General features: G+C 46.5%; 5 protein-coding genes across 19 annotated transcripts in view; 2 read left to right on the top strand and 3 right to left on the bottom strand.

Moving 5' to 3' along the window:
* Window positions 1-22,360: 22,360 nt before the first annotated feature.
* LOC111153196 (COMM domain containing 4) lies at window positions 22,361-27,895 on the top strand. Of its 2 annotated transcripts, XM_022512067.1 has the most exons (8): window positions 22,361-22,404; window positions 25,830-25,901; window positions 26,108-26,173; window positions 26,345-26,384; window positions 26,676-26,795; window positions 26,949-27,029; window positions 27,359-27,535; window positions 27,623-27,895. In XM_022512067.1, exons 1-8 carry the CDS (start codon window positions 22,402-22,404, stop codon window positions 27,661-27,663), a joined length of 600 nt encoding a protein of 199 aa, XP_022367775.1. In that variant the 5' UTR covers window positions 22,361-22,401; the 3' UTR covers window positions 27,664-27,895. The 2 variants fall into 2 exon arrangements, with proteins under 2 accessions (XP_022367775.1, XP_022367774.1); XM_022512066.1 differs by having other exon boundaries at window positions 27,359-27,895.
* Window positions 27,896-31,838: 3,943 nt separating this feature from the next.
* LOC111153195 (nei like DNA glycosylase 1) lies at window positions 31,839-39,515 on the top strand. Of its 8 annotated transcripts, none has more exons than XM_022512065.1 (10): window positions 31,839-31,982; window positions 34,242-34,697; window positions 36,901-37,020; window positions 37,117-37,180; window positions 37,404-37,503; window positions 37,891-38,018; window positions 38,412-38,439; window positions 38,625-38,685; window positions 38,824-38,990; window positions 39,108-39,253. In XM_022512065.1, exons 2-10 carry the CDS (start codon window positions 34,264-34,266, stop codon window positions 39,176-39,178), a joined length of 1,173 nt encoding a protein of 390 aa, XP_022367773.1. In that variant the 5' UTR covers window positions 31,839-31,982; window positions 34,242-34,263; the 3' UTR covers window positions 39,179-39,253. The 8 variants fall into 8 exon arrangements, with proteins under 8 accessions (XP_022367773.1, XP_022367770.1, XP_022367767.1 ...); XM_022512059.1 differs by lacking the exon at window positions 31,839-31,982 and adding an exon at window positions 32,725-33,224 and having other exon boundaries at window positions 34,522-34,697; window positions 38,625-38,686; window positions 38,847-38,990; window positions 39,108-39,515; XM_022512061.1 differs by lacking the exon at window positions 31,839-31,982 and adding an exon at window positions 32,725-33,224 and having other exon boundaries at window positions 34,522-34,697; window positions 38,625-38,686; window positions 38,795-38,990.
* A 343-nt stretch (window positions 39,516-39,858) lies between these two features.
* LOC111153213 (mannosidase alpha class 2C member 1) lies at window positions 39,859-51,230 on the bottom strand. 7 transcript variants are annotated; one of them, XM_022512098.1, is made up of 26 exons: window positions 51,048-51,228; window positions 50,647-50,772; window positions 50,089-50,212; window positions 48,975-49,045; window positions 47,702-47,879; window positions 47,197-47,386; window positions 45,580-45,686; window positions 45,296-45,406; window positions 44,842-44,934; window positions 44,616-44,732; window positions 44,335-44,430; window positions 44,088-44,233; window positions 43,592-43,715; window positions 43,140-43,261; window positions 42,951-43,036; window positions 42,669-42,824; window positions 42,395-42,492; window positions 42,134-42,228; window positions 41,794-41,898; window positions 41,555-41,711; window positions 41,276-41,419; window positions 40,813-40,922; window positions 40,618-40,703; window positions 40,366-40,439; window positions 40,177-40,286; window positions 39,859-40,104 (listed from the first exon to the last, which is right to left on the bottom strand). In XM_022512098.1, exons 1-26 carry the CDS (start codon window positions 51,146-51,148, stop codon window positions 39,978-39,980), a joined length of 3,054 nt encoding a protein of 1,017 aa, XP_022367806.1. In that variant the 5' UTR covers window positions 51,149-51,228; the 3' UTR covers window positions 39,859-39,977. The 7 variants fall into 7 exon arrangements, with proteins under 7 accessions (XP_022367806.1, XP_022367803.1, XP_022367802.1 ...); XM_022512095.1 differs by having other exon boundaries at window positions 40,366-40,514; window positions 40,624-40,703; window positions 51,048-51,226; XM_022512094.1 differs by lacking the exon at window positions 51,048-51,228 and having other exon boundaries at window positions 40,366-40,514; window positions 40,624-40,703; window positions 50,647-51,032.
* Window positions 51,231-53,173: 1,943 nt separating this feature from the next.
* LOC111153299 (SIN3 transcription regulator family member A) lies at window positions 53,174-122,962 on the bottom strand. The gene is made up of 21 exons (XM_022512236.1): window positions 122,802-122,962; window positions 104,595-104,816; window positions 99,971-100,147; window positions 94,146-94,252; window positions 93,132-93,414; window positions 91,828-92,079; window positions 90,984-91,136; window positions 90,679-90,837; window positions 88,602-88,691; window positions 85,789-85,907; window positions 85,009-85,219; window positions 84,584-84,700; window positions 82,044-82,282; window positions 80,015-80,198; window positions 78,482-79,055; window positions 75,952-76,121; window positions 71,299-71,472; window positions 65,345-65,437; window positions 64,373-64,467; window positions 56,919-57,126; window positions 53,174-54,559 (listed from the first exon to the last, which is right to left on the bottom strand). Exons 2-21 carry the CDS (start codon window positions 104,781-104,783, stop codon window positions 54,329-54,331), a joined length of 3,825 nt encoding a protein of 1,274 aa, XP_022367944.1. The 5' UTR covers window positions 104,784-104,816; window positions 122,802-122,962; the 3' UTR covers window positions 53,174-54,328.
* A 12,277-nt stretch (window positions 122,963-135,239) lies between these two features.
* Window positions 135,240-141,354, bottom strand: part of LOC111153304 (protein tyrosine phosphatase, non-receptor type 9) — an 88,890-nt gene continuing 82,775 nt past the window's right edge. The window contains exons 10-13 of the mRNA XM_022512241.1: window positions 139,742-139,820; window positions 138,555-138,705; window positions 137,927-138,134; window positions 135,240-137,108 (exon numbers count right to left, since the gene is read on the bottom strand). Coding sequence (XP_022367949.1) covers window positions 136,894-137,108; window positions 137,927-138,134; window positions 138,555-138,705; window positions 139,742-139,820 — 653 coding nt within the window. The 3' untranslated portion in view covers window positions 135,240-136,893. The remainder of the gene's footprint in view (window positions 137,109-137,926; window positions 138,135-138,554; window positions 138,706-139,741; window positions 139,821-141,354) is intronic.

Below are 141,354 nucleotides of genomic sequence, written 5' to 3'. Positions count from 1 at the left end.
GCTGTTCTCCCTGATCAGTGAGCTTGTTCTTGGCTGGATGTTCTTACTGATCTTCTGGGGGAGGGGCCTGTTGTAGTGATTCTCAAGTGTCTTTGCCCGAGGCGGAATTGCACTGTCCTTGCCAGGGGCTGGACTAAGTAATCTGCTCAGCTTTTGTTCCCTAATTGCTGTCCATAGAGTTCTGAAGGACGGGAATGAAAATGGCGACCTCCCAATCTCCAGCCCAGAGTAGCTGAGAGCTCAGGGCCCCACTCCTCAGTGTGCCCTCGGAGAAAAGCACTCAATCACTCCCGTCTCCCTGGTCTCCTGTCGTGCTCTGAGCTCACCTGGCTTGTGACCGAGCATCTCTGTCTCGGGCACACAGCCCTGTTTGGAGTCTCCAAACCCAGCAGATTCCTGCCTCCAGAGGAGGAAGGTGAGTCTCCCGGGATCTGCCACTTTTGGCATCCCTGCTCAAAGAGCAGTGGTCTAACTGTGCCACGGATCACAATAAGGTAATCCCAAACCGAGAGCTCACTCCTCAGCTCCGTCTCTGTAGCTGGCTTCCCCACTCTAATACCTTTGAGCTCTGCCACTCTCAGACACCCCTGATCCTTCTGTGACCCTGTGGGACCTGAGACCACGCTGTCCCCACGAGGGCGCCACCCCCGCTCAGACTCTGGAGCGATGTCCCTCAGTGGGGCTTAAAAGTTCTGATTTTGGGGTGCCTGGGTGGCTCAGTTGGTTAAGTGGCTGCCTTTGGCTCAGGTCATGATCCCAGCATCCTGGGATTGAGTCCCACATCAGGCTCCCTGCTCCACAGGGAGCCTGCTTCTCCCTCTGCCTCTGCCTGCCACTCTGCCTGCCTGTGCTCTGTCACTCTGACAAATAAATAAATAAAATCTTTAAAAAATAAAAAAAGTTCTGATTTTGTGCTCTGCTGCTCTGCCACTTGCCGGGATCCGGCCCCTCCCCCCACGGTCTATCTTCCCATCACTTCAGATTCACTTCTCCGCTCGTCCTACCTTTCAGAAAGTGGTGATTTTCTGTTTCTAGAATTGCTGTTCTTCTCTTCGATCTCCTGTTGGGTTTATAGGTGTTTGGAATGGTTTGATAACTATCTAGCTGAACTCCTGCGACCTGATGTCATCTCAGCCTGCTGCTTCTCCACCATCTTGACTCCTCCCCCACTTCTTTTTTTTTTTTTAAGATTTAATTTATTTTATTTGACAGAGAGAGACACAGCGAGAGAGGGAACACAAGGAGGGGAAATGGGAGAGGGAGAAGTAGGCTTCCCGCTGATCAGGGAGCCTGATGCAGGGCTTGATCCCAGGACCCGGGGATCAGGACCTGAGCCGAAGGCAGATGCCCAAAAACCAAGCCACCCATGTGCCCCTCATGTGTTTCTTGATCCAGATGTCCAGGACCTTGAATCTGTCTCACTAGAGTTCCTCACGCCCCCAACCTTGGGGCCTTCTCCACTCCCAGCCCTGGAGGATCCCAGGGCATAGCCATCCCTGTGGCTCCAACACCAAGATAGGCTTTGACCACTCTAGTTCCCCCTGGAGCCTCAGACCATTGCCCTGCCACTGTCCATCCCCTGGAGGGACACTTGGCTATAACTCCTGGGCCCTGGACCAGACCTGTGCATCCTTCTGTCCCGGATGAATCATCTTGGCAGATTGGACACAGCTTTGCTGGATGTCCTGGGCTGAACTAGGCCCCTCCCCACAGTGGCGAATCTTTTCCTTGAGGCTCCAGCAGGCTCTGAGCTGAAGGTGGGGTGGGATCTGGTGTCAGTGGACGAGATGTCCCAGGACATCTGCTTCAGTTCTTGGCCCCTGTGGTCTCTTTTGGGCATGACACCTTATCCCGTGCAGTTTCCTGCTATGGCCACAAGAGCCTTCCCTAGCACCCTCCCTACCTCAGGCCAGTGTCAGGACATCTGCCATTTCAGGCAGAAGCCCAAGGACAGAGCCAGGCCTGGGGAATTGTCCCCGGGTGCTGACAGCCCTGGCCAACCAGCCATGGGTCCACGCTCCCTCATTGTGGCTGGTGAGTGACACCCACTGTCCTTCCCCAGCCTGCTGTCCCCCTGGGGGGGCCAGGTGTGACCCCACCAGATCTTTGTCTGCTTTTAGCCTCTTCTCTACCCACCAAGCTCTCAGGTGAATGCAACTGTCCTGCCTATTTCCTTGACTGTCCTCAACAGGAAATGTATAGAGCCATTCAGACATAACATCTTTTGTCAACCAGGCCCTTGCCAGAAACGTGACCACCTCAATAGGCCTGGGGTCAGGCTCGAGGTATCCAAAGGTCATGTTCTCCTTCTGGGACCTAGCCCCAGTGGCTCCCATAGACCTTTCTCTATCCAAGCAATGGCCTGATGGGCAGCTTCCCCTTTTCCAGTGCAGGGCGCCTTACAAGGGCAGGAGAGTGGGGAGGAAGGTCAGGCAAGAGCTCTGTTCCTGCCTCCCCCATTTAAAGTTCATTGGAAGTGAGGTGTCCATCCCTGTCTACCTCCCCCTCCCTGGCCTACTGTAGGTTCCATTTTGAGGTTCCCAATGAGTGTCAGAAGTACGGGTGGTGGTGCTCGGCTTCAGCATTCCTCCTGACCTTCTGGGCCTGGGCAACCACTGGCCCAAGAGAGCCTTGGCCAGCTTGTTTCCCACACTGCCACCTCCCAATGTATGGGCTACATGCTTTGTCCTCCGGGTGAGCAGAAGGAAGATGCAGAGTTCCTACCTTCTAGGTTCAGATCCTAGTAAGTTCCCTGCCATGGGAATGTGGTGCTGAAGAACACAGGTTCTGGGGTCATTCAGACAGTTGGGGTTTGAGCCCACCCCGATCACTTTGTGATCTTGGGCAAGTCACTTCACTCCTATGCCTCCCCTTCTTCAGCCATTCTATGGGGACAAGAGCACCAGATTCACAGGTACTTGGTGAGTACTAGGCTTTTGGCAAGAAAGGAGCTCTGGAGGAGGTGGCAGGCAGAGTGACTGAGCCTCTTATCAATCTGGAGAATGAGGTTGCATGGTACCAGGGTTGTTGCGAGAATGTTCTGTGTGCTGCTGGCAGTAGGCCATGGGAAGTGATCCTACAGCCCCATCCTGCCCAACGGGGAAGTCCCACTTAGGAAAGACCCCTCATGTGTATGGGGGAGCTGGTATTCCCAGCCCCAGGCCAGACCTCTCCACTGACCTCCAATGGCCCATCCAGCTGACCCTGGTGGTGGCTGTCCCACTCGATGGCCATCTGGGTGACTCACCTGTCCAGGTGGACCCTTCCCCCTTACACGTTGCAGGTACTATCATGTCACCTCCAGAGAAGCCAGGCCTCTCTGAAATGAAACAAATTGCAGATGACACAAATAAGAAGATGTGCCCATGGCCACGATTGGAATACTATTGTTAAAATGTCCATACTACCCAAAACGATCTGTAGATTAATGTAATCACTATCAAAACACCAATAGCCTTTTTTACAGGACTAGAACAAGTAATACTAACATTTGTAGGTACCACAAAACATTTGTATGAACAATCAGAGCAATCTTGAGAAAGAACAAAGTGGGAAGGATCACAATTCCAGATTGTAAGATACACTACAAAGCTATGATAATCAAAGCAGTATGACACTGACACAAGAATAGACACATAGATCAATGGAACAGGATAGAGAGCCCAGAAATAAACCCACAATTATATAGTCAATTAATCTATGACAAAGAGGGCAAGAATATACAATGGAGAAAAGATAATTTCTTTAATAAGAGGTGCGGGGAAAACTGGACAGCTACATGCAGAAGAATGAAGCTGGGGCAGTTCCTTGCCCCCCTCCCCCGCTGCAAATAAAATATAAATACCTAAATGTGTGACCTAAAACAATAAAACTCTTAGAAGAAAACATTAGCAGTAATCTGTTTGACATTGGTCTTAACAACATTGTTCTAGAAATGTTTCCTCAGGCAAGGGAAACAAAGGCAAAAATAAACAACTGGGACTAAAAAAGATTGCACAGTGAAGAAAACCATTAACAAAATGAAAAGGCAACCTACAGAATGGGAGAATGTATTTGTAAATGATATATCTAAAAAGGAGTTAATATCTAAAATATATAAGGAACTTCTACAAATCAAATCAAAACAAAACAAAACAAAACAAAACCAGTTCAATTTAAAAATGGGCAGAGGAACCGAATAGACATTTTTCCAAAGAAGACATACAGATAGCAACAAGCATGTGAAAAAATATTCATCGTCTCTAATCATTAGGGAAGTGCAAATCAAACCCACAATGAGATGTCACCACACACCGGTTAGAATGGCTAGTACCAAAAAAACAAGAAATAACAAGTGTCGGTGAGGATATGGAAAAAAAAAAAAAAGGAACCCTCATGCACTGTTGGTGGGAATGCAAACTGGAGCAGCCTCTGTGAAAAACAGTATGGCGGTTCCTCAAAATTTTTAAACTAAAAATATCGGGACACCTGGGTGGCTCAGTGGGTTAAGCCTCTGCCTTCGGCTCCTGTCATGGTATCAGGATCCTGGGGTCTAGCCCTGCATCGGGCTCTGCTTCCCCCTCTCTCTCTGCCTGCCTCTCTGCCTACTTGTGATCTCTCTCTCTCTGTCAAATAAATAAATAAAATCTTTAAAAAAAAGAAATATCATATGATCCCATAATTCCATTACTGGGATGTGTAAGTCATGGGGGTGAAAGGTGCAGCATAACAAGTAGGGCCAGTGATACTGTAACAGTGTATGGTGACAGATGGTAGCTAAATTTGCTATGGGAATAGCACAACACCGTGGTTAAATCAATATGTCATACACCTGAATCTAATGTAATATCATGTGTCAACTCCCATTTTTTTGAAAAAATTTTTTCATTTATTTGACAGAGACAAAGCAGAAGAGGGGACACAAGCAGGGGGAGTGGGAGAGAGAGAAGCAGGCTTCCTATTGAGCAGGGAGCCCGATGCGATACTTGATCCCAGGACCCTGGGATCGTGACCTGAGCTGAAGGCAGATGCTTAATGACTGAGCTACCCAGGCGCCCTCAACTGTCTTTTTTTTTCTTTTTCTTTTAAAGGTTCTATGAGGGGCGCCTGGGTGGCTCAGTGGGTTAAAGCCTCTGCTTTCAGCTCAGGTCATGGTCCCAGGGTCCTGGGATCGAGCCCCACATCAGGCTCTCTGCTCAGCAGGGAGCCTGCTCCCAGCCCTCTCCCTGCCTGCCTCTCTGCCTACTTGTGATCTCTATCAAATAAATAAATAAAATCTTAAAAAAATAATAAAAAAAATAAAGGTTCTATGAATGTGGTCGCTCTGTCTCTCAAAATATATTATATTTTACTCACCCTTCTTGTGATGACGTGAGATGATAATTTGCCTATAAAATGACACAAAATGAGGTGAACATCTTGGACACTGTGAGGTAGCATTAAGCTACTAGTGACTGACATATGGCACGATCATCTGCTTCCAGTTTATGCTTGACTACAGGTCAAGGTACGGAAAGTGAAAGACACACACATACACACACAATGAAACTGCAGATGGTGAGGGAGAACTGTATGCAGTTCATACATACAGCACATTCATGTATGCAGCACATCCAACCATCTAAATGAGGATTTATACTTTTTAAACTTTTCTTTTTATGGAAATTTTCTATCTATACAGAGATAGAGAAAATAACAATCCCATCACTCATTTTCAATCATTACCAAATAATCCTGCTCCCTCTATACTCTCCATACCCAGCTTCTACTGAATTATCTGAAGCAAATCCCAAGCTTCATATAACATCGTCTATAAATTCTTCGGTATGTGTATCTTCAAGATAATGATTATTTATTTTTTTAAGATTTTATTTATTTGCTTGACAGAGAGAGAGCACAAGCAGGGGGAGCAGCAGACAGAGGGAGGGAAGAAGCAGGCTCCCCACTGAGCAGAGAGCCCGATGCAGGACTTGATCCCAGGACCCTGAGATCATTACCTGAGCCAAAGGCAGATGCTTAACCAACTGAAATGGTCAGGTGCCCTGATAATGATTCTTTTTAAACAAAATAAACAAAAGCATATGACTATGATTAGACCTAAAAGGTGAAATTAGCAATTCCTTAAAATTATCAAATGTCCAGTAAGTCTCTTTTTGCCCCAGATGAATATTCAAATCAAGATTCTTTTTTTAAAAAGATTTTATTTATTTGACAGGCAGGGACCACAAGTAGGCAGAGAAGCAGGCAGAGAGAAGAGGAAGCAGGCTTTCTGCTGAGCAGAGCCTGATGTGGGGCTCAATCCTAGGAACCTGAGATCATGACCTGAGCCGAGGGCAGAGGCTTTAACCCACTTAGCCACCCAGGAGCCCCTCAAATCAAGATTCTTAAAATATCCTTTTATTATATAAATATATACAATGGACTATTACTCAGCCTATCCTTTTATTGTATAAAAGGATATTTTAAGAATCTTTTTTTAAAAGATTTTATTTATTTGACAGAGATCAGAAGTAGACAGAGAGGCAGGCAGAGAGAGAGAGGAAGGGAAACAGACTTCCCGCTGAGCAGAGAGCCCAATGTGGGGCTTGATCCCAGGACCCTGAGATCACGACCCGAGCCCATGGCAGAGGCTTTAACCCACTGAGCCACCCAGGCGCCCCAGGATATTTTAAGAATCTTGATTTGCAACTGTACTTTTTGTTTTCTACCCACTTTGAGAGACTTACATTTATGAAAAAAACACAATTATTAGTGTAAAAGCTAGTATGCTATAACTTTGGGTAGCTGACTGAGCCACCCAAGCTCCACTAAACAATACACTTTTAGACAATCAATAGATCAAAGACGAAATCATAATGGAAATTAGAAGATACTTAGAAGTGAATGAAACTGAATACCCAAACTTACTAGATGAAGCAGAAGTGGAGCTAAAGGGGAATTTGTAGCTATAAATACTTACACTAAACAACAAGAAAGATCTCAAATCAACAACCTAATAACAAACAAATGAACTAAGCCCACAACTAGTACAAGGGAGAAAGAATAAAGACTAGAGCTAAGAAAAATGAAACAGAGACTAGAAAACAGAAAAGTTTAGTGAACCCAAAAGGTAGTTCTTCATAAAAATCAAGAAAGTTGAGGGACTCCTGGGTTGCACAGTTGGTTATGCATCCAACTCTTGATTTTGGCTCAGGTTGTGATATCAGGGTTGTGAGATCAAGCCCTGCATTGGGCTCCATGCTCAGCAGCGAGTCTGCTTCTCTCCCTCTCCACCCCCAACTCACATGCGTGTGCATGCTCTCTTTCTCAAATAAATAAATAGATCTCTTTTAAAAAGTTGACAAACTTTGGGGCTCCTGGGTGGCTCAGTCAGTTAAGCAGCTGCCTTTGGCTCAGGTCATGATCCCAGGCTCCTGGGATTGAGCCCTGAATCGGGCTCCCTGCTTGGTGGAGAGCCTGCTTCTCCCTCTCCCTCTGCCTGCCACTCTGCCTACTTGTGCTCTCTCTCTCTCTGTCAAATAAATAAATAAAATCTTTTTTAAAAAAGACACTTCTCTTTTAAAAAAAAGTTGACAAACTTTAACTAGATGGACTAAGAAAAAAAAATAAGACTCAAATTTCTAAAATCAGAAATGTAAATGGCAAGGGGAACGCCTGGGTGGCTCAGTCTGTTAAGCATCTGCCTTTGGCTCCGGTCATGATCTCAGGGTCCTGGGATCCAGCCCCATGGATCCAATTTGGATGTCTTTTAGTTCTTTTTCTTAGCTGATTGCTGTGGCTAGGACTTTCCAGTAGTATGTCGAGTAGAAGTGGTGAAAGTGGAAATACATGTCTTGTTCCTGATCTTAGAGGAAAAGCTGTTTGTCTCTCACCATTGAGTATTATATTTGTTGTGGGTTTTTAATATGTCGCTTTTATTATATAGAGGTAATTTCCTTTCATTCCTATTTTGTTGAGTGTTTTTTATAACGAAAAGGTGTTGAATTTTCTCAAATGCTTTTTCTGAATCAATTGAAACAATCAAGTGTTTCCCCCTTCATTTTGTTGATGTGGCATATTGATCAATTTTCGTGTATTGAACCATCCTTGCATTCCAGGAATAAATCCCACTTGGTCTTGGGGATATATCCTTTTAATATGCTTGCTGACTTCTGCTTGTTAGCATTTTGCTGAGGATTTTTGGATCAATGTTTGTGAGGGATGTTGGTCTATAGTTTTATTACAGTGTCTTTTTCTGGCTTTAGCACCAAGGTATGCTGGCTTCAGAGAATGTGTTAGGAAGGGTCTCTCCTTTTCCATTTTTTGGGAAATGTTTGAAAAGTATTGATATTAGTTCTTATTTAAAGTTTTGGTTGAATTCAGCAGTGAAGCCATCAAGTCTGGGACTTTTCTTTGATGAGAGATTTTTTTACTCCTGATTTAAAGATTTTTTATTTTTTTTTAAATTTATTTGACAGATCACAAGTAGGCAGAGAGGCAGGCAGAGAGAGACAGGAGAAGGCAGGCTCCCTGCTGAGCAGAGAGCCCGATGTGGGACTCAATCCCAGGACCCTGAGATCGTGACCCGAGCCGAAGGCAGAGGCTTTAACCACTGAGCCACCCAGGTGCCCCTTTACTCCTGACTTAAGGTCTTTACTATTTATAGGCCTATTCAGATTTTCTATTTCTTCATTAATTAGTCTTGGTAGGTTTTGTGTTTCTAGGAATTCTTCCATTTCATCAAGGTTATCCAATTTGTTAAATACAATTGTTCACCATACTCTTACAAACCTCTTTATTTCTGTAGAATTGGTAGTAATGTCCCCATTTACATTTATTTTTTTAAGATTATTTATCTATTTATTTATTTATTTATTTGAGAGAGAGAAAGAGAGAGAGAGCATGAGCAGGGAGAGGAACAAGGGGAGAGAGAGAAGCAGACTTCCTGCTGAGCAGGGAGCCCAACATGGATAGACAAACTGGATTCATGAAAATTAAGAGATTTTATGCTTCAAAAGACTACTATCCACAGAGTAAAAATTCAACCCACAGAATGGAGAAAAGAGTTGCAAATCATACATCTGACAAGAGATTAATATCTAAAATACACATTCTAAACTCCTAAAAGTTTAGGATCTCCTAAAACTCAACAAAAAAACAACCTGGTTCAGAAGTGGGCAAATTACCTGAATAGACATTTCTCCAAAGAAAACATACAACTGGCCTATAAACACATGAAAAGATGCCCAATATCACTAACCATTAGGGAAAATGCAACTCTAATCTACAATGAGATATCACTTTGTACTTATTAGGATAGCTATTATAGAAAAACAAACAAACAACCAGAAAACAAGCATTAGCAAAGATGTGAAGAAATTGGAGCACCTGTGAACTATTGGTAGGAATGTAAAGTGGTACCACTGGTGTGGAAACAGTATGAGGATTCTCAAAAAATTTAAGAGAATTACCTTTCCACTTCTGGGTATATATTCAAAAGAATTCAAAGCAGGATCTTGAAGAGATATTTGTACTCCCATGTTACAAACTAGCAGCATTATGCCCAGTTGCTAAAACGTGGAAGCAACTCAAGTGTCCATGGACAGATGAATAGGTAAGCAAAATGCAGTATATACATACAATGGAATATTACACAGCCTTAAAAAGGAATGAAATTCTGCAATATACTATACCATGTGCGAACCTTAAAGGCATGATTCTAAGTGACATTAAACCAATCATAAACAGTAAATATTGTATAATTCCACTTCTGTAAGGTACTTATAGTAATCAAAATCGTAAAGACAGAAAGCAGAATGGCAGCTGCCAGGGGTGGGGAGAGGGGAGAATGGGGAGTTATTGTTTAATGGGTACAGACTTTCAGTTTTACAAGACAGAAAGTTGTGGAAATGGTGGCCATGGCTGCAGAACAGTGTGAATATATTTACTACCACTGAACTGTACATATAAAAATGGGCAGGTTGGGGCGCCTGGGTGGCTCAGTGGGTTAAGCCTCTGCCTCCGGCTCAGGTCATGATCTCAGGGTCCTGGGATCGAGTCCCACATTGGACTCTCTGCTTGGCAGGGAGCCTGCTTCCCTCTCTCTCTCTCTGCCTGCCTCTCTGCCTACTTGTGATCTCTCTCTGTCAAATAAATAAATAAAATCTTTAAAAAAAATGGTCAGGTTGGTAAATTTTATGTGTATTTCATCACAATAAAAAAGAAATAATTTTCCCTCATCCACTCTCCTATTTGGTAATGCTAAGGTATAATTTATATGAGAGGCAGGAAAAAAATACTTGATTCTTTCCATTTTATTTACCAGTTTTTACAATAAAAGTTGGTTCACTAGAATACTCCAAAGTCAACCAACTTACTTTTTTCTAAATAAATAGAATGGCAGACTTAGTCAATTATCAAGTCAGAGCAGTCATAGATTCTTGAAATAGTCTTTCTTTTAGGACGCCTGGGTGGCTCAGTCGGTTAAGTGTCTGCCTTCAGCTCAGGTCATGATCCCAGGGTCCTGGGATTGGGTCCTGCATCAGGCTCCTTGCTTGGTGGGGAGATTGCTTCTCCCTCTGCCTGCTGCTCCCCCTGCTTGTGCTCCCTCTCTCTCTTTCTCTTTCTCTGACAAATAAGTAAGTAAATAAATAAATAAAAGAAATATTCTCTCTTTTGCTAGTGAGAGGCCATTCATAGCCAAAGACAGGTTTTATTTATTATTTTTTTAAGACTTTACCTATTTATTTAAGAGAGAAAGAGAGAGAGGGAAAGCCAAGGAAGAGTGACATGGAGATGCAGAATCCCTGGTGAGCAGGGAGCCCTGCACAGGGCTCAATCCCAGGACCCTGAGATCACCACCTGAGCCAAAGGCATACACTTAACTGACTGAGCCACCCAGGTGCCCCCTAAGACAGGATTTAAAGAAACTCTCTTCTCCCGCCCCTGGAGAGTAGATTGGGTAGGAAATTAGGCACAGAAATGAATCATAAGTATGGCAGAACTGCAACAGAAACTGAATGATCAACTGTAATGGGTCTCCTATCCTCAATTCATTTTGGATACCTTCTATTTAAGTTCACTGCCTTCAGGTTCACTGATCTTTTTTTCCTGCAATGACTAATCTGTTAATCCCACACATTTGTTGACCTTTTCTTGTCTCTAGAAATGACTTTTTTAGTATCTTCCATTTATCTCTTCTCATCATGTTCAGATTTTTCCCTACCTTCTTGAACACATGGAACATATTTATAACCACTGTTTTTAAATGTCCCCATCTGCTAATTACATCACCTCTATCATTTCAGGGTCTATTTCCATGGATTGATTTTTCCCCTTGTTATGGCTCCTATTATCTTCCTTCTTTGCATTCCTGGTAATTTTTTTTAAAGATTTTATTTATTTATTTGACAGAGAGAGATCACAAGTAGACAGAGAGGCAGGCAGAGAGAGAGAGAGAGAGGGAAGCAGGCTCCCTGCTGAGCAGAGAGCCCGATGCGGGACTCGATCCCAGGACCCTGAGATCATGACCTGAGCCGAAGGCAGCGGCTTAACCCACTGAGCCACCCAGGCGCCCTCCTGGTAATTTTTGACTAGGTGGTAGACACTGTGATTCTGATGTTGTAGAAACTGAATTTAGTCATTTTCTTTCAAATAGTTTTGAACTTTGTTCCCACATCATTTAAGTTACTTTTAAAAAATTAGATCTGGGTGCCTGGGTGGCTCAGTGGGTTAAAGCCTCTGCCTTCGGCTCAGGTCATGATCCCAAGGTCCTGGGATCGAGCCTCATATCGGGCTCTCTGCTCAGCAGGGAACTTGCTTCCTCCTCTCTCTGCCTGCCTCTCTGCCTACTTGTAATCTCTGTCTGTCAAATAAATAAATAAAATCTTCTTAAAAAATAAATAAATAAATAAATAAATAAATCTATTCAAGGCTTGCTTTCAAGCTTTGTTAGGACAGTTTCAGACCAGCCTTTATCCCAGTGCTATTTGAGCACCCCTGTTAAGACAAAACTTTTTTAAGGAGTCTGTTCAATGTCCTGTGTATTAGGAGGTGTTCCTATTCTGGCTAGAGAAAATAGGAATTATTTCTAGTCTCTTGTGAGCTCTGGGAATTGTTTGGTCTTCTGCTTTCCAGTTTTCCCCTCCATATTTGTTTTCTTTCACATGTGTATATGTCAGTACTGAGTCAAATACTTCAGGCATCTTCTGTATTTTTCCAGAATGTGCTCACTCATGCTCTCTCTCTGAAGTGTCCTCCTCCCTGGCATTCTGCCTCAGATTCTATCTGCCTTGATCTTCCTAAAGCCCAGTCTCCCATCTCAACTCAGCAAGAGAGCTGGGCTTTATTTGGATTCCCCTTCCCCGGGTTGCAGGCTGTTGATTGCTTATAGCAGTAAAATGAGGAAGATGTAAGTTTCACCTTCTTTTAGAAATCATAATTCTGCTCTACCTACTTTCTAATGTCTGAGAGCTGTTGTTTTATGTATTTTGTCCAGTTTTTCTAGTTGTTCAAGGGGAGATGTAAATCTAGTCCTTATTACTCCATAATGGCCATAAGTAGAAGTTTCTCCATTTAGTCTTTTTTTTTTAAATATTTTATTTATTTATTTGACAAACAGAGATCACAAGTAGGCAGAGAAGCAGGCAGAGAGGGGAGTGGGGGAAGCAGGCTCCCCACTAAGCAGAGAGCCCGATGTGGGGCTCAATCCCAGTACCCTGGGATCATGACCTGAGCCAAAGGCAGAGGCTTTAACCCACCGAGCCACCCAGGCACCCTCCATTTAGTCTTTATCTGTATTTTTCTTATCTGGGAGACTGAGCATCTTTTTCTATGTGTCAGGAGAATCGGCATTTTTTCCTTTAAACTTTTATATGTCTTTCCCATTTTTCTTAGAATTGTTGGTCTTTATTTTCTTTTTTAAAATGGAGTGAATAACAGCACTTCTGATTGTGACCATGATAGAATATTGATTATAGCCTCCCATCATAAGACTAAAAAGCTGAATAACATGTATAAAGACATGCTCTTCAGGCATTGGGCAATAGACAGTGCAAGGTTACAATCTCTGAGAGAAGGTAATAATATGAAGTGGGTTTCACATCTTTCTGCCTGGAAGACATTTCCAAGCCCCAAATGATAGCACAAGAAGGTGGAGTTCAGGTAGACAGCATCAATCCTGCTTGATAGAAGAAATAGAGATATTTCTGGAGTTCAGGGCTGCAAAAATGTGGATGGTAGAGTGACAGAAAGAAGTTACAAAGAAGCAGCCTCAGAAATCTTACAGGGATTCTCCTCAGCTCTTTGGTCAAATTCTAAACAGTGAATATGTGAACTGAGACTCTGTGAGGCTTAGCAGAAAACAGTTCCCAGGGAGCTGAGAGTGAAACAGAGTGAAACAGGATCCTGTTCACAGAGAGTGAGACAGGATCCTGGGGAGACACTGGAATTCTGACCCAGCTGGAGTGGAGAGGTCTTGGTGAACATCCCAGACATTCACATGAGGGTCTAGAAGGCTATGCTTTTGGAGTAAGGAAGATTCCCTAGGATAGGAATAAGGGCAAAATGGAAAAAGACACACCCTAACAAACCTAAAACCAAGCCTTGATATACATGATCAAGTTAATCCATCAGTAATTTAATTGCTTTCCAAAACAAAATTCAACACTATTTAGAGGAAGATAACATAATCTAAATTTCTACAATGTATAGTCACAATGTTCAACATATTAAGAAATATTTACTAGACATGTGAAGAAGAAAATGTATCCAAAAATTAAGAGAAAAACTAGTCAACACAAGCAGACCCACAAAATAGCTGAGTGTCCTACCATTAATTAAATTCTGACACTATATACTGAGTTAGCATCCGAACCCATAGGTTAAGGTCTCAGTCCCACAAGACTGCACCCACTTCAGACAGCAATTGAAGTAATGGGTTTCCTGGTTACTTGCATTCCTGTCTGGTTGGCTATGAATCAAGGTTTCCACAACCCCCTCAAGTGAATTTGCCACAACAGATGATAGAAATTAGGGCAAACATGCTCACTGGTTTACTATATAATAAAGGGTATAAGTGAACAGCCCAATGAAGAGATACATAGGGCAAGATCTGGAAGGGTCCCAAAAGCAGGAACTTCTGTCTCCATTGAGTTGAGATAAGCTACCACCCAACACCTGGAAGCTCTATGTGGTTCAGATATTTTTATGGAAGCTTTGTCATGAAGGCACTACCAATCATTAACTCAATCTCTAGCCCCTTTCCAAGCTTCTCATCATGGTTTGGTATTCGTGACCAGTCCCCATCCCAAAACTATCCAGGAACCCACTAAGAATCACCTCATTAGAACAAAAAAGTCTCCTATTACCTATGAAACTTCAAGGGATTTAGTTGCTCTCTGTCAGGAACTGAGAGCAGAGACCAAATATCTATTTCTTATTATGTCACAGTTGCATGTGCGTGGGGGGAAAAAAAACCCAGAAAGTGTTGTTAGAGCAGGTATTTGGGGAGAGAAGAAGTTTACTAATTTTGTTTGTTTATTTAACTTTTCTATATTTTGTGACTTTTAAAAAAGATTTTATTTATTTATTTGACAGAGAGAGACACAGTGAGTGAAGGAACACAAGCAGAGGAAATGGGAGAGGGAGAAGCAGGCTTCCTGCCGAGCAGGGACCCCAATGTGGGGCTTGATCCCAGTCCCCTGGGATCATGACCTGAGCCGAAGGCAGCCATTTAAGGACTGAGCCATGCAGGTGCCCCTATTTTGTGATTTTTAATGACTTTTTATTTCAAAATGAAAATTTTTTTATGTTTTAATTTTATTTATTTTTTTTAAAGATTTTATTTATTTATTTATTTGACAGAGAGAGAGAGAGAGAGATCACAAGCAGGCGGGGTCGGGGGGAAGCAGGCTCCCTGCTGAGCAGAGAGCCCAATGCGGGGCTCGATCCTAGGACCCTGAGATCATGACCTGAGCTGAAGGCAAAGTCTTAAATCTCTGAGCCACCCAGGCGTCCCTAGGTTTTTGTTTTAATCTCCCACTGCTCATCACAACAAATGCACTCCTTAATCCCCATTACCTTTTTTTTACCCAGACCCCAACTTCCCCTCTGGTAACTATCATTTTTTCTCTATAGTTAAGAGTCTGTTTCTTGGTTTGTCTCTCTTTTTCTCCCTTTGCTTACTTGTTTTGTTTCTTAAATTCCACGTACAAATGAAATCATATGGTATTTTTCTTCCTCTAACTTATTGCACTTAACATTATACTCTCTAGCTCTGTCTGTGTCATTGCAAATAGCAAGATTCATTCTTTTTTATTGCTAAGTAATATTCCATTATATATATATATACTTATATATATATATACATATATATATATATATATATATATATCACATCTTTTTTTAAGATTTTAGTTTTAAGTAATCTCTACATCCAAAGTGGAGCTTGAACTTGTAACCCAAGATCAAGAGTCATTCTTCACTGACTGAGCCAGCCAGGCACCCCTCCTCATCTTCTTTATCCATTCATTAATTGATGGACATCTGGGCTGCTTTGGTAATTTGGCTATTATAAATAATGCTGCTATAAAAATAGGGGTGCATATATCTCTTTGAATTAGTGTTTTTTTATTCTTTGTATAAATACCCAGTAGCGCAATTATTGGATCATAGGATAGATTCATTTTTTCTTAAAGATTTTATTTATTGATCTGACAGAGAGACAGCCAGAGAGGGAACACAAGCAGGGGGAGAGGGAGAGGAAGAAGCAAGCTTCCTGCTGAGCAGGAAGCCTGACACAGGGCTGGATCCCAGGACACTGGGATCATGACCTGAGTGGAAGGCAGAAGCTTAATGACTGAGCCACCCCGGTGCCCTGATAGTTCTATTTTTAACTTTAAAATAAAACCTCCATACTGTTTACACCATGATTGCACCAGTTTGCATTCCCACCAACAGTGCAAGAGGGATGCTTTTTCCATCTTCACCAACACTTGTTTATTCTGGTGTTTTTGATTTTAACCATTCTGACAAGTATAAGGTGATGTCTCACTGTGTATTTGATTTGCATTTCCCTGATGATGAGTGATGATGAATATCTTTTCATGTATCTGCTGGCCATCTGTATGTCTTCAATGGAGAAATGTCTGTTTATGTCTTCTACCCATTTTTAATTGGATTATTTGTTTTTTGGGTGTTGAGTTGTATAAGTGCTTTACATATTTTTGATACTAAGCCTCTGCTGGTTATGTCATTTGCAGATATTTCTCCCATACTCTGGGTTGCCTTTTAGTTGTACTTTGTGATTTTTATTATGATATTCATGTTTAGTTATATAATTTTATTTTTATTTCATTTTAAATATTTTATTTTTAAGTAATCTCTACACCCAATGTGGGACTTGAACTCCCAACCCTGAAATTGAGTCACATGCTCTACTAAGCCAGCCAGGCACCCCTAGTTATGTAATTTTAATGTATTAAATATCATTTTTAAGAAACTGAAGCCTTTCCTTGTAATCTAGTTAAGACTGACTATAGTTGGAAGAATCAGGAAGGCTTCCACGCACAAGCTGGGCTCTCTGCCTGGACACCCTCACCCTAAGTTTGCTCCCACTGCCCCCTCCACATTCACACCCACCATCATCACCTCCTATGAGTGAGCCCCCTGCCTTTCCCCCAGCTCTGGGTGCCCACTGGAGGACAGAGGCTCTGGTTGACTTATCACCCCAGAGCCTGGCATTGAGAAGTGATCAGTGGGTATGTGGTGAGTGAGTGAGTGAGTGAAGGAAGGAAGGAAGGGCTAATCCTGAAAGAGGTGACTTCCTATGACCTTTCCCCAACAGATGGAACCAGTTCCCCTTTCATCAGCCCCCTGGGGAGGGACCCCAGGGTAAGAGTTGGGGTGGATACAAAGCTCAGTGTTTTCTGCAGTGGGTCTGGGGGTGGTCCTTCTGCTGTGCACAGCAAGGAGGTAGAAGTCTCAGGAAGTGCTCATCCCTGAAATCCCCTCAGGACCCCCAGAACCCTAGAGCACACTTGCCCCCAGACATGGCTCTGTGGTCCAGGAAGGCCCAGCTGATGGTGAAGGTGCACTGGGGCTTATTTGTGACTGGCCATTTGGTCCAGCCCAAGGAGCTGACCTGGTCCCTGTGCTCCCAGTCCCCTGGAGCTAAGGGAGACACTCATGCTTGATGTGGGGGTGCTTAACTGTGGAAGCCAGATGAGATAAAAGGGAAAGGTAAGGTGGGCTTTGGAGTTAGAAGCCAAAAACTCATCCTGGCCCGAGGCTGGAATGGCTTCCGACAGCCATCTGTGAACCAAATGAATAGGGTCTTCAGCTAGTCCCAGGGTTCCTGGGTTCCGGTTGGAGTCCTCCCATCATGGGCTCAATGGTTTGGACTGACCCTGCCCCTCCTCCAGCCTCACTTCCATAAGGGAAACCAGAACTGGGCCAGGGCTCTCAAGACCTTCCAGTTGGACCTCTGGCTTTTTCGCAGGCTGATAGGAAGTCAGACAGATGTGGCCTGGGCTCCGCTGCTTGCCTCTAGCTCTCCACCTGTGAGGTGGATGGGGCTAGGACAAGTGAGTGCTTATCTGTGGATTTCTGACTCTCCTCTGCCCCAGGTAGGCCTGGGGAGCCTCACGCAATGCTCCACCTCACACCGCTCCCCCCCCCCTCCCCCCTGCCACCCCTGTCATCCCAACTCCCCCCACCCCGGGCAACTGGCATTCTGTGACTTCTAGTTTTTCTTCAGGCGCTTCTTTTGATTTTTCAGATAGACTGTCATCTGCAAATATGAGCTTTTTTCTTTTCCAACATTTATGCTAGTGGTTTTCCCATGTTTTATTTATCTAGAATAGAGTTTCTTAACACCAGCACTATTGACATTTTTGGCTAGATAATTCTTCATTATGGGGGACTGTCCTGAGCTGTGTAGAATGTTTAGGAGGATCTCTGGCCTCTGTCTTCTGGATCCCAGCAGCACTCCCTAGTGGTAACAATGAAAAATATCGCCAGACATTACCAAATACCCCTGAGAGGCAAAATCACCCCCAGCTGAGAACCACTGGCCTAAGCATCTAGAATAATGTGGATCACAGTAATGCTGGCACATAACTGCTCCAGACTTTAATGGGTCTCGTCTAGTATTGAAATATACGAGTATTTCCTGTTCAGGGCTAGTATACTTTCTCAAAGTTTAATCTGCAAAAAGTAAAAAGCATGACTGTCATACAAATAATGAAAGAATGAGTGTTGAATATTTAATCATTGAAGGACTCAGGGGGGCGCCTGGGTGGCTCAATGGGTTAAAGCCTCTGCCTTCAGCTCAGGTCATGGTCTCAGGGTCCTGGGATGGAACCCGGCATCAAACTCTCTGTTCAGCAGGGAGCCTGTTTCCCCCACCCCCCTGCCTGCCTCTCTGCCTGCTTGTGATCTCTCTCTGTCAAATAAATAAATAAAAATCTTTAAATAATAATAAAAAAAGGACTCAGTAAGATGGTAAAGCAAGTTCAAGTAACATTTTGAGAAGCATTTCTAGTGTGCCCAATTAGAAAATTTGTTGATGTCTTACAGGGCGATAAAACTGTACTCTTTGGGATTATCTTTTCTCCTAGACAGAAATCTATAAATTATCACATAACTTTTCAGGTACGTTTTCCTACATTAGTGGTTTTCAAAGTATAGTCCTCAAAGCGGAAGCATCAGCACCACGTGGGAACTTGTGGAAATCGCACGTTTTCGTTTCCTATCCCAGGCTTATTTAATTAGAAACGTTGAGGGTGGGACACACCTCTGTCTCCACAAGCCCTACGGGTGATTCTGACACACTGAAAAGTCTGAGAACCACTGCTCTAAATAGTCAATCTCTATTTGTGGAACAAATCTGTGAGACAATGTTTCAGTATGACATTAAAAGGACACCCTTTTGCCTAGTTTCCAGATTTAAATACTTTGATGTTAAGTCTCATGTTTGCTCTTTCATTTTTCAAATACTCCATCAACTTAAGGCAGTTTCCACCTATTCCTAATTTTTCTTTTTTCTCTTTTTGAATCAAAACTGGTTTTCCAAGTCTTATCAACCGTGTTCTTCTTTAACCTATTAGTATAATGAAACAGAAGTTGAGCCTGTCTTATAATTCTTAAGATGTTTTTCTTTGACATAGTGTAGTATTTTAACACATTGTTGACTTCAACATGCTGACATTTATGATTTTTAAAAAGCTTTTTATAAATGAGATCGATTTTAGCATGAACTGGGAAGCTTTCCATCTTTTTCTATTTATGAAGGTTTAATTGCTATGGGTTCTGTCCTTTGAAAGCTTGAAAGGCTGCAACAATAAAACCAGCTGAGCCTGGTTTATGGGGGGTGGGATGTGTAATCGAAAAGAGATCTCACCCACTGCAAATATCATTCTCAATGGAGAATATCTGAAAGCTTTTCTGCTAAGGTCAGGAACACGGCAGGGATGTCCATTATCACCACTGCTATTCAACATAGTACTAGAAGTCCTAGCCTCAGCAATCAGACAACAAAAGGAAATTAAAGGCATCCAAATCGGCAAAGAAGAAGTCAAACTATCACTCTTCGCAGATGATATGATACTATACGTGGAAAACCCAAAAGACTCCACTCCAAAACTGCTAGAACTTGTACAGGAATTCAGTAAAGTGTCAGGATATAAAATGAAATCAGTTGCATTTCTCTACACCAATGACAAGACGGAAGAAAGAGAAATTAAGGAGTCAATCCCATTTACAATTGCACCCAAAACTATAAGATACCTAGGAATAAACCTAACCAAAGAGGCTAAGAATCTACACACAGAAAACTATAAAGTACTCATGAAAGAAATTGAGGAAGACACAAAGAAATGGAAAAATGTTCCATGCTCCTGGATTGGAAGAATAAGTATTGTGAAAATGTCTATGCTACCTAAAGCAATCTACACATTTAATGCAATTCCTATCAAAGTACCATCCATTTTTTTCAAAGAAATGGAACAAATAATCCTAAAATTTATACGGAACCAGAAAAGACCTCAAATAGCCAAAGGAATATTGAAAAAGAAAGCCAAAGTCAGTGGCATCACAATTCCGGACTTCAAGCTCTATTACAAAGCTGTCATCATCAAGACAGCATGGTCCTGGCACAAAAACAGACACATAGATCAATGGAACAGAATAGAGAGCCCAGAAATAGACCCTCAACTCTATGGTCAACTAATCTTCGACAAAGCAGGAAAGAATGTCCAATGGAAAAAAGACAGCCTCTTCAATAAATGGTGTTGGGAAAATTGGACAGCCACATGCAGAAAAATGAAATTGGATCATTTCCTTACACCACCCACGAAAATAGACTCAAAATGGATGAAGGACCTCAATGTGAGAAAGGAGTCCATCAAAATCCTTGAGGAGAACACAGGCAGCAACCTCTTCGACCTCAGCCGCAGCAACATCTTCCTAGGAACATCACCAAAGGCAAGGGAAGCAAGGGCAAAAATGAACTATTGGGATTTTATCAAGATCAAAAGCTTTTGCACAGCAAAGGAAACAGTTAACAAAACCAAAAGACAACTGACAGAATGGGAGAAGATATTTGCAAATGACATATCGGATAAAGGGCTAGTGTCCAAAATCTATAAAGAACTTAGCAAACTCAACACCCAAAGAACAAATAATCCAATCAAGAAATGGGCAGAAGACATGAACAGACATTTCTGCAAAGAAGACATCCAGATGGCCAACAGGCGCATGAAAAAGTGCTCCATATCACTCGGCATCAGGGAAATACAAATCAAAACCACAATGAGATACCACCTCACACCAGTCAGAATGGCTAAAATTAACAAGTCAGGAAATGACAGATGCTGGCGAGGATGCGGAGAAAGGGGAGCCCTCCTACACTGTTGGTGGGAATGCAAGCTGGTGCAACCACTCTGGAAAACAGCATGGAGGTTCCTCAAAATGTTGAAAATAGAACTACCCTACGACCCAGCAATTGCACTACTGGGTATTTACCCTAAAGATACAAACATAGTGGTCCGAAGGGGTGCGTGCACCCGAATGTTTATAGCAGCAATGTCCAAAATAGCCAAACTATGGAAAGAACCTAGATGTCCATCAACATGAATGGATAAAGAAGATGTGGTATAGATACACAATGGAATACTATGCAGCCATCAAAAGAAATGAAATCTTGCCATTTGCGACGACGTGGATGGAACTAGAGGGTATCATGCTTAGCGAAATAAGTCAATCCGAGAAAGACAACTATCATATGATCTCCCTGATATGAGGGAGAGGAGATGCAACATGGGGGGTTAAGGGGGTAGGAGGAGAGTAAATGAAACAAGATGGGATTGGGAGGGAGACAAACCATAAGTGACTCTTAATCTCACAAAACAAACTGAGGGTTGATGGGGGGAGGGGGTTGGGTGGGGGGGTGGGGTTATGGACATTGGGGAGGGTATGTGCTATGGTGATTCACAGACCTGTACCCCTGGGGATAAAAATATATGTTTATAAAAAATAAAAAATAAAGAGATCTCAAATTGTTCAATTTCTTCTTTGGTTTTTTAGTCTATTCTCTAGGGTATTTTTGGCGCTGTTGCTGTTTTTTTGTTTTGTTTTTTTTAACCTCTTTAAGTGAATATTGGAAACTTCGTTTTCCTAGTCCATCTTTTGTTCAAACTCACCAGTAAGCAGGCTAATGCAACTTAAAACAACCTATTTTTCTCCTATTCCATTGAGAAAAACTAAGATAAAGATCTAATGTTGGTGAAGCCACAGGGAGAGTTCTGGGCATGTCAATTGTTACAGCCAACTGTAACTAAGGCAACTAAGGGAATTCATCAAAATGAAATAAAATACTCAGGCACTCGAAGGAGCTATGTGGCTTACTGGTAATGTTTCCTTATATGGGTGCTGGCGATGTGGGCTGTACAGTTTATGAAAATTCATTTAACCTTTATACTTACAATACGTCCAATTTTCTGTATGTGTATCATATTTCAGGAAAATTTTTAAAACGCCTTTTGCCACAGCCCATAGGTATCGATAAGGGCACAGCTTACTGGCGGGGAACTGGGACCGACCTGAATCCCCCTTCACACAGGAATCATTCCAAGTGCTCCGGGGTCCGGACTCCTGCTCCCTTAAGTCCAACACATTCAATGACTCCCACGCCCTCTTTTCTAACTAAACCGGGTCGGGGAGGGGGATTGATGCCGGTCACCTCCGGGAAGGGGTTCTGGGGAGACAGGCAGTGAGCTCATCAACCTTCCCCCGGAGCTCCAGCCCCGGCCACCCGCGCTCGCCCCGGCCCCGCCCCCGACCCGGCCGGGCTCGCCCCAGGCCCGAAGGCCCCGCCCACACCACGTGACCGTCGCGTCAGCAGTGCGCGCGCGTCGGAGGAGGACGCGGGTCGGCTTGCTGGGCGCGATGGTGAGGGCCGCGGGGTGACGGGAGGCGGGGAGGCGGGGCGCCGTGGCGGGCTGGAAGGGCGCCGACTCTCGCCTTTGCTGCCACGGGAGACTGAGCGCCGGGGCGGGGAGGTGGAGGCAGTCCCGGCCCCTCGGCAGACACCTGGGTGCGGTCGTGAGGGCCGAGCGTCCGGCTGGCAGGACGGGCGGGCTGGGGAGCCGCGAGCTTGGAGTCACGGTGCTTCCTCGGCGAGAAGGAAGGGCCAGCACCCCCCAGGGCTGGAAGTGGATGCTGACTGGAACGGGAGCGCTTCCAAGCCTTCCTCGCCCCGGGACGACCTCCCAGAGGTGCCCTCTTCCCGGCCCTCCTGTGCGACCCGGAGAACAACTTGCATAGAATTAGGCTCAGTCTTACGCCCTGTTCGGAAGTCTTTCCATCCTTCCCAGAGCCAGAAAGGAGTAGACGTGGGGTTGGGACTTCTCAACAGCTCCATCCATTTATTCCTTCAACAGACTTTGAGTGCCTCCTCTGCACCATCCAGCGTGCCAGGCACTAGGGCTTAAGCTGCAGGAGGCTTGACTTGGCAGGCATAATTAAGACTTGAGGGGAGGGGACCTAACTGTGCCTTGTGTGTAGCATTAGGAAGGCTTCCTGAGGGTGACAGCAACCGGAGGGCGTGGGGGCAGGGAAGAGAACTGGCCGGCTGCAGTGAAGTTTGTGTACCAGGGGTTAGGAGGCTTGGGGAGGGGGCCCTCTATCTTCAGAGAACAGCATTCAGCTGAGAGAGAGCATGGCTCGCTAGGATGCACATAACCTAGCTGGAAGGGTATCACCTGGAGGTTAGTGAAACATGAGGCTCAACAGGTAACAAAGACCAAATCCTTCTGGGTCTTGAGAGCATTGAAAGGAGTTTAGACTTTAAGAAGAGGGCCCTGGGAAGCTAGGAAAATCCTCTTGGCTGATTTGTGGAGGGAGCAGGAGGGGAGCAGACCCCCAGGGGATGGTGGTGACCTGAGTTAGGGCGGAGAGAGTGGAGATAGAAGTGGGGAAACGCATGAGGGAAAAGGGAGAGCTGGGTGACTGGGGTTGGCTCCTGGGTGGTGGTGCTCAGTGGGGTGGAAAACATAGGAAGGGGAGCAGGTTTTAGTGCAAAGACCAAAAGTTAACTTTGCTGGGCAGCTCTGTGTGAGGTTTCTGCTAGTTATCAGGTGCAGCTGGCTAGAAGACAGTCTAGATTTAAGGGTCTAAGACTCAGAAGAGAAGCTACAATGCAGTTATAAATTGGGGAGTCAGCACAAAGATGATCCTTGTAAGCCTAAAAACATGTAACATCTCAGTGATGTGAATTGGGAACAGAGGACCTAGCGCAGAACCTAGAGAAATGCCAGCATTTTAAGAAATTACACAAGGAACACATCCTTGTAAAAAATGTAGATAACGCAGAGATGGTAGATGACTTCTGTGAGTAGAAGTCGGGGCCCATGAACTTAGGAAAAATCTCACATCTTAACTTTCACTAACTTCAAACTGAAATTTAGCATTTCCTTCCATTATGAATGTTGGCAGCCAGCCCGTTATTCATAGCACCTCTGACTTTGTCACCAATAGAAATTAGTTATTTTTGTATCGTATTACAGCTGGTGACATTGTTCACATATTTATGCAGATCGTTTTTAAGTTATAGGTATTAGACTTGAAACATCACATCACCAATTTGACTGTCCTGATAACTTAGTTCCCTTTGCAATCCTGTGTATTTTATGCATTTAAAAACATGGTTTTGAGAAAGGCCTATAAGGCTCCACCAGATGCCAGATGAGGCTATGGCAGAAAAAGGTGAAAAACTCCTGAAATAGAGACAGAAGTGCAAGACTATCCTTAATGCCCTGTCACCTCATCAGTTGTCCCAGGCCCCTGCCCCAGAGTAATGATGCAGGCAGTGCGCAGAGATCACCATTTGGGGGCTGGGGGAAGGAGGGTGAGCCAGCAAATGAGACTAAGGCCAGGACAGGGAACAATACTCTCCTGTATGCTGCTTCACCAGGGAGGACAGGTTCATGTGGGATGCTGCTGAGGAGTTGGGAAGAGGAAGGCCAGATTTAATGACAGTCATTTGGGACCACGGCTAGAAGACTTCATGGGAAGCCCACATAGATGCACCAGTGCTGGGGGTTCAGGCCAAAACCAGCAAGAGAGCTGGTGGTTGAAGGATCGTGGAGCAGGTCTGATGTGACCGAGAAGGTGACTGGTTGGGGCAAGTAGGGGATATGGTGTTGCCAGGCTGCACTGAGGGCCCAGCAGAACCAGGAGAATGTGGGTGTGAGGTGTCCTTGGTTTGCGGAGTTTTGTTCCCAGCATCTGTAAGCAGCCCATATGTAAGAGATGTGGGAAGCTGGCCATGTATGTTGCTGTGCTCTGGAGCTTTGCCGGGCAGACAGGCGGAAGGACAGTTGATCCAGGGAGTGGAGAATATTGGCAAGATGTGGCCAACAGGATGGGTTTGCATTCTAACAGGAGACAGACCTCGAGGAAATAATAAATGTGATGTCTTCTGTGGAGATCAAGAAAGAAGGTTAGGGACTAAAGCATGATGCAGAAGAGCTATTTTATTTTTGAACAGTTTTACTGAGATAAAATCAATAATAACACACATATATAAATGTACAGTTCAATAAGTTCTGAAATGTATATGTTCCCACGATCAAGATAATGAACATACCCACTGGCCTCTGAAACTCCTTTGTACAAGAGGCTGTTTTAGAAAGTATGGGCAGGGGTGCCTGGTGGCTCAGTTGGTTAAGTGTCCAACTCTTGGTTTCAGCTGAGGTCATGATCTTCAGAGTCCTGGGACCGAGCCCTGGGTCAGGCTCTGCGCTCAGTGCAGAGTCCGCTTGAGATTCTCTCTCCCTCTGCCCCATTCGTGTTCCCGTGCTGTCTCAAATAAATAAGTAAATCTTAAGAAAAGAAAGAAAAAAGAAGGAAGGAAGGTCAGAGAAGGCCCATTTGAGCGGAGACCAGAAAGAGGTGAGAGAGCAGGGTGTGCAGAGGGGCAGCAAGGACAGGATGGGGAGTGCCTGGTGTAGCTGGAATAGCAGGGAGGCCAGTGTGGCTGGAGCTGGCGGGGGAGGTGATAGGTCACTGACATCATGACAAGGACATTGTTCTGTTCTGTACTCCCAGCGCTTAGAATGGGGTCTGCCACAGAGAAGTTTGCCACAGTCAGTGTTTTCTGAGCACATGAATGCATAGGATAGGCAACAGAGCAAGGTTTGGTGGCAGGTGGGTCTGTGAGGGGGTTCTCTAAACAGCCTGGTAATAGGAGAGAACAAATGGCCAGTGGCATCCATCTTGGACAGGAAGCAGGGGTTCCTGAAGAGCAGTAATGTGGGAGACCCCTGGCCACACTTGAGCCCTGAATCCTGACCGCCTGCCTCACTCCTGTGCAGAGGTTCCGGTTCTGTGGTGATCTGGACTGTCCTGACTGGGTCCTGGCGGAGATCAGCACGCTGGCCAAGATTGTTGAGTGCACGGGGTCTTCTAGGGTGGGAGGCGGGGACTGAGGGTAGGGGTTTTGGGGAGGGAGGGTGGTGAGGTCCTCTGAGGTTGGGGCCTCAGTGCCCTCAGTTTGTCCTAGCCTGCTGTGTGACTCTAATCATGTGGCCAGCCCCCCAGCATGGAGGGGTGGGGTGGGCCAGTTTGGCTCATGCAAGGCCTTCCCCTCCAGTCCTCCGTGAAGCTGAGGTTGCTGTGTAGCCAGGTGCTGAAGGAGCTTCTGGGACAGGGGATTGACGTGAGTGCAGGGCCCAGCACCCCACTGTCCCATGACCCTCTGATCCTTACTGCCCTGAAAGTGCACCAGAACCGGGGGTGGTGTGGGGGAGGGCAATCAGGATGCAGACTGGGGTGCAGGCGGCTGGTGAGCAGGGGCCTGGCATACCCTGAGGGCCTCCTTTCCCCATAGTACGAGAAGATCCTGAAGCTCACCGCTGATGCCAGGTTTGGTGAGTACCCGCTCAGTCCTGCAGACCTTTGGGCCACAGTGGATGCTCAGCTCAGCGGGGCTTAGCACAGAGGCCCCTCCTCCCAGCAGCCTCTCCTGCTGCACTTGCCTCAGCAGAGGAGCCCCAGGGAAGGAGCTGTGTTGCCAGCCCCGCCCTCTGCCTGTTCCTGGGGAGGCAGTAGCTGTGCTCATGGCTCAAGGAGGCCTGGGCACTGGGAGCTGAAGATAGTGGGGCAACAAGGTGGCCAAGGCCACAGTGACACCCCCCTACCCCGTCCACGGGTCCCCCCAGAGTCGGGCGATGTCAAGGCCACGGTGGCAGTGCTGAGTTTCATCCTCTCCAGTGCGGCCAAGCATAGCGTGGATGGCGAGTCCTTGTCTAGTGAACTGCAGCAGCTGGGGCTCCCCAAAGGTACGGGTATGCAGGCAGGCGGGCGGGGTACGGGGCAGCAGGCCAGGCCGAGTGGCTTTGAGATGTGCCCTGCCCTCCGGGAGCCTGACACCGGCCCTGTGAGCAGTCTGAGCCCCCACCGGCTACATCAAGGGGCCTCCATTCTGTCTCCAGAGCACGCGGCCAGCCTGTGTCGCTGTTATGAGGAGAAGCAAAGCCCCCTACAGGAGCATCTGCGGGCCTGCAGCCTGCGTGGTAAGTGTGGCAGGGGCCGGGGTGGAGTTTGGGCTCCGTTCTGGAAGATGCATGCTGCGTGGGAGGTGCTGGTCCTCAGAAAGGAGACTTAACCCTGGTCACATGTCAGGCAGTCACGGAGCCAGGACTCCTGACTCCAGCCCAGATTTCTTTCCTCTGAGACCTGCTGTGCATAATCTCACTACTGATTATTGAGCCCCTTCCTGGGTCAGAGGGAGGAGAGGTTCTCAAAGGCACACAGCCTTGAAGGGTTGAGAGCGGAGCCGGGTGTGGGCCGAGGGCTGTGTAGCTCAGCAGCCTGTGATCCTGACAGCCACCCGGTTTCACAGTGAACAGGCTGGCAGGTGTGGGCTGGCGGGTGGACTACACCCTGAGCTCCAGCTTGCTTCGGGCTGTGGCAGAGCCCATGGTGCACCTGAAGCTGGAGGTGGCAGCTGCCTCAGGCGCCACAGCCCAGCCTGTGGCCATGTCGCTCTCAGCTGACAAGTTCCAGGTCCTCCTTGCAGGTGAGACTCAGTTGTCCCTGGAAGGGGAAGGGGCCCTCCCAGATCCCACCGGACTGCCACCCACCTGCTCACCTCTTCCCTCTGCAGAATTGAAGCAGGCTCAGACCCTGATGAGCTCCCTGGGCTGAGGAGAAGGGTGTTTGGGGCCCGTGTTGCGTCGCTGCCCTCCAAACTCCTCTTCGTGGGTGGCCGCAACTCCAGGACCCTGGAGGCCTGGCCTCCCAGATCTCTGACTTGCTAGGTTCCCACATGAGAATTCAGCATAAGGATTCTGAGGGCTTCTCGAGCATTGCCTTCCCCGCCCCGAGAAGGGCATTGTCAGCAGTTCTGACGAGCTGGAAGAATAAACTGAAGTGTAAAGGAGTGCGTGCGCAGGTTTCTTTTTGGCTCAGATGAAAGGTTTTTGTGAGAGGAACCAAGTGACATCCCGACCTCCCTGGCCCATTACTTGCTCTCTCTCTTCAGCTGCTGGTTGAGGCAGGTCAGGGGTGAGGCAGAATGAGGACTGAAATGAAACATCTTGTCTGTAGATCGGAAAGTCAGGGTTCTAGCTCCCAGTCCTGCAGTGTTTGTGGCTCTGCCTCCTGTGCTGGCCGTGTCTGCAGGCTGGGAGCAAGCTCACTTCTCCAGTGCCAGATGCCCCGAGTAGAGAAAGGAGAGAGCCTCGCTCTTCCTGCCATCTTCGTTTGGAAGAGAGGAGGGCCCGTGCCTGAACCGCTCATTGGCAAGAGGAGTGGGGTTAGGGGCTGCATGTGTGTGTCCATCCCCTATTCCTTGTTGAAGCCCTAACCCTTCAGTGAGATGGTTTTAGGAGATGGGGTTTTGGACAGTAATTAGTTTTAACCCACTGAGCCACCCAGGTGCCCCGGACAGTAATTAGTTTTAGATGAAGTCATGAGAGTGGGACCTTCATGAAGGGATTAGTGCCCTTAGAAGAAGAGAAAGGCTCTCTCCACAATTGTGTACCAAGAAAAGGCCACATGAGAACAGCAAAGCAGGAGAAGGCCCTCACTAAGAACCAAATCTGCCAGCTCCTTGATCTTAGACTTCCCAGCCTCTGGAACTATGAGAAATAAAGGTCTGCTGTTTAAGCCACCCAGTCTATGGGGTTTTGTGACAGTACCCTGAGCTAAGACAAGTGGCCTGAGAACATCTTGGGGTGCAGGGAAGTTACCAAACAACAATGAGAGCCATCAGGAGGAGCCAGCTCGTTCCACTGGCCAAAGATGTGACAGTTTTAAGCATCAAAAAGTTAAGGACTAATTCCAGTCCTGACCTCTGCTTCTGGAAAAATGGGGCAGATGCACTTTCTCCTGTTTCTCCCACTAAGTACACCTGAAAACCTTGGACAGAAGACTCTACAAGGTGAAGAGAAGGCAGATTCTCTGAGATCCTCGGGAACTGAAGAACAGCAGAGCAGAGCCATCCTTAGGTTTTCTTTTTGCTCCATGTGTCCTGGGCTGGGTGCTAGAGACTGGCAACCCAAGAAACCCCAGCACATCGAAAGCCCCAACCGCAGTGTGCTCTCTTGAGCCAGGGGATCAGGAAAGGGGCCATCTGATGAGACGGGGGACTTAGAGATGGCAGCTGCTGTCCTCCAGTCACACCGCAGAGAAACTGCAGCTCCTCTTCCATGCATGCATGCATATATGTTATATATATGTATGTACATCTACAAAATATAAATTTTTTGCATACAAGCAGGGGAGGGGAGAGAGAGAATCAAGCAGATATGAGCTCGATTTCATGACCTTGAGATCATGACGTGGGTTGAAATGAAGACTCGGATGTTTAACCAGTTGAACCCCCCAAGTGCTCCAAGAAGATTTAAATAAGATCCAGAGTCTCAATACCCCAAATGTCCAGGATTCAAAAAACAGACAAACCGAGAGCTAAGATCTCAACTTGAATGAGAAAACAACAGATGCCAACACTAAGATAACTCCTGACTTGCATGACAGGAATTTTAAAGTAGCTGTCATAAAAATGCCTCAGGTCTTAACAAGGAAATAGAAGATACAAAGAATGAGAAGTTTTAGAAAAATCTGCAATCAAAGTAAAAATAAGCTGGACTGAACAACAGAAGAAAGAATCCATAAATTTGAAGATAATCGTAGAAATTACCCAATCTGAACAACAGAAATTAGTTTGGGAAATAAACACACAGAAAACAATCAAACAGAGGCCTCGGAGCCTGCAGGCTGTAACATCAGATCTAATACTCACGTCATCAGAGTCCCAGAAGGTGAGGAGAAAGAGGGCAGAACAGAAAAAGCATGCACAGAAATCATAACTGCAAATTTCCCCCATATGGCAGAAGACCCAAGCCTACAGAATCAAGAAGCTGAATGAATCCCATATGGGTTAAACCCAAAGAAATCCATGCCGAGGTACAACATTACAACAAACTTCTGAAAACTAAAGAAAACAATCTTGAAAGCAGCAAGAGCGAAATGACATGTTACCTTATGGGGGGAAAAATACATGAGTGGATTTCTTGCCAGAAACCATAGAGGCCAAAAGGGAGAAGCACAACATTTTTCAGGTCTGAAAGAAAAGTGTCAACTGAAAATTCTGTATTCCACAAAAACTACCTCAAGAGTAAAAGGGGAAAATCAAGATATTCTCAGATAAAGGATCACTAATATGATTTGTCACCAGCAGACCTAACCTAAAAATAAAAAGGCGAAAGGAGGATCTCTGATCAGGAAGGAAATGATAAGGAATCTCGGAACATCAGGGAGGAGGAACGATGGAAGGTGTGAAGCTGTGGATACAGTTAGACTTTCCTTGAGTATTTCAAGTTATGTTCAGCAGCTGGAGAAAACATAAAACATTGTTGGATGTGGTTCTCAAGGTATGTAGAGGAAACACGCAAGGTTATTATAAACATGAAAGGGGGAAAGGGAGTGAGATTCCTACATTTAGAATGTCAACACCAGTGAACTGTGGCAAGTACGTGTGTATAATATCTAGAACAGCTACTTCAAAGGCCGTGCAATGTATTGCACTCGAAACCCATACTGATAAGTCAAACGAGTTCTAAAAATTCAGGTCACCCACAGGAGAGCAGGAGGAAGACCAAAGAGAAATGGAATAAACAAAAAGCAGCAGGTGGAAGTCACAGGAAATTCTAAGTTTCCTCAAACATTTCACATTTGCTTGATTTCCCAGGTTGCATTCCCTCTTCTGTGCTGTCACAAAATCGCACAGGTGCATCTCTCACTGCTGTTGTAATACGGCATTGTCATTTTGTATTTACTCATTTGCCTCTTTTACCCTTCTGAGTTTCCTAAGGATGGGAATTATGTTCCTGTGTGTGTATAGTTTTGGTGCCTGATAAGTACTCCATTAAATGGGGGAGAAGATAAAGACGGCAATGGATTTACTTGTGTTGAATGTTAAAAAAAAAAAAAAAAAAAAAAAAAATCCATGAATCGATAATAGGAAAGAGTCTATAAAAGACAAAAGTTCCTCACCAGCACCAAAAAACCCCCAAATGAGTCCTAATTTGTCACCATTGGATGTTAGTGCACCAGATTCTTGGTCTGAAAATTGATCATTAAAGGGAAGGAATACAGAATTTATCCTGTCTTTTTAACATTTCAGGACAATCAAGTGGCCTTAGTCAAAGAGGTAAAGCTCTTCTTTACAGAAGAATTCCCATTAAGGTACAAGGAGTGAGAGAAAAACCACTATTTTGTAATTCCTGCTTAAATACTTGATTGAGGCAGGGATCCTTGGGGATGATAGAGCCATTAGGTGAAAAGTTTATGTGATGTGAAACGGTATTTGCGGGGTGCTAAGGGATGCTTTCACACAGTCCAGCGCCCCTCAGCTGGAAACTGGATAAACACTGGATAAACACGGAATACTGGAATACTACCCCACAGTCGAAAGAAAACGGCTGATGAGCATAACATGGATGGTCTCAACGAATCATGCTGAGAAGCCAGACTCAGAAGGCTACGTACTGACGATTCCATTCATGTGGTAGCATGGAGAAGGCCAAAACCATAGGGACAGAAAGCAGGTCAGGGGTTGGCAGCAGGTGGGGTAGAAGTGGAAACTGCCAGGTTGGTGGGGGGTAAGGGGAATGTATTCTTTTGATTGTGGCCATAGTTATGTGAGTGTATATATTTGTCAAAACTCATTCTACACACGGTGAATTTTACCTTAATTTAAACAAAACAAGATACCAACCAGCAGAGAAACCACCCCATTGGTTACTTAGTAGTCACGAGGCGTGAAACGTCTTTACAAAGCAGAGACGGGCTGTCCCAACCTCACCCGTGATTGGTTTCAGCCTCACTGACGTGGGACAGCCAGATGTTGGGCGCCTCCTACCGAGATGCAGCTTGGAGAGCAGAGCATCTGAGTAAACATTCAGACAAATCCAGAGTGTGAAGGGGCCTCTCAGAAAACAACTGGGTTGGACTCCAGAAAGGTCAGTATCATGAAGACCAAAAAGGAGGGGTGGGGTGAGTGGGAAGATGGACAGGGGGGTTCCATCTGAATCAAAAAAATGATTGAAGAAACCTGTAACCCTTGGCTGAACTCTGAACAGACCAGCCATAAAAGACATTTTGGGGACAATTAAGGAAATTTGAACGTGGACTAGGTATTAGATGGTATTAATTTTATTAGGTATGATAAATGTGGCTTTGTAGGATACCGCTTTTGAGATGCATGTTGAAGTATTAGGGATGAAATGTGGTAGTTTGTTGTAGTTTGCCTAGTTTACTTCAGAATACTTCGGCCGCAAGAAATGAGGAAGCAGGAGTAGTATGAAGGGGCAGATCCGGGCTATGGGTCAGGCGGGCACCTGTGCCGACCGCACTTAGGACGGAATGCAAGCTCATTACAGAGGCCCCTTGAGACCAGAACTGACCATCTGAAGTCTGTTCTGCTCCGCCCACTTTTTGTTGCTTGGCTACACTTGCCACCCTGCAGGTGGTGATGGTGCTTCTGTGTATGTGTTACATCTGACTGTGCCTGGTTGTTTAGGGGCCACCACCGGGTCCCCAGGGCCTGCGTTTTTCACGCACCTGCGCGCCCTGCACACAGGTGCAGGCGCCTAGGCCTCTGGACCTTGCCGCTGTTTCCTGCTGGGAGTGCCTACCCTGTCTGGGACTAGTCGGTGACTCTCCCCCTCAACCCCCCCCCCCCCCCCCCCCCCCCGCGCCACCTCAGACCTGACCCCAATCCCAGCGGCACCGAGCAGCAGGAAGCCAGGTTTCTCCGCCACCTCCCGGACAGGTGACTGCTTCCAAAGCCTTTTCCACACATGGGGCCCCCAGCCCATCCTAGCCAAACACTGCCACCTGCTCGAGAAACTACACTTCCCAGCAGGCACCAGAGCAGCGATCTCAGCTCCCAGCATGCTCTTAGGCGCGGCCGGGCCCCCACGTTAACCCCTCAGTGGCTGCAGACTGGCGGGGAGCTGCGTGGGGAGCAAGTTATTTGTGGGGAGGAAGCGGCAGAGCTGAGGAGGGGATGGGGTTCAGGGACCTTGGGGAGGAAGGGACCTGGGATTAGCCGAGGACGGGCAGCAGGGCAGGGTGGTGAAGGGGAGGTGAGCAATGGGGTGCCCACCCTGCGGAAGTTAAGAATCTGGACTTTCACCTTTTACCGGAAAACGATCTCTTTTGGTGCCAGGCCCCAGACGGCGCTGAAGAGGGGGACGGGGGTAAGGGAGTCTGCCCTCCCTGGCTAAATCCACCCTCTGCCCCACACAAAATCTGGCCTTGATCTGGGCAGGTCCTGGAGGAGAGTGGAAACTCCTCCCCAGCCAGGTGTAGGGGGTGGAGTTTGATTCCCACGGGCTGGCGCTTGGTGCTGATGCAGGCATTTCCTCTACTCCCCTGGACCTTGGCCTGGAGCTCGGGAGCCCTTCCTGTCACCCCTGTCCTCCTCCCTCAAGAGTCGTGGGCATCTGGTTCCAGCGTATATGCGCCTGGAGACACCTGCCTTCCCTCCCCCTTGTCCTGGGTCTGGTCCTGAGCAGTGGGTGGTGACAGGCTGGTCCTTGCTGCGGGCAGAGTCTCTGGCAGAGTAGCATGGTTCCCCGAGTTCTCATTCCCCAGATGGGGTTAGGGTCGCTCCATCAGTTGTTCCGGACCAGGTGCAGGCGGGGTCCTAAGAAGTGGAGTCATGAGCAAGCAGAGCTTGCCCTCTGAGGTGGGAGTGGAGGACAACAAACAAGATGATTTCAGATTCTGGGGATGCCATGAAGAAAACTCAGTGGTGGTGGGGGGATGCTACCTCAGAGAGAGTGGTCAGGGGAGGCCTCTCTCCAGTGTCCCAGACTGAAAGGACAGCAAGGACGAAGACGTGGCAATGGGGAGACTGTGCTTGGAGCCAGTGAATGAGGGGGAATGTGGGAGGAAATGAGAGGACCTTGTGGGCTCAGGAGGGATCTGGGCTTCATTCTGAAAGCAGTGGGGGCTCCTGAAAGCCCCGTGGAGGGTGTTAAATAAGGCAGAGTCTTGCTTCCCCACCTGAGCCCCCATAGCGCCCTGGGCTTTCTGAGCACCGTCAGCTGGGGACCAGGGCCTATGGTCAGGCTGGCTGATTTGTCCGCCCATTGAAGCTATTAGTGGCCCCCTCAGGGTTCTCCTTTATAAAATGGGGTGATAATTCTACGTCACAAGGTGACGCTTGGCCCCACCTGCTGTCATCCTGCCTCCCCCTCCCCCTGCCACAGGCCCAGCCGCCCCTTGCCCAGAATGCCTGAGGGCCCCGAGCTGCATCTGGCCAGTCTCTATGTGAACGAGGCGTGCAAGGGGCTGGTGTTTGCCGGGTGCGTGGAGAAGTCACCTGTCAGCCGCAACCCCGAGGTGCCGTTTGAGAGCAGCGCGTACTGCATCTCCTCCTCGGCCCGTGGCAAGGAGCTGCGCCTGACTCTGAGCCCCCTGCCTGGGGCCCAGCCCCCACAGGAGCCACTGGCCCTGGTCTTCCGCTTTGGCATGTCTGGCTCCTTCCAGCTGGCGCCCCGGGACGCGCTGCCGGCCCATGCCCACCTGCGCTTTTACACAGCTCCTCCTGGCCCCCCACTCGCCCTCTGCTTCGTGGACATCCGCCGCTTCGGCCACTGGGACCTCGGGGGAGAGTGGCAGCCCGGCCGCGGGCCTTGTGTCTTGCTGGAGTACGAGCAGTTCAGGTAGGCCCGGTACCAGGCGTGATGAGCACAGTCTTAGGCTCCCGTCCTGGCTCTGTTAGCGCCTCGCTGGCCAGTGAGGAACAAGTCTAGTCCCCTCTGGTCCTCAGTCCCTTCATGTGTTAACAAAAAGTGTCCTTTCCGGGGAGCTAATGCATGTGGAGCCCCAAAACAACTGATGTGGGGGGGGCAAGAGGAGGATGGGCAGGCCTGTCCCAAGGACACGTGGCCAGCTCGTGTCAGAGCTGGGGATCAGCATTCCACTGTGCTTCTTGGAGGCTAAGAAAGGTGACAGGGCTTTAACAACCTGTCAAGAAGGATTCCCGCTCAGGTTCCCTTCCCTGAGCGGGAAGGAATTGCTTCGAGGCGGTGGGCTGCCTCATGCCACGGTTTCTGAAATGAGTTTGCGGTCTCCCACTTCTGCCTGCCCACTGGTCTGTGACCATCTGCCGGAGGGGTCACCGCCCCACCTGGGATGTGATGTGTGTCTCGGAGGATGGCATGGTGCCAGCCACTTCCCTTCACCGAAACATGAAACGTGTGCGGGTTTCTTTTTCGTGCCAAGCCCTCTTCCAGGTGTTGGGCGGGTACTACAGTGAGCAAGATGGATGTGGTCCCTCTCCCACAGGCTGAAGTTCAGGTAGGGCAGGGGGAACAAGGAAACAAAGTAGGTGACTTCAAATAGAAGAAAAATCAGAAGTAGATGACTCTTGGCCGGGGGGCTGGGGTTGGGGGATTAGGAAAAGACCACTCCAGATGATTTGAGCCAAGGCCCGCCTGATGAAAAGGACCCAGCCTTTGCAAAGCCCTAGAGGGAAAGCACTGTAGGGACAGAATCACAGACTCAAGGCCTGCAGTGGACTTGGTGTGCTTTCTATTGGGCCTTAGACTCGGTGGCCCGTCAGGGTTGGTCAGGGTGTCTTGAGCACAACAGAAGCCACTTGATTCCTGGCCTTCCCAGGCACAACCCTGAGTTCACCCCAGGGTCCTGGATTCCTCCCACCTTAACCTTCCTGGGAAGTCATTACATGTCAGCTGGCTCTGAAGTTTCTCTCACATGAGAAGTTTGGCTGTTTTTTTGGTCCCACTACTGGGGAGCATGCAGGGGTCTGCCCCCTAGTGTTCTGACCACTTAGGCTAATGTTCCCCACTTGGCCCCAAACTGTGTCTTACGGCCCCTACTTCATATGCTCCTTGTGCCTGTTACTGAGTCAGTCTCTCCAGGATCCTTTCCCACAAAGAAACAAGGTGCATTTCCTCTTCATGGGGGTGAGGAGGGATCTGGGACCCCTGGAGGTGGCGTGAGGGCTGCTGGGACACTCTCTAACCATGACTTGTCAGCACACATCTGTTGCACAGAGCCAGCTCCGGCTTCCTTGAAGATCTTCAGGGTCTTCAGAGAAATTGACCCCACCAGTGTCAGACCCACATTCTAGCCCATCAGAAGTTCCAGACAGGGAGCTCGGGCTCTTGGGACACCACATGAGCTCTTGGGATCACCTTGTTCTCCAAAAGGTCTTGAAGTCTTGAATCTGAGGGTCTTTGGTGATAGACCCACAATGTCTACGGACATGTGTGCTTCCTTGAACACATTGCCTTTTTTAAAAGATTTTATTTGAGAGACAGTGAGCACAAGCAGTGGGAGGGGCAAAGGGAGAGGGAGAAGCACGCTCCCTGCTGAGCAGGGAGCCCGACCACTCAGGGCTCAATCCCAGGACCCCAGGATCATGACCTGAGCCAAAGACAAGACACCCAGGGCCCCGAACACATTGCTTTTGACTGGTATCTTTCACCATTCATAATGAATTCAAATCTCATATTGGTGTTCCCAATTAACAGGAAAATGGAGGGGCCCCTGAGGGGCTCAGACGGTTAAGCATCTGCCTTTGGCTCAGGTCATGATCCTGGGGTCCTGGGATGGAGCCCCACACCTGGCTCCCAGCTCAGCAGGGAGTCTGCTTCTCCCTCTGCCTCTCCTTTGTCTCTCTGAAATGAATGAGCAAAATATTGAAAAAAAAGGAAAATGGAGGTTTTCACTGCCAATATAGCACCAAGGTTGGGAAATGGGAACAGGGACTCCCACATTCCTTCCCCTTACATCCAGGTACAGGTACCGCCGGCCCCTCTCCCCTATTGTGTGTCAAGCCCTCAGGAATGGGGGCAGAGAAGGGGGTCTCATGTGCCCGGGCTGGCTGTATTCCTCCAGGGAGAACGTGTTACGAAACCTAGTGGACAAGGTCTTTGACCAGCCCATCTGCGAGGCCCTCTTGGACCAGAGGTTCTTCAATGGCATTGGCAACTATCTGCGGGCAGAGATCCTGTACCGGTCAGCAGGTGGACCGGGAGGACTAGGAAGGGCTGGGTGTGCCCGCATTCTCCACTGCTTAGCTTAGCTCCACTCCTTCTCTCCACCCCACTGCAGGCTGAGGATACCCCCTTTCGAGAAGGCCCGTAAGGTTCTAGAGGAGCTGCAGCAGCGCAGGCCGGTGAGGGTGCAGGGAGCAATGCGGCCAACGACAACTAAGGCTGGGTTAGGTGTCTCTAGCTTTGGGCCCATTTCCCTTTCTCTTCAGTGTCTGGGGTGGGGGCAGATGGATTGTCTCTTGAGTCCTGCTAAGCTCTTGGGGTTCTGCACCCCGGGACTCATCTGCCTTCTGAGTGGCCCTGCCTCACGCTGCCAGCCAGTTCCTGCCTCTGCCCCTTCTCCAGAGCCCGGAGCTGACCCTGAGCCAGAAGATCAGGGCTAAGCTGCAGAACCCAGACCTGCTGGAACTGTGTCACTCCGTGCCCAAGGAAGTGGTCCAGCTGGGTGAGCCCTGGGAGCCAAAGACGGCTCTACCTCTGCTTCAGAATACTGTGGAACCCAGGGCTGTTCCTGCCCTACTTGGGGTGTGGATGTCTATAGACTTAGTTGTTGCTACCTGGATCAAGCCTCCTCACTTGTTAGGTGTCTATGTCCTCTGTGCAGCCCAGGAGGTGGGCAGGACAAGGGTTAATCACCCCCAGGATGGAAAAGCCATGGCCCAGAGCCAGGGAGCCTCCAGCCTGAGGGCATACAGCTGGGGGAGGGAGAGCCTTGGCCCCCTGATGCAGTCCCTCAGCTGTGTGGCTGAGGTCCAGGCCAGGTCGACCAGGCTCCCCCTCCTCACAGCCCGAGTCTGCCTTCCGACTCCGGCCCGGTTCCTCTGACCCACAGGGGGCAAAGGATATGGGCCAGAGCACGGGGAGGAGGACTTCGCTGCCTTCCGAGCATGGCTGCAGTGCTATGGCGTGCCTGGAATGAGCTCCCTGCGGGACCGGCGTGGCCGGACCATCTGGTTCCAGGTTTGGGCCCTAACCTCACACAGGCAAATGGAAATCCTGAGGAAGCTAGTGGGGTGGATAGACCTAGGGTCCCAGTAGGGCAGGAGCTGGGGTCTCCTAGGAGCAGATGTCTAGGGCTTGTGGACACCCCCAGGGGTCACACTGTCCCCAGTGGTATAGGATTTCCCCATGCTTTACTCCTCCTCTCCTCAGCCCCAGGGTCCCAGCCAGTGGAGCAGCCCAAGGCAGGGTGGCCTTGATGTGGGCTCCCACCTGGGGAGGATGGGGCTATCCGAGAGGCCTCTTAGGGGAGAAGCCCCACTGATTTGGAAGGATAGTTGTGAACTCTGCTTCTCCAAGGAAAACTACCCCTGCTCTAGCCAGGTTGATTCCTGAGTTCTCATTCCATTTTAGGGGGATCCTGGACCCCTGGCACCGAAAGGTAAGCCACTCTCAATGTAATAAGCTAGGAGAGCAGGAAGGACTAAGGTGCTTGCAAGAGCTACATCGCCCTTCTCCATCCCAGTCCCCACTGCACCCCTGGGAGTCACCCCAGAGCGGGAGTCTGCGGGAAGGGGGCTGAGGGCACAGGATCCCCACCCCCTGCCCAGTGTCAGTGTCCTGCAGGAGGCAAGTCCCGCAAGAAGAAATCCAAAGGAGCACAGCAGGGGCCTGAGCACAGACTGGAGGTATGTCTCCTCCCTTCATTCTCTCCTGCCCCAGCCGCACACCCCAGGAGCCCTCCCTTGACAATGGAGGCAATGATGGGTCCTCACCAACCTCTGAACTGCTCACAGAACCCCTTGGGGACTATCTCCTCTACTCGGGACCCTCTCGTTCCAAGCACAGCCCCTTCCAGGACACGTGGGACACGCAGAGACCCTCCTGGTCAAAGTACAGCCCAGCAGCCAGAGGGGACCAGCCTCCAGCAGGACCCAGAGGTCCCGCCAGTCCCTGGGAAGGGAAAGAGGAGGAGGCGACCAGCAACCTCAGGTGGGCCTTGCTAGAAGGCTCTGTAGGAGGAAGCGGTAGTGCTGGTGGGAAGACTGTGGACAGAGGTAGAGGGGAGGCCATCAGGGCAGTCCTGAGCCTCACCTGTCCTCCTCTCAGGCCACCGCAGACCCCGAAGGATCAAAGCTGACACCCCATTCTTGGATAATGAGGGGACGGCAGCCTCTTAGCAGGAAGGCCTCTTGCTCTGCCAAGCCCTGCGGGGCCTGGGTGGCTCAGCTGAAGCAGGTTGGAGCTGCTGGGGGCCAGGTGCCCTGGCCCTGTGGCTATTCCCTACACAACTATGATGTTTTTAATTGTACCCCATTCCCCACTTTTTAAACCCACATGAAAAATGCTATCATTTTTAATAAACGAATACACTTGAATTTCTTGGCACTTCTTGGGCTGGCTGTAGAAGGTCTGGGAAGCCCAAGTTGGGAGAAGCTGCTGCCTGACCTTGGAAACAGGAGAGCCACCCAGCAAGGCCGACTGAGCCCCTCCACCCGTCTTCCAGGCCCTGGCTCTCAGAGGACTGCCTGCCTCTGCAGGTATAGCCACTTGGAGGTGGTGTAGAGACCTGGGCCCCAGGCAGCAGGAGCCCCCCCCAGTTCCTCCCGTCCAGAATTCCCAGCACTGCCATTGCCCGTGCTTCCTCTTGCTCCTCTTCTAGAGGGCAGCCAGCTGGAATCCACCCTCCTGGCCGCCTCCCCATGGGAGGAGCTTCTTAACCCATCTCTTCTCCAGGTTGTGGTCCCTGATATCCCAAATCCCAGGGGGCGCAGCAACCCAGACCCTGCACAAATGCCTGGGGAAAAGCCTTCCTCCTTGAGGCTAGGCCCCGAGGGGAGTGATTAGGGACTACTGCTAGCAGGGTTCCTGAGTCGAGGGTTTATTTATTGTTCAACAGGTGAGGGACTCTTGCTTCAGGCTGGGGAGGCAGAAGTGAGGAGCGAAGCCTTCCACACAGAAAGCCCCACCGTCAGGGGTTCAGTTGGGAGGGGGCTGCAGCACCAGCAACAGGGACCGAACTTGGAAGGGAGAAAAGGTGAGCTTCAGGCGGGAGTCCTGAAGGGGCAGGTGGCCGGCAGGGTCGCGCTGCTCCAGGAGGTTGCAGCTAGAGAACAGGGGGGGTTATGAGGGCCCCGCGAGGGCAGGACTTCCGCCCCCCTCTGTGCCCCCCACTCACAGGACGGCCTCCTGAATCGGCAGCGACGTGTACAGCCAGCAGTCGACGTGGCTGCCGTGGGCCTCGTACAGCCTGAGCACCAGCGTGCGGCCCTGGAGGCTGGCCTCTGCCTGCCGGAGGGAGGCGGGTGGTGGGCGGGGCAGGTGCGGGCCCAGCTGAGGCCCCGCCCCCTGCCGCCCCGCCCCTTGCCTGCTTGACCGTCTCCAACACGACTGCGGGCGAGGACACAGAGAAGGCGCTCCAGGATGCCGCGGGCGCCGGGCCTGGGGCAGGCAGTGCCAACAGGGGGAAGTTGAGGCTGTAGGCAGCGCGGATAACGCCAGCTTCCTGGAAGGAGCCTGGAAATGGGGGTGGGAGCGTGGGCGCGCTGGCGTTTTCTCCGCCGGCCGCTGGGAGAAACCGAGGCTCAGAGCAGGGCAGAGATGCACGCCGGGCCGACGCACTCACCCTTGTGCGGCATCAGCGCGTAGGTGAACTCGTGGCGACCCATGTCAGCAGTGGCATCGGGGGCCTTCGGTGCCCGCAAGCTGGGGTGGGAAGGGCGGGAATGGGCCGGGCTGGAACTGTGGGGGCTCCGGCCCGGGAGGACGTGCGCCCCCATGCCAGCCCTCGTGGCCTGGCGAGCCCTCCACTCACAGAGAGAGGCTGAGGACGTTGCCGCGGACCGACGCGCCGTACTTGCAGTCGTTGAGCAGAGCCAGCCCAAACCCGTGCTCTGACAGGTCCATCCAGCGGTGGGCCCACACCTGGAGGGCGGATGCCAGACCCGCTTGGTGGCCCCGCCCCCTCCCCGGCCCCGGAGCTCCCGCCACTACTGGGAGGGCCCTCTCTGGGACCACGCCTCACCACAGGAGGCGCTGGGTACACCATCCAACCTGTCTAGGCCTCAGCTCCTCATCTGTGAAATGGGGACACCAGAATTCACCCCACCAAACGGGCATGTGGGTCAAAGTAAACACAGCATTTAGCACAAGGTCCAGCCCAAACGTCCAGCATGGTGATCACGGTGATCACCATCCTCCTCCTGACCCCACACCACACGGGGCTCTTCCCAGCCAGGCAGGCTGCAAACCCCACCCCACCCCACCCCATGCCAGACCTCAAATCGAGCCCAGTCCCAAGAGGTGTTGCGGTGCGTGGGCCGCTGCAGATGTCCGAACTGGACCTCATAGGTGGCTTGGGGGCTCCGCACGCGGGTGGGGAACTCCACCTTCAGGAATTTGTGGGCCTCATGCCAGTGCACCTGTGACGGAAGGACACACACACACACACACACACACACACACACACACACACACACACGCACACATAGGCCTGGGCGACTCCCTCCTCCCCAGCCGCCCAGGGAGAATGCCCACCCCCTCCCCGCCACCTCTACCTCGGTGTGGAAGCGGAGGTAGGGGCAGCCGACGTCCAGCACCACCTCCTGGCTGAGCCGACTACTGGGGCTGATCTGCAGCAGGAACCAGGCGCTGCCCCGCAGGCCACCCTCAGTGCCCACTGCCAAGGTTCCTGCCTGGCCCAGCACTGGCTTCCTGCGGGGTGGGGTAGCTAAGCTGAGCCAGGGCAAGCGGACGGAGGGGGCCCACCCCCACCCCGCGCCTGTCCACACTGTACCGTGTCTCCAAATGGTAGTCCATGACGTCCCATGCATCCCAGTACAGAGGGACATCATCAAACAACACAAACTGGTTCCCCACCGTTCCCTCAGCAATGGCCTCCCTAGAAGGATGAGAACTTTATGACCTTGATCTCTCCAGCTGCCTGAGGTGGGGTGGGGGCCGGGAGAACAGGCCCATGGGACAAGGGCACTCTTCCTAGCCCAGCCTTCCCTGCCCTGTGTGGGTCCAGAGCCCCTGATGGGCTGCCGTGGGCGGTGCTGGGGCCAGGGGACAGAGGGAACGGGCTCTGGGAGCCACCTGCCAGGCAATGTTAGAGGGCAATGAGGAGTTGGCACCTGCCGGAGGCCACGAGCACCAGGGACGTCAGGCAGCCAGTTGGGTCCAGCCTCACCCGGATGATGCCATTGTCCAGAGTCACAGAACCGTCGGTCTTGGTGGGAAGCGTCCTTGAAGCTGAGTCTGCAGGGACTTCCCACCACCAATAGCACCCCCAGCCCAGCCCCCCACCACTTGCTCCAGCTGGAGAGCTTAGAATCCCCACATTGTTAGGGAAGGCCCAGGAGGGGCCCCGCACACCCGCTTGTGCCAACACTCACCTCTTGCACCACAAACACAGGCTGCTGGGTCTGCAGGGGCTGCAGTGAGGTGGGGCTGGGGGCAGGGGCATAGCCCATGCTGGGCACGGTCACCAGGGCTGGGGATGAGGCCCGGGCATCAGTGCGGCCTCCCTGACCTTCTGGGAGCCTCACCCGAGGGTTGGGTGGCTGCTTCTCCTACTGCCCCCCAGCTGGGGGCACCCCAGGGCAGCGCCGCCTCCCCTGAGGCAATGTCCCTCCCATTGCAGTAGCAGCCTCTCCCCCCAGCTCCTACCGAGGCTGTGGGCCCCACCAGGCCTGGGCAGGGCCAACACTTCAGTGCGTTTCCACGGCAGCGTGTTGACGATGAGGAGGCCCTCGGGGCCTGGCTCCCCGGCACACAGAGCGGCCACCGCAGCACTCAGCAGCGTGTTGCCATGGGAACGGATGTCTGAGAAGAGACGGGCTGGTCATGGGTGGGCGGTGGGTTTGGGAGGACCCCTGAGTAGCCCACAGGCCACTCTCCGGGCTCCGCCCCGGGCGTCGGGCACAGTGGCAGGCAGGCCATCCAGCTCACCTTCATAGTGGCACATGGCCTCCTCCGCCACCAGCTGGATACAGCTTCCCGTCAGCACGTCATGGAACTGGTTCAGGAGCAGCAGCCTGCAGGAGCCCGGAGCAGGGATGGAGAAGGCTGGAGGGGCAGCCACAGAGCTGGCCGGGGGAGGCCGGGGCAGTGGCAGGGCTGGGCAGAAGCAGGCCTGACCTCCAGAGATCCTGCAGCTGGGCTGCCGGGTACAGGAACTGGGTGCTGCGGGCCACGGCCAGGCTGCTGAGCAGCTCCACGTCGTGCAGGATCCGCTCACACTCCCGGTTCCCCTTCTTGAGCTGAGCACAGTTGTTGGGGGGAACGGGGGGGCAGTCTGTCCCAGGCCACCTTCCAAAGCCCTCCGTGCTCAGAACCCGAGGCTCCCCAGGGCCTCCCAGATAAAGCCTCTGGTGCCTGACCTGTCCCTTTCCTCCCCAGCCCGAGGCCCGCCTTCTTCAGGAATACTCAGCCCTGCCACCTCCAGGTCCCTGGCCCACCCGGCTCTGGTACTTCTCTCCCTTCAGTGCCTCTCTGGAACATGAGTCTCTCTCCCCCAGGTCTGGACTAGACTCTGCCCCTGCAGACCCAGGGCACACGCTCCCTGCTGGGCTCAGGGACCAGCGCCTGACCTGGGCCTGAGTGGTGTAGGTGCCATTGTGTAGCTCCAGGAAGAGCTCCCCGACCCACGTGCACAGCTGCCCTGAGTGGCTCTCCAGTGCGGAGAAGAGTCGCCCCGGAGAAGACAGCTGCACCCTGAGGGAGACACAGCCTGGGTTGCCCAGCCTTGGGGGTACTGTGTGGCTCACCCTTCCCCCATGCCAGAGCAGATGAGAGATCCAGCCCCGACAGAAAGGAGCATCCCCACCACCCATCTCCAGAATGCTCCCTGTCCAGGCAAAGCCAGTTCCAGACACGCGGGGAGGGTTCTGTCTCCAGCAGATTTAAGCCCCTTCCCACCTGCAGCTTTTGCCCCGCCCCCAGGATGGAAGCTGGGAAGAGCTGAGGGTCAGGGACTAGAATGGGACAAGGTCCAGTGGAGGAGCTAGACAGAATGTCTGGGCGGAAAGCAGGGCTGCAGGCCAGGGCAAAGGGAGCTCCGAGGGCTACTGGAGGGCCAGGGCGCACCTGGGCAGCCCGTCTGTGTTGTGCAGCCGCTTTAGGCGGTCCAGCATGGTCTGGGTGGGGCCCCCGCCCCCATCCCCAAAGCCGAAGAGGAAGGCACTGTGGTTGGTCCGCCCCTTGTCCCTGTTGTTGACCACGGTCTTCAGCACCTGGATAGGCAGAGCAGGGTAACCCGGGTGAGCCTAGGACAGGACACCCAGCCCTCTCCAGCCCACTCCCCCCCCATCTCAGCCACCGGGTGCCCCCTCACCTCCTCCACACTGCCCTGCATCCCATATGAGTCTCCAGGTGGGAAGTGGGCCAGCACACGGGAGCCATCCAGCCCCTCCCAGAAAAAAGTATGGTGCTGCGGGCAGGGAGATAGGAGAGGGGCCAGAGCCAGGCCTGAGGCCTGTTGTGTAACCCTGGGCTTGGGGTCGGGGGGAAGAGACTCTCTGGGTGGAGTTGGGTGGTTGGTTCAGCATCCCTGAGTAAGCCAGGTGGGAGCTGAAACGGGCCAGGTGGGGACCCTGGCCCCCTGCTTCTGCTCACCGGGAAGGAGTTCACCAAGTTCCAGCTCAGTTTTTGGGTCAGGAAGCGCCTGATGCCGCAGCTGCACATGATCTGGGGCAACTGGGCTGAGTAGCCAAACGTGTCTGGGAGCCAGAACTGCAGGGAAAGGGGCTCCTGGTGAAGCAGCCCCAGCCCCTCAGCCTCCCCTGGCTCAAGGTCAAGCTCCAGCCCCATGTACCCACAGGCAAAGCGGCTTCCAGCCTACCTCCGAGCACATTTTCCCAAACTCCTGCAGGAAGAAGTTCTGGCCCTGCAGGAACTGCCTCACCATGGCCTCTCCGCTGGGAAGGTTCCCGTCCTGGCACCAAGTGAGGACAGAGGCAGCCAGCATCAGCGTCCCTGGGGACTGGGCGGGAGCTCGGGCCATCCCCACCCCGCACAGGAGTAGCCGGGGCTCTGACGGAGAGGGCTCATGCCCAGTGCCCAGAGGTGTTCCTCTCTTGGCTTCGCTCTGCTGTCTACCAGGGGAAGGGGAGGCTCGCAGGGCGGGGTCGGGCCTGCAGCCTCCCACCCTGTTTGAGACCCTCCTCTCCCTGGGGGTCCCGGGCCTTGGGAGTCCAGGACCCCACAGGAGGGGCATGAGGGTCCTGCAGAAAGCCACCTACCCACAAAGCCAAGGAGGGGAGGCCTGAGGCTGAGGGGTTGCAGATGGCACTTACCATTTCCACCCAGGTGCCCCCCACAGGCACGAACTGCCCTCGGCAGGCGAACTCCTGGAGCCGGGCATGGAGGCCAGGGTAGTGGTTCTTTACCCACTCGAACTGCTGCGCCTGTGGGGCAATGGGACCCGTGTTGGGGCAGGAGTGACAGGGATCCCCTCCCCCCGCCCCCTGGCCTAAGCACCTGGGGCCAGTGGGCAGCTGAGGGTGGGGAAAAGCCCTCCTCCTCAGGTGTGAGAAGGCCCTGGACCTCATCCAGGTACCCACATGGCTGTCCCTCTGACCTGGGAGCAGGCAAAGATGAAGTCCGGGTTCTGTTCCATGAGCTGCACGGCTGTCGCCCAGCTCCGGGCACATTTTCGTACAGTCTCCTTGAAGGGCCAAAGCCAGGCTGGACGGAAAGGGGTCAGAGGTGGAGGGAGAGCAGCAAGCTCCCCACAGATCTCCAGCCTCACCCCTTCCCCCCATACCCTGGGCCTCCAGAGGGCTGTCCTCCTCCCATACTAGGCCCCTTTCCCTGTAAGGCCCTCCGGCATCCCTCCTGAGCTTTCACTTCAAGACCCTGTCTCGAGGTGGGAGTAGGGGGTGGGGAAAGGAAGCTGTCAGTTTCATGAGTCAGGAACTGGAGGCCCCGTGCCCTGGAACAGCCTCACTCTGAGGCTGTGGCCCCCAACCCCTGAAAGGACCCTATAGAAGGTGGCAGAGATTAACACATCGGTGGGTGCCGCAGAAGAGGGGATGCGGCATCCCGACATGGATCTGCCTGGGCCAGCCCCACATGTGAGGCACTACAGCCTCTCCTGCCCTCTAGGCCCGGTTCCTTGCTTGCCAGTCCAGAGCTCTCACACTCCACCTCGAACCACGACACAGCACAGAAAGCCTTGTTCTATGCTTCTGAAACATTAGCTGCTTCAGATTCAGTACCTCGGGGAGCTTGTTAAAAATGCAGATTTCCTGGGGCACCTGGGTGGCTCAGTCAGTTAAGCGTCTCCCTTTGATCTGGGCCATGATCCCAGGGTCCCGGGATCCAGCCGTGTGGGGCTCCCTGCTCAGAGAGGGGTCTGCTTCTTCCTCTCCCTCTGCCCCTCCTCCCGCTGGCCCTCGTGCATGCGCACGCTTTCAAACAATAAAATAATCTTTTTTAAAAAAGCAGATTTGGGGCACCTGGGTGGCTCAGTGGGCTAAGCCTCTGCCTTTGACTCAGGTCATGATCTCAGGGTCCTGGAATCGAGCCCCACATTGGGCTCTCTGCTCAGCAGGGAGCCTGCTTCCCCCTCTCTCTCTGCCTGCCCCTCTGCCTACTTGTGATCTCTCTCTCTGTCAAATAAGTAAATAAAATCTTTAAAAAAAAAAAAATGCAGATTTCCCATAAGCCTCACAGACACTGCAGACTCATCAAGTTCAAAGCTGAACTCATGACCCCCCTGCCCTATCCCTCACCCTCTACCCATCCACCCCCTGCCCCAAACCTGCCCCTGTGCATGAGTCCCTATCTCCATTATTTCTACACCACTCCTCCCTGAGGACTGGGACACCCTTGTCAAACTCTTACTCGGTCTCACTTGGTTCAAAGGTCACCTCCTCTAGGAAGCCTCTCTGAGCCCTCCTGACCCATCAGGGTTAAGTGCCTCCATCGTGGCACCAACCCTGTCTGCCTACTTTACAACCATCATTCTCTAGGAACCTACCTCCCCGCATCTAACAAGGGCCACGTGGGGCCTCAGGTTTTGTCAAAAGAATAAACGAAGCCACACCTAGCGAAGCCCATTTTACAAATGGGGAAAACTGAGGCCATGGTGGGCCAAGAACTCACTGGGGACGACACAGTGTTTCTGGGGCATAGCCAGGGCTTCAAGGGCACCCCTGCCTTGCCCAGCCAACCCGGCCAGCTGCCGCCCTACCTGTATCAATGTGGCAATGACCCATGGCGTGGATGGTGTGCTGACTTTCTCCTCCACGTTGGCCAAAGAACCTGGAGGCCAGGGCCTGGGCCACCGGGAAAGTCTGTGGCTGGGCAGGGTCACACACGTTCACCATCTGGTTGGCTGTGTACAGGGCCTGGAAGCTGCGCTGGTTGTCTTCCCCAAGGCCCTGCAGCAGGGTTCTGTCCCTTAATTCCCATCCGGAGCAAGGGGGGTTTCCAGAACTCGGCCCCAGCTGACCTCTCAATGGTTCTTAGCAGAGCTCCTCCCTACCTCCAACCCTTCTGGTTCCCCCTGCTTAGTACTGCCTCCCTCCTCCCCCTTATAGAGGGAAATCCTTTCAATACTCAAGCAAGCAGAAACACTTTCCCTCTTTGGATTCCCAGACTCCCAACTCTCCGACCCAAGACACAACCGGTCCCTGGGGGGGGGGGGGGGCGGGGAGGGCCCCAGAGCAAGCAGCTGGGGTAGGGGTGTTGCTTACCTTGGCTATGCCCAGCAGCAGCTCCAGATCCACCAGGAGTCTGTGGACATCCCGGCAGAACACAGCCAGCTCAGCCCGGCTCACCTGGAACATCTTCTCTGGGTCAGGGGCAGCGATCATGCTTCCCTTCCCGGCCCCCAGGAGCCCATTGCAGGCTACTTCCACATAGACGGTCAGGCTACAAATGTGGGGAGGCAGCCTCAGGCCAACAGACTGGCAGAAGATGCTGGGGGCTGGGGGAGGGAGGACCAAGGAGGCAGCCACTGCCCAGTCCCTGTTTGCCTCCAGGGTCCACCCCCCGAAAGATCCCACAGTAGGTCAGGGGTCTGTGCGAGAGGGTCCTCTTCAGCTGATGAGTGTTCCACCCCGGGCAGGGGCAGTAAGCAGCCAAGATGGGAACTGTGTGAATTACGCTGCTGCTCAGCCTTTATTCCCATTTCCACAACTGACTTTACAAAGCACTGCCTTGGTCTCCGAACGCTTTCTGCATATTAAAACCGTGTTTGGATCCCCCAGGTCCAATCTTTCAGAGCAAAGATCCAGCAGCCAGCACAGGGCGAGCTGTTCTCTAGAGTGGCACAGTAATCTGTGGGGCTGTTCTGCTGTTTTCGGAGAGCAAATGGGACTTTGGTGGAGAAGCCTTCCCTGACCCTCCTGCCACCCCTCTCCGAAGTCTGGGACCGCCCTCCATACTGAGCTCCTGGTGTTTGCTCTCAGAGCCCCCATCGGTTTTGTAATTATGTAAGTGTCCCTGAGTCCCCCTTGCTGTCAAGGACCATACTACTCACTATCACAGTGCTAGGATCCAGAAGCATCAGCTACAGTGCTCAATAAATATTAGAAAATACAGTAATACTATGTCTGAGTTCTGAACGGTGTCATAAAATGCCCATGTTATAATAAGGGACAAAAAGATATCAGGATGCAAATCATCAAAGAAATACAACCTTAGCCAGGAGGAACTACACCTGAATGAGTTCCTGAGCTGAGTGCTGAAATGTTAATAATGGTCATCTCCAGGTGGTGGGATAATGGGAGTCACTGACTTTTTTGTGCTTTCCTGTATTTACCACAAGAAGGCAGACAGTATCTTTCTAGCCAGGGGGGGAAAAACAAAACAACCCCCCACCCCCCTCTTTAAAAAGAAACTGTGAGATCTGAGGATGCCAGTGTTGGAGGTGGGCGATTCGGGTCATTCTGAGCCTCAGCTCCTCCTTACCCCCTGGGGCCCCTCCCCCCAGCATGGTCCACCAGGGCATGGGGACTACCTCACCTCCGGGGGTCTCCTTCTTCCAGCCTGTTGGTCAGGACATAGCTGGTCTTCTCCCCCTCTGTGGTCAAACCCTGGTGGGGAGTGGAATGAGAGAGACAGGGCCAGCGGCTTTTCCACAGTTCAGAGGAAATATAAGCTGAGGGAGGCCAGGCCCCTCCACTTAGCCCCCAGCTGTGGCTCCTCTCGCCTACACAAAGCCAACACTGGCAAATCAGGGAGCCCTGGTGGCCGGTGCCCAACACCCATGGCAGCCCGAGTCCCCTGATCACCAAATGGCTTCTGTTTAGTCTAGCTGGAATGGAAGCTGAGCAAGTGAACTGACCACTGTATATTTTAGTTTCTTTATCTGTAAATAGGCATAAAGACCCACCACAAGCAATCATAAAAATTAAATCTGATATGGACGCTTAATTGTTGTTCATTCTGGGGAACTGGGGATGCTGTGATAGGGAGAGATCCATTACTTCAGGGGAAGAGGACTTGAATTTTTACTTTATGCCATTCAGAACTGCTTGAAAGTTTCCCCCCCATAAGTATAGGCTACATATAATAAAAACTGGTGTATTAAAACTAAAACTACAGGTGCCTGGGGGGCTCACTCAGTTAAGCGACTGACTCGACTCTGCTCAGGTCATGATCTCAGGGTTGTGAGACTGAGCCCCACGTTTGCCTCAACGCTCAGCACGGATTCTGCTCGAGATTCTTTCTCTCCCTCTTCCCCTCCCCCCCTCTAAAAAACAAAACAGAACAATGAAAACCACTAAAAATAAAAAGTGATATGGTCTGCAAAGCCACTAGTCTGGCACCCAGCATCCAGTAGAGAATTAATAAATGAATCTACTGTAATTATTGTACTTGATTAGCAATTATTTTCAGGCCAGAATGAGAAAATGGCCAGTCACTGGCAGGGTTGGCTTAGTACTAATTATCTTAGGACCCATAACCCCTCCATTCAACGTCCCAATGTGAGAGGGACCGATCACACCAGGGCCTAAATGACAACTTCCCCAGTCCTGCAATTCTTATACCCACAGGCACAGCCACTAAGCAGCGCCTTCTTCACAGACCTGGGCTGAAGTGGGGTCCAACCTATCCCCAGGGCAGGGCTGCTCACCTGGATAGGTTCTCCCTCTCGCCACAGCAGGCCTTCTCCATCACTTTCCCATCGAAGGTGAACTTCTTGACCCACCCATGCCTCTGGGATGGTGAGCTCTACCCGAAACCAGCAGGTCCACCACCTGCAAGACAGCCAACGGCATGGGCCTAGGGGTCCACGCCCTTGTCCTGCCAGAATCCCTTGGACGAAGGGTCAGAGGGGACTTGAGACTTTCTCCAAGCATCCGCGGCATCACAAGCTATTCAGCTCGGAGCCACAAGAAAGGAGCAACACGGTGTGCGGCGAGGGGAGGGGGAAAGGCGGGCAAGTCAGGGGTCCATGATCCGTCCTAGAGGGTCTTCCTGAGAGGTGTCGAGGTCCTGGGAGAAGGCAGGGGCGGGGGATGAAAACTCTCGCAGGAAACGGAGGCAGCAGGGAGCTGCTTCCAGCAGAGGGTGCTGCTCCGCCCCGAGAGGCTGTCTAGGAGCCGGGGCGGCCGTGGAGGTGTGGCCCTTCGAGCCGCAGCGCGAGGGAGGGGGGCTGCCCGCGGCCCCGCCCCCTCCGAGCGTTACCCACGTGGGTCCAAAGCTGTCCCCGATCTGCGCGGGGCGGAACTCCTGCTGCACCGCCTGCTGGTAGGAAAGCCTCTCGGGCGTCTGGAAGCTGGAGAGCGCGGTCACCGGGCAGCTGTCTCTGAAGAGCCTGGGCGGGAGGAGCCGGTGGGCGTGCGCTCGAGGCCGCTCCCGTTGGGCCCGCGGGCGAGTCGGCGGATGGGGCCGCGCATTCCCTCGACCCTCCGCGGAGAAGGCTGCCCCCCAGCACATCTTTTCCCGAGCCCTCCTCCCGGGCCCCTGCCCTGTCCGCGGCGGGCACTTCGTCCCTCGGCTCGGGTGGCCGCGGCTTGGATTTCCCCCCGGAAGGGAAGACTGGGGCGCGCGGACGCGGCCGGCCGGCGCCCGGGGCGAGGAGGCCCCCACCTGCCGCGGAGGTTACAGTCCGTGAAGTAGAGCGGCGACACGAATTTCTCTACGCGCTCCAGAGTAGTGCGCCAGTGCTTCAGGGCCGGCGCCGCCGCCATCGCCGCGCGCTCGCCGCTCTCCCCGGAAGGCCTCTGCCGCTGCCGCTGCCGGCGTGGCCCACGGCCGGGAACCAAAGGTTCCGGCGTCCGAAGGGCGCCTTTCGGCCCCGGGCAGCTTTTCGTGGAACACTGGCGGCTCTCGAAAGCCCCGCCGCGCGGAACTCAGAGCGAGCCGCTGAGCCGAGCGCGCGGCTTCCGAGGCTCTCCACCCGCTCTTCCGAACCCGCGGGCCACTGGGCAAATCCTTAAGTAGAACGGCAGCTTTGACGCTTAGAGTCTCTGAAAGTCACGACACCGAACCGGGGACTGTAGGCGCGACGGGCAGGCTGGAGCAGAAGCGTCACCCAGGCTTAGAAGCCACACGCGGCAACCGGCTAGCTCTCCCGGCCCAGCCAGACCTCTGGTACTCGCTAGCCGGAAAACCTACTTAACGTGGGAAGAGCCAGGCGCCGGGCCCGTGCTTTGAAGCTGATCGGCAGACCTGGGTTAAATAAGGAGGGCTTTGCACCGCGATAACCGGAGCTTCCTCCAACATATTCTGTGTATACAGCCGTCACTTATCCCCAGAAACCCTGGATATATTTTGATGTGATGGCAGATCAGTCATAGCATTCAAGATCCCACTTGAATAACGTTATTTCACCACACAGGGCTGGAGAGTTCAGAAAAGCCACAATGCCAGAAACCTCTCCAATTTCATCCTTACCCTAGTAGTCCATCGGCAGTTTCTTTTTGCCCCCTTCCAGGATTGCCAAGCAGTGCGCTTGTCTATAAAATCATTACTAAGAAAAATATATACACGTTAGCCCTGATACTTTAATGGAAATACTGACCAAGTTCACATTTCAAGTGCAAATCACAGGGAAAGGGGACTAGTACAGAACACCAAACATGATTTAAACTAAAGAGAACTCACCGCTATAACAGACTGGGTTTAGAACTTGGGAGTTGTTTTCAGAGGGCAGCAGGGCTAAAGATTGTGCTTGTAAAAACACTGGCTGTAGGTGAAGCTCCCACTTCTTTGGGTTGCCCTGATGGGGTTGCATTTTCTCCTGAACTTGACCTGCAGGGAGGTAAGTCTGGACATAACAGTGCTACCACAGCCAACAGGTGGGGTGTCCCTGGTGAGAACCCATCAATTTCCCCCATAATTCCAAGTCAGCCTGCCCTTTCTTAAGCAGAGGGGGATAAGTGGGGAAACCTGAAGATCTTTCCCCTCAATCAGTAACGCATCACTGTACCTCCAAGTCAGGCACTGCCCTAGCTTCACCCTATCTCCTCCCACAAGGCTCTATCACCACCCCTACACTTTAGGGCTCAGAGTCTCCTGTTCCCCCTGCAACAACAAAAGTCTAAAATAGAAGTCTATACCATGTGTTTTTAAAGTTCAGAAGCGCCCAAACTTGTAGTCTTTGGTGGCGGTGTTGGGGTTTTTAAGCAAACAAAAACCACACAAAACACGACTGCTTACTTAACGACTGAGACTAGGGTAATGGTTGATGGGAGAATAAATCTACCAGAGTACTTGGAGGGGTTCAGTTGGTCTTTGTTCAGAAACTCCAGGCTGAAGACCTACAAAACTCCTACTCACTCAGTTTAAATGTCTGGTCTACCAGTCTAAATTTATGTAATTAAAAAAAATATATATTCCATTTGCAGTTGCTAATAATGTAGCAAATCTCTCTCCCAACCCCATTTATACCACACGCCTTGTACGCATTTCCTTCAAATACTGCTTTGGTATTTAAGTCGTTCACCTCCATTTCCAATTAAGGATAAGAAAAACAACACAGAAATGCAAACTAAATAGCCAGACAACTGCCCAAATAGAAAATATTTCCAAACAGTTGAAATAAGGAGAAAAACATGTACTAAAAGAATGAAGTATTCTATTTTAAAAATTTGGAATATTTTGATTTGAGACAAGTGCAATGAACTGCTAACTATTTAAAGCAAATTCTCGTTTGTGCGGAGGGTAAGGAACTGAAGCCCAAAATCCCTGTTCCACAGTAGTTCTCTGGTGAGGACAAGGGACTTGGGTTGAGAGTTCATTCCTTAAGTAAGAACCAAGCTTTATTTATTTACCAAAAAAGAAAAAGAAGAAGAGAGAAAAGAAAAAAAAAAAAGAAAAAAAAATGAAAGGGAAAAAAGGAAAAAAGAAAAAAAGTTGGGGCAAGGGGGAGACAAGTTTTACACAAAAGTACTACAACGGTAACTCCCTTTGGTAAAAAGTGTAATAAATGTCTTGTACATCTGTTCACAGGTACTAAATCTGAGCCACATAGAACTATGGTACACAAGAAGCTAGAGCAGTTATGCTAGCACATCAAAGCATATTTCTTTTAATAAAAAATCGACAGTATGTACATTATTTACAAAAAAAAAGAAAAAGAAAAACCAAGTTAAAATTGTGTGTGTGTGTGTGTATGTGTGTCAGAGAGTAAAGCTGGTGGATGGCACTAGGGTAGACTAGTAAAGAAGCAGGTACAAAACAGTTCCACGGGAGCTAAAAAGGACGACGGATTTGAACTTGCTGAGGTTGAGAACCAGAGGAGAGTGTAAGGGTGGGCAGCGAGGGATTCGTCAGGAAAAACCCACAAGATGATCAATCCCAAAGCCAAACTGCAGGTCCCAGATAAAATCTAATGGGTGATCTAGATGTGCTCGAGTGACCAGGAAGAAAAAGAAAAAGAAAAAAAAAAAATCAAATCCAGTTTTTTTTCCTTTTGGGGGGAGGAGAGGAGCAGTGACCATCAGAGTTACAATCCATCTGAGCGGTGAGTCCTTCCCCAGTCTGTCAGTGCACGCCCATCCAGTCAAGGTGTGAACAGCGTCTGGCTCCTTCATTGAAGGTCAGGCCCCAGGAGACTCCAGTCTTAGCTCTGCTGGTGTGTGCAAGCGAGCTGCGCGTCTCTGTGCTTGCACGGATTTCCTTCCCCTCCAGGGCAGGCTAACACCCCAAACCCCTTGGGAAAAGTTCCAGCTCCGGCTTCATATGGTATCCACGTTCCTTCTATGCAGCCCACTTGGTGCCAGGTTGCACCAGCCACACACTGATCAGGTGGCCATGTCCCAGAGAGGCCCAGTGAGGCTTGAAAGGCATCTTCCTTGTTTCTTCAGTGTGCGTGAGTGCGCGCGCTCCCCACACACACCCCTCAGTTACCTGCTCCGGCTCTGCGGTTACGGGGCTTTGAACGCTGCGCCGTATTTGACACGGTACTTGTTTATGCTTACAAAGTGCAGGGTCTCTGTGTCACAGGTGGTGGTACAGGGCACCAGGCCCTCCAGCCCCTCACCCATGAGCCACTTGCTGGTCTCTGCTGCCATCTCACGGGGCACGTGCTCCTTGGTCCATTTGTCCACCCAGGCCTGGAACCTCTGATGTAGCCGCTTGCTCACACGCTCATGGGACTGCGAAAGAGAATAAAAAAAATTGTGAACTAAGACAAAAAACAAACAAACAAATAAAACCAAAAAACCCCTCTTCAAATACAAAGCCTAATTTTCTCCTTAAGTAGCAGGGGAAAAGATGTGCGGTCAAGCCTTTGATACTACTGGTTAGTTAGGAGTCTCTGTTTAAAGAAGAAAATTGAAAAGAGGCTAAGAACACAGAGTAGGTGCAGAATTGGAGCCCATAAAGCCCCTAAAGAAATGTTGACACAGGGTCTTAGCAGAACGAGCTCAGTAGTTCTCATTTTTAGCATTCATTAGTATCAACTAGGGAACCTGATAAAAATACAGATTTCCTCGTTTTCATCAATCTGAAATTATTTTTTTTAAAGATTTTATTTATTTGACAGAGATCACAAGTAGGCAGAGAGGCAGGTGCGGCGGGGGGAGGGGGGGAGCAGGCTCCCCACTGAGCAGAGAGCCCGATGCAGGGCTCGATCCCAGGACCCCGGGATCATGACCCGAGCCTAAGGTAGAGGCTCTAACCCACTGAGCTACCCAGGCGCCCCAATCTGAGTTTTTAAACTAGCAGCCCAGATGCCTCTAATGTACCCGAATGAGACACAATGAGTTGCAGCTATGAGGTCCTTCTGTCAGCATGACAATCCACTTCTAAGTAAGACGGCACAAGGCAAAGGGCTTAAAACCCGCTTTCCCTTCACGGTTATTACCCTGCCCTGCCCAGCAGAGCATGGGGCACAGCAGATCTCCAGGGGAGGTGTATGTTCCTACCTACCCAGCCACCAAATATCTACCAATGCCTATGTGTGAGGCAGAGGAGGAATGCCAAGATGAATTCGGTGCTACCCAGCTCCTGGAATAATCTGCACCAGACCCACAACACACAGCGTCATGAGGGAAATCTATTAAATCACCCGTCCAACTTTTCCCACTTGAATGACCTCTAGTCCTTTCACACTTCACCAGTCCCAAACACAGTGCTGGATGTGCCCCCAACCCCCTTCCTATCAACAGATTTTGCCCCTAAACTGCCCGTTTTCTCAAGCAGAAACAAAACCAAAACCAAAACAAGACCAGGCATCATCCTTGATGTTCTCTTTTCTCTTACCCACTCACGTCTATCTGATCATTACCGCATCCTGACAACTCTATACCCAAATTGTACCTCTGATCTAATTCTTAGAATTCCTCTTAGCCCGGGTCACCGTCACATCCCACTTGGACAAGAGCAGTCTTTTGAGCATTCTTTGCCTTTCCAACTTCATGCCCCAAATCATCCCCACTGGGATGAACAGCAGTCCAAGCCATCCTGTCAACAACATCCCCAAGTACTGCAAACAAAATCCAAACCATGGTCTACGAGACTAGTGATGAGGTCTCTGCCCACCCTCCCTCTGGCTCAAGCCACGCTCATGCTTCTGGTTTCTCACACATGCCGAGTCCTTTCCTCCCTTCTGGCATTGCATTTGCTGGTTTCCTTCATCTAGAAAGCACTAACCCTCAACTCCTCACCAAGGTACATCCTGGTCGTTGTTAAAAACATCCTGGTCGTTGTTCCAACCTCAAGGGTCACCTCCTAAGGGAAGTCTGCCCCCACACAAACAGGGCCTGCATGCCAGCTACCCACAATCGCCTCACCTAGTTTCTCTCCTTCATTGTGCGTATCACACCATTTCATATGCTCTACTTCATGGCTGTGCCCCAGGGCCCGGCACAATCTTGCTCCAAAACTATACCAGAAAGCTTTCACAATCGGGATGGCATGCAAGAACAGACAGAATTCATAAGCAATACCACGTGAAATGCCAAAACTGGGAGGAGCTTTGCTGAGGTGCCACTGGCTGCTGTGGGTTGAACTGTGTCCCCTGCATATCACTGTGTTGAGTCCTCCTGTCTGTACCTCAGATTGTGACCTAACTTAGAAATAAAGTTGTTGCAGATGTAATCAGTTAAGATACAGTCAGACGATAGGAAGGTGGACCTAGAGTCCAGTATGACCAGGCCCTGAAAGGGGGACACTGGACACAGGCACACAGGGAAAAAATGCTGTGTGAAGCAGATGAGGGCATGGGAAAGATTCTCCCTCCCAGCCCTGGTTCGAACCAACTCTGCCACACATCAATTTTTGACTTTTAGCCTCCAGAACTGTAGGACAATAAATTTCTGTTGTTTGAGGCACATGGTCTGCAGACCTTCATTCTGACATCTTTAACAGACTAATACATATGCTTACTCAACAACTCACCACTCACAACAAGCGGTGGTTTTCAGAAAGGGAGAGAAACAACCAGGACCCTGCGGTAGCCCTGGTCCCAGCAGGGGAGGAAGGGCGCGGAAACAGTCCGCGACTGGTTCTTACCTGATGAGCCCGGAGCAAGGCTGTTCTCCGGTACATGTAGTCCTCTGACTTGATCACGTACACCATCTTGTAGGAGTTCAGCTTGAATCTACACTCCAGTTTATCCAGGCTATCCACATTCTCCATGGTCTTCTTGCTGTTTCCTTCCTTCCCTTCCTTTTCCTGCTGTTCCCGACCACGCTGACATTTCCGGATTCGCCTCAGATTCCTACGGAGCAGAGCAGCTCTACAGGATCAGAGCTCGCCCAGATGCAACCTCCCATGAGTCCCCTCAAAGGGGTTTCTCCTTGTCATATGCCTTTTTAGCACTTATCATAATTTTAGTTACATAACCAGATACACACACACACACACACACACACACACACACACACACACACATATACACACTTTTTACTTATAGTTTTATATTTTTAAAAATATATATACTTTTTATATACTTTTAGTGTACATATATATACACATACACACACACACATACACACATACACTCTAAACTTAGTTATATATATTAACTATACATCTCTCTCTCCAATGGTTTCATTGTTTAAAAAAAAAGTTTCAAATGCAGAGATACACAGAGTAAAAGGCAGAAATCTTCAACCTCTCCTACCCCAGATTCTCTGAATCCCACATGCCCCAGGAGAGGTGGGCACTGACAGCAGTTTTGATTTTAAACCTCCTAAGCCTCTTGGAATTCACATACATAATCACTCCCTATAGTTCTGCTTTGGGATGTTTTTAAAGACTAAAGATCATACTAAAATATATTTTATTATTCTCCGTTTTTCACTTAATGCAAAGATTTCTTTCATTTCACCAAATATTTGTCACATTCTCTTGATCTGCTGCCTTAACTGAAACATTCCTTAACAGGAACCAGTAAGGGCTCCTCACTCGAACCACGGAACAAAGATGATTATTCGAATGCCTATTTTTTCAATTCCCCCCAAAGACGGTACATAACTCCTGTATCTTATATATATAGTTAAGAGGACAATTCACATGAATGGATGCCCTGGAAGGTATTTAAAGCTGAATTCTCTCCAAAAGCAAGCAGAAGAAAGCTTGTCAGCCAGACAGTTACACTGTTGCTAACACTTTGCTATGGCAACAAACATTGCTTCAGCGAGTATCTGGTATACATGTATTTCTGGAGGCCTGCAGTTCTTTGGTCCAAGGACCCTTGGGGGCCCCCAAACCCCCTTTCAGGAGATCTACTATTTTCATAATAATACTAAAACATAAAAATACTGAAACATATATAAAAAACTTTTTTTCCTATGTTAACATTTACACCGGCAGTGCAAAAGTAATAGTGAATAAAAATGCTGGTGGCACCAAAATGTCCTTAGAAACCTTTATATTCTTCTCAGGCCGTGTTCTGGCAATTAAAAGAGGAAAGTTGAGGGTGCCTGGGTGGCTCAGTCAGTTAAGCACCTGCCTTTGGCTAATGTCATGATCCCAGGGTCCAGGTGATTGAGCCCCAAGTTGGGCTCCCGGCTCAGCGAGGAGTCTGCTTCTCCCTCTGCTCCTCACCCTTCTCATGCTCTCCCTCTCTCTCTCTCTAAATAAATAAATCTTTAAAAAATGTTACCTGATATAATCCACATTAAAAACTTTCTGGAATATTCAGTCTCTAAGAAAATCTTTAAAAAAAAAATGAGGAAAGCTGGTTTCACTTAAGAATGTACATGATGGGGGCACCTGGGTGGCTCAGTCAGTTAAGTGTTCAACTCTTGGTTTCAGCTCAGGTCATGATCTCAGGGTGAATCAGCACAGAGTCTGTTTAAGTTTCTCTCTCCCTCTGCTTCAGCTCCTCCCCGCAGCCCTCTCTCTCAAATAAAAAAATCTTTTTTTAAAAAAAGACTTTATTTACTTATTTGCCAGAGAGAGAGAGAGAGAGCACAAGCAGGGGGAGCCGCAGGCAGAGGGAGAAGCAGGCCCCTTGCTGAGCAGGGAGCCTGATGCAGGACTTGACGCCACGACCCTGAGCCAAAGGCAGATGTGTAACCAACTGAGCAACCTAGGCATCCCTAAAAAAAAAAAAATAAAACTTTAAAAAAAAAAAAAAAAAAAAAATCCTTGATGAAGCAATAAACATATTTTGTCAAATCCTAGTCCCTTAGGATACATCCTTTTAATATGCTGTGTGTTAAAATGGGAACTACACATACGGCACCGTAGTGTGCCAAAGCACTGCCCGAATGGGAAATGGGTCACTATTTTTACCTGAAGGAACAACGGACTAACCGTCCTGGAGTACTGGCAGCTATTTTTTCAAAAAATGAACAATAAAGGGGGCGCCTGAGTGGCTCAGTCGGTTGAGTGTGGGACTACTTGGTTTTGGCTCAGGTCATGACTAAGGATCATGGGATGGAGCCCGGAGACCAGGGCTGGGGCTCCATACTCAGCGGGGAGTCTGCTGGAGAGTCCCTTCCTCTCCCTATTCCCCTCCCCCGTTCATGCACTCCCCCTTCCTGTAAATAATTAAATCTTCAAAAAAAGTGTTACCTGATATAAACCACATAAACAAAAGCTTTTTGAAATATTCAGTCTCTAAAAATGTAAGGGCTCTCCAGGCCAAAAAGACTGAGAACCTCAGCTCCAATAGCTGCTAAAGCAAATTATTAGAAACCAAAGTTATAAGGTAAAGTTCCCATACATTTTTATTGCCCTGGCCCCAGAATGATGGTATCAATTAATATTTTCCCCACAGAATATGAAAGTGCTTTCCTAGCCCATACCCTCCAAAGCACAGGTTATAAATCTTTTAAAAACTTGGCCAACCTGGTGAGAAATACACGGTATGCTTACTGTACTACTCCATAACCCTAGAGACTAAGCCTGTTTTGCTGAAGAGAGGCCTGGCACACAACAGCTGCTCCAATGTCTGCCAAATGGATCAAGGAATGAAGAGGCTGGCAGGACCCTTTTGGCTCACACCCCCCTTCTCCATGTTCTGATTAGAACTCAGTCTAATAATAAGAACAACACAGATCTTGACTTAGGGGTTACAGCCTGATGAGATGTTGAAAATATTTTAAGTCAAGAGTGCATTTTAGGGGCACCTGGGTGGCTCACTGGGTTAAGCCTCTGCCTTCAGCTCAGGTCATGATCCCAGGATCCTGGGATCGAGCCCCTAGTCGGGCTCTCTAAAGTGTAACAACTACAATCAAGAATCACTACATAGGGGCCGCTGGGTGGCTCAGTGGGTTGAGCCTCTGTCTTCTGCTTGGATCATGATCTCAGGGTCCTGGGATTAAGCCCCGCATCGGGCTCTCTGCTCGGCAGGGAGCCTGCTTCCCCCCCTCTCTCTGCCTCTCTGTCTACTTGTGATCTCTGTCTGTCAAATAAATAAATAAAAATCTTTTAAAAAAAAAAAAGTGCATTTTATCCCTAACCTACTGAATGAGCATCACAGCCTAGGCTAGCCCACTTCAAAGTGCTCGGAAGACACTTTAGCCTACTACTGGTCAACATCCTCTACCACAAAGCCTATTTTATAATAAAGTGCTGCATATGTCATGTAGTTTATTGACAACTGACTGGAATATGCAAACAAAGGGGCTGGATGGGCAGAGCACGGTGCTAAGCATGTCAGCTCTTGCCCCTCGTGCTCCTGAGGCTGACTGGGAGCTGCAGCCCCTGCCCAGCATCGTAAGAGTACTGCACCACAGATTGCTAGCCTGGTAAAAGACCCAATTCCAAATTCAAAATGGCTTCTAGTGAGTGTGTCTTGCTTTTGTATCATTGTAAAGTCCAAAAATCATTTAAGTCCAACTATCCTAAGTGGGGGACCATCTGTATTGGGATAATACCTTTCTGGAAACCTAAGACCTGGGATTTCAATTCTGAGCTTCTGGGAAGGAAGAAAGCTACTCTACTACAGCACAACCTTTTTTCTACTTCTGCAACTCCATTCTCATCCTCACAGGACCAACAATACACTGCCCATAAATAGGGAGGACATTTTTAAAATTCTGTGAAGTGAATATAGCAGACCTAAGACTGCTATCTTTTATGGGTTCTTTCTACTATCTTCAAAAGAGAGCTCTACTTCATTATTTTTAAAAAATGTAATTCTAGTAAACTACACAGTGTTGTATTAGTTGCAAGTATACAATACAGTGATTCAACACTTCCAGACATCACCCAGTGCTCATCGTGACAAGTGCACTCCTTAATCCCCAACACCTATGTCACCACCACCCCCACCTCTGGTGACCATCAGTTTGTTCTCTATAGTTAAACGAGTCTGTTTCTTGGTTTGTCTCTTCCTTTCCCTGTGGCTGGTTTCTTCAATTCCACATATGAGTGATATCATATGGTACTTGTTTTTCTCTGACTGACTTACTTCATTTGGCATAAACTCTAGAATACTCTCTACCTACACCCATGTTGTTGCAAATGCCAAGATTTCATTGCTTCTTATGGCTGAGTAATATTCCATTGTATATCACACCCCATCTTCTTTATCCATTCATCTATCGATGGACACTTAGGCTATTTCTGTATCTTGGCTATTAGAGATAATGCTGCTCTAAACATAGGGGTGCATGTAGCCCTCTGACCTTTTTGGATGCTATGGGGTAAATTCCCAGTAGTGCAATTCCTGAATCATGGGGTAGTTCTATTTTTAACTTTCTGAGGAACCTCCATACTGTCTTCCACAGTGGCTGCACCAGTTTGCATTCCCACCAACAGTGCAAGAGGGTTCCTTTTTCTCCACATCCTTGCCAGCATGATGTTTCTTCTGTTTTTGATGTTAGCCATTCTGACAGGTGTTAAGACAATGTCTTATTGTAGTTTGGATTTGCATTTCCCTGATGATCAGTGATGTTCAGTACCTTTTCATGTTACCTGTCGGCAATGTTTGTTCATGTCTTCTGCCTATCTTTTTTTTTTTTTTTTTTTTTAAGATTTGAGAGAGAGAGGAAGACTGAGCAAGTCAGTGCAGCCATGTGTCGTGTTGGGGGGGAGGGCAGAAGGAGAGAGAAAATCTCAAAGGAGATTCCCTGCTGAGTGTGGAGCCAGCATAGGGCTTGATCTCATGACCCTATGATCATGACCTGAGCTGAAATCAAGAGTCGGACGCTTTATATACTGAGCCATCCAGGTGCCTCCTGCCCATTTTTAATTGGATTACTCGGTTTTGGGAGGTGTTGAGTTGTGTAAGTACTTTATATATTTTGGATACTAACTCGTTATCAGATACATCATTTGCAAATATCTTCTCCCAAAACAGCATGGAGGTTCCTCAAAAAGTTGAAAATAGAGCTACCCCATGACCCAGCAATTGCACTACTGGGTATTTACCCTAAAGACACAAATGTAGTGATCCGAAGGGGCACGTGTACCCGAATGTTTATAGCAGCAATGTCCAAAATAGCCAAACTATGGAAAGAACCTAGATATCCATCAACAGATGAATGCATAAAGAATATGTGGTATATATATACACTGGAATACTATGCAGCCATCAAAAGAAATGAAATTTTGCTATTTGCGACGACAGGGATGGAACTAGAGGGTATTACGTTTAGCGAAATAAGTCAATCGGAGAAAGACAACTATCATATGATCTCTCTGATATAGGAATTTGAGAGGCAGGGCGGGGGGGTTATAGGGGTAGGGAAGGAAAAATGAAACAAGATGGGATCGGGAGGGAGAAATCCATAAGAGACTCTTAATCTCACGAAACAAACTGAGGGTTGCTGGCTGGAGGGGGGCGGTAGGGAGAGGGTGGACGGGTTATGGACATTGGGGAGGGTATGTGCTATGGTGAGTTCTGTGAAGTGTGTAAGCCTGACGATTCACAGACCTGTACCCCTGGGGCAAATAATACACTAATAATACATTATATGTTAATAAAAAAAAAAAAAGATTTTCTCCCATTCTGTAGGTTGCCTTTTAGCTTTGCTGATTATTTCCTTTGCTGTGCAGAGCTTTTTATTTTTATATAGTCCCAAGAATTTATGTTTCCCTTGCCTCAGAAAACTTATCTAGAAAAATGTTGCTACAGCCAAAGCCAAAGAAATTACTGCCTATGCTCTAGGATTTTTATGGTTCCAGGTCTCACCATGTAGGTCTTTAAAACCCATTTTGAATTTATTTTTGTATATGGTATACAAGTGGTCCACTTCCATTCTTTTGCATATAGCTGACCAGTTTTCCCAACACCATTTGTTGAAGAGACTGTCTTATTCCCATTGGATAATCTTTCTTGTTTTGTCAAAGATTAACTGACCACATAAATCGTGGTCAGTTTTCTATTCTGACTGGGTTTTCTATTCTGTTCTATTGATCTACATGTCTACTTTTGTGCCAGTACCATACTGTTTTCATTACTACAGCTTTATAACATAACTTCAAGTCCAGAGTTGTGATGCCTCCAGCTTTGCTTTTCTTTTTCAAGATTTGGCTACTGGGGGTCTTCTGTGGTTCCACACAAATTTTAGGATTATTTGCTCTAGCTTTGTGAAGAATCCTGGTGGTTTATTGGTACGTATTGCATTAAAAGTGTAGACTGCACTGGGTAGCATAAACATTACAATATTTCTGCTTCCAATCCATGAGCATGGAATGTATTTCCATTTCTTTGTCTTCTTTAATTTTTATCATCAGTGTTTTATAGTTTCCAGAGTACAGGTCTTTCACCTCTTCAGTTACATTTATTCCTCGGTATCTTATTATTTTTGGTAACACTGTTGTCAAGGTTGTCACTTAGCTGGGTTCTGGAATCTTGGATTTTGCGAGTTTCCACCATTCCTTAAGCATTAAAAGAGGCTCAGTGTACCTAAACTGTTCACAGAAATATGTGGTTTCATCTGAAAACCTGCTTTCTTTCTGGGAGTCTGGAATTTTGGTACGTGCTAGGCAGACAGTGCCTACATGACTATCACCCAATAAAAAACCCGGCACTGAGTCTCCTAATGAGCTTCCCTGGTAGACAGAGTTTCGAACATACTGTCATTTGTTGCTTGGGGAATTAGGAGCATCCCGTGCGACTGCAATGGAAGACGGCTCCTGGAAGCTTGCACCGGGTTTCCTGTGACTTTGTCACACACACCTTTTCCCCATGCTGATTTAGCTCTGTACTCTTTCGCTATAACAAGTCATCACTGTGAGTACGACTACATGCTGAGTCCTGTGAGGATTCCTCATGAATCATCAAGATTTGGAGACCGACACACACTCCTATCGAACCCAGGAAAGTTACCACTGATTCTCGAAAGCTCTCACTTCTCTGATGCCTTGGGGCACATGCTGCAGGTAAGCTCATGCATGAACAGCCATAGAAACTTTGAATTAGTGTCCTCAGTGTCCTTGCTGATCAGCAGACAGAACAACAAACTGAGTAAGCGAAAACCAAGGATCTGAAAGTCATTTAACTTTGTGTTCCTCATCCCTGTGCAAGTATATGCTGCTAATGTGTGACTCAGTTCACTCACCTTGGGAGAAATACTGGTTTCCGTGCCAGGTGCTCACGAAGCTCGGGAGAGGTAGTATCAGAATTCATGTATCGCTCCACATAGTCCGACCAGCGCTAGTGTTATAAACACAAGATGGGGATGGAGAGAGAGTACAAACACCAGACTCCATCCTCCTTAGGTAGTCTAGCAAATTCTAGGACTAAATTGTCAGAAACCCTTAAATTTTAACATCAAAAAGATCCATAATGACATGCCGTTACTTGGTATTGACATACAGCTTTAAATTCCTGTTATGGAACAAAACCCAAAGTTTGTCCGAGATACTTTAAAAGTTACCAGAAGTTGTAAATGGGTAGAAACTGGCTCACTGACAAATTTTATTTCCCCACAGACGGTTTTGTTAAAGAATAAAACATACAGTGGCAAATGTCTGAAAATCAGTATCTTTCACATTAAAATCTGGATTTCTGGCATCTCAAAAAATTTTTTTTTAAAAGATCTGGCAACCAGGAGCCAATATTCCCACAGAACAACCATCTCCCTTCCATGGCCCCTCAACATCACACACGGGGCTTCCGTCTCTTGTTAACTTTACCTGCTAGGCCAGCCCACTCTATGGAGCCGAGAACTCTTGCCTTCATCAGTCCCAATAAAAAGTAAACATGACACAAAATCAACATGATACTGGCCAATGACCTCATCTGTTGTTTCTTATACTTTACGAAAAACAGGAAAGGTGCCAACCATGAGATGTCCTGAAAGATGCCTTTACTGACAGCGGGTGATGGCCATCAACCCTAAGTACCTACCACGAGGCGGCCCTTCCCTTCCACTGAATACATACATGGCTGGAATGGCCTGTACTTGAAGCATCAGGCTCTGACCTGTAATAGGCCTGAGGCTGTCCTGACCTTCTAAGACCATCACTAGGCAGTCTCAGGATAGGATGGCTCTCTAAGCACACAGTTTCTGCAATATACTTGTCCATACCTCTGCTTCTACAGGGTCATCCGAGTTCTCCTCTTCTGTGTCCAGGAGCTCAATGGTCAGCTGAACCTGGCCCTGGCTCTGAATAAACATAAGCTGCAAATAAGAAACCAGGATGTAAACAAAAGACCATCTCCTCCAAAACTATAACCTAGCTGCTAAGGGTTGGGAGGTTGGGAGGCAATAGTTATACAGCTCCATTCACTCTAATTGAAGAGATGAGGCAGGTGCTCCAAAGTTTAGGACGCAGGTGATAAAAAAGGCCAAAGTCCAATCTTCCTACCAGCGCAATGAAAGGCTAGAGCAAAAAGTATGATTTCATGTCTCACACCTCCTGTATTAGCTGAGCAATAATCAATGTACGAGTGTTTCAAACTTACTTTGTTCAGTGGAAAGAAATAGGACATAAAGCCAGAACCATAAAATGTCAATGCCATTTTACCTGATACCCTCATTTCTGGAACTTAATACAAAAAATGTTAAGCCAATAGCATGAAAGAAAAAAAAGAAGGGAAGGAAAGGAAAGGAGCAAGGAAAGAGAAACTTCTTTAACTAAAGTGAAGTGGAAAACATCAAACCCAACAGAGAGCAGCAATCAATTCTACTGCCATAAAGATTACTACCCAAGGGGGCACCTGGCTGGCTCAGTTGTAGAGCATGTGACAGTCGATCTCTGGACTTCAAGTTTGAGCCCCACATTAGATGCACAGATTATTTAAAAATAAATAAAATAAAAAGACTACCCAAGCCATCATACACACCGTGGCCTAAGGAACACAAAGCATCAACATATTAACAAAGTTATCTGCTATAACGGTTATCAATCATATTAAAAGTTCTTAAAATTCTGAGTTCCAACATTTGTATGATTTAAAAAAAAAAATCGTATTTAAAAGCAACACACCGGGGCACCTAGGTGGCTCAGTGGGTTGAGCCTCTGCCTTCGGCTCAGGTCATGGTCTCAGGGTCCTGGGGATGGAGCCCCGCATTGGGGATGGGGGGGTCTAAGCTCAGCGGGGAGCCTGCTTCCCCCACCCCTGCCTGCCTCTCTGCCAACTTTACATCTTTGTCTGTCAAATAAATAAATAAAATCTTAAAAAAAAAAAAAAAAAAAGGCAGTACACTGGTTAGAGGCTAAAACAAGTCATGCTTTGCATAAAATAACTATCAAATGGTGGTGGCACATGTGACTTCCCCTGTCAGAATCCCAAGATTTTCAATGCCGTTATCCTAACGGCTTACTGCACATAAGATCTCTGTCCGAATCACATGGAGAAGATCAAAGCTTACAAGAAGGCTTGAGAATCATCTATTTCAACCTTCTGCATTTTACACAGGAAAAAATTTAGAGTTCTCACTTCTCAAGGCCACACAGTCAGTAAGTAAATAGGACCAGAAGCCAGTTCTGGTTCCCAATATTCTTCCAGAGAAGCTTTAAAAATTCCAACCTGCGGGACGCCTGGGTGGCTCAGTTGGTTAAGCCGCTGCCTTCGGCTCAGGTCATGATCCCAGCGTCCTGGGATCGAGTCCCGCATCGGGCTCCTTGTTCTGTGGGGAGCCTGCTTCTCCCTCTGCCTCTGCCTGCCACTCTGTCTGCCTGTGTTCGTTCTCTCTCCCTCTCTCTCTCTGACAAATAAATAAATAAAATCTTTAAAAAAAAAAAAAAAAATTCCAACCTGCTAGTAAAATGTAAAACATGACAAGAGCGTAATACATGCAACATAAATACAAATATAGTTACTTCCAAAACAGATATGAAAAAACTGTCCCTAGGAGTTTGCTTTTCCCCACCCAATCCAGGATGACCTAGAGTGTCAAGATTTATCCTACTGCTTAAGGAAATAAAAATTAAGAAAATCAAATTAAAGTGATACTGAGAAGACTGTCTCCTCTCTACTTAAAACTGAACTTAACTGCACCCCCCAAGAGCTTAGAGCCCAATGCAGGGCTCAATCCCAGGATCCTGGGATCATGACCTGAGCTGAAGGCAGAGGCTTTTAATCCACTGAGCCACCCAGGCGCCCCAGAGAAAACCCTATTTTTTTTTTAATTTTTTTTTTTTTTTAGATTTTATTTATTTATTTGACAGAGATCACAAGTAGGCAGAGAAGCAGGCGGAGAGAGAGGAGGAAGCAGGCTCCCTGCTGAGCAGGGAGCCCGATGCGGGGCTAGATCCCAGGACTCTGGGATCATGATCTGGGCTAAAAGCAGAGGCTTTAACCTACTAAGCCACCCAGGCGCCCCGAAAACCCTATTTTTAAAAGTACATAAAAAGAACCAAACAGCCCTCCCAAACACAGGGTGAAGGATATGAATAAGCAATATACAGAAAAGGAAGCAGAAATGGGCAATGGCAGAGAACAGGGAAATACGAATCAGAGTAATATAATTTTCTAGCTACCCAAATGGCCAAAATAAAGAAGTTTGATAACCCAGTGTTAACTAAAGATGGGGAAATGAATGCTCTTATGGAAGTGCACCCTAGGGGAGCCTAGGTGGTTCAGTCAGTTGAGCATCGGGCTCTGGATTTCGCTCAGGTCATGATCTCAGGGTTGTGAGATCAAGCCCTCCACTGGGCTTGGGCTGAGCATGGAGCCTGCTTAAGAATTTCTCTCCATGAGGGCGCCTGGGTGGCTCAGTGGGTTAAAGCCTCTGCCTTCGGCTCGGGTCATGATCCCAGGGTCCTGGGATCGAGCCCCACATTGGGTTCTCTACTCAGCAGGGAGCCTGCTTCCTCCTCTCTCTGCCTGCCTCTCTGCCTACTTGTGATCTCCGTCTGTCAAATAAATAAATAAAATCTTAAAAAAAAAAAAAAATTTCTCTCCAGGATGTTTGGGTGGCTCAGTTGGTTGGGTGTCTGCCTTCGGCTCAGGTCATGATCTCAGGGTCCTGGGATCGAGTCCCACACCGGGGTCCCTGCTTGGCTGGGAGTCTGCTTCTCCCTCTCCCTCTCCTCCTCACCTCTGCTTGTGCACACTCGTTCCCTCTCTCTCTCTCTCTGACAAATAAATAAATCTTAAAAAAAAAAAAAAAAAAACTCTCTCGCCCTCTGCCCTTGCCACCACTCATGTGCTCTCTCAAAATACATACATACATACATACATAAAATCTTTAAGAAAAGACAAGACGGGTACACTAGTATATATAGCCTGTGGCTGGAGAGAGTGAAATGGTATTCTCCATTACAATGTAACATTCTGGGGCGCCTGGGTGGCTCAGTGGGTTAAAGCCTCTGCCTTCGGCTCAGGTCATGATCCCAGAGTCCTGGGATCAGGTCCCGCATCAGGCTCTCTGCTGAGCAGGGAGCCTGCTTCTCCGTCTCTCTCTGCCTGTCTCTCTGCTTACTTGTGATCTCTCTCTCTCTCTCTCTCTCTGTCAAATAAATAAATAAATAAAAATCTTTAAAAAATAATAGTAATAAAAAAAATGTAACATTCAGGGATGCCTGGGTGGCTCAGTTGTTAAGCATCTGCCCTCAGCTCAGGTCATGATCCCAGGGCCCTGGGATTGAGCCTCACACTGGGGTCCCTGCTCAGCGGGAAGCCTGCTTCTCCCTCTCCCGCTTCCCCTCCTTGTATTCCCTCCCCCACTCTCTCTCTGTCAAATAAATAAATAAAATCTTTAAAATATAAAATAAAATAATGTAACATTCAGGGATACTTGGCCGGCTCAGTTGGTGGAGTGTGCGACTTGTGATCTCAAGGTCCTGAGTTCATGCCCCACATTGGGTGTGGAGCCTACTTAAAGGAAAAAAAAAAAAAAAAAAAAATTGAAAGAATATCTATATATTTAGTTAGTTATTTAAAATGTAAAATACGCACATCCTTTGACCCAGTGATTTCATTTCTTGGTCCCCACCTCAAATTCTAACATATGTGCACTAGGATACAAGCAGCAGGATATAGCACTATATGAGAACGTAAAAAATGGAAATTGTTTCAATGTTCATCCTGAAGGGAATGATTTTTTTTTTAAGATTTTATTTATCTAAGAGACAGAGAAAAAGGGTGAGCATGGGGAGGGCAGAGGGAGAGAGAGAATCTCAAGCAGACTCCACACTGAGTGTGAGACAGATATGGCACTCAATCTCATGACCCCAAGATCATGACCTGAGCTGAAATCAAGAGTCAGGTGCTTAACTGAGCCACCCGGGTGTCCCAGGAATGACTGTTTTTAAACCTATGGTACATTTTTACTCTTAAGTACAACAAAGCAGTTGAAAAAATGAACTCAGTCTATATAAACCAAAACAGAGAAATTCTAAACCATACTAAGTGAAAAAACCACAATGTAGAATATATATACTAATGTCATTTATTTCATATACATACACGTATGTATATAAAGGCACAGAAGAGGGTCTGAATGGATACGGAGAGCCAAACGTCGCTGAGTTCTTAAAAAGCAGTGTACAATGTACAGAGAAACAAAATGGAGAGGAGGCTGGGACTCAGGGTTGGGCAGGGGATCTGAAGGGCTGTTTATGCTTAATGTTAATCCTATCAAATATATTCTCCACATGCACATTTTAAAGGATCACTGACATGATATAATTTTTTTGGTTATTAAGTCTTTGTTTTTGCTATTCTGGCTGCTACTCTGAAAACTATTCTTATCCATAGGGTGAGTCTATCCATCCCTTCACAGGCCTTCACCACGCAATGTAATCCATTGTTAAGTCACTGCGCTTGGGGATGGTAATTCTGCTCCCCACGAAACAACACACACTGAACTTCTAACAAACATTTATAGGTTTAAAACTCAGAAGAAGGAAAAAAAAAAAAAAACCAACCCTGAAAAGCTTAGGAAATGTCCTCTGTCCTGCGAAGAGTGCAGGTGATAGACTAGAAACTACAGAAACAGCTGAAAGTAGAAGCAGACAACAAGTGGACAATCTGGGGTCAGATCAGTCAAGTACACGGAACACACCCAATAAGGATATGTTAGCTCTCTCTGCTCGGCCAACTACAAACCTTATTCTGGGCCCCTGGAACCTGCCCTTCTTATGTAAATACATACAAGTTTTGTTCATTACATCTCTGCAGTCACAGTACACATAGTTTTATTTCCTTTCACCTGATGTAGTATTTTTATAATTTATGATTAACTATTACTGGCTGCAAAATATGCCACCTGGCATTCACACAATGGGCTGCTAGTAACCATTCCCACAGTGGGCTGTATATCTAGGTCATTCCCAACTATTTGCTTTATTAACTAGCAACAACAGTGCGGTAACGGTGGAAAATGGAACAACCTAAATGCCCAGCAAGATAGTCACAGTCCTCCATAAAATAGGAAAAGATGAAGACCCAGGTGTTGCTAAGTGAGCTAAATAAGTTACAGACCATTCTGCCCAGTATACTCGCTTTCAAATCCAATAAAAGCACAGAAAAGTCTACAAATGTGTCATCAGTAATTATTTCTGGGAAACACTACAGGTGATGATTTCCCCTTTTCTCTGCATTTCCTATCTTTTCTACAAGGATCATGGATTATGTGTATTAGCATATTTATTTATTTAAAATTTTTTGGTGGTCTCTACTCCTAATGTGGGGCTCGAACTCATGACCCTGAGATCAAAAGTTATATGCTCTTCCAAATGCACCAGCCAGGTGCCCTTCGGTACTAACATTTTTAAACAAAGCATTATAATATTTACAAAGCATTATACTACTAAAAATATTCAGAGAGAAAAGAACAGAATACAAAATTGTAGAAATCATATATAACAACTTTTTAAAATATAAGAAAGTAACAGATCATCCATGGGAGAATTTACTTCCACTTTTCCATGTTTTTCATTCCCTCCAGTGAGCTCAGAGGAACTCTAAGAAGTTCCAGGAGTGGCATCACGGCATCAAAGCATCCTGATACGGCTTTGATTTCTGATGGAGATCGTTCCAACAACTTATACAGTCACCAGCATGGTCCTGGGGTACATGAGTAACTCTCACCTTAAAGCAATTCTCATCTGACATGAGTTGCTCAGCCTTCCGCTGGTATGTTGACTCCAAAAGACTCCTGGACGTCTGCGTGTTCAGCTGGCCTCCGGTGGCCCCATTATTGTTTTCTGCCAGGTAAAGGTCAGTCACCTGCACACAGATTTCATCACTCACGATGTGCTGCAGCTGGAATCAAGCAAAGACAAGTCATCAGTGAACCAAGAAAATATTTCACCCTTTCATACAGTCAATCTTCCTTTGACAGTTCCAGTCACTCAGCTCAGAAAGGTTTTTTGGTTGATTACTTTAGAAAATTAAACACACAAAACCAGTATTTCATATTCTTGGAGAATAACTAAGCCTAAATCTTCAACAGTATCACTGGTCCTTGAGTAAAGCTTTCCTATCTATTTAAACGCAAAACTGGGGCACCTAGGTAGCTCAGTCGCTTACGTGTCTATGTTAGGTTCAGGTCATGATCCCAGGGTCCTAGGATCAAGTCCCATGTGGAGCTCCCTGCTCAGTGGGGAGCCTGCTTTTCCCTCTCTCTCCACTTGTGCTCTGTCAAATAAATAAAATCTTTAAAAAAAAAAAAAAAAAAAAAAGAAGGCAAAAGCATAAGCAGCTCATATTACTGTGTTGCTTATTTCAAGTTTTAAGGAACTGTAAAACAATTTTACATGAAAGAAAATTCTCATGGATTCCTGTTTTTATGGTGCTTCTTTACCATTTACGATTTGCTTTCACTCTCATTCCCATTTGATCTACACAACTACCCTGGGAAGGAGGCTGAAGGGGGTGCCCCGTTACACAGGAGACAAATTTCCATTTTAGATGAGAACACTCACTGTGTGCCAAGGTGAGGACAGGGTCTGTGGAGAACCATGAAAGCAAGATCCCTCTCTATATTCTCAGCCTGAGTACAAAGTCTGACACTCACTAGGTATTCAAGAATCGGCTGCTGAAATCACTTACCTAGAGGTTCTCAGCTGAAGGAACAGAGGACTAATTTCAAGCTTCCTGACCCCTAGGCCAATATTCTTTCTAATACATTACTTATTTTTCTACATCAGACAAAAAATATAGTACTTAAATTGTAAATGTTTATTGACTCAATTTCAACAAAGGTCAATCACTACTGACTGCTGGTAATTATTGAGAATATGTTGTTCTTTTCTTTTTCCTAAAAATTTTATTTGTCAGAGAGAGAGTGAGCACAAGCAGAGGGAGCGGCAGGCAGAGGGAGAAGCAGGCTCTCTGCCAAACAAGGAGCCCGATGTGGGACTCGATCCCAGGAACCTGAGATTGTGACCTGAGCCGAAGGCAGACGCTCAAGCAACTGAGCCACCCAGGCACCCCATGACTCTGTTCTTAAACTATCTGATAACTAGAACGTTGAACTGTTTAGAGTTTCCATTTTCACAGGTCATGACTATATTTTTCTTTCTTTCTTTTTTAAAGATTTTATTTATTTGACAGAGATCACAAGTAGGCAGAGAGGCAGGCAGAGAGGCTTCCAAAGGGAAGCAGGCTCCCTGCTAAGCAGAGAGCCCGAAGCGGGGCTCGATCCCAGGACCCTGGGATCATGACCTGAGCGGAAGGCAGAGGCTTTAACCCACTGAGCCACCCAGGCGCCGCCCATGACTATATTTCTATTGTGGAATAAAAATTCCCTCAAATGAAACTTCACTCATAAAAAAATGCCAGAGAATATAAAAAAACATACAAGAAGAAAGCAAAATGTTAACTGCAATATCAATTTGTCTATTTTACTTTAAAATTCTCAAAAACCACTAAGCCATTCTATTTTTAGGAAGATACATCCTTTTTGAAGTGCTAGTAACTATGACAACTACTTATTTTTAACATTTAAAAAAGTCTTAAATGACAAGTATGTGTATTTGTAGATAAATGGACACAGTACAAGGTCAAAAGGGTGACTGATCTGACAGTGGTAGGAAGGCCACCAACTAGAGATGGTTACATTATAATTAGTCCACACAATGGGCTCTCAGGTGGCCAATAAAATAATGCCTATGATAACCTGATAACATAGGGAATAGCTTAAGATACACTGTTGGGGGGTAGGCAGTGTAAAAAAAAGTGCATCTAAAGCATGGTCCATACCACGTAGACACTTCTGGTTAAGACCTTCTTGCTGAAATAGACCATGTCACTGACTCCCCATCCACACCCTCTTATTGGCTATCTGGCCCCTCCTAGAATCTTTGAAAAGGGCAGCCCTATAAAATCAGGGACAAATGGAGAGCTCACGCTCCCAAGCTAGGCTGCTGAGATTCTCCTTCTTGCTAATTTGAAATGACACAGTGAATGTGTTTGGTAGACTTTTTACAGACGAGCATCTAGATGGAAAGGTCAAGCAATGCTGGGGCCAGAGGCACCGCCATGGCAAGGCAAAGCCCCAGGGGGCTGGAGAAGCCTTGAGTACATGGCCAAATGTCCATCTGCAGAGAGAAGCATGAGAATGAAGCAGATTTCCAGAAAGAAGGCATGCAGGAGAAGAAAAAACCAAAAGCAAAAAACAAAACAAAACAAAAAAAACCAAAAAAACCCAAAACCCAAAAAACTTCCCAGTACAATCCCTACATTGGCCATTTCCTGAGTTCTGTACTAGGTATCTGTGAGACCACCTACCGTGTTCTTAAGACAAATCTCTATTAAACTACAGCTGAGCCTTGAATAACGTGAGGGGTGGGACACCAACCCTCCACACAACTGAAAATCTGCATATAACTTTTGAACCTGCCTCAAACCTAACTAGTCACATACTGTGGCCGATAAGCCTCACTGATAGCAAAAACAGTCAATGAACAAATATTCTGTATGTTATATGTATCATATACCATATTTTTACAATAAAGCTAGAAAGTATTAGGAAAATCCTAAGAGAAAATGCTTTTACAGTGCTACGCTGTACTTATTGAGAAGAATCCAAGTGTTAGTGGACCAGCGCAGTTCAAAGGCCTGCTGTTCAAGCAGCAGCTGTACTCTGGAAAAGGTAAACGTATGGCTTAACCTTGAAATATATGTTCTACCTCCGGCCAGCAATGAACTCTGGGGGAACATCAAACAGGATAAGGAGAATGAGAGGAAATATGCCTCCAACTGAGGAGTAAGGTGAGAAGCATGAACATATGTTTTAAAAACACTGGATTTGGGGACGCCTGGGTGGCTCAGTCAGTTAAGCATCTGACTCTTGATTTTGGTTCAGGTTGTGATCGCACGGTTGTGGGAATGAGCCCCACACGTCAGGCTCTGTACTCAGCGTGGAGTCTGCTTGAGATTCTCTCCCTCTGCCCCTCCCCACCCCGCCCCCTGCCACACGCACACGCGTGCGTGTGTACACGTGCACGCGTGCTTGCTCTCTCTCTCAAATAAAACCATAAAAAACAACACTGTATTTGGGTTTCTGGACAAAACCTATTTCTTAAAAAGATTAGACATTATACATTACTGACTCAAAATCATAACCAGGTGCTTTTAATAAATGGATAATTATATCTATTGTTTCAGAAACCAATCTCAAGCTTATGAAAGTTAATTCTACTGGATTTTTAAAGTTGCTGTGTTGCCAGTGTGAGAGACTTTACTTCCACACTGGGATGCAGAAGCACACGATAACTGGAGTCTTTATTTTACATATATCCAGATTTTCCATATATTTAGATTTGTTTGTACCCACACAATGATTTCCAACAGGAAGGCCTCTTAACGTCTTCGACTTCCAGGAAAAAAACTGAATACCTGACAACCTTCACGAAGATGCCAAGATTCAGTTATGCAAAGTGTTCCTCCTTGACTCTGAGCAGATCCTGCGAAAGGGCGCAGAGCCATGCGTCCTTCCAAAATCAAGGCAAAAAAAAAGCCTGGGTACTTGCAAAGAATTCCATATTTTACTCCAAAAAAACACTGAGCAACAAGTTTTTACTCCCCATAGTGGCAGTGAGGACTCAAGAACTTTCTTTGTCAAGTTTTCACTTTAAAAAAAGTGACACACCAACAACATACTCTGATCCCTTCGGAAATTCAGAAGTCAAGGCAAAAGTGGAAACCTGACTATGTGCTATAAATGATCACAGCTGTAAAGAACATATTCACAAGCTCCTAGGGTGCCACAGGAACACACCACAAAACCAACCACGAATCTAAGTCAAGTGGAACCTCTCAGATAGGGATAGTATTACAGAAGATGTATAGAACCATTCCCGCAGAAGGAACTTCAAAAGTTAAATGAGCATAGTACACAGAATCACCAACACCTCAGACATGGAAGCACTCCCCGCTGAAAGGTCCCCATTGGGTGATCAGGTAAGAGCTGGGCCAGGACCAGGGCTCGCTCTACATGTAGGCAGCAGGAGAGGGGCAGCACACCCGGGCAGTACTAGGCTCTTTCAACTGTGAGGGGCATACCGAGCAGAGCCAAGGACTCCATTTAGCGGCTGAAGCACTCCCACTCTGTTAACATGAGTGATCCGACATCACGTTAACCTCCCCCTTTCTGCTAGAGAGCCATACGTCCATGAACGTTGCTTGAGCAAACTGCCCTTTATTCTCCAAGAGAAATCTTGCCTTTTCTCTTTGCCTCATCCATCTTTAGGTAAGGACCTCTTCCCTCACCAAACCTAGCCTCCACCGTGCCCTCACCTGTCTGACAATGCTCTGGATTAGTTTGTCCATGGTGAAGGCAATGTAGGCGTGAATGGTGAACATCTCTCTCAGCGAATCTTCGTATTGCGACGAGTCTATGTTGCCATCGAGCAGGCTCCGCACCATGTCCAGAAAAGCTGGGTAATAATCTTCTACGTCAACATCCACTGTGGGAGAGATGGGAGAGGTAAGGCCTTACCCTGCTATGAAGAGTTCAGGAGAGACATCAGGATCAAACCCCGAGCTGGCCTAAGGTGCCTCTGATGGAAGAAGCCTGGGTAGTCAAACACACACACCACGTCAGCTGTAGGCAGAAGTGCCATCTGACAGGCGCTACAATGGCCGGTGCTGTGTATCAGAGGACAGTGACACTGCAACTTTAATGGGGGCTCTAACACTCTATCCACGCCAGAGAAACACTTCACTATAGTACAGTGGGCTCTGCCAGACAGGAGGGCAGAATGTCCCAGGGAAGAAGTTTCTTCAAAAAGTTGCTGGCTCTGGCGCTGAGAGAAGAACCTGCCCTCCCAGCCTGCAGAGAGCATTCCTCACACGGGTCACTTGCTCATAAAGCTATTTCAATGAAGCATGAAGTGCAGATGAGAAAAGGCAGACAGCACCGCACTCGAGCCCTGGGAAACCCCTCAGGAACAGAAAAATAGGAGCGCAAATTAAATCCCCTATGAATAATGAAGTAACCTGCATTTGTCAAAGTCCTTCTGTTTAAAAATGGATTCCCAACGTTGTACTTCACAAATTACATTAAATGATCTATGCTCGCTGCGCATGAATCACCTCAACCAGCAGCTAGAATCTTACCAGTTGTTACAGAGACATTCACCTGGCAACTCGCAGAGTGCAAAAAGAAGCATAAAAGGACTGTGCCTTTAACTTATACTTAAGACTGATTTACTGATCTCTGGAGCTGACAATCAAGATGGTGGCATGAGGGGGTCACTGGGGTGTTGGTTATACTGGTTCTTGATCCAAAGGCTGGTTACACAGGTGTGTTCACTTTGTAAAAATTCACTGAGGTACACAATTTGGATCTATATCTTTTTCTATATGTATGTTGCACCTTGATAAAAAGTTCACTAAACTGAAAAAAAAAAAAAATTACAAGAACTCTTTTGTCCCTGACATCTGGTTACCCATTTTTAAAGTCTATACAGAGAAAACAGGTGGGGAGCAAAAGCTAAGTCCGTCTCCATTTATGTGAAGTGTGATGGGCTCATCAAAGACATGCAAAACAGAGCATACGGTTTAAAAGCAACTGGCTTAACTTTCACCACAGAACTTCACCTTGTTCAGACCCAAATCACAGGCACGGGCTGTGCTACCGAGAGGCAGATGCTTTCATGCCAGAATAATGCTGGGAGCACAAGCCAGACTTGTGCCCACGAGCTATGATCAGTGCGAGGCTTGCTGTTACAGCTCAAGACCCAACAACATAATCAACATAATCAACATAAGCCTCAAACCAGGTTAAGTCAGTGATTGAGACAGGATTAGACTATTTGCTCTCTGATTTCTACCCAAGCAGATGGTATCACCACTCTTGAGATCCAGAAGTTGTCTCTCTCAAGCTAGGATTGCCGAGAGAAAGGGTTTTAACATTAATATCCAGGGTCATTAGCTCTTCAACAGATAGAAAATTAGGGCCACATGTGGGCTTCTTAGAGCAGCAACAGCTTAGAAATTTTTTAAAAAGATAATTCACTCCACAGGTTGGCTATTTCTTCAAGGGTACAGAAGAAAGGCTCCACGGAAAAAGTTTCTGGCTCACAGCTCAAAAACCTCATTTATGAAAGGAATAGTTCTCTAGAAGCCAGCAACAGAGAATCACGTAAAGCACATGACGGCTTCCTCAGCCCGCATTTATTTTTCCTTCTCCTGTGTTCTCTATCTTCATTCTTGTTCTGTCTGGTCCACTGTCTCACACCGTCTCTTGACTTCCAATCTCCTTTCCATAAACTATTTCTATTTATTAAAGAATGAGCCATGAACCTCACTGGCCAAGAAGCCCTGCCCACACATACCTGAGAAAATTCGCATCTGCCTGAGGCATGAATAACTCGGAATTTGTATTCCATCATGAAGCAGAATGGACTGTGACATTCCAGCCCCACACTGTCCTTTAACACACACTGCAATACCCCAGGGATCTGTCATTTGGGAAACTGATGGTGAGGGACACCAGCTCCCCAGGTGGCCACAGCAGCAGCTACTGAATGGCCACAATCCTAGCACCACACAGGGAGCTTCCCTACTCAGCCCAAGCCTCCCAACAATTCTACAAGATATTAAGGAGCACCTCCATTTCGCAGGTACACAGGTTTGGGGAGCTGAAGGAAGGTCACACAACCAGTCGACTGCAGAGCTAGGATCTGAACCCCGGTCAGATCCCCGGCTATAAGGCCTGCCTGCTTATGCTTGACGTGTGAAAGGCGGCAGTCTCGCATCTAATTCAGCTCTGAGGTCCCCCAACCCCTCACATCGTCCAGAAACCAACAGTCTAAGCACTCACTAGGTTCTTTGAGACGTAGCTGGATGGCAGGGCTGTCGCTCTTGTCTCGTTTTATGCCTAGCACTTCCCGTTCCCACTCTCTCTCTCGGTTTTCTTCTTCAATCTGCCGTTCGGCCTGGGAGCAAATCCGCAGCAGGCGCGAGCAGAGGATCTGGTGCAGCCGCATGAAGATATACCAGTTGTTATTAACATAGAAGAGGTTGTACACTTCATCCATCCCCTTTAGCTTCTGAGCTGCTGTGTTACTAAACAGGAGCTTGGACTTAGGGGGACTGCCCCCAACACCATTGTGCTTCTTAGCTGCCCCTGTGGCTTCATCTACATCCATCTCTTCTTCTTCCTCTTCCTCCACATCCGAAAGATCACCTCTCTGAGCAAAGAGCAGATCTGGAATGAAATGATGCATGATTTGCTTGATTTTGTACTTGTCCTCCTTCTGAATGCCTGTCTGCCTCTTCACGTGGTGGATAATCAAAGCAGCAGCATCTTCCAGGATCTGTTTGTCTTCGTAGGCAAGGGAGAGGTGTGGGCCAACGGGTACACCGGCATTGTCTTCTGTAGCCTGCTCTTGCCTCTAACAGGAGAGAGACGCAAAGTATTATGTGACATGTGTCCAGCAACAACAAACAGACCTACGAGACCACGCCAGCAGTCCATGCCACTACTAACCACAGTGGCAACCGTCTTCCAACCCGCAACTTCAGAAACAGATACAGATAATGCGGGAGGTGGTCTGACACCAAGATACTGGTATTTTCTAGACTGTGAAGACTTACTGGGGACAATGGGACAAAACTGGGACCATCTTTGAAAATTCTATGTTAGTGTTTATGGAGAGTACTACAGGAGGTCCAGTATTTGAGGTTTCCAATCTGGGGTGGGGATGCGGAAGATGACAAATCTCACAAAACTGGCAGAACAGGGATGCTTACTGAAGGTTACTTAAGAGCTCATTCTACCACTCTCTTCCCCCCTTCCATCTATGTTTGACATTATCATGATAAAACACTTTTTAAAAATTCAAGATCACGTAACTTTTAGGAATTCTCAATCATACTGTATTTATAACTCTATCCATACCCCATGACTGTGAGCCCCAAGAGAGCAGGATTAATTTCTTAATCATCACTATATCCTGCCTCCCAGTACTATATACACTCCTGGTAAGTATGCTAAATAAAGATTAGAAAGTATCTGGGGATTAATGATGAGTGTTTCAGTTGTGGGAAGCTGACAGGGGCTACGTGAATGAAGACGAGGTACGGTTTTGAGGGAAACAGGACAGTGGTAGAGGGAGGCAGGAGGCACAGACAAAGCCAGGATGGTAAACTGGGAAACCAGTGTAGCAGCTTGGGAGTAAAGGTGAGGTTTACAGTGACAGAATCAGGAAGAGAAGTCTGGGACAAGTCTGAAGCAAGAATCAACATGTCTCAGAGGGTCTTGCTTTCGTATGCCAAAGGTAATTTCCAGGAGTCCAAGCCACAATGAGCATAAAGACTGGGTCCTCTCACGGATATAAAACGTCCAGCTCACCTCATCATAGATGCTCTCAATCTCATTAAGCAAGCTCTTGGACCTCAGGACCTTGGTGTCATTCTGTTTAAAGTTGATGCCCTGGTGGTCCAGTGACTTCAGGTAGTATTTCTCATTTTGCTCTCTCCAGACCTTGTTAAAGCCTCTCTGGGCTTCTCGCCATTCTTCCTCTTTCATCTTCAACCTGGGCGGAAGGGGGTGGGGGGAGGGTAGAAACAACAAGACGTGGGAATCCAGATGTGGGAATTTTAAGGGAGAGAGTTAAAGTCCTTGGATTTGAATCCTTGCTCTGTCATACTAGACTGTTTCCTTATCGAGGAAATAGGGATAACAATACCTACTCTCTAAGGGTTTGTTTTTTACTTTATTTTTCAAAAAAACTTTCTTTACTTATTTGAGAGAGATGGAGAGTGAGTGAAGACAAAGCACCAGCAGGAGATAGGGAGAGGCAGAAGGAGACTCCCAGCTGAGCAGAGGGAGGGCTCGAACCCAGAGCCCCGGGATCTTGACCTGAGCTGAAGGCGCATGCTTAACCAACTGAGCCACCCAGGTGCCTGTCTAAGGGTTCAGAAGTGAGAAATGTGTCAGACTTACTTTATTTCAAAAGTCAAAAGATACAACAGGTCAAAATTGTTGGCAACTTGGGATACTGTTATTCAAATTGTTATTCAACCCAGGCTTGAACTCTGTTACCTGAGGAACTGACTTATCCAGGACTTATTTTGGGGAGGTAATTTGTCCCAAAGTCAGAAATTTTACCTAGAATAGTTATTTCTCAACAGCATTCTACAGAATACACTTGAAAAGGGGGTTCACTTCCTTGGCCAGCTGAAACAAGCACATCTCTTTGCAGCAGGACTTCTAAGAACATTCACTATACTAATGTAAATGCAAAAGTCCAAGAGCAGAGAACTTGCACAGTAATGCTCCTTTGCACACAGTTTGGGAATTTCTGATGGCAACAACTGATCTTAACACTCCAAAAGCAAGGAGAGTAAAATCAAAACCAGCACTGGAACTGCAGAGTATCCTACATCTCAAAGCCAAAAGTTAAATGCTGCTGGCACAGCAGGAAGAGGAACAGCCTGCGCCAGCTCTTGAGCGGGAGACTAGGGAGGGACAATAAAAGTCAGGCAGCTGTGAGACACACAACACACAAGAATCCCGTCATCACCGTTGCAGGTGATACTGAGAGATGGTCCGGCTGTTGGCTGGCATTCACAGTGTGGTTCAAAGCGCCATGGCCTTGAAGGAACCTGTGGCTCATCGGCTCTAGCTCTGGCTTCCTTGATGCCTGGTCTTAGGTGGGTACAAGAGCCCCTCTACACTTCAGGCTGAAGCCTTGACAGGAGGAAAAAGTTCTTGGTACAAATGGCAAGCTAGACTTTTTAAATAAAACATCTATTTTACAAAGATGAAAGAGTGATTTTCCTTATTAAAAAACAAAGATGTTAACAAAGGTTAGTATTGAGTGGCAGGAATGTGGGAGGTTGTATTCTACTTTGTTCTTTTCTGTATTTTAAAGTATTCCCTTAAACACACAGCTTTCCACTATGGACTTTCAAGGTATGTTCTCTGCTGCTGGTTACACAGAACCCATCAAGAAGCTCCATTATCCCATGGTCCACATAATTTCCAACAACCAGTGCTGGGGCAAAATGGAAGTCTCATGGGACAGTAACCAGGTTGAAAATGAGGGCCTTGGGGCGTCTGGGTGGCTCAGTCGTTGAGTGTCTGCCTTTGGCTCAGGTCATGATCCCAGGGTCCTGGATCGAACCCTGCATTAGGCTCCCTGCTCAGCAGGAAGCCTGCTTCTCCCTCTCCCACTCCTCCTGCTTGTGTTCCCTCTCTTGCTGGGTCTCCTTCTGTCAAATAAATAAATAAAATCTTTAAAAAAAAAAAAAAAAAGAAAGAAAAAGAAAGAAAGAAAGAAAGAGAAAGAAAGAAAGAAAATGGGGGCTTTATCTATTGGGACACTGAATCGGTCATGAAGCATACTAAAGCACAAAAGGCACATTCAGTCAGTTACCTTTTAAGGACAATTGGGACAGCAATGGAAGGGTTCTTCCTCAGACCATCAATGATGTCAGCTGCTTTATCAGCATATATCCTCTGGAGTGCTTTTCGATGAATAACTTCCGATGTGCCCCCGAGGGTGTTGTCCAAGCGAAATTTGGCTTGTTCCTCAGCAGACAAGCGAGAAAGCTTCTTCTGTATTGCTTCCAGAACCCGGATCGTTGCCAGATTGGTCTCTAAAACTACATCAAGCTAAAGCAAAAGACAAAGTGTGCTCAGGACCCAAACCAGAATGGAACAGCAGTCAAAAGTATGAAGTAGGGAGCCAAATTCCTTGGATTTGAATCCCACCTCTGCCATAGTAGCCACACAAGATTCTATTTCCTTATCAATAAAATAGGGATAACCTCACGTACTCTCATAGGCTGTTTTCTAGATTAGATGATATAATCCTAATAAAGAGTTTAGTGCAAGGCCTGGCACAAAACATCCAATAAATGATAGGTAAGTGGTAGTTGTTACTTCCAACACCACCGGTGTGCTTTGCTTAGTACTACTGACCCCAGACCACAGGGACCTCACATAAGGCAACCCTACTGACACTTTCCCCTGAACTTTCCTGGATTGCTGAAATCTGTTAGGAATGATAAAATGAAACAAAACAAACAAACAACAATCAGAAGACCGTTCAAAAATGATAAATCAGTCTTATATGTGAGGTTTTTCAGGTTTACTTGAAATATTTAAATATTTAAAAGCCTTGTTCTACAACCAGTAATAATAAGAGCAGTGACTACCATTCCTTGAGGACTTCAATGTCATATCTGTGGGTAATCATTTAAATTCTAATAGAACTCCTGCCACTTACTTTCTGGCAAGGGCCTAGCCAGACCTGGTGAAGAATAAGACTGGCAACCTTTGAGTAACTCTTTTGCTAGGCTTAATACAACATTCTCTATACGAGAAACAGAAAACGAAGTAAACAAGAAGTCTCAGGGTCCTGTGACCAAACGTCTGTGGAGGAGATCCCAGGGTGGCACCGTCAGTTGAGCGTCCGACTCTTGGTTTCGGCTCAGGTCAGGATCTCAGGGTCTTGAGATGGAGCCCCCCGGGGGGCTCAGTGCAGAGTCCACTTGATATTTCTCTCTCTCTCTCCCCCTGCCCCTCCCCTGCTCAGGCACATGTGCATGCACATGTACTCTCTCAAACAAAAAAAATAAAAAAAAAAAAAAAAAAAAGGAAGTGTCCCAAAGTAATTCTGATGAGCAGGATCCCCTACTAACCATCAATGCACAGGTAGTGTGATCAAGAAATAAATGTTTTTATTCAAGCCACTGAAATCTGGGGGTTGTCTGTACTGCAGGATCACTAACCTATCTTGATGTATAAAGGAATGCTCCTTCAAACTAGCCCATCCCACCCAATCCTAAGCACATGCACAAACACCTTCATCATCACGCCTGTAATCGCAGATGGGAAATGCGGATGCTGCCTTTTATAGGCACACCAGTTGAGAATAGGAACATCCTGTCAGAAAAAGATGCCAATCTCTGCTTTCTAACTCCTCATCTAACCTTACTAAACGTAGGTAACAAGGAAATGCTTTCTTCACCCTGATACAACTTTCCATGGAAGTTAGCATCTGTCACAATCTTGTTTTGTGCAAATGGTGGAAACTCCTCATGAACACTGCGGCCAGTCACCTGCAAGTGGCCAAGCAACATGCGACCCTTCATTCAAGACACGTCAGGAACCGCCGAATCACGTGGGAAAGGGGAACGGCTGGCAGAGCCTAATCAGCATGGGTTTAAAAAAAGAGCAAGCTCTCGCCCATCTATATGAATAAGCAGGGCCAGTCACTTTCATATAACAAATACCTTAAATAGGATGCAAATCATTTTACCTCTTCCAACACACTGAACATTCCCTTTTTGTTGATGAGATCCGTGAGCTAGACGTTTTAACACGCCGGGGATTCTGAGCCCACTCTCCGTACTCCTACTCCTGGTACTGGGGCTCTACCAGCTCACTTATTTACTCCAGCTCTTCCTTTCCCAACTGCTTCAAAATAAAACCCTAATTTCACTTTCACAAGGAGCCAAATAACAGATTTGAAGAGAAGAATTCCAGTTCTCACAGGAGAGCTGGTTTGCTAACCACGTTAAGATACCTGCTAAGAGTAACAATATACGCTTTAAATAATTAAACCTCTTTAAGAAAGCCCAGTCAGTCTTGAGATACTGTTTTGTATACCCTGTAAAACACAATAACCCTTAAAATGCTGTTAAAAATTCAAGGAATTATTATTCAGCCATCAATGGATAACTTCAAAAGGGTTCAAGTGGCCAAGATAGGTCACACTTGCCCTAAAATATTACTAATGTATTTGACGAACTCAAAAACATTCTAAGTAGGACAATAAGCATTTGCCAGTGAAGAACATGAGACTTTGGCTCTCCAGTCTCAAAAAGCCAAGCCTCACAGATATTTAAAATATCTTAGCATTTAGTGCCTCCCATTTCCACAACCTCCAAATGATAAAGGAGCTTGTACCTCAAAGCGTTCATCTTCACAACGATAGATGTGTTCTTCATACTGGGTTTTCTTGGAACTAACGAAGGTGGAGTCCTCAGACCAGGAAGGGAAGGAAACCCAAGTATCATTTAGAACCTTTGGGTAAAAGAAGATAAACTGAAGCTAAAGTGTAACAAAGCTTTCTGGTAATCAAGCATTCTTAGTAAAAAGACAGATACAACTCTAGGGGATGAGAGAAAGCACCAACATTACAGCTTTCACCTTTAACAAGTTTGCAAAGATTTGAAAGGTTCTGGACAGAAGTATAAAACATTTTCTTCTGAGAAAAGACTTCTAGAGAAGGGTCTTGATTTCCTTATTCACATAGATTCTCGATCCCTGGTGTCACTCCCTTCTGGAGGAAGGAAAGACTCAGAGCTGACCCTTTCTAGGGAAGGCCTTACCTCTTTACAGAGAGGGGTCCGTCCTGTACACTTGGGCTGCTGGTAACTCTTCGGTAGGGCTCGGTAGCTGGAGCCCAACCGTTTACAAGAGGCATAATCTATCTCCATAGCAATGCCCTCTGTGGCTCGTTCCTTTGGAAAGGTTTCCAGATGTACAGACTCCTTATAGCCCAGAAAGTTTTTAAACCAATTAAACAATTCAGGGAATTTCCTGAAGAATCAAACCAAAAACTGGTGAGCAATCAGAAGCATGATGCAGTTATCCTGAGGTATAGCTACTACTATTTGGTATTGGGTCAGAACTTAACTACCAGGGACAAATTCCAATGACAATTATTATTTCCTGCCTAAGAAGTTCTGCTTCTGGGCATCTGGCTTCCCCTTTTCTTGTAGAGCGCTCCAAGACTGGTTAGGGTACTGAAGGAAGAGTTACACTGAAACTAAGCAATAACCAGCTGTTCTTCTATTCAAGAAGACCACGTGAATGCTCAGATCATTCTTAGGTTGTCAAATACAGTCAAGATTCTAGAACCCCAGAGGAGACTGGTCTCTATAAACATCCAACACTGGTCAGCACACTGGGAAACCATTAGTCTTGGCCAATGCCCTCTCTGCCTATTTTTTCATCTGTAGTTAAACTAGAAGAATTCCCAGAGGACTCCTATGACACTGACATTTTATGAGTCAACCAATTGACCCACCATGATCAAATTATGATTGCCCATCACATATGCTCACCTCCACAGCACCCATCAGCGCTGAGTCCCTCACTCCACTTACCCCAGAAAAGGAGAGACTAGCTGCACAAGTTCAGCCCGAGAGATCACCTCCTGGTTAAAGATAACAAGACAGCGCAGGAAATTCTCATAGGCCTCTGCACTCCGCAGAGCCTTTCGGACCTTATGGAGACAACCAGAAGAGAAATAGTTAGATGGGAAATCAAGAGATCCTGGATTGCTTTTAAAAGATTAGGGAAATTTAAACAGTTATTTGATGATACTAAAGGAGCTGATGTTAGTTTTTTTAGATGTGATAATAACTATGTTTGAGAAAAGTGTTACTTTAAAAGGAAACTTAGTACTTATGGATGAAATAATATCTGGAATTGGTCTCCAAATAAGCCAGGGTGGGTAAGAGTACATATGAAACAAGAACACTGGCTAGTAGGAGGGAATCTCCAGCAGAGGCTGGAGGATGGGTACATAGGAGTCATTCCACTCGGCTCGTCATTTCACATGTTTAAAATGTTTCACAATAAAAAAAATTTAAATGAGATCCTAGAGTAAATATTACATTTACCTTCTTATATGCTTGATTTTCCAACCATATCAGAGTTCCCCTAGTTTTTGTTGCTTCTCCTGACAGATGTTTACAGCAAGAATCTTTTGTCAACACCGTTTTTAAACTCTGGTAATCCTGAATAATTTTTAAGTAAGACACTTCCGTCCTCTGACCTGATCCTTTTCCTTCCTCCACTTATAATACTGAACACTTCTAACATCCAAAAACCTAAAAGTATTCAATGGCATAAGCAAGGTAAAACTAGCCTGGCTAGAAGAGCAATCTGGAATTTTAATTTTTTTTTTTTTAAAGATTTTATTTATTTATTTGACAGAGATCACATGTAGGCAGAGAGGCAGGCAGAGAGAGAGAGAGAGAGAGAGAGAGAGAGAGAGGAGGAAGCAGGCTCTCCACTGAGCAGAGAGTCCGACGCGGGGCTCAATCCCAGGACCCTGAGATCGTCACCTGAGCCGAAGGCAGAGGCTTTAACCCACTGAGCCACCCAGGTGCCCATGGAATTTTAATTTTAAAAGTAAATTTTTAGGAGTGCCTGGATGGCTCAGTCATTAAGCATCTGCCTTCGGCTCAGGTCATGATCCCGTGGTCCTGGGTGAGTCCTGGGGATGAGTCCCTGCTGAGCAGGGAGCCTGCTTCTCCCTCTGCCTGCTGCTCCCCCTACTTGTGCTCTCTCTCGCTGACCAATAAGTAAATAAAATCTTTTTAAAAAGTAAATATTTAGCATTATGGTCCTTTAGTGAAGACTATAGACAGATCCTCACCAAACCTAGCAGTTAAGACAACCCCTTCTCCAGGCTCCTGTATACTTTTATAACTATCAGTCAGTAGATATTACATGGACTATGTATTTTCAAAGCCAAAGATGAAAGAGATGAAAGAGAACTGTACTTTTTGTACTATACATAGTATCGACTGACTTTTAATTTTTTATTAGCCTTTAAACATGCACAAAAGTAGACCAAATAGTCTAATGAACCCCATGTACTTGCCCAGCCTCAATGATCAATATACAGTAAATTCTATTTCATCTACAACCATGTCCTCCACCACTGAATTTTTAAAGCAAATTTCAGGCATTTCACCTATACAGCTGACCTTTGAACAACATGGGTTTGAACTGTGTCCACTTACACGTAGATTTTGATACATACAGCACTGTAAATATATGTTCTCTTCCTTATGATTTTAATAACATTTTCTTTTCTCTAGCTTATTTATTATACAGTATACCATACACATAACATACAAAATATGTGTTACTCAACTATTAAATATTATTGGTAAAGCTTCTGGTCAACAGTAAGTTTTGGGGAGTCACAATTCTACTCAGATTTTCAACCCCCATTGTTCAAGGGTCAACTATGTACCAGTATGTGTCTCTAAGAAATAAGTACTCCAAAGACAAACAAAAAAATACCATCACTCCTACAAAATTAACTTATTCACACCCCACCCCTCCACTCTCTCATTGTCATTTGTTGGTTATAAGTATTTCCACATTTCCCTCAAAGGCACCAAATGCCCAGGCAGCCCTCACAAGTGGTTCAAGCCAGAGCGAGACAACCGTTCAGCAGGACAGCGCACACAGGCAGGGCAGGCTAGAGAGAGATCAGGAGGCACCAATCACGTGAATCCGAAAACACCTGCCCTTTTGCAAAAACCCAAAGGTGCAAGACAGGGTAAATTTGCACCAGATCATCCCAGGCTGGTTCCTGCCGGTGAGAAGTCTGACAGTTACCAATTACCCTGATGAAAGCAGCTTGCTAATCATCAAGTCTACTCCAAGGAGGAAGTCAGACGTAGGAGGAGAGTTAAACCAATATATCACACAACCCTGTTTACACCAGTAATCGCAACGCTGGCTACATATCAGGATCACCCAGGGAACTTTGAAAACATACAGTTAAATGAAAACTCCCACAAACCCTATATGCGATACCACATTTAAGTACCATGAGCAATCAAGATTACAAGTCATCTCAAGTCCTCAACAACTGGTGCACACCTGGATATCTACAATGAGGAGCTCCAAATATCTCTCAAGAGTAACATCACGCATTTTTTTAAAAGCGGTCTTCTGCCATGGGAAATGCTGTAAACTACTTCCAAAACCAAAACAGACAATGCTACTGCTTCCCTAGCTGTGCTAATGGTTCCGGTAGCCTGAAAGGACCAACAACTTAGAAACTATGTTAAGAGGCAGAAAGTCCTAATCAACTAAAACAAAATCCTCTTGGGGATAGGGGGATTTTTCTTTTGGCATTAATAATAAATCTAATTCAATCACTACTCACCTTATCAAAAAATAATGATTCAGTTCCTACACCATGCTTGCTGGCATCTGCCATGGAAGAATCCTTTAGGCTGAGCAGTTTAGGTTTCTTCTGCAAAAGAAGGAAAAATACAAACACATAAGATCCAAAGAGGAGAGATCTTGGAGTTTTATTTTCATCTGTGTTCGATGGGTCCGTCACTGACCACTGCTGTCAATAATCTGCAACGAATGAGAGAATTCTCATTTATGTTAACTCATTAACTTTTACACCCTGAAAGATTTCCAACTATCTTCTCCAACTCAGTTTGCCCCCACCCTGAGGTTCACAGATCATTCTACTTCCCGAATATTTTCTCACTTCATTACTGAGGTAACAGAATATCCTCACTTTTTCCATTAGCCAAAAGTAACTTAACTTGGAACCTAGTGCCACCACCTCATCTTCTTAGAGATGGAGGCAAAGAGTTGGAGCACACTACCAAGAGAGGGTAGAAATCAACCTTCAACCTTTTAGTTATAATTCAATTTAAAAATTCATGAAAAGGGGCGCCTGGGTGGCTCAGTTGGTTAGGCAACTGCCTTTGGCTCTAGTCATGATCCTGGAGTCCCAGGATCGAGTCCCGCATCAGGCTCCCTGCTCGGCAGGGAGTCTGCTTCTCCCACTGGCCTCTCTCCTCTCATGCTCTCTCTCTCTCATAAATAAATAAATAAAATCTCTAAAAAAAAAGAAATAAATAAAATAAATAAAAATTCATGAAAAAAAGCACAGTTTATTTTCCTAAGAGAAGGAATGACTCTTGTCAACAATATCTACTTGGATCAATTTAAGATTACGTTTTCAAAGGGAATGAATATGCCACGACATAACTGTCAGGTAAGAATTCCCGTTTATAAAGTCATCTCTCAACCACCTGTGAAGAAATGCACAAACTCTGAGGGAAGCAGCACATTTACCTTCACCGCCTTAGAGTGCAAACTCTCAAGAGCCAAAGCCTCTGCTGCGTAGGCTGAGGAGGAAAGGAGGTGGGGATTCTAATCCCCCTTTCCAGTGTTTCCACCTGAGGGTAATCAAGTGTGGGAGGGGACCGAAGCAAGAGCAGAGCTGAACTGCCAAGATGATTCTTGCTACCCATAGAACTCTTTACTGAAGTGAAGAAACAGAAAGTATTTCTACGTTCAGTTTGCTTTCAAAAGGAAAAGCCATTAGACACTAAAAAAGTCTTTCAAGTGTGAGCAACACCTAACGTGTCAGTAGTCATCTGCTTGTTCACCAGTCACTGCCTACTGTTAGAAATTCCACTGTTAGAATAGTGAGAAAATATCATGATTCATTAATTAGATTCTGCAGACATGTCCCATCTTTTCCACATTACATACTGCTCTAGAATTCAATGAAGCAACATTCAGTACATACACCTAGCTCTCTCCCCGGCACAGCTGCACGACAGGCTTGGCCTTCTGCAGGCAGACCGTCACGTGTTTACTCTAATGAGAAACATCATGTGATAGGTCACTAACAAACTGAAGATCCCCCTCTGCTACAGCCCAACGGTCCGGCCTTGGAGACAACAATGATACAAACGAGACCTGGCAGCTGAACAAAGAAACCTGGGCAGGATAGGCCTCTAGACCAAAGAGATCTCACAAAGTATAGATACTTTACTCACAGGAGGACCTTAGAGGCCACTGACTTATTTCTGAAACAATTAACTCAATAATCTTCCTTCTTCTTATCACAAGGCAGGTTGAAGGCATCAAGTAAGTCAGAGGAAGGAAAAATTAGTTAAGTCTCAGAAACCTTTGGCACCAAACAAAAAAAGACATGACGGCTAATAGCAAAGAAGAGAGAAAATATAGAGAAAACAATACAAACTCCAAAAGTACAGTAATTTGTGTAATCAGTGATAGTCTAACATTCTTTTGCAAGCCAGATAAGAAGCTTTGCATTGAGTGTCTGTGACATACACCAACTCACTCTGAGTATCCAAGATCCAATTTTCAACACTCTTGGATAAGAACACGAGAACAACCCTCGAGTACTTGTCTGTGAGGACTGCTCCCGAAAGTCAAACTGTGCAGGTGCTGGCCATCCTCACCTTTACCGGAGGGGTAGTTCCCGTTCCCGAGTGCCTACGGATCTGGCAGCCATTCTGGTTGGGCCTCTGTGGCTTGTTGTTCAGCTGGGGCTTCTTCACAGTGCCCCCATGGTCATTTCTAACGGAATCAACCTTCTCAGCCGTTGTTTTGCTTAAAAGCTAAGTAAGACAAGGATAGAGATTAATTCTCTTACCAAGTAGGCATATCATTCATATCAAACAGAAAAGATTCTGTTTCCAGCTTCCTAACTTAAATTTTAAGATAATAATTCTAAATAGTATAGCTCTTTCTAAATAAAACTTACCACAGAGCTGTTGGCATCTGGTAGGAACTGTCCAAACTCTGACAACAGATCTTCCTGATTTTTAAAAAGACGAGCCACCTGGGCATATACTTCCTGCTCAGTCAATGCTGGAGTGTAGTTTCCTCCAGCTTCCTTGGCATTTCGTTGCTCTTTCTGACAGGAAATTTCAAATGGGAAGGTATCATATAAGAGGGCCACTGCTTTGAATGACTGACTCCCTTTTGCACACTTTCTGGGATGTTATCTACTTGGGCTGTACCTAAGAAGAAAAGTCTACGTTCTTAGCACTTGTTTTAACTGCAAGCTTTTAAGGTGAGAAATGAGTGGAAGATGGTGGCTGACAATTTTTTTAAAACTAGGACGGGGCACCTGGCTGACTAGGTTGGAAGAGCGTGTGACTCTTGATCTTGGGGTCATGAGTTTGAGCCCCATGCTGAAAACAGAGGTCAAACAAATAAATAAAATAACCTTTAAAAAATAAAATAATAAATAAAAGAGAGTATATGTGAATGCTCAGGGGACCACTACCAACCAATAAAACACAAGATATTAGAGAAATATCTCCTCCTTCTACTGTAGATAAACTACACTACACAAATCATCCTCTAAACCCCCCAGATAATAAGAATCTGCTTCACAGAGCAGTAACTTCAAAGTCCTATTGTTATAAGGCAATTAAAGTCAGGCAAATCAAACTAGCTTTATACACACACATCACAGTTTCTAACCTGTTGATTTCCAGTAACAATTAGAGACCACAGGAATGGTTATTCAAGTCCTTCTCTGGTCAGATGCCCTCAGCGTGTGACCTGGCTAAGGCAGGCTAAAAGAGCAGATCTCTTACCTGGTATGTGTGCAAAATCTCCAGGAACGCTTTGTAGATGTCTGGTTGGCCCTGGAACCTGTTCTTGATTTTATTAACATAGTTGATGGCATGATTAAACTCCACAGGCTGATTGTTCTGCAAGGATGGGGCCGTTCCCAAAGAGATTGTCACTGGTGTATGAGGCTGGACAGGTGGAGAGCGTGGGGATGCATATGGTGGGAGAGGGGGAGTCTGCTGACTGGCTGGAGTATGTGCTTGTAGTTGGGAAGGCTAAAAAGAAAAAAGTCATAGTCTCCTCAGGAACACAGATGGTCTGACATAGGAAAAAAAGGTCAAACTAAAGAGAAACAAGATGTCTGATCAACAAACGTCCTTAATTCACTCTGGCCAGGCCATTTTAGGCCAACTCAAATCATACTGGGCAGGGGTGGGGAGTGCAAAGGGCTCACACATTCTAATACAGATTAATTTTAGTCTCAAATTTTCTAAATACAACCTGAAAAGTGGTTACATCTCCAATTACAGGGCAGAATTTTTCTAATGCAATTTTTAAGCTCACTCAACAGGTGCAAACAGAAGAGGGAGAAAAAAAAAAACACAACCCTCACTCTCCATAAATCTTTAATGTCAGAAGACACTTGTTGCAGAAATCCACATAAAAATCTTCTAAGCTACCTCTGTCCAATAGAACTGAGGTGACAGCAATGTTCTTTCAAACTGTACTGTCCTACAGAATACAGCCACTAACCCACCCGGGGTTACTGAGCACTTGAAACATAGCCATTAAAACTGAGAAACTGAATTTATTTTAATTAGTTTAAATTTAAACTCAGCCATATGTGGCTAGTGGCTACAGTATCAGACAGTGCAGTTCTAGAACAAGAACATTCCACCACCATCATCACCACCATCGGTAGGGTCTTCTGCTCGGCTTGATATGACCTAATCTGGTAAACTGAGTGGCTTTTGTAAGAAGACCCCATGGGCAACAGCATAATCTGATCATGAGATGATCGTTTCTGCCATGCTGTCAAAGTACTACTATTCAAGTCAAGTGGCCATCTGTTGGGATGTTCATGGTTCAATAGGGCAGGAGGTGGGGACAAAAACAAGTCCTCATAGGTTACTGATGTGTTGACTTAAACAGACATCTAAATATGTGGAAGGTAAATGTAAACCATCTTACAGCGAAGTGACTATGGATCTTCTCTGATGAAATCACTACAACTGATGTCTCTAAGTCTTATATAAAGGGGACATGTCAAAGGAGGGTGCTCTCTAGGGATGCATTTTACATGATGCAAAGTATTCCAAGTGCTCACCTTGCTGACTTTGGCAGGTGGGGGCTGAGGAGCTGGCTGGGCAGGAGCTGGGGCTGACTGGGCTGAAGGCTGGGAAGGATGTTGGGGTGGTGGCTGAGGCTGGGGCTGGATGCCATGGGTGGGGATCTGATGAACCTGGCCAGGAGTTGTCACGTTCACCATGTCATTGGTTTGCACCTCAATCTTGTAGCCAGGGGGCAAGAAGGTATTGAAGCCCATAATCAGGTCGGGGTGGCCTTTGAACAGCTGGGACACACGACTAATCACTCCTGGAGTGTCAATGCTGATTAAAACAAAAAACAAAACACACACACACACACATACACACACACACACACACACACACACAAACCACAAAAATTAAAGTGGCAAGCTTGACCAACAGCCTAGTAAGAAAAAAAATAACACATTCCACTAGGTTCTTTGAACAGGAAAATGTAAAAATCAATCTGCATATTATAAAATCAACAAAACAAAGAATTCTGAAATTCCAAAGCAATTTTAGCATCATATTCATAGAGGTTTGGTCACAATTTTGAACAGAATCTATGTTCATGATTAACAGTCCTAACAAGCAGATACTCTCATCAGTAAATCTAAAGCAGCAATTCCCATTCAAGACCCACCCTCTGACACACCAGCATTAATCATTATGTGTCTACATTTTTTACAAATTACTCTAACAGTGAACCATGCCAGAATATCAGCGTATCTTAAATCAACTCAAAGAGCAGGTAACCTAATCATTTTCAGTTTACTTCCCTGATTGAGGTGAAGTAGTAAGAAAAATTTTAATGAAGAAAAATTAACCAACAGGGAGAATACAAAGGTCTAGGGCCACCTGTAATTTTCATCAATAAGCCATACATAAACTAAAAGCATGACCCTAAAAATTAAACACCCCAAAAGGAGGCACCCTTTATCTTTCAGCATATGAGAACGAGCCATATCCTCCCCTTCCAAAATCAACATTTCAAGCACAAAGCTTGAATAAAACCACACAGATCTTTTTACCTCTGAGATTTAAATTCCTTCATGATGTCAAGGAAATCATTGTAGACCTGAGGCTGACTACCAAACTGCAGCTTCACCTGGTCGAGATAGGACAGCGCGTCCTCCACCTGAGGCAGGGATAAATCTCAAGGTTATAAAAAGAACGTAAACCAAGATTCTTATTAAAAAACAAATGATTTATGCCTAAATAAAATTAATGTAATAAACGAAATTAAAACATAAAGATACACGAGAGTATTAAAACAGTAGTATAGGGGCGCCTGGGTGGCTCAGTGGGTTAAAGCCTCTGCCTTCGGCTCAGGTCATGATCCCAGGGTCCTGGGATGGAGCCCCGCATCCGGCTCTCTGCTCAGCAGGGAGCCTGCTTCCCCCTTCTCTCTCTGCCTGCCTCTCTACCTACTTGTGATCTCTGTCTGTTAAATAAATAGACAAAATCTTTAAAAAAATAAATAAATAAAATAAAATAGTAGTATGGATGCCAATAATAAGACTCAAGGTTAAAACAAGAATCAACTCATAAAATTTGTAGCCTTGCTTTGGATAATTTTCCGGAGAACGATGAGTGAAAAATCATCACATTAATGTACTATTCACTTATTCATTCATTCATCCATTTCACAAATATCTACTAAGCCACAACATACCACACCAGGCCCAACATGAGGTACTAAGGAGTCAAATACGTCACAGTCCCTGCTCTACAGAAGTTCATTCACATCTCATTTGGTGTTCTAATACAGTGGGGTAAATGGGGAATCATCGAATGCCCAGAGAGCACATAGGAAGGGCACATAAGGAAGGGCTTCCCCAAGAAGTGATGTCTAAACTGAGTCCTAAGGATGAGTACAAGTTAGTGAAAGTGAAGACAGACCTACAAAGAAAGTCAGAGGAAGCAGCATGAGCAAAATCCCAGACAGGACACCATCTGGTACACTGGGAAAACTGCAAACACTTTAGTTCGGCTGAAGAAGCTATGGTGAAAAGGAGGAAGAGTGGCAGGAAGAGTGACAAGAGAGAAGACAGGAGAGGAAGCAGGACCTAGATCCCAAAAAGCCTTGTAAATCTTATTAAAAAGCAGTTTAGGGGTGGGGTATGTGGGTAGTTCAGTCAATTAAATGTCTGACCCTGGCTCAGGTCACAATCTCAGGGTCCTAGGATGGAGCCTCTAGTCTGGCTCTACACTCACCTGGGAGTCTGCCCCTCCCCTCGTGCTCCCCCCACCCAAATAAATAAAATATTTAAAAACAAAACAAAGACCAAAAAAAGCAGTTTAGAGGCGCCTAGGTGGCTTAGTAAGTTAAGCGTCCAACTCTTGATCTTGGCTCAAGTCATGATCCAGGGTGGTGAGATCAAGCCCTGCACTGGGCCCTGGAAAGAGATTCTCTCTCCCCCTCTCCCTTTCCCCATTCTTGCACTCCCACGCTTGCTTGCTCTCTCAAAAAAAAAAAAAAAAAAGCAGTTTAGATTTTTAGTATCTGCATTTTAGCGTACTCAATTTGCCTCCAGTGTTGTGAACAAATCGGTACAAAGGACAGACTGAAAGGAGACAGGAAACCAATTATGCTATAAGGCTAAACTCAATGTGAGAACAAAAGTGGCTTGAACTGTAGTACCAAAGGAAAAGAGAGAACAGTATAGATTGAAAAGCTTTACAGAAGGTAGAAGTGATACAGTTTCAGGACTGACAGGATATGGGGGATAAAGAAGAGGGAATAGTCACTAAATTATGTAAATTATGTGACCATTCACAAAGGAACAAGACTGAAGGTCCACAAAGTTATGAGTCTGATTTAGGAAAACTTAATTTTTTTAGTTACTCAGGAAAAATCCAAGGGAATTACCTACTAGGTGTTTCCTATATACTCTGGGATTATTTTAAATCATTCGAAATATCAACTATAGGGAAGTTTCAGAAATAAACATATGATCTGACAAGCTTGTAATATATTGTGATACAGAACATTAATGTTCAAATAAACCATGAAATTATATTTCAAAGAGTTGTCCAAACTTCTCTTATGGGAAGCTCCATTGTGGGAACCATCATGCCATGTTTAGTCCGAATATTTTGGCGTTGCTAGAGCAGTCTGTATACTTCCTCAATACCCACTCATTTCATGGTTGGATCTTCTGTACTTTAGAAATAACAGGACAATTTCTGTTGAAATTCAATGGCTGATTTAATTCATATTCAGAACTTTCCATATTGAAATGTCTCATTAATGACTAGGCTGATGGAACATAAAACTCATTAAGTTTGCAGAAGAAACAAAGACTTTGGAAGATATTTAAGAATAGCATTCACAACCACGTGACAAAGGAGGAATTGTCAAAAAAAAAAAGCCACAAAATTGGGGCACCGGGGTGGCTCAGTCGTTAAGCGTCTGCCTTCGGCTCGGGTCATAATCCCAGGGTCCTGGGATCGAGTTCAACATTGACATCGGGCTCCCTGCTCATCAGGGAGTCTGCTTCTCCACCTCCCACTCCCCCTGCTTGTGTTCCCTCTCTTGCTGTGTCTCTCTCTGTCAAATAAATAAATAAAAATCTTTTTTAAAAATTTTAAAAAATAGGGGCGCCTGGGTGGCTCAGTGGAATAAGCCTCTGCCTTCGGCTCAGGTCATGATCTCAGGGTCCTGGGATCGAGCCCCTCATCAGGCTCTCTGCTCTGCAGGAAGCCTGCTCCCCACCCCCCACCTGCCTCTCTGCCTACTTGTGATCTCTCTCTCTCTCTGTCAAATAAATAAATAAAATCTTTTTAAAAAATAAAAAATAAAAAAATTTAAAATTTTTAAAATTTAAAATTAAAAAAAAAGGGGGCCACAAAATTTTGAATAAAAAAGTAAGCATGCTACAGTATAATAATTACTACTAAGAGAAAAAATGCAGATGCCTGAGTCAAAGAAATTATGTGATGTATTCAAGTCTAGAGAAAAAAAGGTACTGGTCATGGTGAACTGCTATTTAAATTAGTTATAAAATAACACTATGCTTAAAAAACACCCAGCATGACAACCACATTATACATGAACTATCTGGGGGCCTGGGTGGCTCAGCCTGACTCTTGATTTTGGCTCAGGCCATGATCTCAGGATTGTGAGATCGAGCCCCATGTCAGACTCTGTGCTGGGCATGGAGCCTGCTTAAGAGTCTCTCTCCCAGGCACCTGGGTGGCTCAGCGGGTTAAGCCTCTGCCTTCAGCTCAGGTCATGATCTCAGGGTCCTGGGATCGAGCCCCGCATCGGGCTCTCTGCTCAGCAGGGAGCCTGCTTCCCCCCACCTCTCTCTGCCTCTCTGCCTACTTGGGATCTCTCTCTCTGTCAAATAAATAAATCTTAAAAAAAAAAAAAAATTCTCCCTCTGCCCCTCCACTCCAATAAACAAATAAACAAACATACTATTTGTATGTAAACATAGTGAGGAGATTCTCTCATTACCTAAAGTATAGCTCAACTCTTTATAAAAGCATGTATGCAGCTCTAAGAACCACAACTTAGAAGAAAACAACTTGGAGCTGGTCCTTCTGAAGCTACAGGTCTAGGGAAACACTTGGGGAGGCCCTGAATCTGCTGATGTATTTTCTTGGTTCACTTCAACAGGCATTTATTATTGAGGTCCCTAACCTCTTAGGGTTCACAATCTTGTTGGGGAAATAAACATGAACAACTGTAAAGAGAACTCGCTCAAGATGTGCCAAATATCTATGCTGCTAGCATTCAACAAGTAGCCAGATCACACCAAACACTGAAATTATCCAAATTTCCTTGTCATCAATCTGCCAAAGACAAAAAAGAAAGTATAGACAATGCTGATTCTTGAAATAACCTACGTATTTTCACTGAACACTTCCTTATTATAGAATATAAATGGTTTATTGAAGTAGATTCCAATGCTTGTAAAGCATTCTAAGACTGATCCAAAAATGGCAGGCAGTGTGGGAAAACTGAAGTTACAATGGAGGCACAAGAAAGCATTTTACCCCTCCTCATCAGAACAGGAATTCACGTCACCGCATCCAGGAATCATATACAAGAGTGAGAAGAGAAGGAACAGAGCAACGGACTCCACCTGTGACTCACTCTAAAACCCCAATTCCAGAACCCTTTCTTGCTTCCTTGACAGTTTCTGTAAAACACACAAAAGACAACTGTATACTTATACCTAAGTGAAGGAGAAGAGCAGGTGCTGTGCTTTGATAGGACTGGCTGAAAAAGCCTATAGAAATATACATTTTTGTTAGTTTAACAGCAAGTTTAGAAGCTCTTTGGCATCATTAAGGTATTAATTAACTGCTGAATACAGTATTAATATGAATTAAGTCATACCAAAACAACTTAAAAAAGTATTTTCAGGACTTTGTGAAGTGCTAAGTTCATGGCACTGATACAGTTTGGTACACAGCCACCACTCTGTGAGCAGACAGGCAAAATGTTTTAAGAAAAACATCAAGATAGCTTACACAAATTTTCCCAAAGACAGAGCCCAGAGTGAAGTTTCAGGGCAAAATAATTTCTATTCTCTTTAAACACTATGCTTACTTATAGTCAATTTTTTTTTTTTAAGTATAGTCAACTCTTAATTACTTAACATAGACAAAATAAATTTTACAAAATCCCTCTATAAAGCTTAGCATTGGTATGCTTTATATTTATGTAGCATTTAGTTTCCTTAGGCCAAAATTAAACAAGTTCCTGAGAACCCAAACCAATGCGGGCAGGGATCAGGGAGATCTAGATTAAGCATCAAGGAAAACAGAAGGTTTGCTACACATGGATTTGTCCTTCAAGGGTATACCGTTCGCTCCTACCTGGAAACTATTTAATTAGGCTGACAGGACCAAATTAAGACCCAACATCCCATTTCTTTACGGTTCTTTAATTTATATTTCTTGTCTTTGATTTGAAATTTTATATAAATGTAAAATTAAAAAACCTGAAATCTGGAACACTTACTGCAACAATCACTTATTTTGAAAAGTAACACAAGCAAGCAGAGAGAGGGTTAGCTGGGAACACAAGCTCCACTTCTCCACAGATGCCTTATGAATTTCAAAAGCACTGAAAACCTACAGCACATACTCAGCAGAACAGATGAAAACACTGACACTTCATTCACAATTATAGTCTTCCCCAATCTTTATAAAGGTTCCCAAAAAAGGAGCATGTGTTTTACTAAGGATGGACTTGAAGATGCCAGCCCATTCAGCTATTTATAAGCAGGGATAAAAAGATTAAATCGTAAGGTAATACTGGACCCAGCTACTGTACAGGACCGTAGCCAACCATGTGGACGCTCAAGAAAACCTTCTGCCATGCTAAGAACTGAGAGTTCAAAAGGAGGTATCCCAAAAAAATGGACTTTGTTTATTTCGTATGAAAACAGTCCCTGTATCCTGACACATTTCAGTACCATGCATTTATACATTCCAAAAACATTTCCTAAATTTAATTCTCTGGATAAGGCACTGATGGTAAGATGGGAAATCTAAGTAGGCTTCAAAACAAAAACAAAGTAAAACTCCTTGTGATTCAATCCCTAGTCTAGCTAGCATGTTAAAAGTTATAATGCCAGGGCGCCTGGGTAGCTCAGCTTTCGACACAGGTCATAATCCCAGGGTCCTGGGACTGAGCCCCGCCTCAGGCTCCCTGCTCGGCGGGAAGCCTGCTTCTCCCTCTCCCATTCCCCCTCCTCGTGTTCTCTCTCTCTATGTCAAATAAATAAATAAAATTTTAAAAAATAAGTTATAATGCCACTAATAATAGGCTGAAGCCGATGCTTCCTGCTGAGAGAGAAAACTTTTTAATGGAAGAAGAGGTGCTGAAGATCACCTTAAGCCTCTGAAATTGCTGTTGTCCCTGTACTGGTGCAACTGGTGGGGCGGGATGAGCATGACTCTGAACCACCTGGCCTCCATGGGGCTGCACAGCGGCTGGGTGATGATGACTGCTATGAACCGCCGCGATGGTGGGCCCGTGACTGCCAGAGCTCTGCGGTACTGCGGACACCTGAGGAAGACAAAATGCAGACAAGAAACTTCAAGGCTTTTGCGTTCTTCCCCAGATGCATCTAATAGATGTGCATGTATATCTTTGCACACACACACAGAGAACTACAGATCTTCCTTGGCTTACAATGGTGTTACATCCCAATAAACCCATTTTAGGCTAAAAATATCTGACGTCGAAAATGCATTTAATACAGCTACCCTATTGAAAATCATAGCTCAGCTTAGCCTACCTTAACTGTGCTTAGTATACTTACAGTAGCCACAGTTGGGCAAAATCATCTCGTACAAAGCCTATTTTATATGAAAGTGCTGAGTATCTCATAGAATGTGTCGACTAGTATACTGAGAGAAAAATTGGAATGGCGTAAGGGTCTCGGTTATTTACCCTTATGATCGCGTGCAGGACCAGGAGCTGAGGCTGCCACCGCCCAGCACCAGAAGAGTAAAGTACTTCTGTATTGCTAGCCTAAGAAAAGGTCCAGATTCAAAATTCCACGTATGGTTTCTACTGTGTATCACTTTCACATTATCATAAAGGTGAAAAATTGGAAGTCAAGCTATCCTAAGTCAGGGACTGTCAGTAAATAGTAGCCCAAATTTCCCATAAAAGGGAACTGGTGAAATGAAATCACCCATATTACAAGAGAGTTCTCTGCCACTATTAAAATTATATGGCTCAATACTTCTCAAACTATCTATGGCAAAGGACCTGTTTTTTTCTTTTCTTAAATTCCAATCCATCATGGGCCACTACTTTTATAAAACACAATACAAATGAATTACTACAGAAGTGAAATGAAAAATACGTAAGCCCATAATTTCCATTCTCACATTTTACAGATATATTACAAAATTACTATGTCCAAATTGCTGTGTCTAAATATTCTCAATTTCTATACACATGTCATTATAGACTAATAAGAAAATATATACATCAGCCATCTGTGGACCACACTTAGAAGAGCACTGATATAGATGCATATATCTATATCATTATGAACATTCATAATTCATAATCTGTAAATTGAATGTATTCATAATCTGTAAATTGAATGTATTCATGTGTTGCATACAGATTTAAACTTTTAAACATTTCTTTAGAAAAGCACATTACAAAGCAGTATCTATAAATCAATAAAAAGATTTTAAACCTTGGATGACAATAGCAAAATGTTAGCCTTTTATCTTGTGATAATGGGATTAGAGAAGATTTTTATTTTGCTTTGTTTATTTTGCTTACCCTTATTTTCTACTTCTATCCCCATTTGTTTATTTTGCTTATCCTTATCTGCTAAACAAAACTTTCTTCCAAACTGTTAGTGGTTTGGTCTCAGACATAATTATTTTCTACTCTTTCTCTCATCCTCTTATAAGCTTAGAATGAAATAAAGCACAAGCTCCTTTCCTTCCGTTTCTATTGCAAAAATGCCACGTAAAATTTCCAAAGCTTTTTTTATTTCCTATTTCAGAATTGTTAATCATCACAGAAGACAACTAAGGACAATATCCTTGATTTGCACTCTCCAAAACAAGGAGACGAAACAACATGAAACTTAATCTAAGCAGTGGAAGTTGTATACTACAATGTAAGAGAAGATTAATTATTTTTCAAGTCCCCACAAATTTATAAAGATCCCCCTGGACGTGGAGCACCTGGTGGCTCAGTGGGTTAAAGCCTCTGCCTTCAGCTCAGGTCAGGAGTCCAGGGTGCTGAGATCAAGCCCCACACTGGGCTCTCTGCTCCGCAGGCAGCCTGCTTCCCTTCCTCTCTCTGCCTGCCTCTCTGCCTACTTGTGGTCTCTGTCTCTGTCAAATAAATAAATAAAATCTTAAAAAAAAAAAAAGATTCCCCTGGACAGAGGGGAGAATGGGAAATAGACAACTACTTACAAATCCACACAAAGGAGAGTTACACATTAGGAGTAAAAAGAAACTATTTAGACAATTCTGAAAGCTATAATATATCTCTAGCAAGAAGGGTTATTATTCTGAGCTTCTATATTCCAACATGTATGTTTTGAACAGTTTTTTAAAAGGCTTAATTGGAGCTTATACATACTTGAGATGACTGGTTTTACATGAGCACATTATAGTTTCTAGTATATGAATAGATGCAACCATCCCAAGTACAGGAAACAGTCATCAAATCTGTTCAGATACAAGTAATCACCCAAGGAAAACAGCCTTTCTTTCTTCCAAGATCTAACTTAAAGGTTCAATCTGCAACAGTCCTCTGACTGCAGCCCTCAGTCCCAAAGGAGGACATGGTATTACTTCAAGGGGGATCCCTGAGAAAGAATGACACCTAAAGAATCACCATTTCCTACTTCACCTGGATTTCCCTCTTCTTTGTTTTTCTTATAATAAATTCTGAGAAATTTATGAAGTTATAGAATTGCTAGATCAAAAAGTAATTAAAGAATCTGCCACAAGTGTCAAACTGCTTTCCAGAAAGGTTACACTAGGGGCGCCTGAGTGGCTCAGTGGGTTAGGCCTCTGCCTTTGGCTCAGGTCATGATCCCGGGGTTCTGGGAGCCCGCATCGGGCTCTCTGCTCTGCGGGGAGCTTGCTTCCCCTTTCTGCCTGCCTCTCTGCCTACTTGTGATCTCTGTCAAAAAAATAAATAAAATATATTAAAAAAAAAAAAAAAAAGATTTTGAAGGGGTGGGGGATGGGAGGTTGGGGGGTCCAGGTGGTGGGTATTGGAGAGGGCACGGATTACATGGAGAACTCGGTGTGGTGCAAATATAATGAATACTGTTACGCTGAAAAAATAAAAAACTAAAAAATATATATATAAAAATAAAAACACACAATGTGGTAACTAATTTGAATTTAAATTAAAAATTATAAACTCTCAAAAAAAAAAAAAAAAAGAAAGAAAGAAAGGTTAAACTAATTTATGTTTCCAGTAACAGCCAGAACTTTTTAAGTCACTAACGAGTTAGGCTGAAGGTCTCTCCAGACCAGGTAAATAAATTATGATTCAGACTGACCTAGATTGGAATATTAAAAATGTAGTGATTTCTTAAAAATTACCTAGATCTAGGGACACCTGGGTGGCTCAGTTGGTTAAGCAGCTGCCTTCGGCTCAGGTCATGATCCCAGCGTCCTGGGATCGAGTCCCACATCGGGCTCCTTGCTCATCAGGGAGCCTGCTTCTCCCTCTGCCTCTGCCTGCCATTCTGTCTGCCTGTGCTTGCTCTCTCTCCCTCTCTCTCTCTGACAAATAATTAAAAAGAAAAAAAAAATTACCTAGATCTATACATATGTATTCAAGTGCAAAGCTGTCCACTATATATTAAGTGAAAAGAACAAAGAGCAGAACAGTATATATCATTCATATCACATAAAAAGAGAAGTGTAGGTAGGCAGGTGAATATAGGTAACCTAAGAAATCACGAATGGGTTGAAGTCTGAAGGGGCAGAGAAAGAAGTCATCTTGGATCATTTAAAAAAAAAAAAAACCATGGTGATATTTACTTTCACAATTAAAAAGGGCAAAAAACAAATTTCTTCCATTTCTACAAAACAGTAAACAGACAAGAGATGAAAGATCAGCACCGGTCAGGACGTGGAATGATAAAACTCTTCCTCATATACCCTCAAACCTGTTGAGTGGTCTGCAATAAGATAAGGAGTTTATACCTGGATGTCAACCAATTGCTTCACTTAATAATAAGCACACTATTCAATTTAGCTGCCTTTGTTTCCCCATGGCCAGACTTCTTTTTAAATTAAAAAAAAGTAGTACATTGCTTTAAATTCTGGTGCAAGGTTATCTTGTCACGGATTGCCACTGTGAGCACCACTGCACTAGGAGAGACAGTCACACAGCACCACTACAACAGTAAAAATCTGGTAATAGCGTGAGAGTCCAGCAAAAGAAAAATGGGTAAGCAGACAGGATATAGTCATGTAATTCACTGAAGAGTGAAAATGACTCAGATATTTACACACAAAAATATGGGTAAGTCTTGGGAACCGCACTGAGTGAAAAAAAGTGAGTTAAAGAAAAAAATATAAGGGTGCCTGCCTGGCTCAGTGGGCAGAGCATGTGACTCTTGATCCCAGGGTTGAAAGTTTGCATCCCAAGGTGGGTGCGGAGATTACTTAAATAAAATCTTTAAGGGGCACCTGGCTAGCTCAGTCGGTGGAGTATGCAACTCTTGATCTTGGGGTTATGAGTCTGAGTCCCACACAGAGTGTAGAGATTACTTAAAAACATTTAAAAAAAAGAAATAACTAAAAAATAATAAAAAATTAAAAACCTGTGTGGTGAGTACCCAAGTATACACTGTTTTTGTTATTTGCTGTATCTTATTTACAGATATCCCATAGACGTTAATTGTATCTAACTGGATGTTTAATCCAATATTTTTTCATTGGACAAAATCACCAATGCTCCTCCCTTACACTAAGTCCCCCGCTGTGCTCCAGCTCACCTGATAGCTGGGTGTCACGGAGTACTGAATTCCTGTGGCTGACTGCATGGTCTCGGACACTGCTTCATACACAGGAGGGGCAGGGGCAAGCACCCGGTGCTGGTGAGGAAAAGCCTCTGTGCTACCAGGGATCCGACGCTGCTGGGCCGCATACACCGGTGACTCCTGGTCATCCAAACGTCGCTTCATTCTGCGCTCATGCTCAGGGATGCACCACAAAACCTGCAGAAACCAAAAGCACCGACATGCAAACCAGTTCACACACCAATGTGATGTGTACAACAGAGGACTGGGCACCCAAATTTATTAAAAGCTCAATTCCCAAAACCAACTATTGACTTCATCCTGGAGATGATCACTGGCTAGTTTAGGTGCATGCTTGCACACACAGCTCCCACAGTGGATGGCTTTATCACAACTCAAAGACAGAAGTTTAAATAATAACACATTCTGAATTAACTTGGGACTACAGAGTCAAAAAATAACCTCCAATTTAAAAACATGAAAATATACCTTTCTTTTCTTTATTCTCTAGTTTTCTCCTCAAATGCCACCACTCCTAACATCAATGACATATTCACAAGCTACAAAAACATTCAAGTGCTTCTTTCTAATTCCTCTCAAAACCTAGTACTATAACTGTGGTCTAATTTTTAAAATATCAATAGTTTCAACAATTAAATACAATCATGAAAGAGCAGTAGGCCAAGAGTAAGAGGACAATGGTTCTAGTCTTGCCGATTTAAAGAGCTATGTACATTTCAACAACTTCCTCATTCCAAGAGTTTGTTTCTCCAACTATAAAATGACAGGGTTGGAAAAGATCATCTTTAGGTTACTTCCGACTCTAACATTCCTTAACACTAAGGAGATTCCAGAATCCCTTCTTAATAATATTCCTCTGTGGAGGCAGGATGCAAAAAGTCTAATAATATTCTGACTAGGAATCCAGTCTGGTCTTTTCGGGGCTTTTCCAACAGCCAAAGCTTCTTCAAGGTAGGGTTCTCTACAACTTTGCATTCTCCACAGTCCTACCACTTCACACACTCAAATACTGACCATGCAGAAGGGAAAGAATGAGAGTAATCATTAATATAGTAATAATTAGCATATAATGACTCCTAAACACCATTCTACACAATTTATAAATATTACTATAATCCCCACAACAACCCTATAAGCAAGGTGCTATTATTCTCTATTTTATAAGTGAGGAAACAAACATAATGACTAAGTAAACTGCCCAACGCTGCACAGCTAACAGGCGAATTTTATTTGGTGAACAGGTGAATTTGGTGAATTGATATTCCAGTTTTGGCTGCAGAGCTAACAGGTAAAGGTGGAATATAAATTCACCAAATCTACCTCCAGAGCCTGAATTTTTTTTTTTTTTAAGATTTTATTTATTTATTTGACAGAGAGAGAGATCACAAGTAGGCAGAGAGGCAGGCAGAGAGAGAGGAGGAAGCAGGCTCCCTGCTGAGCAGAGAGCCCGATTCGGGGCTCGATCCCAGGACACTGGGATCATGACTTGAGCCAAAGGCAGAGGCTTTAACCCACTGAGCCACCCAGGAGCCCCTTGAGCCTGAATTCTTAATCACCTCAGTATCACCTACCTCTCACAGGGTAAGAAATAAAGGGAGAAGAGTCCCTTTACTTAGTTAAGACACACACGCACTGAGCAACTTCAGCTTTCTTTGATCTCTCCCACACTTAGCTCATTCATCCTTTCAGGCTCAACCCAACAAAAGCAGGAAGGCTTGGCAGCATTCACTCTTTAAATGAGCAAATATTCAGGGAGCAGAAATGAAGGAGGCAGGTGTCCTATAAAAGCTTAAAAACTATTTGGGAAGACCATATACAGCCTCACTAGTAATCAAAGAAATATAAAGTAACATGACACTTACCCAAAAGCAACAGGCAGAAATGAAAAGAGAATGATGATACTGAGTGTGGGTGAGGGTATACGGAAATACTACTGGCAGAAGTTTTAACTGGCAGAGACTATGGGTTGGCAACTTATAGTATCCATTAAATTTTTAAAGATTTTATTTGTTTATTTGACAAACCGAAATCACAAGTAGGCAGAGAGGCAGGCGGGGGGTGGGGAAGCAAGCTCCCTGTCGAGCAGAAAGCCCAACATGGTGCTCGATCCCAGGACCCTAGGATCATGACCCAAGCTGAAGGCAGAGGCTTTAACCCACTGAGCCACCCAGGTGCCACTCCATTAAATTTTTAAAGTTAAAATGGTCATACCCTTTCACATAGCAATTCCACTTCCAGGTGTCTATCCTATACATCTGCCAAGTATATTTACTGCAACAAAGTATGAAAAATCTAATGTCTATCCATAACTGAATGAACTTAATACATCCATATTGGGTAAACTATGTAGCAATTAGAAAGACTGGGGTTCCTCTATAAAGAAAGCCCTCCAAAACATACGATTAAGTGAAAAGAACAAGCTACAGAATATATACAGTGTGATTTCAACACTCACACAGAATGTATTCTTTAGCTTTGTGCTTCTCATTGTAAATTTTGCATCATCAGAAGGAAAAAGCTATAAACAAATACTGAACTCTGGATAAGGATACGCATGCTCAAGTACTTAAGTGAAAGTGTACTAATGTTTGAAATTTACTTTGAAATACATTGAGAAATCAGTCTGAATTAGTAGATGGAAGAACGGATATACGACAAAGCAAGTACTATAAAATGGTAATGTAAAATCTAGTGTGCATAAGAGTATTCACTGTAAAATTCTACCAACTTTGCTGTGTATCTGAAATTGTTCTTTTTTTTTTTTTAAGATTTTATTTATTTATTTGACAGAGAGAGCTCACAAGTAGGCAGAGAGGAGGCAGAGAGAAGGGGTGGGGAAGCAGGCTCCCGGCTGAGCAGAGAGCCCGATGAGGGGCTCGATCCCAGGACCCTGTGATCATGACCCGAGATGAAGGCAGAGGCTTTAACCCACTGAGCTACCAGGCACCCCTGAAATTGTTCTTAATAAAATGTTGGGAGGAAGGGCTAACAATACAAACCAGGTCATGAACGGTACAAGTAAGTACTTATAAATTTGGTAAGGAGTAGAAATGTGTATACTAGAAAAAACTCTACAGAGAAGGTAAATGTTTGGTTATATCCTGAAAATTGGAAATGAATTAGGGCATGAGGGTACAAAGGATGAGAGTAAAATATTACAGTAACTTTGGACATACAGGTGATAACAAGCCATTTACAGCCTTTGACAATTCATTTACTCCACAAATAATTCCCAAGAATCTACACATGCCAGACCCTGTGCTTTATGCGGGAGACCAGTACTGAACAGGACAGATTTCCTGCCCCACAACAAAGTCTTCCAAAAATGACTGCTATTAAGTCAATGTGCTCCTCCCAAGAGTCCTGTCAGATGGGCACACCCAGAACTTTTATTTAGAGGGAAAGTGATACTCAAAAGAAATTAAGTGACTTGTTCAAGGTCACATGGCAAGGAGCTAGAATCTTTCTCCTTGGAATGCATGACCAATCTGGAGTAGAAATACTGGACAGACAATAGTATCCTTGCTTGCAGAGAGGTCAGTGAAATTCCAGACTATCAGTATTTGAATGCCAAATAATGGAGCCACAAGAGTCAGACACAAAGCTACTTTCAAGCCCTGCTTCAGCTGACAGATTTTCATCTGCCACTATGGCCTCCAATGGTTTCAGATTTGGAGCTTACACTGTTATCAGAATTTTAGTCTATGAAGATAGAATTTAAACAAGGAAACAAGGGGGGAAAAAGCACTTTGAGGGACAGAAATTAGTGAAGAAGGACTAACGTGAACAAACAATGGCAGCGGAACACTTAAAAAGTCATCTGGCCATGTGTTATAATAAAAAGTGGGAATAGGGACGCCTGGGTGGCTCAGTTGGTTGGACGACTGCTTTCGGCTTAGGTCATGATCCTGAAGTCCCGGGATCGAGTCCCACATCTGGCTCCCAGCTCCACGGGGAGTCTGCTTCTCCCTCTGATCTTCTCCTCGCTCATGCTCTCTCTCACTGCCTCTCTTTCAAATAAATAAATAAAATCTTAAAAAAAAAAAAAAAAAAAAAAGTGGGAATAGCTCCAAATCATCATGCAAAGAAATCATAATTCCCAAATAAAGCAAGCAGAGAAGGATAATTCTGATATTGCAGGGCAGTATTCTGGAATAGGACAGAACAACCAGTAAGCCACTGTGTCACATTTCAGACAAATTTTAGAAGGGCAGAAGTAAAAGCTAACCCTTTCAGAACGATAAATATAATAACCAATTTTCTAGTTCTACACCTAAAATGGCTTTCATTACAGTAAAAATTTGGCCTCCTAGAAATCCAGACAGTTCTCCATGCTTATTAAAATCCAAACAGAAAATCCAACTTTCAAAAATCTTATCTTTTCATTTAGATTAAATTTTACAAATTAGGGGCAGCACCTGGGTGGCTCAGTAGGTCAAGCATCCGACACTTGATCTCAGCTCAGGTCCTGATCTCAGGGTTGTGAGATCAAGCCCTTCTTTATTGGTTTATAAAACTAAGGAATAAGCAACAAATAAATTCCATAAACTGGCTTAAACAGAGATGACAGAATTAAAAAAGTAAGAGAGTGTATGAACAAACTAAATTGCTCTATTATGGAGGCTTTTAAGAATACAACTTTCTTTTTGAAATGCATTTAATTTATGGTTGACCCTTTATAGTGCCCCTTAATTTTGTACTGTTATCCTGAATTAGACACATTTTTAAGTTCCTTTATTTATGTAATTTAAAAAATCCTCCAAAATTGGGGCACCTGGGTGGCTCAGTGGGTTAAAGCCTCTTCCTTCGGCTCAGGTCATGATCTCAGGGTCCTGGGATCGAGCCCCGCATCGGACTCTCTGCTCAGTGGAGAGCCTGCTTCCTCCTCTCCTCTCCTCTCCTCTCCTCTCCTCTCTCTCTCTCTCTCTCTCTCTCTCTCTCTCTGCCTGCCTATCTGCCTACATGTGATCTCTGTCTGTCAAATAAATAAATAAAATCTTTAAAAAAAAAAAAAATCCTCCAAAATTGTTCTCTTATTGGTGGTCAGCATCACATAAAATCATATTAAAATGTCAGTTTTAATGGTCAGTTTATATCAATAAATACTGTGGAAAGATGGAAAGTTTCTCTTCAAAAGCAAATAAATTCTTATCAAAGCATATACTGAGGGGCGCCTGGGTGGCTCGGTGGGTTGAAGCCTCTGCCTTCAGCTCGGGTCATGATCCCAGGGTCCTGGGATCGAGCCCCGCGTCAGGCTCTCCGCTCCTTGGGGAGCCTGCTTTCTCCTCTCTCTCTCCGCCTGCCTCTCTGCCTACTTGTGATCTCTGTCTGTCGGGTAGATAAATGAAATCTTAAAAAAAAAAAAAAAAAAAAAGCATATACTGAAATGTAATCATGTACTTCAATCCAGTGTAACTGCCCACCAGTCAACCTCAAAGCCTGTCCAAAAAACCACTTTTGGAGGGGCATCTGGGTGGCGCAGTCAGTTAAGCATTTAATTCTTGGTTTCAGCTCAGGTTCTGATCTCAGAGTTGTGAGGTCAAGTCCTGCATCAGGCTCTGCACTCAGCACTGAGTCTGCTTAAGACCCTCTCTCCCTCTCCCTCTGCCCCGCCCCTGTGTGCCCTCACACACTCTCCCTCTTAAATAAAAATCTTAAAAAAAAAAAAAAAATCCACTTCTGGATTTAAATCTGCTAGAAAAGGAAAAGTATCCCAAAATAAATGAAAAATGCCATCTATTTAATTTTCCATTTTATACAAAATAATAGCTCCACAAAATAAACAACCTGTTCTTCTTAAAACACAAGACCTAATAATACCCAAGCACCCTGCATCCGTTTTACATTCTTCTAATGAAGTGGGCCTTAACCAGGAGAGTTTGCCAGACCCCTCCAACCCCCCACCCCCCGCCAGCACATCTGTCAATTTCAGAAGCCATTCTGGGTTATCACAGGGGACAGGAGTACAACTGACATCTCATGAATTCCCAAACATCCTAAAATGCACAGGATAATCCCCCACAACAAAGAATTATTTGGCCAAAACCTAATATAATGCTAACCCCATTTGGTACAAACCTTTTGTGAGCTTTGGTGGGATTATATCATACTGTGGTATAACAACAATTTTTGCCAAAGTAGCTCAGAACAGTCATCATGCTTGTTCAAAATATATCACTGCCTTTTTTTTCTTTAGGTTTTATTTATTTATTTGACACAGAGAGAGAGAGAGAGATCACAAGTAGGCAGAGAGGCAGGAAGAGAGACAGGGGGAAGCAGGCTTCCTGCTGAGCTGAGAGCCCGATACGGGGCTTAATCCCAGGACCCTGAGCAGCATCATGACCTGAGCGGAAGGCAGAGGCTTAACCCAATGAGCCACTCAGGCACCCTATCACTGCTTTTTTTATGACATGTGATTTACCTTGAACCCTTGCTGTATCAGAAAAACTTATTTACCATTTGGGTGAAAAACAACTTTATTAGAAACTTTAGTAAGAATTTACTATTTATTTACTATTACTATTTATTTACTATTACTATTTAATACTATTACTATTTACTATTTATTTATGCGCCTAGGTGCATCCAGGTGGCTCAGTCGGTTGAACACTGGACTCCGATTTCTGCTCAGGTTGTGATCACCCAGTGGTAGTGGGATCAAGTCTTGCATTGGGCTCCACTCTCCATGGAGTAGATTGGATCTCTCTCCCTCTGCCCCTTCTGCCTAATCCTCCCCCCCACTCACACAAGCGCCTGTGCACACACTCTCTCTCTAAATTAAATAAATAAATCTAAAAAAAAAAAAAAAAAAAAAGGTGCCTGGGTGGTTCAGTCGGTTAAGCGTCTGACTCTTGATTTCAACTGGGGCCATGATCTTAGTGTTGTGAGATCAAGCCCCAGGTTGACTTCCACACTCAGCAGGGAATCTGCTTGAGATTCTCTCTCTCCCCCTGTCCGTCTATCCCTCCCCCATCTCTAAACTAAAAATAAATAAATTTTCTTAAAAAGAATTTATATAGGGGTACGTGAGTGGCTCAGTTGGTTAGTGTCTGCCTTTGGCTCAGGTCATAATCCCAGGGTCCTGGGATCAAGTCCCACACTGAGCTCCCTTCTTAGCAGGGAACCTACTTTTCCCTCTCCCTTTCCCCCTGCTGTGCTCTCTGTCAAATAAATAAATAAAATCTTTAAAAAAAAAAAAAGAACTTAAATAGCAAATCCTAATTTTTATTTCCTACTTCCCTGGTTTTGAATATATAAATACCCAAAACAGTTAATATCCTTTAAAATGCAACTGACTGGGGTGCCTGGGTGGCTCAGTGGGTTAAGCCTCTCTGCCTTTGGCTCAGGTCATGATCCCAGGGTCCTGGGATTGAGCCCCACATTGGGCTCTCTGCTCAACAGGGAGTCTGCTTCTCCCTCTTCCTCTGCTCCTCTCCCTGCTCATGCTCTCTTCTCAAATAAATCAATACAATCTTTTAAAAAAACGAATCTCCAGTAGCTTGTAATGAATAAAGCTACGTCTGTTGCAAAAATATCTGTAAGAAAAAGAAATGACAAGGACAGAAAATTTCAACTGAGGGGCGCCTGGGTGACTCAGTGGGTTAAACTCAGGTCATGATCCCAGGGTCCTGGGATTGCATGTGGCTCTCTGCTCAGCAGGGAGCCTGCTTCCCCCCTCTCTCTGCCTACTTGTGATCTCTGTCAAATAAATAAATAAAACCTTTAAAAATAAAAAAAATAAAATGAAACTGACAAGTCACCAAATACCACACATGAGGTTGGAACATAGCCATTCTGTAATTCTTTTTTTTTTTTTTAAGATTTTATTTATTTATTTGAGAGAGAGACAGTGAAAGAGAGCATGGCGAGGAGAAGGTCAGAGGGAGAAGCAGACTCCCCATGGAGCTGGGAGCCTGATGTGGGACTCGATCCCGGGACTCCGGGATCATGACCTGAGCCGAAGACAGTCGTCCAACCAACTGAGCCACCCAGGCGTCCTGCCATTCTGTAATTCTGACTTCAGAATTAAGTAAAGTTCTAACTTATCACCACTTTGGGATTTTTTTTCTTTTTTTGTATTACCACACACAATACTTTGAAAATTTAATTCTTAATTTTATTGGCAAGGACAATCATCTTCTTTGCTCCACAGCTGCAAGCATTCTCAGTTTTAGGCTAATAAACGCCAATTAGAATGATCTATCCAATGTTGTTTTTTCAATTCTATATCCTGTTTCCTTCCAATCACTTCTGTACACCTGCCTTTAGCAAATGTCCACTCACAAGTCAGTTTCAGTGCATAAACATCCTAGAAGATGAAAGAACACAATCATATACCCTTTTAGCAAATTGAAATGGTTTTGATTGACGTTAAAACACTTCATTCTGAAGTCCTTCCTGCTGAACAACTACCTGGATGATATCATTATTTCTTACCCACCCCTCAAAAATACATGGTGTACATGTTACCTTCTTCATTCTGAAAAAATTCATCATATTGTCACCTAAAGACTACATAGTCTGCGAAGAGGCGCACAGTTTTACCACCATCGCCCCAGTCTAGCCGGCTGCTGTCTGCTGGACTGTGTCTGTACACTAGCTCCTCTGATACCTGTGAAGGGTTTTCCTCTGTTTTTATTTCTCTTTGCCATTACAGGAGGCAAAAAAATGAAAGATTACCAAATACGTTCCCTGAAAGCTTAAAAAAGTTGTAAAAATAGTATTAAAAATGGTCATATACCTTTCACTCAGATTCCCCAGCTGCTAATGTCTTACAGATTGTTTAAGATGGTATCTCCCAACTTTTTCTACACCATCTTGGAAGATGCTGTAATGCTTCAGGCAAAGCAGTAAGAAAATTGAAGTGTATAGTGGTGATTTATTTTACCACTGCATTATCCTTCTAGGCAATGCCATCATTCTCCCCTTTTCTTATTATTTTAGTCTCTTTTAGCATAATAGGGAATAATTGATGAGCAATGATGAAATAATTCGTAGGATGATGAAATACCAAAATGTTTCAAGCTACAGGAAAACTAAGATCATTAAGATCCCATAATATAGGGATGCCTGGGTGGCTTATTCAGTTAAGAGTCTGTCTTTGGGGGCGCCTCAGTGGTTCAGTGGGCTGAACCCTCTGCCTTTGGCTCAGGTCATGATCCCAGGGTCCTGGGATGGAGCCCCGCATTGGGCTCTCTGCTCGGCGGGGAGCCTGCTTCCCTTCCTCTCTCTGCCTGCCTGTCTGCCTACTTGTGATCTGTCAAAAAAAAAAAAAAAGGAGTCTGTCTTCGGCTTGGGTAGTGATCCCGAGGTCCTGGGATCAAGTCCCCTGTTGGGATCCCTGCTCAGTGGGGAGCCTGCTTCTCCCTCTGCCGCTCCCTCTGCTTGTGCTCTCTCTGGCAAATAAATCAATAAAAATTTTTAAAGATCCCATAATATAGTTCAGATGTATAAACGGTAATAGCTAAAATGAGTTTATCTCATTAAAATGAAAATAAGTAAATTCTCTCTTTGGTATAAAACAGACTGAACATAAATAACAGAAGATATGCTAGCTACAGCTATGAAGAAAGCATTGTAATTATGACCGGAGGAAGTGCTTGGGTGGCTCAGTCAGTTAAGCATCCAATTCCTAATTTTGGCTCAGGTCATGATCGCAGGATTGTGAGATCGAGCCCCCACTTTGGGCCCCATGCTGAGTGTGGAGCCTGCTTAGAATTCTCTCTCTTGCCCTCTCCCTATGCCCCTCCCCACCCCCACCTCACACTCTCTTGTTCTCTCTTGAAAAAGAATAGGACTTGAGACAGTTAACAGGACAGGTAGATGTGTCACTTAACCTCATCCTGTATTTACTCTATTAGCTATTTGCCCCTACACAGGCCTGGGCACATATACCTTTAACCAGCTTTGTTTTCTCCCCTGTGCATAGCATACAGTCTTGCCTATGGCAAAATTCAAATCACTCACTCATTCATACATGCAACCTCTAATATTTATTGAGCACATAGCACGTCCCAGGCATTCTTCTTGGAGCTAGAGAAATAGCAGTAAACCAAAAAGTCTCCTCCTTCATGAAGTTTACATGAAGAGGGAGAAAAAGACAGTACACATGGTGTTCAGAACACTAGACAGTGACAAGCACTAAGAAGAAAAAGAGAAGGGTTTTTGAAATTTTACATAAGAGTGACTAAAGAATACCTCACTGATACAGTAACTTTTGGGTAAAAGAAGTGGAGAGCTAACCATGCGGAAATCAGTGAGGAAGAATTACAGGCAGAGGGAAAAGGAAATGCAAAGACCCTGATGCATATCTGTGCTTAATATTTTCCAAGAACAGCAAAAAGGCTGTATAACTGGAACAGAATGAAGGAAAAAACAGACTGATAGAAAATGTAGTCAGAGAGGTAATGGGGTTGGGGACAGTGGGTAAGGAGCATACTGTGTTTGTTCTCAGAAGTCATAATGAGGATTCAAGCTTAATCACCAGACTGACCTGGGAAGGCACTGGTGGGTTTCAAGCAGAAAAGTGACATGGTCTGAGTTAGGTTTTAAAAAAGACTCACTTGGACTGTTGTGCTAAGAACAGCCCAAGAGGAGCTGAATAATAAAGCAGAGGGAACAGTTAAGGTAACTGAAACAATTCAAGCTAGAGATGTACTTACATTCACTGCTACGGTTGGGAGTAGGGTGGTGGTGGTGGTGGTATTTAGTGATCAAATTCTGAGTAGTATTTTGAGTATAGAGCAAAAAGGATTTACTGAAGATTAAATACAAGTAAGACAGAAAAAAAGAGGTCAAAATGCCTATTAAATATCCAAGAAGAAATATGAAGTGGGCCACGGGTTATGCTCATCTATAGTACAGGGGAGAGGTCTGCAATTAAAGAAAGCTGGGAGTTATCAGCATTGTTTGGATTTTAGAAAGGTGAGAGTATACAAGGTAACTCTCCTTAATCAAGCACATTCACATCTCTGCACCACGTGAGACAGCCTAGACTGGGCTGGTGGCCTTAATCAGTTGTGGAACCAAACTTACCAAACAAAAATTCTTACGCATCAGAACTGCAGATAGGGATTATAGACATATATGTATCTTTCATTAGCCCACCAGTCCGCAAGGATATCATATCGCAGGACTGAGGAAGTGCCCACAGCCATGATGCTCTAAGTACAAATAACATGCAGACACACGAGACAGAAAGGTGATGAGTAGTTCAAAAACAAAAGAAGGGAAGGGCAAAAAAAGAGACGTATGCCTTCGAAACTGCTACTAATAAATGCTTAACTTTGAAGCCATTTGCAACCAAAGAGATGTAGTTAACAAACTTTAAAATGCAATATGAGTTCAGTTCGTATACTTTTTATCACCTATTATGTGCCAATATTATTCTAGGCACAGAGGCTATCACAAAAATTAAGTTCCAGCCTAGATGGGCTAAGTTAATGGTACAGCTCTTGCTGAGGAAAACCAGTTGCCCCGCAAATGTATAGGGGCAAAAACCTCTATACGTTTGATTATATTTGACAACAAATCTCACTAGGCATGTCTTCTGAAGAGAGACCCCAAAATAAAATTACATAATTAAAGGAAGCCAAGGTTTTCTGGTATTTTTAATATGTTGTTAAAAGACAATTAAGACAGATAACTGTCTAAATACAATTAGAATTTACACTTAGGGGTGCCTGGGTGGCTCAGTTGGTTACACATCAGACTCTGGATTTTGGCTCAGGTCATGATCTCAGGATCATGGGATCAAGCCCCACATTGGGCTCTGTGCTGAGCAGAGTCTCCTTGTCCCTCTCCCTCTGCTCCTCCCTCGCCCACCCCTGCTTTTTTTCTCTCAAATAAATAAAATCTTAAAACAAAAAAAGTGGCAGGAGGCACGTGGGTCGCTCAGTCAGTTAAACATTCAACTCTTGATCACAGCTCAGGTCTTGATCTCCAGGTCATGAGTTCACACCCCACGTCAGAAGGAACCTACCTTAAAAAAAAAAAAAAAAAAAAAAAAAATGGCACAAACCCAAAATTCTTTGAAATGTTTGTAAATAAGATAAAGCAATAATGGCAGAATACACTATCCTGCTGGATACGCTGCTGAATAACCTTAACCTTAACAAAAAAGTATCCAGAAGTATTACTTGAGCTGTAACCAGAAAAAAGATAAAAATCCCAAGATATTACTTCTACTACTCACTTACTGAAGGAGAACTAGGAAGGCACGTGAAGGAAAGGAAGTATTAGGAAACAATAGCTGGCCATATTAACATATCTTGAGCTTCACATGGTAGCAGTAACATATGTGCCAAGTCCATAATTTCTTCACTATGATTCTTATTCTTAAACACCTTCCAAAGCAGTAGAAGCAATCAGGTCTATAAACTGAAGAGAACAGGATTCACAAACTCTAGAAGAGACTACAATTCATGTGTGAAAAATGCCACTCTTTCTAACACCCCAAAACACTCTCTAGGGGTACTCTGAGATGTCTAAGTTCATCCATTCAACAACCTGCTTCATCTGGATCTATGATTTCAAGATTCATCCTCCTGCTGCTCATTCAGTGTCATCTCCTCCTCCACCCCAAAAGTAAGGCCTCCCTCCTCTGAATTCCTTGCAGCTCTCTACAGTTGGCTCTTATGGCACTCGATCTCCACTGATGTGTAATAAAATCATCATGTGAATATCTGCCTTTCCTTCTAAGAATGTAAACTTTTCTGGGACAAAGACTCTTCCTGTGTCAGCCCAGGGCTACTTAAGAAGGTGGTCAAGAAATGGGTGTTGACCCAGTTCCCCTTTAGAATCAGAGTTCCAATCTTTTCCCTCAGAGCTGCTTTCAAAAGCACAATGCTGGGTCCTCAAAAAATTAAACACAGAATTATCATTTGATCCAGCAATTCTACTTCTGAGTATATACCCAAAAGAATTCAAAGCACGTACTTGAAGAGGTATTTATATATCCATGTTCTTCGCAGCATTATTCACAATAGCCAAGAGGTGGAAACAAGCCAAATGCCCACCGATATGTGAATCACCAGAAGGTGATATATACATATAATGGAATATTATTCACCGTTAAAAAGGAAGGTAATTCTGACATGTGCTACAACATGGATAAACCCTTGAGGACATTATTCTAAGTGAAGTAAGCCAGACACAAAAGGACAATTACTGTAGGACTCCACTTAAATATCAAGAACCTAGAGTAGTCAAACTCACACAAACATAAAGTAGAATGGTTGCTGCTAGGGGCTGGGGAGAAATTTAAAGGGCCTGTTGGGGTGTTGAGTTTGGGGTGCCTGGGTGGTTCAGTCGATTAAGCGACCAACTCTTGATTTCAGTTCAGGTCATGATCTCAGGGTCCTGAGATCGAGCCCCACAGAGGGCTCTGCACTCAGTGAGGAATCTGCCTCTCTCTTTCCCTTCCTCTCCCTCTGTGCCCCCACCTCATGCACACACTCATGAGCTAAAATTATAAAATGCTTAAAGATAGATAGACAGATAGATAGATAAAGGAGCTGTTGTTTGGTGGGTACAGAGTTTCAGTTTGGAAAGATGAAAAAGTTCTGGATGGATAGTTGTAATGGTTGCACAACAAAGTGGGTGTACTTAATGCCACTGAATTGTACACTTAAAAATAGCTAAATCGGTAAATTTTGTTACATATGTTTTACCTCATATGTTTACATATGTTTTACCTCAATTGTTTTTAAAAGCACACTGCTCCCTCACTGTTTACTATCTTTAGACCAGACACAAATGAAGTGTAGAATTAGGAGCAGGGACTCTGGAACCAGAATGCCAGGGTTCACACCTATCATGGCCACTTACCACAGTTCTAACCTCTCTGTATCACTGTTTCTTCATCTTTAAAACATGGACTTCATAGTACCCACTAGACAGGGTTATCATGAAGATTAAATGGATTAATAAATGTACAGTGCCTAACTCAGTGCCCGTGACATAATGGCTCAATAAATGGAAGTTCTTACTGGGGTGTGTGGGTGGCATAGTCAGTTAAGACTCCCACTCTTGGGGCGCCTGGGTGGCTCAGTCGTTGACTGTCTGCCTTCGGCTCAAGTCAAGATCCCGGGATCCTAGATCGAGCCCCACATCGGGCTCCCTGCTCAGAGGGAAGCCTGCTTCTCCCTCTCCTACTCCCCGTTTGTGTTCCCTCTCTCGCCATCTCTTTCTCTCTCTCTGTCAAATAAATAAATAAATCTTTAAAAAAAAAAAAAAAAAGCCTCCCACTCTTGGTATCAGCTCAGGTCCTAATCTCAACCTGAGCTGGTGCACAGTCTGCTTGAGATTCTCTCTCCCTCCCCCTCTGCCCCCCTCAGCTTGTGTGCGCATGCTCTCTCTTTCTAGGATAAATAAATCTTTATTTTTTTAATTTTTTAAAAAATAAGTCTTTAGGGGTACCTGGGTGGCTCAGTGGGTTAAGCCTCTGCCTTCGGCTGAGGTCATGATCTCAGGGTCCTGGGATCGAGCCCCGCATCATGCTCTCTGCTCAGTGGAGAGCCTGCTTCCCTCTCTCTCTCTGCCTGCCTCTCTGCCTACTTGTGATCTCTCTCTGTCAAATAAATAAATAAAATCTTTAAAAAAAAAATAAATCTTTAGAAAAAAAATGAAAGTCATTTTTCAAGCAGACAGAGGGTACAGTTTTAAAAAGCATGTTAATAGGGCGCCTGGGTGGCTCAGTTGGTTAACCGGCTGGCTCTTGACTGCAGCTCAGGTCATGATCTCAAGGTCCTGGGATGGAGCCCCAGCACTGGGTTCTATGCTCAGGGGGGAGTCTGCTTGAGGATTCTCTCTCTCCCTCTACGCCTGCCCCCACTGCACTCCCCCACCCACTTTGCGCATGCATATTCTCTCAAATAAATCTCTTTTTTAAAAAATAAAAAGTGGGGCGCCTGGGTGGCTCAGTGGGTTAAGCCTCTGTCTTTGGCTGAGGTCATGATCTCAGGGTCCTGGGATCGAGCCCCGCATCGGGCTCTCTGCTCAGCAGGGAGCCTGCTTCTCCCTCTCCCTCTGCCTGCCTCTCTGCCTGCCTACTTGTGATCTCTGTCAAATAAATAAATCTTTAAAAAATTTTCTTTTTAATTAAAAAAAATAAAAAGCATGTTAACTATCATTTTTAGGAGAATCTACAGAAAGTAAAGCTTAACAACTCCTAGTAGTATTACTCAGAAGAGGGAGAAAGCCTTTTAATTTTTTTAAAGACTTTATTTATCTGTCAGAGAGAGTGAGCAAGAGCGAGAGGTCAAGCAGCAGGCAGAGGGAAAGGCAGGCTCCCTGCCCAGGAAGGAGCCTGATGCCAGACTCGATCCCATGACCCTAGGGTCATGACCTGAGCCAAAAACGGACCCCAAACCGAGCTACGCAGGCAGCCCCAGAAAGCCTTTTAAAGCACTTCACTAGGGGGACCCAGGTGGCTCAGTTTTGCTCAGGTCATGATCCCAGGGTCCTGGCTGAACCACGCATAGGGCTCCCTGCTCAGCCAGAACCCTGCTTCTCCCTCTCCCACTTCCCCTGCTTGTGTTCCCGCTCTTGCTGTCAAATAAGTAAATAAAATCTTTTAAAAAATAAATAAATAAAGCACTTAACTAGATTACTGAATGACAGGGACATAATCTTTTAATTCTACTAAAATTGACTAAAATTCGCAGCCATTAACAACTGACTTGAAAAGATCTCCAGTTATCTTGTCTGTATTTCAGATGTAAACAGACTAAGCTTTGCCAATAATCTTATCAAATTACTACATACCTCTTTCCTTAACAAATAAGAAAAACAATCTTACTCTACGGGTAAAACCGTCTTAATTACAAAATGCCAATCTTTCATCTAGGGTCTTAACTCTGACAAAACTATAGTATATATCATACTGATATTTGGAGAGATAAGAAGCATTTATAAAAACTTTCCTATAGTATAACCAGGTTCTTACAATCCTTAAAGCATATCTGGGACTTCTGACCCTGGTGCCCCAAGAGACAACATATTAAGGGCATGATTTAGGTCTTCCGTGTTTCCCAGCAGACAGCACTGCAAATGGTGGGAACAACTATGTGTTGACCAAATCTTCCTCAGTGGTAGACTGTACTATCATCACTATCTCTGGCAATCTATAACATCAGAAAAAACACCCAGGCTTTCTCTCTCCACACCAATTCTACCACAGTCACAACTGCTCAAATGAAAAAGCTACCTTTGCCATTGCTACTTCCTTAACTGAGATGGGACTTACTCTCTTCTCATGAATATGGGCCAGGACATCAAGCTCTCAGTCCCAACTGAACAAAGCAGAAATCCAGAATTTAACTTCAGTTCAGGTATCAGCCAGAGGGCTTGCTCAGATTTTAATCTATAAATATATTCCTCCGCATTTATTTTCTCATGAAAAAATATAAAAAACACACAATTTCTCTTAAGAAAAAAGAATGTATCAATTCAAAGCAAAAAACTCATTTAAAATCATTCATTATGGGGCACCTGGCTGGCTCAGCCAGAAGACCATGTGACTCTTGTCTCCTGAGCTCGATCCCCATGTTGGGTGTAGAGCTTACTTTAAAAAAAAAAAAAAAATTTTTTTTTTTTTAAACAGTTCATTAAACATGAAACGTCCTAAGGCAACTCCCCAAAACAGGTCGGAGGGCAATGCTACGAAAGTCACATACACAAAACTGCATTAGTCCTCGACTTCACCCTCTGTTAACAAAACGGCAAGAACGCTGTTTTACAGAATATAAACAGAAATAGTCTTGATGTTCTAACAGAATTATACAAAACCAGAAGAGGAGGTTTTTCAAGAATACCTATAGTTACCTAAACTGCAACTTATTTCTTTGTGAAATTAAGCTCACATAGCAGAATCACCTGTATGTACAATGAAAGCATTCAAAAATGTAACAGCCGAAGAAATCAGAGTATTTTATTCATTATTTTTTTAAAATCACCATCTTTTATGAACACATCGTTTTAAATAGTAAAATGTAAATCCAACCCTTCCTTTCCTATATCTCAGCCTAGTTAAAGACTTTTTCTGGCTAACTGGATTTGAAATCCTAAGGCACCTAATAGTGGCCAAGTCCAACTACCCACTACCCTATTGGCTCAAAGGAAACCCCGCCCCGAACAGCCACAGTAACTGAACATCAAGGGAACTCCAAGAAAGGTTGTCCCCGGCCACATTTCTAGTCTCTGATGACTCTCCGCCCCTCCCCCCAACAATCACCGCTGCGGAAGCATGGTCACAGCACGAGCAGCCACGCCACCGCAAGACTCCAACGAAAGGACCTTGAGCACCTCTGCCCAATAATTACAATTCGGGGAGGGGGGAGTGGCAGTGACCATGCTCCCAATCTCCAAGGCGGAGCGGTGCCATCGACGCTGCGTGGAGCTAAGCAGAGACAACAGCTCTGGCACCCAGCTCTCCTGCCCCAGGCAAAAGGCATGGCCCAGCCACAGGAGTAAGTCCTGACACCTCCGCAGCTCAGAGTCGGCGGGAGCCCCTCCCACCCCACGGAGACGTAGGGCGGGGCAGATCTGGGCGCCGCGACTCCAAGCCAGACCCGACAGCGGGCTTTCCCGAACCCCGCCTCACTTGCCAAGGAGGCGGAAACCGGGGGGAAGGGGAGGACGGCCTGGGGGAGTGGCATCGCCGCTCCGTACGGCCCCTCCGGCCAACCGGATCCCGAGAAGGCGGAGGAAAGCCGACTTCACGCCCCCTCCCAGCCGCGCCCCGAAGCCACACGCGGGAGACCCCTTGCCCGTCCCCCAACCCCAGCATGCCAGTGCGCGGCTGCCCAGCCGAGGCCCCGCCCACCTCGGGAAGACAGGAGGGGTGGTCGACCGCAAACAGCACTTAGCCAGGGCCGCCCCGCCCCTTTCTCCACAATCGCACGCGCGCGCCGGCCCCGCCCCTGAACGGCGGCGCGAGAGCCCGCCCCCTCCGCGCGCACCGGGACTACGCTCTCCTCCCCCTCCCGCACGAAGAGCTACCCCGCTCCGCCCCCCACCCCCCTCACACATCCACACACCTCCCGCCCGCCTGCTCTACGGGAAGCCGAGGAGGTCAGCCCCCCCCTAAAAATACACACCCTCGAGTCCAGCGTTACCCGCCACCAGGCTCCCCGCCCCGACCCTGGCCCGGCGTGCTCTCACCGCAAAGCTGCTCCGGCCGCTCCTCTCTGCGTGTCCCTCTCGGCGTGAGCCTTGGGCTCAGCAGGGAGGCCCCGAGAACGGCGCAGGCACAGGCCCGCCGAAGCGGACTGGCAGCCTCCTCTCCGCTAACGAAACGGTCACAGGCCCCGGTGCCCAGACTGGGAAGGAGGGAGGGAGGGAGGGAGGGAAACTCCGAGGGGGGAAGGGGAGGGGGGGAAAGATGGAGAAACCGTCTCCGCCGCCTCTACCGCCGCGGCCGCTTCTCTGTTACCCGGGAAATCCCGCCCACTCCCCCGGCCCGCCCCGCAGAGGGAAGACTCAACTTCGCTCCACCACAGGCCGCATTATCCGCCCGTCAAAGGTTTAACCAATCGCTGTGCCCTGCCTGCCGGCTGCCCGCCCCTTCCCCTCGGCTGGGAGGGGAGGGGGAGCCGCTCACCTTCTCCACGCCCCTATTGGCGGGGAGCTTCCCTAACTCAACCCCGCCTATTGGAGACGAATTGCAGAATCCCACCCCCACGCCTCAATACTATTGGAGGAAGCAGGGGAGCTCTTCACATCTCATTGGAGGACTCCATACATCCCGCCCCGTGCGGTCCAGCCACAGGCCCAACAAGTCGGCTCCCGCCCTCGCCGGTCATCGCATTGGAAGGTAAGTAACCGATGTGGGGTAAAATGTCCGTAAGTGAGACAGGCTCCGCCTCCAACCACCCGATTGGAGAGTTTGGCGCCGGTAGCAGCCTCCATTGGCCAGGACGCCCGTCTAGAAAGGACCTGACTCCGCCCCGCGCGAGGAGGCTGAACCTTAGCAGTCCTTTTGTGGAATGTTTACACTAGAGACTGAAGTGCAGAGAGTTCCAGGGCCCGGAACAGGAGGGGGCGCGGAGCTCAGCACGCTGAGATCCGAAGCCCTGGAATTTGAAAGCGAGAGGCACCAGCACTACCACCGTGGAAGATCCCTTACAAGAAAAAAAAAAGAAAGAAAGAAAGAGAGAAAAAGAAAAAGAACCTCATTCTATCCAGTTCTCTCTACAATTTACATTTCCGCACTCTGCCTCCTTATAAACACAAATATCCGGAGCAACCGGATCCGTACAGCTCCTATCAGTACGTACAGAATTAAGAGCTGGAGACCAAAGCCGAAAAAGAGCCCCAGTGGTTGCCAGCGCGCTGCTAGGGGTGGCTGCACACTTCTAACACCGACAATCCCTAAACTTGAGTATGCAGTCCTAAGAGGGCGGAGATAACCAAAAAGAAGGCAGGGCCCTAACAGCCACCGCCCTGGCAAGCCTCCGGAAGGCGGAGCATGAGATGTAAGGCGTTTGCGATCTCCCGGGTAGATCTAGAGGCATATTCCGACTCGAACTGAATCAGAAGACCAAACAGGCCACAGTATAAATGAACCTTCACCCCACGCTTCATACAAAGAATAAAAATTCCACAGTTGATGACAAAAGATAAGAATGGCTGTTCACCTACTCCTTTGGCCAACAAGTGTTAATGGCAGTCCCTAAGCCCTCTCTGTGTAGGTTATAGTGCTTCAACCGCACAGAGACAAAGTGCTTGCAGTGCCTAGGTTGCTTTTATTTATTCACCAAATAAGGTGGAGAACGGACGCTGGCCCTGCTTTGGGGGGCGCTCAAGGAGCGCCAGGAAAGGAGGGGGCGGGACTAGAATTTTCCCGCTCTCCGGCAAAAAGGCTACTCCCCCGAGAGCCCTGTCAGTCCCCAAGTGGCAGGCCCCAGGGAACCAGCTCCCAGGTCCTATCCTGTCCTCCCTCTGCAATCCAGCGGAGACCGCAACGAAACCAGCGCTGGCAACAGGTGGGCCTGACTCCAAGGATGGCTTCCAGCCGCAAGGACAAGGCACTGAACTGTGAACTCCATGAGTAGCTAACAGATGAAAGACAAGCCCTGCCCAAAGACGGAGCTCTAAAAATAAGTCACACCAACGAAAGCGACCCTCGAGTCAAACCTCTCCGAGGTTAGGAAGAAGCGACACTTATACAGAACTTATGGAGGGTATCTTTCACTCTGGGCCGTCCCCTGCTCCCTGGACTGGGGGCCACACGACGCTCCACCTAGACGTCATGAACCACTTCGAATCCAAGCAGGATTGGGCCGCCCCCGACTCCTCTGCCAGTAGGGAGTGAACCACCCCGGACCTTGCCTAAAGCACCCAGGCCAAGCTTAGGTGCTCAGAGTTTTAGATAAAACCACCTACGGACAAGCTGCCAGCGTCCGCGGCGTTCTCAAGTGAAATTCAGGGCGATCTCGGGGAAGTCAAGAGGCGCGGGAACGGCCAGGCCACAGGGTCAGAACTTTAGTAATTGGCCTGGAAGGCCAGATCCAGCCCTCCTCCCCAACCGTGCAGAACCCCTGGAGTCGAGGCCCCCGAAATCCACTCAAGCCGTTAACCCCTAACTTCATCGCAAAGCTACCAGATCTCGAGCCTTAGAGGAATCATTGTGTGCCTTTCAGCTCTCTTCGCCCCCCTACCTCCACCCACCCCCACCCCCCGCCAAGGACTCCAAACCCGGGACTTCCGGGCGGGAGGACAGTTCGAAGGAGCAAGGCGGGACTCACACATGTGCGGAGCGCGCACACAGGCTAGAGGAGGGGGCGGAGTACAGGGGGTGGACTTCCCCCTCCCAGCTCGCTCGGGCGGAGGGGGCGGAGACTATCCATCTCACCAACCAGGAGTGGGGGCGGGACCTTGCGCCTCACGTATGCCGCAGGAATCCTCCCTCCGCCCTTCACGGAAAAAAATCCTAGCAACTTAAACTCCAGCCCGGCCTCCGATAGGCGGAGCTCGGGAGAATGTCATCCAGTCGAGAACCGAGAAGGAAAAAAGGGAGTCTCGCCCAGCCAGTGGAAGACAAGAGAAGGCGGGCCCTCTGGAGGAGCCCGAGGTGGGTGGAAGAGAGAGGGAAAGGCCCCGCCCCTCAGCTCCCCTCCGGGCGGGTTGCACAAGCGGCCGCTGGAGTAGATAGTAAACAGGCTAGGCCGAGGAGTGGAGGCAGGGGCAGCTCGGCGCTCCGTGGGCCGGGGCTCCGGCGCCTCCTCTCCCCGCGTCGCCCCACCCGACCCCGGCGGTTAGCGCCGGCGCCCCGCCTTCCAGCCCGCGGCCGCCATCCCGGCTGACAGGCGCGCCCCCCGCGCCCCTCCCCGCCCGCTGATGCATTTCCTTTTCCCGATTCCGAGCGTGGAGACTGTTTTCCCAGTTTCCGACCTTCACTGCCCCTTTCAGGCCACCCCCTCGTGGGCGCGCTCACACGCCCGCGCCCCCGCCCCCGCACCTTCAGCGGGCAAGCCGCACCGCCGGGGGAGGGGAAGGGAGCCGCCGCCGCCGCGGCCGCCCTGGGGTGGGCGGGGAAGGAGGCAGCTCCATGTTTGCAAGGGGATCAGCTGGGGCCGCGGGTCGAAGCCGCCACGGAGTTCCTGGAGGTTTTCCGCACCCCCGGGCCGAGTTCCGCGCGGGCTCGCGGCCTGGCGGGTTCCGGCGCCGAATGCCGGCTCTACTGCCACGGCCCGGGAGTTCGGAGAACACAGACCGGCGCTCCGCGGAGCTGGTGCCTAGGGGCGGGGGGCTCTTTCCGGTGCCCTCCCCCGCCGCCGGTCGCCCCTCCCGCAAGTCCGGCATTGCCCCCGCCCCCAGAGTCCATAACAACTGCGGCCCACGGCGCCCGCGCCTCTCGGATCGCGCCCACCGCCCCCTCCGCCAAGTTTGCGGACCGAAACAAAACCATCCGGGCGGCTGCCGCCCTCGCCCAGCATGGTTAGCGGGGAAAGCTGCGGGCTCCGGCTCGCTCGCGAACTCCAGCTCTCAACCAACTCCGGGCGCCGCGGGCTCAGTGGGCCTGGCCCGCCGGGCTCAGGCCGCCGCCCCCTGCCGAGCCCGCGCGCCGCAGCCCGGGCTCGGTTCCAGTCGGCGTACGGAATATCCCCTATTTTCTTCTTTACAATAATTTTTTTAAAGGCATTCCAGGAGCGAGGGGGGGAGGGAATCTCCCCCTGCCCGCCCCTTACCCAGTCCGCCTCCGAAACCTACCGAAACCGACAGCTCGGTGAAATAAACTAGGCAGCACGGCCGGCGCACTGGCGACCCGGGCCGGCCGACCCCCTCCCCACGAATCCGGCCGGGCTTGGAAATACACACACTGGCGAGCGGGCGGCGCCAAGAGCTCTCCTTCCTGGCCTGCCCCGCGCCTCCCTCGGCCGCCGGACTCCGAGCCTCCCCTAGCTCCGTCCCGGGGCCGACGGCGCCCGCACCGTGGCGGACTAGCCAGAGCCACTAGCCGGCGAGCTAGCCCCCCAAACGCCCGAGATTGGGGAGACCAAATTAAAAGCAGCTGTTTAACATACCTTCCGAGCCAGGCGAGGAGTCCTGAATGGGGAGGAACGCCTCCCACGGGCCATTGGCTCCCCGGCGCTAGCGTCAGTCAGCCTGGGCCCGCCTCCTCCCCTCGCTCCGCCTCTTCCCCTTCATTGAACGCTCCCTCCCTCCAAAATACATTAAATAAATAAATTAAACTCGCTGCGAGTGGGAAGCGCATCCGTGGCAGAGGCCCCCATCTCTCCGGTCCCGCCCCCTCGAGTTTTTTGAGACCCGTGGACTGGAAGGAGACCTGAGACTCAGTGATCCGCAGGGTGGACTCGGAGGAGGAGCCAGCGGGGCTACCCGGCCCCACTTCCTTCGCACTCACACCCCATTTGGAGCTGGTAGGGGAGGCTGGTGGGAACATCCTAGCGACTGGCTGGAATGGCCCGACTCCCCAGGCTGTGTAACCTAGTCCGATCCGGCCCTTCTGTTAGGCGGCTACCTAAACGAGTGGTGTGAGCGGTTAAGTTCCGCGTTCAGGCAACCGGCGCTGATCTGAGCACCTACCCTGGGTGAGGCAAACACATTCATACTGCACCTGCTTCTGAGTGCGAATACAGAGGCTGGATGAGATGCTCTGTCTGTACCCTGCAAGGGCTCCAGACCTACCGAGTTGATGTTACAGCAAGAGCTAAGTAAGGTAAGGCAGAAATGTCTATATAAATAAACATAGAAGCTCAGAGCAGGGAGATTCTTCCTAGCTGAGGAAAACTGGGAAAGTCTTCGTGGAGGAGATGGCTGGCAATCAAGGAGGGTCTTTATGCTTTCATCAGGCAGAAATGAAGGGGTCAAGTCATTTTTAGCAAAGGGCACAAAGGGGTAAGTGGAAAATATTGGTAAGGACCTTCAAATGTGGTTGTAGTAATGAAAATCAGGGTTGGAGAGATGGAATCAAACAGCAGAAAACTTTAATACCTGGTTAAAATTCTTAGACTTGCACAACATAATGTGCTAGCAGCATTGTCGCAGGACTACAGGCTCAGAGCTGTGATTTAAGATGCTCAACATCCCAGGAGCTGGATTGGTTCTGAGAGTGGTTGAGTGAGGAGTGCCTATAAGCAGCAAGGTGAGGCACAAAGGCTATTGTAATACTGGGTTTGTAGACTACAGATATACATCTTCTGATGGAAGGCGTAATACATGGTGGAACCAAGGGAAATTTTATTTTCTCTCTCCCAGCCACCCAATCCAAAAGGCCTTGCCTACCTTCAGTATCTCTCAAGTCAAAAACTCTCAGATCCTCCCATGAATCATTTGCTGTGTTTGTCCTAACTTCCAACCAGAAGTTGAAAGAGACTACCCTACATCTCTGTGTTCAACAGAGCTGAGCCTGGGGCCAGAGCACATGGAGTGAACAAGAAAGACCTGTGGATTGAGGCATCCAGAAAAGGAAGTTCATGTGGTCAATGTGGGATGGGCAGAATGTGAAAGGCTTTAGAGTCCTGTGGGCAGAGTGGGGCCTGATGCTAGTTAGGCTGTCCCAACAATTCAGATGAGATGTAATGAGCACTTGACCAGAGCAGTGGCAGTTGGAAGCAAAAAGAATTAAAAAGGAGAGATGTATTTGACAGAGACTTAAGGGGCCTGGGTGACTAATTCAGTTTTGATGATGGAGGGAAAGGAGTCTGTGGCCTGGTATGTGAAGAGGTAGTAGAGTTCGAGGCTAGTGGTGGGGTAATCTGGGTTCTAGACATAGCCTGGCCAGTGACTGGTGATATATTTTTAGGCAAGTACTTCTTCCCCTGGGCCTGTTTCCCTCCTGTAAAAGGAGGGTGGAAATTGGAGTAGAAAGGCAGGCTCTAAGGACCCTTCCCTCACTCAGCATCTATAGGGAAGGGGATTATCTAATGGGGAGGGAAGCTTGCCATTAAGGAGAGAGGACAGGTTGGAAGAAATACTGATTTGGGAAGGACAGTGGATCATCTCATGTGAAATGGGGACTAGAATTTGGGAGGTAGCTTGGTTGATGGAATCATTGAAGGAGAGGGTGTGAAGCAGGGAAGACCAGGAGATGTGGACTGTGTAGTTAGTGGGAGGCCCAGTACCTAGCAGGGCCACGGAGGTAAAGGTTCATTCTCAGACCAGGGGGCTCCCTAGGGTGAGAACCAAGTTTTTCTAAATCAGAATAGAAATCCTCTGATGTCTGGAGGCCCATCTCAGATTTCTACTTTTTTTCCCAAGAGATTCTGCCCTAGATGAAGGCATAACAGATACTGTGTGAATATGAGATGAGGCATAGTAGTAGACCAGAAAGAACATTAGTCTGGAAGTTGAATCCCACGTTCTTACTTAGTCTCTTTTTATTATCCATGGATCAGCCTCCTGTCCGGTACAAGAGTGTAACAGCAATCCTTGCCCTGTTATGAAGATCAGATGTGACGATTAAATGTGCTTTAATACACCTAGTAAAGTTCTGAGCTTCTGTGGAGGCCAAAGGCCCAAGCATTTGACTGTAAGCCTAAACAGCAAGTGGTATACTGTGGAGGAAGTAATGGAACATTTGCACCCAGAGTAGTTGCTCCACTCAGAGAACCAGATTTCGCTGACACTCTCTACCCCCTGAAGTGCACCCACCTGTGGCAGTCCCCGCCTGAACAGCGCTCCCTAGACGGAGCTCCTTGAGGATAGCCGCTCTACCTAATTCACCTCTGAGCACCCAGTGCCCATAGTAATCAGGCACAGGAGGCCCCCTGGAAAGGGTCCAGGGATTATTGTTTCTGACTCAGTACTCTGATGACTACATAGGAGAAGGAGTCCCAGACTCTTTGGGAAAGTAAGCATTTGTTTTGGTAACACTGACCCTCCAGCTGCATTGGTTACATCCACCCTTCCCCTCCCCTACCCTGTCAGGACAAAACAGTGAATGGATACTGATGAGGGCCTGCCTTCGAGAAGTCACATTGGGAAGCCAGGTTCTGCATCCTAGGAGGCCACTTCTGTGTGAGTTAGGGGTTATTATCCTAATTATAGTTGAGTAAACGGAGCAATAGTGTGACTTGCCCAAGTCAAGCCTGTCTGGACCCAAAGCCTGAGCTTTGTCCACTCCCCCATGTGCTGTCTCTATACACACTAGGGCCCATGATCCAGTTGGAACTTGTGGAGAAAAACAGCCTCCTTCCTACCACCTTACCTTACCATCCTAATTCCAAGGGCAATTGGTCCCCCAGATAGTTCCAAATGATTTCTGGTCCTTTCCAAAAAAATTATATTCCAAGAGACAAGATATTTCTCCCAACCACATACATACATGCATCCTTACCTCACACCACCACTCAGAACTGCCACACCTAGGACACCCTGTCTCATAGGCATCGCGCATGTGCGTGTGTGCACACCCTCATTCACAGAAAGGACTCATTTAGTTCTTTAGGGTGCTTATGGTAGGTGGTGATGGAGACATTTAGGGCCCGCACTTCAGTGACTCTGCCAAAAAGGTGTCAGTGCCAGTACCCTGCTGACAGAACCCCTGCCAGCTGTAGAGGACCGTTGCCAGTATGGGAATACCCAGGTGAGGGGCATTTGAGGCTTGCTCTCCACTCCCCATCCAGGCCTCCCTATAGGTTCAAGGGGAAAAGCTCCAACTATTGGTCGGAATCCCAGTTTAGTCACCTGCTAGCTGGATGTCTTTTGCAAGTTATTTATCTTCTCAATTTCCTTTATCTATAAACTAAGAATAAGAATACCTACTTCAGCGGGCTGTTGTGAGATGAAAAATAAAGTGTGCCTGCGGTGCTTGGCTAGCTCAGTCTGTGGAGCATGGGGCGCTTGATCCTGGGATTGTGAGTTCAAGCCTTATATCAGGCATAGAGATTACTTAAAAAAAAAAAAAGTATGCCTAGCATTTAGGGGGATTCACAGGCCTTTTTCTCCTTCATCTCCCCACCATCCCCTCTCATCCTGGCCTTTTACACCCAAATTCCCTTGTTTTGCAGTCTGAGAGAAGAGCCCAGGACTGTCCTAAAAGACCCCGCAGTGGGATTCTACTGTGTGAAGAAACCATTTCTCTGGCAAGCAACTGCCTTAGCTTGTACTACTCCATGTTTCTAATTTCTGGGTGGTTTGGAGGCTTGGAATTTTTTAGTGGGTTTCAAGATTGCTACTTATGGCCATGAAATGTCTTCCCTTCACTGAGCATTAATAAAAAATAAGTAGAACATTATGTTCCCCAGTTTACCTGGCTTTACATTTTCAAAGAAAAAAAAATTTTTTTTGGTATGTCAGTTGTTTGGTGACTTCTTCTTCTTTTTTTTTTTTTTTGTAAAGCAGCAGGTTCCTTTGTCTGCTTGCAACCTTACTCAGAGTCCTAATATGGAAGAGATAACCGGGGGCCTTGCTGTGGTTGGAGACAGCCCAAGCACTGCAGTCTCCACTCTTTCACCTCCCATTCATACCACCTCCCTTTCAGCCCCTGCCCCGTGAGACCACGAGTGAACCTACATTTCCAAATCCTGTTCATTCATCCTAACTGCTCCCTTCCACTGACCAGGCTGGGAGAATACAACCTGGCCATGTCCTCTGTTATTTGTCTATTAATCAGAATAGTTCACAGGCTTTTTATCCTCTCCTTAACATTGGTAACTCCAAATGTCTCTCCTCTCTTCTTGCCCTCCTCCTTCTGTTCTCACCCACTTCCAAGACCTCCAGCTTTTATCTAAACTAAGTCTCCAGTTGACATCTCCAGCCTAGTATCTGTCCTGAATGTCAGACTCCATACATCCACTGGCTGCTACCATAGAATATTCAAGGTCAGCGAAGCAAAGGAGACCCGACGGGATGAAATGACTGACCTAAGCTCAGTTGAGCATCTGACCAGTTTTGAGGCTTTAGACAACTACATTAGCTTAGAGAAGTAGCCAGCTTCTGATGTGGGGGAAGGGGTGGAAGGAAGTGAGCCTGGAGTTGGAAGGGACACTGTGCCTTTTTTGACTACCTTCTATCTACATCTCACTGTCCTTCTTTTCTACTTTTTTTCATCTCCATCTGAGTCCTAACAACCATAACAGACATATTACTCTGAACAGGTGAAAAAGGATCACTGCTCCCAATCTCCATTCAACACTTCTAGCTAGGATTCTGGTCCACCTTGGCCTTGGCTGGAAAAAATATGGGTGCTTAAGACTGCAGCATGCCAGTGTAACTTAAAGAGAAGTTGAATCACTGTTGTACACCTGCAACTAATGTAACATCATATGTCTGCTATACTCAATGAAAAAAAAAAAAAAAAAGGCTGCAGCATGCCAGATTTAGCTTATAAATAGATTTTTATAAAAGTGATGGTAAGTGGTGGAGGGAGAATAAACACTTCAACAGGTTTCTGAGAGTGCTGTCCTTCCTTTTGTAGTGAAGACCCAGTCTCCTCTGTGGTCAGTTAAGAGTAACAATCCACAACACTTGATATTCACAACCGTTTTGATGGTAACTATAGGGCAGATACCCCCCAAGAGAAAATCTGTTTCCCACCCTAGTGGGAGCTTTAGTTCCTGCCCTTGTTAAGAGAACGGTGGTCTGTGAGTAGTGACCAAGGACTAAGGCAAATGTAAGAACCTCAGCAGGGAACTCTGGGACCTTGGTTGGTTCATTCCTTGACTCTGACTCACCCTGTCAGCTCCACATGGAGTAGCACAGAAACCTTCAAGGCCCAGGCTTTGGCCTGGGGACTACCTGCTTTCCAAGTTGTGGGCCAAGTGGGATGGGACCTAAGACAATACAGGGAAGGGGCAGCTTGAAAGAAGAGACTTTGAAAACAAGCTTAAAACTAGGGATTAGGAGTCAGAGCTGACCCAACCAGAGAAGGGCCTGATGGTTCCTCTACAGGAACTCACACTGTCCATCAAAGAACTAGCCCCTTAAAGAGCTGGAAGGCCTGTGGTAGTATCATCTAATGTAGCCGCTTCTTTTACAAAAAGGAAGCTAGGAGTTGGCTTGGGTTGAGTGGTGAGACCTCAAAACTACTTAAGAGCTCAGTCACTCTAGGAAGGCTTTCTTCCTGGCCCACTTCCCCCCAGGTCTCTGATCTGTGAGTTTCTGTGTGCATGTCTGCTTTTAAGAGTCTCATCTCCCTCAAGCTACAATACTAAATAGTCCAGTCTCCCAAGAACTGGTCCCAATCTGTCATTCACCTGCATGTGGTGACATGGAGATTGACAATGGTAGGCTTCCTAAGCTGAGGGTGTCAGGGCACACTACTGCAGGAGTCCCATCCTAGCTGACAAGGACAGGCACGATGAAGGGACCAATGCTAGAGACAGTAAGTTGAAAAAATAGCACTCAAATGGGAAGAAGCCGGAGTTGGCCCACAGTGCTCTTCCCTGCCCCCCTGCCCAAACACTTTTTCTTTATCTTATGCTCTCAGCTGTATAGGCCAGCATTTGATAGTAGAGTCTCTTGCTTTGTTCACCAACCTCCTGTGTGAGAGCCTTGACTTCCTGAACAGATCTAGGCTCTTTGTCTTCCCCTTTCTTTCCCTCTTCAAACACCTAGCTCAGGTAGGCTCACATTTTGAGAAGTCACTCTTCACAATGGTAAAAGCTACAAGTAAACTATGGCAGTAGGGGAAAGCTATTGATCCCTTGCTCTCAGATTTAGGAAACATCAGTTTGCTAACCTTCCTTAGAGTCAGGAAGTGTTTCTGGCCTGGCTCATCCTGTCACTCAACCACCTACCAGGCAGGACCCAGGAATCTGCACTTTTATGGAGCTCTTACAAGTTATAACCTCACCAATCCTCAGATGTGCAACTCATGTATAACTTCTGAATTTGCAGAACACTTTGGTTACAGCCTCTTCAAACAAAAGACAGTTCAAGACCAACTCCTCCAGATCTCTTATCATTAATCTCGTTTCCTCCATATTTTCCCAAACCCCTCTAATTTCTCAGATTTCCCTGTTCACCTCTTATGCTTGCTTGCTCCCAACAGAACACACTCATCCAGGGAAAGCGTTGGCTTAATCTTTTGTTCTACACTTCAGCTCTTGATTAAAGTAAAAAGCTCGAAAAATCTGTTGGGAGATCAGGAGATGGATCCTTAGAGGGAATCTAGTATAAGAGTTAACAACAGGTGATTTCCAATCAGATGATCGGGGTTCTTGATTGGTTAATTAAATTTTCCTGTGCCTCAGTTTTGTTTGTTTTATCAATACCTACCTCAAAAAATTGTTCTGAGGGTGGTGAATAGTAACTAGAAAGCACTTTGAACAGTTTGTGGAACAGAATTAAGGACCCAGTAGACGTTAGCTATCACTTTTATTTAAAAACACCCCAATATTTGCACACTCTCCAGGCCAGAACTGCCCCAACTGGGCAGGTTGTCACTGGTCAACAGGGAGTAGCTACATGGCATGGGGCATGGTACTACATGGACAAAGCTTCTGGTTCCATTCTGAGAGAGAGATGCAAATGAATGACTCAAGATCTTCCCACAAAGACCAGTATACCCCTATGTATGGTGTTTCCTGCAAGAATGATCCCTTTGGTACTCTGCAGACCTCAGGATCCTACACCAGGAGGTCTTACCTGGGAGTATCAGTCACCAACTCTGTCACCCTATATGCAGCATGGGCTCAGGATCAACTACCTGGAATTTAGGAACAGCTCATACTCTGAAAGGAGAGCTAAAAAAAATTCCCTCTGGTTTCCAAGGACAAAACACTATCTTGATCTTTGAAAAAGAGCAACACAGTGAAGAGGCCAACATCAAACCAACCTGAGCTCCAGTTCTACAGCAAATCACTATAATCTTCCAAACCTTACCTTCCACATCTATATAGAAATAGAAGGGAGTGAACATACTAATCTCGCTCAATTATTTTCAGGTTTGAATGAGGTAATGGGGGGAAAAGCACCAAGCACAGAGACTGGCACCCAGCAAGCCTTCAACTGGTGGTTTCCTTTGCCTGCCCAGAGCTAGGGCTGTGTTCTATGGATAAAGCAAATGGCTCTTAGAACTGAAAGTCTCAGATACCTAGGTCCCTCCCTGCCTCCCCAACCCTCCCAGATCAGCTCTTGGACCCCCTTCTCACCTTCCCGGCCCAGAATGCTACTAAACTGATGAAGCTAAAAGGGTTTGATCATGTTGGTATATTTATATGTAAATACAAAACTGTATCGCTATAAGATATTGATATGAACATTTACAATTATTTTCTGAATCTGACTCAGTCCATTGATGTTAAATACAAAATGAAAAGATTGTAAAAATAAGAATATATACATTCAAAGAGCTTATTATTACAGTATAAAATTATTGAGGTCTGATCAGCTGCCAACCTCATCTGGGATAGAAGGTTTAGGGGTTCCTGGGATTTTCTTGGGAATGTGGAGTGCTGGGGACTCTTGATTCCATCCCTGGCACATCAGGCTGGGCAGGCTGGGAGCAGACAGGGACAGGATGGGTGAATAGGGGGCAAACAGTGATTGCAGGCAACTGCCCTAGCCAGCCAGGGGTTAAGCATTATATTGACACAGAGCCCACCAAGCCTAAGCTCCAGGGTAGGCTGCTAGGCAGGAGGAGATGGGCATTTAAGTGGACAGGGCCAAGTTACATAAGAAAAGGAACTTTCTAGCAAAATAAGTAGGGGCCCCAGTTCATTCTAAGGAGGGATTCTCATAGTTGTTTTCTCTCTCTCTCACACCTGGGCTCCCTCTCCTTTCTTCTAAGACTTCGTACCAATTGCTCTCGGCTCTGACTGCTCATCTTTACTCCCAGACCCCAAGCTCCAAGGGACAGAAAGAGTGAAGAGGGGTCTGGAGTCACAGTGGAGGTCTATTCCTCAAATTGGCAAAGTAAACAGAATAAAATCATTAGATAAGGGCAATTCATGCTGAGTTAAACCAGTGTCACCACAAATCAGAATTCTCAGCTCCAATATCCTGGAAAGAGATAAGTCATTATGTAAGAATGAGGGCCTGTGGCAGGAGCATGAGGGATGAATATATGTGTGTGTCCTCTTCACCACTCTGGCGTCTGACAAGAGACATGATCCCCAGCCCCAGCTCGTCCAGGATAAACAGTAGGGTCCAAGAAGCAAAGAGTCCTGAACTGCAACACGGAGCCCCAGGAAAGTCTACAAAGGAGTATCTCTGTGTATATGTATTTATAGAATACGACCATATTATCACATACAATATATATTATATACACACATACATATGGACCCATACACATAAGTGCGTGCGCACACGCGCATACACACACACATACACACAGAATGACAGAAAAGACTAGAATACACGCCCTAGGTATAAACGTGCTTGGCACTCGGGACGTTCTCTAGAGTATGTAACTTGGTCAAGCTCTCTGGGAAGGAAGGTGGATGCTCACCAAACCTCCCCATCAAATCCTAGCAAAGGGAAGGAATGGGAAAGAGACCTTGAGAAGGGGAACGGCATTGGGAAAGGGGGGAGGGAGTTTCCTTCCCCACTTACCTCGGGGCCCCTGGCAAAAACCAATAGCCACAATTTGGTTTTAATAAGGCACAGTTCGATAGCAGGTGCTGGGAATTAAGAACACATTGCTACTGGACCCTTCGAGTGGCAATTTCACCACAACTATCTAGCCAAAGGGAAAGGCTGCCTTGTGTGCACGAGTGCGCCAGGAGACACGAGGAAGAGGTTGGTCCATTGCTTCAGCATAACTGATGGCAACCTATAGGCTCAGCGGTGTCCAGGGTAGTTTAAGGAAGGCTGGCCAGCATGTAGGAGGATCGTGGGACAGTTACTGACCCTCCATGGCCAGGAGGTTGTGACTGGAGGGCACCATGCCCTCCCTCTCTGCAAACTCCAGGATTGCCTTGTAGCAAAAATAGTACTGCTCAGGGGTCTGGATGCTGAAGGCCCTCTGGGTCCTCATGCGGGACACCGTCTGGAACACGTTAAGGGTGCCAAGCTCCTCCAGCTGTGCCAGGCAGATGTCCAGTGAGCAGAAGGTACCTGAAGGAAGGAAAGAAGTGGTCATAACTGGTCTGTCTCTCCTGTCTATCTTTCCCTCTACCAAACGACCCAGACAGGCTGGATGAATGAATTCAAGGGCAAGGTGCCTCATGGTACGTAGCCAGGTGGCCTTAGGCCTGAAAGGATTCAAGGAGGAGGTCACTTTGGAGTGCTGGGGGTCCAGAGGAATGAGAAGCCTCTTGACTCAAGATAGTACAGCAGGTAACAGGAAGAGAAGGTGGGAAGGTGACAGAGAAGAACTACCTGCTTCAATCTTAGACAAGACAGAATGACAGCATTCCTACACCAGGGCCCTAATTTTTCAGAGACTCCACAACTCTTCCACAAAGACCTAACAGAAACCTATTCTTTCTGACTTTCTCCCAAAGTGACCTCTGAGCTACAAAGACTAGCAATCCCTGCAATGCACATCTCTTAAGGTAAAAGCTGCTAACTAGCTCTGGAATGACAGCACAGCTCGGGGTGGGGATCTCTTTAGGGAGGGGGATCAGAAGGAAGCAATAGCCCAGCTGAGCTCTCTGGAACATCCAGGTGACAGTGATGGGGCCAGAAGATAATCATGCTGATGGGATGTGTAAAGCATCAAGCCCTCGGGGCCCTGGCCTCTGAAGTATGTATTGTGGCTAGCACAGCTGGTGCCAGGGATACCAAAAGGACATTAAAGAGGAATTTTTCATGGCAGTTCACTACTGATAGATCAAATTCTCACAAATTAGCGACTAAGAGCTTTGTTATTTCTCTCCCATCTTTACTACCCCTGGATGCTCTGTAAGCTACCGTGTCATCAGGTATATTACCTGTCCTGCCTATGCCTGCGCTGCAGTGGACGACAATGGGTGGTTCAGGGCACTGCCCTTTGGAGCGCGCTGCCATGCTGCTGACAGCCAGCCTCTGCTGCTTCCGGACTACTCTCAAGAAGTCGATGAGAGAAGCTGCCGAGGAAGGGACACCATAATCTGGCCAGCTCAGGAACTGAAAGTGGGTCACCTGGCGTTTCTGCCGCTCCTTGGATGAGAAAAGAAGCAAAAGTTAATGAGGTCATTTCAGCTTACCCCTGACTACATTTGGCTTTTCTAGTTTCCCAATTCCCTGGTATCCTCACCGAGGTTCCTGCCTACCACCCTCAACTTTCTCCACAATTGCTTTCCCACAAGCCTAAAGGAAAGGTTAACCGTCTGAAGAGGACAGAATTCCCTAGGTAGGACCCAGATTTCTTGTAAGTTTTGTTCCTAAGTAATGCCACTGTTGCGCTGAGACAACAATGGGTATATTGGCTCTGAGCTGAATATCCATATCCTGTTCCCAGGAAAATGAAATTAACTTATAAGCTGCCTGGATTTCTGCCTATTCCCTCTGGAAATTTCCTTTACCATAAAAGTTCTCCCCCAGCTTAAAAACCGTGAGAAAATAGAAACTGGGATTTACCTCTATGTTGTGAATTTCTAGCGTTGTTTTCTTGTAATGGTTCATGTTCTCCACGCCTAGATTGGTCACCGTGAGGAAGCCAAATTTGATCCGAGAGTCTCTTTCTAATGGCCAGTACTGGCCACACTTTCTCCTGCCGCCCTCCTCAAACCTGAAGACAACACAGAGCAAGGTAAGCCTTCCACCCTTCCTCTCCACAGCAGAAAGCTATGATCTGCTGTACCCTGAAGAGCAATGTCATCTCTTGCGTAGCTTCTAACTTACACCTTTGCTTCTTGGCAGAAAACGTGGGAAACCTTCATTCTAAACAGAGGTAGCAACAGCTAACGTTCTTGCATATACTCATTTAGCAGACATTTATTGGGTGCCTGTTATACCATTTCATGACCTGAGCCGAAAGCAGAGGCTTTAACCCACTGAGCCACCCAGGCGCCCCCTCACTGCCCTGTGGTGGCTCGAATACTCCCAGGTGGTACTTCTTGTACTACCACCTCTCCGAAGCAAAGGTGGTTGTGACTGTGCCATGAGAAAGGGAACTGAGCAAACATTTTCATTAACATTTTTCTCCTCGTCTGAAATAGGTTCTAATTATCATAATGATAATGATGATACTAATGAATTTGTAATTCCTCAAGTTTTGGCAGATATGTAGACCAAAATTTCAAAAGGATTCCTTTCATCAAGAGCTTCCTACCTGACCAACTATGTTTCATCTCTCTTTTTACAATTCTTTTACAGGTGGAAATACGAATGAGCAGAAAAACTGCCAAAAGTAGTAGGGAAGGAGAGAATAAAGGGAAACTGGTAATTTAGAAGCCAGGAAGACTGCTGCCCTTTGGAAGTAGGGAGCAGGTTAAAAGTGAATTGCCCCACGTTTGCTGACACTTCCTTTAGTGGATAAGGCCAGGACCTCAGAATAGCCTATAACTGGCACAGGGTCACCAGAGCCAAGGATTAAAATTTTGAAAAGTTAGATCAAAGCTGTGACAAGTTAGATCTATCAATTCCCACCATACCCTGGCTTTGTTAATTCTGGGTCAACTAAGACAAAGCTAAAACATCTCAAGATCTTTGCCATGGCTTTCCTAATCCTCATTGTTCTATGAGCTAAACTCCCCTCTTGAATCCCCGATGTTTGGGAACAGGGTGGAGGCAGAATGCAGAGGGAGGAAAGGGGAAGAACTCACCGGGTGGTCATGACAATCACCAGGACTTTTTGCTCCCATACCATGAGCCAGAAATCACGATAGGTATTCTCCAAAGGGCCTGGAATGGAAGGATAAGACAAGGAACATTACCCTGGAAGCCCTTCTTTCCTTCTCAGGAATTTCTGGGGTTTTTATTTTTAAAGATATTTATTCTTTATCTGATAGACAGAGATCACAAGTAGGCAGAGAGGCAGGCAGAGAGAGGGGGGGAAGCAGGCTCCCTGCTGAGCAGAGCCTGATGTGGGGCTTGATCCCAGGACCCTGAGATCATGACCTGAGCCAAAGGCAGAGGCTTAACCCACTGAGCCACTCAGGTGCCCCAGGAATTGCTGGTTTTTTTCCTCAACTAATAACTCCAAAGTACAGATGCTGGCTCCCTGCTCTTCTCGGGGCATCCCTGCTATTCAGGGTGGTCCGTGAACCACCAGCACCAGCATTGTATGAGAGAGTATTAGAAATGTGCAATCTGCGGGCGCCTGGGTGGCTCAGCGGGTTAAAGCCTCTGCCTTCGGCTCGGGTCATAATCCCGGGGTCCTGAGATCGAGTCCCACATCGGGCTCTCTGCTCAGCGGGGAGCCTGCTTCCTCCTCTCTCTCTCTCTGCCTGCCTCTCTGCCTACTTGTGATCTCTGTCAAATAAAGAAAGAAAATCCTTAAAAAGAAAAAGAAAGAAAGAAAGAAATGTGCAATCTGCATTTTAACAAGATCCCAAGTGAAGCTGTAGGTAAGTTACAGTTTGAGAAATACTGTTATGTACCTTCCCAAGAGTCTAACCATCAGGGCTTGAACCGGCACGTACACACAGACAGTGTCAACTGTGTACATGCCTCTAGCTGTTTCCATCTCCCTAAAGCCTTATCATCATCAGTAGCCTACTAAACCGATCCCCTTCCATGTCCCGTCATGGGTCTCCTTAAGCCCAACATGCTTGCGAATCAATCTCTTTCCTCAAAATTAGCCTTCTCTCTCTACTTTCCCATCTCTGTTTAAAAAAGTATTGGCATTCTTAAATCACTCAGTCTTAAAAAGTTGGAGTCAACTCTGACTTCCCATTTCCTTTATCTTCCAGAAGCAGTCACTAAGTTCTAGAGACTTTTTTGCCTTTGGATTCTTTTTGGCTTTTATCATGCCCTCCCGACCCAACTTCAAAGCCACAAGGACCACATCATCTTTTGTCTGAGTTACTGCAGTACTGTTTTGGTTTATTTTTCTGAATAGGACTCCTCTTCCAGTCTATTCTGGATACCCCTGCCAACTGAATCTTTCTAAAAATTTGCTTCATCACAGGGGTGCCTGGGTGGCTCAGCTGGTTAAGCACTGACTCTTGATTTTGGCTCTGGTCATGATCTCAAGGTTGTGAGATCAAGCCCCCTTTCTAATACTCAGTGTAGAGACTGCTTAAAAGTCTCTTCCTGGAGCGCCTGGGTGGCTCAGTGGGTTAAAGCCTCTGCCTTCGACTCAGGTCATGACCCTAGGGTCCTGGGATCAAGCCCCACATCAGGCTCTCTGCTCAGCGGGGAGCCTGCCTCCCCCTCTCTCTCTGCACACCTCTCTGCTGACTTGTGATCTCTGTCTGTCCAATAAATAAAATCT

This window comes from Enhydra lutris, unplaced genomic scaffold, assembly GCF_002288905.1.
Source record: "Enhydra lutris kenyoni isolate GAN:26980312 unplaced genomic scaffold, ASM228890v2 scaffoldscaffold31, whole genome shotgun sequence".
Taxonomy (NCBI): Eukaryota; Metazoa; Chordata; class Mammalia; order Carnivora; family Mustelidae; genus Enhydra; species Enhydra lutris.
This window is presented reverse-complemented; position numbering and strand designations above follow the sequence as displayed.

What these genes read in the sequence shown, in the direction of transcription:
- LOC111153196 (XM_022512066.1), top strand. An exon ending in GCAGCTGGGGCTCCCCAAAG is followed by an intron (nt 26,796 to 26,948) that starts GTACGGGTATGC and finishes TTCTGTCTCCAG; the next exon opens with AGCACGCGGCCAGCCTGTGT. An exon ending in GCGGGCCTGCAGCCTGCGTG is followed by an intron (nt 27,030 to 27,358) that starts GTAAGTGTGGCA and finishes CCGGTTTCACAG; the next exon opens with TGAACAGGCTGGCAGGTGTG.
- LOC111153195 (XM_022512058.1), top strand. Translation starts at nt 32,823, where the DNA reads ATGGGGCCCCCAGCCCATCCTAGCCAAACACTGCCACCTGCTCGAGAA. An exon ending in CGCTGAAGAGGGGGACGGGG is followed by an intron (nt 33,225 to 34,521) that starts GTAAGGGAGTCT and finishes GGCTCCTTCCAG; the next exon opens with CTGGCGCCCCGGGACGCGCT. An exon ending in TGGACCCCTGGCACCGAAAG is followed by an intron (nt 38,440 to 38,624) that starts GTAAGCCACTCT and finishes AGTGTCCTGCAG; the next exon opens with GAGGCAAGTCCCGCAAGAAG.
- LOC111153213 (XM_022512094.1), bottom strand. Translation starts at nt 50,894, where the DNA reads ATGTGCTGGGGGGCAGCCTTCTCCGCGGAGGGTCGAGGGAATGCGCGG. An exon ending in TGCTGCTGGGCATAGCCAAG is followed by an intron (nt 47,387 to 47,701) that starts GTAAGCAACACC and finishes ACCCTGCTGCAG; the next exon opens with GGCCTTGGGGAAGACAACCA. An exon ending in CCGATTCAGGAGGCCGTCCT is followed by an intron (nt 40,105 to 40,176) that starts GTGAGTGGGGGG and finishes CCTGTTCTCTAG; the next exon opens with CTGCAACCTCCTGGAGCAGC.
- LOC111153299 (XM_022512236.1), bottom strand. Translation starts at nt 104,783, where the DNA reads ATGAAGCGACGTTTGGATGACCAGGAGTCACCGGTGTATGCGGCCCAG. An exon ending in AATCATTATTTTTTGATAAG is followed by an intron (nt 85,908 to 88,601) that starts GTGAGTAGTGAT and finishes TGTCTCCATAAG; the next exon opens with GTCCGAAAGGCTCTGCGGAG. An exon ending in CAGATGAGAATTGCTTTAAG is followed by an intron (nt 65,438 to 71,298) that starts GTGAGAGTTACT and finishes TCTTATTTGCAG; the next exon opens with CTTATGTTTATTCAGAGCCA.